The following is a 144,179-nucleotide window of genomic DNA, read 5'->3' on the forward strand; positions in this document are numbered from 1 at the left end:
TCAAAGACTGCCAACCAGTTCCTGTTGACACGCAAGCCTCTTTTGAATTTTTTTTAAAATTGTATATGTTTCTATTCATTTTTGGTGAACTACCTTGAGTACAAATATTTTTACAAAGGTGAGTCATAAAAAAACTAAATAATGAATGAAATCAGAAAACTTCTAACATGTCAGTGATACCATGTTAGTAATGGATGCTCATCGGCAACTGAGATCAACTCAATAACTTTTGAATATTCCAGATGGAAGATTCTCCTACTCCCATTTTCGTGCCTTTTTTGTTAGAGTTTTGAGCGTCAGGAGATTTCGTCCTCCTAAGTAAGATTAACGGGGCAATCCTAAACAGTTACATACTTCTAAACTAGGTTTGCCAACCTCAAGGTGGTGGCTGGAGATCTGCTATTACAACTGATATCCAGGCAATAGAAATTAGATCCCCTGGAGAAAATGGCCCGTTTGGCAATTGGACTCTATGGCATTGAAGTCCCTCTCCTCTCCAAACCCCACCCTCTTCAGACTCCACCCCCAAAATCTCCAGGTATTTCCCAACCCGGAGCTGGCAACCCTAATCTAAACCTGGACTCTGTTTAGGATTGCACTGCAAGGCTATGGATATGTTGGATAGAGCACTACAACATGAAACTTTGGTCACGTTCTGTCTCCTGGCTCGAAAGAAAAGCACCTGCCTCTTGGGACTGTTCTCAACATTTCCCTTCACTTTAGGACTGCACGCATGATACACTGATGTTCAATGCATGCATGGAAAGGATCTAAATCACTCCTACAAACTTGGCTGTATGCATGCATTCAGCATAATGTCTGCACACAGCCTACATTGCCACATGTCCTCTTAGTTCAGTCCAGTGCTCTTTTACTTGCTGGTCCTTCCTTGTGGCTGGTTTGCTTGGCTTCTGGTGGACTTTGTCAAGAGAGAAAAGCTGTGTGTGGTGAAATGTCCTGGATACAGGGGGGCTCCCCTTTATCTCTGGTTGTCCTTTATTCTGGGACTTGCATGTCTCCAGAGTAGCAGTTCAAAAAGTCTTGAACCTGTAGATTATTGTTTTTGCATAGCATGTAGCTTGGGCCGTGTGCCACTTGATCCTATCATGTTTACTCACAAATAAGTTTCATTGAGTTCAGTAGCATTCAGGACCAAGTATGTGCTCATAGAATTAGAATGAAGTATTCTGAGCAACAAATAGGCCTTGGAGTAAACTGAGCTATTTGCCATTAAACTATTTAATTTATTCCAAGTGCTTTTCCTAGCCCAGAATGCCTTGTCAAAGATTGCTGTTCTTCACCCACTTACTATGGTCTAAATCGGGTGGGGAACCTTTTTTCCGCCAAGGGCCATTTGGATATTTATAACATCATTTGCGGGCCATACAAAATTATCAACTTAAAAATTAGCTGACCAAGCCCCAAGCAGGCACCTGCCCCAGATGACCCACCCTGCATGCGGGCAAGCAGGCAGGCGCACTCACCCACCTGGTGGCACAGGATGGTCTGTTGCACCAGCCGGGAGTAGCCATCCAGCCGCCTGCCAGAGTTGCTCCTGCTCCACGTGGTTGGGGCCAGATTCTACAGCCGGCTCCTGCTACCTCTATCTGCAGGGATGAAATGAGAACACACTGGCTAAGAAGTCCCCCCCCCCCGCGCGTGCGCGCATTCTGGCCCTGCCTCCTTTAACCCCTCCATTGTCGCCACTTCTGCCCCCAGCCCTCTTGTAGTACAGAGGGAATACTTTTCTCCATGGCCCGGGTGGGAAAGGGTTAAACAGTTTCTTGGGCAGTCCCAACAGCTCCATAGCTAAAGACTCTTCTACACGGGGGGTGGGGGGAAGGTTCCTTTTCTCGGCAAAACAAACTCACATCTGCCTTGAATAGAGGCTATTCCTGTCAGCGGGAGGGGGCAGATCACCAGTCTTAGATCCTTTTGAACTAGAAATCTGCCAGGACCCACGAAGGGCCAGACCAAATGATTTTGCGGGCCTTAAACAGCCCCCGGGCCTGACATTCCCCACCCCCAGTCTAAATGCTGCTAAATTTCAGCAGATCATTCTGTTTTCACAAGTTCAATGGGATTTGCCACATCTTTATTCCTCTTCTCTTGCGGTAGCTGTGGCAGCCTTGAATTGCTCCTTCATGAACAATTTTACTTACTGTTTTTTTCTCTTTACAGCCAAAACAATTGTTCACATTCTTTTATTTTTATTATCATAATTTTGTAATTGAACAAATACAAAACATTAATGAGCAATCACTCAGTTGCAAAGAAAAAAGCAATAATTAACCACCGACATTTCCTCTAGAATAAAAAAACATAATTGAGGATCATTAGAGAAATGTTGCAGCCTCTACAAATATTTAATTAAGCAGAGAGGCAGAAATGGCTGTGAAGCAAACAACCAAAATTTAAAGGAACCTTAGCTCTGAGAGACCTCAGTAGTGTATTGCTAGTCCATACTGGACAGGCCAGCACTACCACTATGGGGAAAAAACACACAAAAAGCAGGTTTGAAAAAAGATGGGATGACAATAGGGATAATACTGGAAATAAATAAATTGGTAACAGCTTTGTTTGGATTCTTTGTAAAAACTGAGTGAAGGAGCAATCTCCATTCTAGACTGTATGGCTAGTGTGGAAGCAATCTTAAATTAAGCTGTTTTAGAGGTGTTGGGCATTTTAATGTCAAGTACCAGGGTGCTTTCATACACACTGAATAATGCACTTTCAGTCCACTTTGCAGCTGGATTTTACTGTGTGAAACAGCAAAATCCACATGCAAACAGTCGTTAATGTGCATTGAAAGTGGATTGAAAGTGCATTACTCAGTATGTGTGAAGGCGCCCTCAGCCTCAATAGGGGGCTGCAATTCACAGTGATTCAGGGAAAATGTACAGCTTATGCTTGGGTTATTTTGTAATTGCTTGTAGTGGACTTTCATGATCTATTGAAACTGTTGAATCTGAGCTGGGATATTGGCTTAGCGTGTTCTCATACACCATGACAATTTCTGTGCGGCTCACAGGCTATGCGGATAGAAAAAATGAAGAGATAGCCCAAATCTGATAATTTTAGGGACATTCTGGGCCAGGCTGATGGCAGGAGGGTTGTTTGGCTGCCACAGAGGCCTTTTTATCCCTTTGCGCAAACTGTTCCAGGCCACAATCCTATGCAGTGATAGTGCAGCCCTTCAAGTTACAACTCTTGTGGGAGCCATCCATCTTGCGCCAGTATTTTCGGTAGCAAATGGGGAAAGCATTAAAGTAAAATATTCATGTACACACACAGTTGAGCACCACTGTATATGTGCCTGGGAAACGTGGGCTAATCAGGTTTCCCAGCACCATGTTTAAAGATGCATGTACGTGCATATTTTACCTTGACACTCTCTGCACTTGCTGCAAACAGCGCCAGCGTAAGGTTGATGTTGTGATTGGAATGCGTGGTGTTGCTCTGTGTTCCAATGAAATCAGTGGGTCTCCCATGTAACGTCTTTGAGGTCAGGGTACCTGGCTTCCTCTAAAATCTCTTCCCAAACTGCAGGACTTCTTGTCCTGTGTTGTATCCTCTCCAAGCCAACTGCCACGACTACCGCCTTTTGCAAAGTAGTTAGAGCTAATTTATTTTCCTTGAAGTGTTTTAAATATTTTATTGTTATCCTCGGCGCTTAATCTTTATAGAGTGGATGGATCTGAAGGGTCCTATCAGGCTGTGAAATACAGTAGATTATTTGAAAGGGACTGCAGGCTGCGTTGGCAGCTGACAGCAGGGGGACAGCAAGAGTCGTAAGAGGAAAGAGATGAGAAGAGGAGAAACAATATTGCCACACAACATCATTTTGAAAGAATATGAAAAATGATCAAGGACACTTGGAGTATAAGGGCAAGAAGAAGAGAGCTGTAAGGAGGGCAGGATTTCAACAGGGCTGGATCTAGGGGGGAGGTCTCCCAGGTAGCAGGCAAAGAGGGGACAATGGTAGGAGGTGGGGGAGGCTCAATTGCCTAGCAGAGGTGGCTCATTCTGCAGTGTGCATGCGCCCCATGCCCCCGATTAGGCTGTTGCTAGGTGGTGTGGGAGACTGAATTGCATGGAAGAGATGGCTCATTCTGCAGCGCGCATGCACCCCATACCCCTCATTAGGCTGCTGCTAGGAGGTGGGGGAAGGGAGAGGGAGACCCCGGGCCTCGGAGGGGGATTCAGCCCTTGATAAGGCAGACGTGCAGCTGTTAGTCAGGCAAGACTATGGTGAGCGAAGAGGAAGGGGACTTAAAGTTTCCTGAGAAGATGTTGAAAGATGTCAAGTTCTATGCAGTGGGAGACATAGACCCCCACCCCCCGGTAACTTTCCCTGGCCTAGCTATTCACCCTCCTTCCCCTGCTGAGGCGCCCTTCAACCTGTGGGACCTTCCAATTCCTTGTTTTCTTGCCCCCCTTTCAAGGACTGCACATTGATAGTGGCTGTGGTAGGCTTTGAGCACACGAGACATCTGGGGGTGGGGTCTTTGGGCGCATTCTAAACACTCACAGGGGAAGAAGAGTTTTGGGGGCTTGTGACTTAATGGTTTAGAATGTCTGAATCGCCCCTCTTTCCCGCCCCCCTGTCTTGTGCTCTGCTGAGGTGCTGCAAACCCTGGAGCAGCCTGGAGTCGAATGGGGCAGAGGGGAAGGCTCTTCTCTTGCTGCTCCACCTCTTTAAAACTGGGAGCTGTGTTATGCTTGGCTTTGCCAAAGGCCACGAGTTGACCTGCTCCCTCAACTGATAGGCTTGGCCTTCCCCCAAGAGCCTGGTTTTACACTTTGGAAAAGGGGAGGGGAAAAAATGGAGGGCCTGTTCATGTGCGTTAGGTGCCATCAAGTTGCTTCTGACTTATGAATCAGTGACCCATAGGGTTGCCAACCTCCAGGCAATAGCTGGAGATCTCCTGCTATTACAAATGATTTCCAGCCGATAGAGATAGGGTTGCCAACCTCCAGGTATTAGCTGGAGATCTCCTGCTATTACAAATGATTTCCAGCTGATAGAGATAGGGTTGCCAACCTCCAGGCAATAGCTGGAGATCTCATGCTATTACAACTGATCTCCAGCTGATAGAGATCTGTTCCCCTAGAGAAAATGGCCGCTTTGGCCATTGGACTCTATGGCATTGAAGTCCCTCCCCATTTAAAAAATGTTCGGGGAAAAGGCTAGGCTGAAAAACTTTCTTCTTGGGTTGGTTTTTTTTATGTCTGCAGAGGGTCTGAGGGAGTATTCAAATACTATAGACAAAATAATGTAAAAGTATCATTATTCATTAAATGTTCATAGAGGAGGACATAATTTATTCCATCATCATCCATCATCATCCATCACCTTTATTGGCATAAAAAGGAATAATCAGAACAGTTAAAATACATCCAAGTTTAAAATTTGCACAGTTAAGAAACAAGCTCCCTTATGCTTATTGCACGTTGTAGGAATTCTGCTACCCAATTGATTAAGTCTGGGTTCTGGTTATTCAATAACAACAATAATTTATATTTATCAGATGACTCCTTTTTACTTATCAAGGGTAATAAGAGGGTCTGAGGGAGTATTCAAATACTATAGATAAAATAATGTAAAAGTATCATTATTCATTAAAAGTTCATAGAGGTTGACATAATTTATTCTATCATTTAAAAGAGTTGTTGATTATATACAAATATGTAAAGAAAAATATGTATATAAAATATGGGGAGGGCATCATTTTGTACTTTTGCCCCCCTTAAAAAAAATGTAGATCCGGCCTGGATTTCAATTAAATGCCTACAGAGCGGGAAAGAGCAAAGTGAGTAGGTGGGATTAAAGGGTAAATATATTTTCCATGAAAGTGGAGAAGAACCTGGAATCTTCAGGGACATTCTATAACCCAGCACATATGCATCAGATTCTGCCTAAATAGATCCGTGTTTTGCATCTGCCTTTCGTTGGAGGTAGAATCTAGAAATGTATGGAGTGACATATGTATAGGGTTGCCAACCTCCAGGTACTAGCTGGAGATCTCCCGCTATGACAACTGATCTCCAGCCGATAGAGATCAGTTCACTGGGAGAAAATAGCTACTTTGGCCATTGGACTCTATGGCATTGACGTTCCTCCCCTCCCCAAACCCCGCCCTCCTCAGGTTCCCTCCAAAAACCGCCCGCCAGTGGCGAAGAGGGACCTGGCAACCCTACATATGTAAAACAAAGTCTTTAGTCCTCATGGTTATGGAGAAATACTTTGAAAAGTATCCATTCTTCCACTTGCTTCACAGGTTTGCTGTGACTTTAACTAGCTTCCGGCATGAAAGTATTCATCAGCATGCTTTTTATGCAGTCCTTAAAGCAGAGGTCTGTCTTTATTTTAACTCCTTGGGGGAGAAGAAAATTCTTTTGTCCCTGAGTTTTTGTTTGATTTTTTTGCTGTTATGATTATGTGATTATTTTTGTTGTGTCTGTTGTGTTTGTGTTACACTAGAGTTAGGCCTGATTGCCATTGCACCATATAAACATCAGCAGCATGATCTGTGCCTCAGAGGAAAATCTCCTTGTGTTCAATAGAGGTTACTCTAAAGTAGTAATATGTGAATAGGATTGCAGCCTAATAGGCCTACTCCCCCAGTCTCCTTTCTTGTGTACTTGCTTCTCCCTCAAAGCTTCTTCCATCCTACCCTCTCATTATTCTGGCAAATGCCAGAGATGTTAACAAAAATGCAAGCTCCCAAATGTTTGTATTTGGTAAACATTAGAGAACCTAATAACATTTGTATAAGGCTTTGCACAGTTTACTGTAACCACAGGAGTTCAGTTTCCTATATACAGAATGTGGAGGGATGGTCTCTCTCGCTCTCTCTCAAATTCAGAACTTCTGGATGGCCCTTCCCCCATAATCTTTTCCCTCTTCCCCCATACTTTCGTTTCTGCCCTGGTTAGTTTCCACTGTCACTCTCTATTTCTTCATGCCTTTCCATCCCACTTCACTCCACCTGAGCTTTGGATTCCTCGGTGTTCTCTTTATGTCAGCTTGAGCTCCCTACCATCTCTTATGCATGCCAGCGAGGCCTTTTCAGTCTCCGCATCCAAACCAACTTTTCATTTCTCCTCCATTTTTGTGATAGGTGCTGCAGTTGAGAGATACCTACATCTAAAGTCTCCATTTTGTTCCCAGTCGTCCTTGGTTAGCCCTTCCATCCATCTCAACAGTGTAAATTACAATGGCTTCCTTGCATGGTAATATTTCCCTCAGTTGTCTAGTTTTCTTCTTCATACAATTGCACTGGATTATATATCATAATCCCCTCCACAAGAAAGTGTGTGCAGTTTAGCTGAGGTGGTATAAGCTGTTGCAATTATTCTTAACCTTTAATCCACTACTTCCCACCAAGTATGGAGCATTATCAATGAATACCCCCACAATAAGTTTAAAAAAATTCGGACATAAAAACAGCCCTCCAGAATAGGCAATGTTATTCATATAAATATATTTATGCTATATCCATGGCAGCCCGAACAGCCCAGACCAGGCAATGCTTGTAAGAGCTTAGAAGTTAAGCATGATTGGTACTTGAATGGGTAAAAGAGTTTGATATTCAGAGGCAGGTGATAGCAAGCCACTTCTCAGTTGTTGCCTTGAAAATCCCACTAAGTGGAACTTCATGGGGTCGTCATGAGTTGGTTGTGACTTGATGGCACACTTTACCGTATGATATATGTGCATACATTTAATGAGACCCTACCGCCTGATGGACAAACTCTTTTCCGTTAGGTTTGATTCCTGTTTGCGGCATGCTACTTTTCAAAAGGCTTGTAGGGGAAAGCCCCAGGCTAGGCTGATCTCGTCAGGTCTCAGAAGCTAAGCAGGGTTGATCTTGCCTAGTATTTGGAAGGGCGATCTCCAAGGAATACAAGGGCTGTGACGTGGAGGCAGGCAATGGCAAACCACCTCTGAATGGCTCTTGCCTTGAAAAGCCCACCAGGGGTCTCCATAAATCAGATGTAGGGGAGGAATCTGGGATTGTATTCTCAATGTGTAATTATCAGTATAAAGTGACTCTTCTGTGCTGGCTGTTAGAAGCTGTTGCAAGTGGGGGGGGGGAGGGAGGGGCTGCCTAAAATCCTGAAGCCCACCACCCACACACTTACTGTCAAATATCCTGAAGGCCTCCCGAGATATGTAGATTGTCTCCTGGGGACTGTATAGCTCCATACAAGATGAGAGCATACTTTCCAGACTACGATATACCCCAAACAGTAGTGAAGAGAAAAAAAGACACACTCTGCTTTGTAATGCCTAAACTTGGATAGCACAGGCTAGCTTGAGCTCATCAGATTTTGGAAGCTAAGCAGGTCAGCCATGGTTAGTACTTGGAGAGGGGACCACCAAGGAAATCTAGGGTCGCTACTCAGACGCAGGCAATGGTAAACCACCTCTGAACTACTCTTGCCTTGAAAACCCTACAAGGTTACCATAAATTGGCTGTGACTTGATGGCAAAAAGGGGGGATATGTTTTAAAGTGCAGCAAGGTAAGGGGAGGAGGAAGAGTGGAGGGGGGCTAACACATACCCATGTTCTCCTGTCCATCTCCATAGCCCTGCCTGCCAGCATATGTAAGCAAAGCCTTTGTACCTTAATGCAGGATGGCATTTTATCACATGGGTGGAGCAAACGTCACCCAAAGCCCTCACTGCTCTGCCTTACAGCATGTACAAACCGTGCCTTTCTCCCAACCTGTCAAGCACTGCTTTAGAGAATGAAATAGCTGACACCATCAATCAATCTTTTGTTTCTTACGACCATAGATCAGCCGAGATTGACATACAGAGAGTCATAATAACTTACACAAATAAGACCTATGCTTATAGAAAATTAGAAAGCACAATCATTGAGGAGCACAACGATTGGCAGAAAGTGGAAAGCACAGAAATGCCAATTGGGATGATTTTGTCCGATGCATAGATGGGTTAACTGTTCTTGCTGGATGCTGTCCCTGTCACACGCAGTTCTGCGGACTTACTCAGTCCCCTTCCTACCCCTGCCACCTCCTGCTGCCCAGAAAATGAAACCCAGCAGGGAGGTGCCAAAATACCAGTCATATGCTGAAGGCATATGCTGAAGGCATATGACTGTCAGCAATGCTGATTCTGTGACCTTAGGCAGTTCATGAGAGGGAGGGCATCTTGGCCATCTTCTGGGCATGGAGTAGGGGTCACTGAGAGTGTGCGAGGGGAGGTAGTTGTGAATTTCTTGCATTGTGCAGGCAGTTGGACTAGATGACCCTGGTGGTCCCATCCAACTTTATGATTCTATAAGGCTTCCTACTGTTCTAAACAGAAATTAGAAGAGAGTAATCATAATGTAGTGGTTAAGAGTGTTAGATTAGGACCTCATCTTAACCCTACCTGCAGGGTTGCTGTTACAAGAATAAAGGGGGGAGAACAATGGAATAAATTGCTTTGGGGCCCCAGAAGGAAGAAAAATAGGAGATGTGTATGTGTGTGTGTGTGTGTGTGTGTGTGTGTGTGTGTGTGTATGTATGTATGTATGTATGTATGTATGTATGTAAAATAATACTATTTGGATTCGGAGCACTTATGATGTTGATGAGTAGATTTATGCCAGATCTTGGTTAGCAAATGTATGACTGTTCATCCCTAATATATTCTTTAATCTGAGTTTAATACTTTTAAATATTATTTGTGTTCTTTGATCCTATAGTTAAGGAAACAATGTTTTTTTATTCTTCAAGTGGCTAAGTGATCTTCCCTAACTTCGTTTAATTCAGTTTCCAATCCTCAGCATGGACATAGCAGCTTCTGTAAACTGCTGTGAAATGCACCCAGAATGGTGTTATTTATGTTCCTTAACATATGACATTTACATTTTGCAACTGTCACATTTTTATCCTTTCCTTCCACAAGGAGCTTGGGGCACCGTCCCGTGTTCTCCCCTTCCTTCTCTTATTCTAAAAAACAACCCAACGCAGGAGGTTAAACTGAGAGAGAATCTTCACTATCATAATTCAAATTGCAGAAATTGCATTGCCCTTTGGAAGCTGGATCAGGAACGGCTTCCGTAGTTATAAATTGCACAATCAATCTGATGTGAACTGAAGGGTTGGTGGACTAAATGTGGGTTAACTGGGACATGGATTAGAAATGAAGGAAAAATTGCCACACCACTTTCTTCCATGGAAACAACCCGCACTTCTAAAGGAACAGCAGAGGAGGTGTCTGCTGGGCTCCTACAGCCTGTATTATTTTGCAGGTAGTTTAAAAACATCACTAATTGTAGGACTCGGAGAACTTGATGTACTTTCTGTAGTGAGACTGAAATCTTAGATTTATGTTGCAGTGTACACACTGCATATTTGGAGTAAATTACCCATTGGACACAATCTTTTCTGATTGCAATATTTAGGGCTTTGCTGACAGGAAGCATTAGGATGAAGTGGCTGATGGAATGGTGGCAAGGGCAGGCAGAATAGGGGCTTCACAAATTCAATTTTCCCCCCAAAACTGCACAACCTAGAAATGTGTTGGGCTTTTAAAATGAAATCTGGCATACCCCAGAAGCCAACATTGTGACAAATGCTGGGTTTTGTACTTATGACACACAGAAATAGGCAATTTTGGGGTGTGTGGTACAAATGTCTGCTCTAATTAAATTATGTATTAAACTTCCCTTTCTGCCTTAATAGACATGTGTACCGCGTGGTATACTGGGACTAAAATGCATTTGGTCAGCAGCGCAAGCAGATTGTTCCTATAAATTTGGGAAAGGAGGTGATAAACTCTAGGAAAGGATAGTCTTCTTCAGCCTATGCCACCAAAAGACCAATGTAATGAAGAGTTAGGGGCTTCATTTGAGTTGAGAGATTCTGTTAGTGGGATGAGATGTACTGATCTTCCACTCTGCACTGCAAAAGGTGGAAAGAAAACCTTGACAACTGGGTGACTTGCCAGCAATGATGTCAGTAAGTGTTAAGTACAGTGGTGATAATCCATAGTGCTGAAGAATCACCTGTAGAATGGATAGGGTGGAAGAAGCTCGCCTTTTAAATATTTGATTGTCAGCTATATGAAGCAGCAGACAGTGTAGCCTCAAACCCTTTCTGTTTGTCGCCTCTGGCTATTCTGTATGTTAGAGGAGTCATTCTTAATCAAGATACCAAAGAAGAATAAAACTGAATAGTACAGCTGTGTCACTAGAGAAAGCAGAGACAAAATGTGAGCCGAGGCTGGATGGAAATAGCTGCACTATGTGCTTAAAAAAAAAAAGATACGTTTGCAATGGGAAAGAGTGGAATGAGGAAGAAGTGGGAATGGGCCACTGGGTGGCAGTAAAGGGAAGCTGGGCTGAGAAAAATGTAGAGATAGACCGTTTAAAGGGAGGTCAGGAAGGAAAGGGGTTGTGGGCAGGGATAGAGGGAGAAAGGAAATGGGAGGCTAGAGGCAGGAGAAGTGATGAGCTAGAGCCTAGAGATTAAGGGATACAGCAAACAATTGAGGAAAACAGAACCTCAGGGCATCAATGACAAAATTCTGGTAGGGATGGATGGTCGAGACTTGGGAAGAGTGAAAGTAGTAGGCACATGGAATGGAAGTTAAAGATGAAGCTGAGGAAAAGAAGGAACAAATGAGGCTGGCTTACAAAAGAGGAGGGTTAGTATTGGGGTCCCCGACTTCCTGAGCATGTGAGCACCTTTGGAATTCTGACTCAGCATGGGGGGCTCAGCTGCAAAATGGCTGCCACAAAATGGCTGTTGCAGGAGGTGGAACTAGCTACAACAAATGGCTGTTGCAGCTTGCCTTCAGTCACACAGTGGAGATCATTGTGCTGTCCTGGCAGCTGCTGCCAAAGCAATGTTTATAAAAATCTGCACAGCCTATCAAATATCCAATGGCCAATTATAAGCCTTGCTTGGCAGAGGCCCCACCTGACCCCACCCACTCACCAAACACACTTGGCGGGCACCAGGAAAGGTGTTGGTGGGCACCATGGCACCCACAGGCATCACGTTGGGGATCCCTGGGGTAGAGCTAGTAGATCATTTTGTCTAAATAAGGGAAACAATTACTCTGTAGAACTGTACTAACTTTATTAATACAGGACCACTTCCCACATTACCACTTCAATGGTCTACATCATATTTTAAAATATAAAGATAAAAAATAAATGCAATGGACAGGTGTTCGAACACAATGTGTCATGTAGATAACTTTTCTGCAGAGCTGGAATCAACTGCTTGGTAAATCCAGATGTGTTGGTGCCCAGTTTATGAAATGATCCTTGTACTCTCTGTGCTTTCTCACTCTTACCTGCTGGAAAAGCACAACGTTTGCAGTTTCTTCCTACTCTGTTGTCAGATCTTTTTGTTGTTGCCTTTTCTGACCCTGGTTTACTTTTCTTCTGGGTTGCAGGGACTCCATGGTGGACATGGGCAGAGCTCTGACAAACACCCTGGTGCTGTCCATGGTTCTGGGCAGTTCAGCTGTCCTAATGGATGCTTTGTCACCAAGCCCTGGGGAACCAGTGGTAAATGTGGCTGTGGTTTTTGGAGGCTCTTCATACCCTCTCCACATACGCAGTCGGCTGACGCAACAGAGTTTCCTGGACATTCCTCTGGAGATCCACCCTGTCACAGTGATAGTGAACGACACCAACCCGAGCACTCTCTTGACCCAAATCTGTGACATACTTGTCAACACAAAGGTCCATGGGATTGTCTTTGAGGACAACATTGGTACAGAGGCCGTGGCTCAGATCCTTGACTTTATCTCATCCCAGACCCATGTACCTATCATCAGCATCAGTGGAGGATCGGCTGTGGTCCTGACGCCCAAGGTGAAACCTCTTTGTTGTTCTGGATGATTGGGCTGGGAATGGGAAGGGTAGGATATTTATAAAAGTATCTTATCTTAATGTTGTCAATCATCCTGTAGCAATTTATACCTACTAAATATCTGGCTCCTGTTAGACAACTTCTACCTGTTCAGGCTTCCATCCAGTTTGGCAATTAAACCAACAGATGCAGGTAGTGAAACAAACAAGGTGGGCAGACAGAATTATGAGCAGGGAACCTGGCAGAGAAAGGGAATCCATCCAGCCTATTCAAGTTGTAGGAATTCCAGCAGGGAATGGGTTAAGCAGGTAGTGACATTTGCAAGGCCAGGAAGGAATCAAGGAACAAAGCTTTGGCATCAGGAAGCTGAGCTAGCAGAGGATGTTCCATCAGCATCTCCTGGTGCTTCAGCTCAGGTATGAGCTGTGGTTCTGCCTAATGGCGAGTGGTGGTTCTGATCCCACTCATGGTACTATAGTTGGTAGGCAGCCAGGTGTAACGGTGGGTCAACTTTTCACCTCCTTCTGGTAGCTTTTTGTTAGGGATACCAGCATTTTTAGTGGCTTTGTTCTTGTGTTTGGAACAGCAGCCAGAGATGCAGGACTGTGGCAGGTGAGTACTTTCTGGGGTAGAGATAAAGCAATTGGAGAAGTCATATCAGCTGATTTCCTCCATGCCAGGCATCTGCTAAAAGGCACAAAAATAGTGCAAAAATAACACTTGGAAACCCTCATTCATATTGGTCCAGATGACTTCTTTGTGAGGGAGTGTGGGGGGTCCTGTTCTTTAGCATAGGCTGTGCAAAGTCTTGAAGTCAGCAGGCAAGACATCTTTAGTTCTCATGTGACAGAAGCTGGAGGTGCTGGGAAGGTTCCTTCCTGTCTGCTTATAGAAAGAGCACATTTTCAGAGAATCTGTATCCCCTTCATTCAGAATTGGGTGAACTGAAATCTTTAAGAATGGCAGTTCATTGGTCCTTGGTTTTGGCAGGTGCATTAGAGGGAGATCGTTTGAAGATCTGCCCGCACATCAGGCAAGATCACTGCATCAACTCATGATGCTTAAGGCACACTTTGTTCTTGGTATCAATTCAGCAGAGCCATTTATATTGTTTTGCTGTGCTTTTGCAGGCCCGTAGATTCCTCTGCCATGGTGTCCCTTTTTCGTCCCTTCTTTGCTTCTCCCCTTTGCTTGTGGTACCTTATAAATTTGTTGGCTTGGATTAATTTCTAGGGAGTTGGTTGTGTGGTGTGGATGAGTGTTTATACATTAATCCACAACCTGACCTAGCAGAGGGTAGGACTAGATGATTCTGGTATCATGTGGGGCCCAGGTCCTGCTCTTGCTGCTAAATTTTGTAGGCATTCAGCCAACATGCTACTCCGGTTTAATTTTTCTTAATCATTTTACCCTGCAGTTCCTTACGATGACGGAGTAATCTAAAAGTCGCAACATATGTAAAAATAAAGATTCAAGTCTTGACAATCAGCATTATGCTCTTTAGGTCTTGAATGGTTCTTGTCATGGATATAGGAGCTATAGGTTTTCAGCCCATAATTCAACCGAGAGTTTATCATTTGTTTGTTGCTACTAAAATTGTCTTGGCAGCAAAATGGAAATCAGAAACCTCTTCCGATTACAGAATGCCTAATAACTGTCTTCCGTATTACTGAAGTAGAGAAAACAGAATGTCTTGGTTCACATGAGGGAAGGAAGGTGTATGGCCAGCAACTTTGCCAATAAGAGATGCTTCTGGTCTGGTTGCGTAAGTGAATACCAAGAAATTAAACATGTCTTTCTGGCGCAGTGAATTCTAATGTTAAGAACAAGCCATCCTGCATCCCTTCAGAAGAATTTTGATGAGCCCCAGGCAGGCAGGCAAGGGTGGATACAGTCCCATGTTTTATCCCAGCCAAGCTGTGTTTGCATCTTAAATCATCTGCTCAGGGCACATGCAAATAGATGGCAATGACCGCTGTGGGGTACTCTGGTTTCTTACAGGTGGAGTGTGCACTGGACTATTATTTTTAGTTTGCTTGCCTGTCACAGATTGTCAGTGGTGGTTACTGTCATCTGCTCGTAGGAAAATGTGCAAAGTTTTCCCCTCTCACTATTAGCCATGTTCACAGCCATTGCAATTTGGTTTATTTGTATGAAACTGACTCTGGATTGTTATGTGTGATATTTATCTGAGGGAAGACCCTTTAAGACATGATTAGGAACAATCAGGACACCCTTGGATCAGCCTTGTCTCTTTTGTCAGGCCCGGCTAATGCTCATGCTCATGTCAACTTTTGTGCCATAGAATAATCCAGGGAAATGTCCACAGATGACTAATGATGAGTTCTGTCTCTCCAGTGGAAATGGTTTCGGATTTTTAACAAGACATTGCTACTGGGCCTTGCCAAATTAAACCCTGCCTTCTAGAAGAGCCAGTGGCTAATTCACTCACCCCTTAAAGGGGACTTTAAATTGATTCCTGTGGTGGCTACCTCTACCTTCAAGCAATTCATTCATCACAATCCGTCACTTGAGGTTTTATTGTCACCATGCCATCACAAACGCCCTAAGGTGTAGGTCTGTGGCATTGTGTGGACAGGAAGTTCCTCTATGTGATCAGCTGCTTTGGATGAACTGTTTACGAATTGGAGATGCCACAGAGACTGCAACATGGCCAGTTTCACATATGCACTTGTGGCACCTGGGTTATGTTCCTTTCGTACAGCTACCCAGACATGTGTTAAGTTTGTTTTCCTCTTCCTTGTAACACGGAGTAATGGAAATGCGCTTCTTGTCACTGGCTGCTGCTGAATGACTTCAAGGAAATGCATAATGTGTTGATGCCCTGTCACATTTTCCAATTACTGCATATTAGGGGAAAGTGGAAGGGGAAACTCAACACAGGGTTGCCATTTTTAGCAGCAGCCCCGTGTACCTTGTCACATCTCCTTCTGCTTTGCCAATGTATTGTGAATCACACAATACTGATGGAGGAGCCAGCTTAGCATAGCCCAAGTCTGCAGTGGTGCTGTTCATGGTGCTGCATGTACTAGATTGTTGGGAAGCTTTTAAAAAAAAAAAAAGAACCATAGATTATCTTTAACAGTTCTGACAGTGCCCATTATTGAAGCCTCCTTATCAGTTAGCTTCTTTGAACATCTCAGCAACGTACCCCCAAGTGACACCTTTGACCTACTGTTCATGTGTGCAAGGGGAAAGCTAATGCACTAATGGCCATATCATATTCCCCCCATCCTCCCCCAGCCACCCATCCGTTACATGCATTAGTAGCAGGTCACAAGTACTGCATGGATCACACGCAAGGGAGACTTTCTGAGTATCCACTGTGTACCTTTTTCAGGAGGCAATTGGAAATTCTTTAATGCATGTGAAAGCAGGCTCAGGTTTCCCCTAATCTATTTATATGGGAACACTTCATTCAAAATGATACTTTGGCCACTATCAGGCTATGAAGAGAGCAGACCAAAAATTATCACTTTCTTTAGAAAAACTGATATTTCCCCCAAATAATTATTAAATAGTACAGCTTCCCATTTGTTGCAAGGCCAAAAAACAAACAAAAAACTCAAGCTAAATTGTTTCACTATTCTCAGTAACTGAATCCGATCAACTGTTGGACATTTTATTTTCTTACAAGCAGATTTTTTTGTATGCTGTTTATCTACACTTTTATGTTGTATTTTTCACTTGTTATGTTGATATTTATCTGTTAATGTATTTTAATGTTTGCATAGCTTTTAGATCTGGGCATCTGAATATTTTATTTCACTGTTTACGGGTTAGCTGACTTGAGTGCCCTATTATGGTAGAAAGGTGGGATAAACATATTTTTTTAAACAAAGACTAATATCATGATTGATGGGGAAAGCTTGCTCTTCTTACATTTTTAATTTAAAACGTCACTAGAGATATAATTAATTTATAGGTTTATATTCTATACCATGAACGGAGACTTTTTAAAAATAATGATAGTATAAATCATCATTTATGGAGTGGGTGGTTCCTCACTCCTACCTTTTTTCATGGCTGAAGGATTCCTTTTCTGTAGTCATGTAAAAGTAGAATCAAAAGAGTGGTTCCCTATATATTAACTATATTAACCATAAGCACTATATTAACCATAAAAATGTACCCCAACAGGCAAGATCCCGCTATATGTCTACTTGGAAGTAAACCCGTTTTAGCAAAGCGTTCTACTTTTCCCTGCATCTTTTAGTTTCTTTTTTCTTTGTTTGCATCCTAATTACATGCTTCCTATTCTGTTTCATGCTTGGCTAGTTTTTGTGGAGGAATCATGAATTCTGTTGCTTTAGGGTGATGGTTGACTTAATGCTGCTTTTCACTTTTATAGCCATCCAAATTTGCTGCTCATTTTCCCTTTAATTTTACTGTTGTTGTAAATCATCATGGCATAATCTTTAGCTGCACCTCCCACAGTGAGGGAGGTGGTGAATAGGAGCCTGGTCAGGTGCAAGAAAAACAAGAAGTTGTTTGTATACTTATTTAAATATTTATGTCCGTTTTTGTCCCCAATGGGAAACAAAAGTGACTTAAAGCATCATTCTGCCTTCCTCCTTTTTCCCCTCACAACAAGGCCCTTGTGAGGTAAGTTAGGCTGAGAGGCAGTGACTCGCTCAAGGTTGATGGAAGGAAAGAAAGGGAAGAAAACATAAGAGGCAGCAGTACTGAGAAACAAGCAGTGCTTTGGTTGTCCATATTTCTTTTGTGTGCCATCAAGTCACAGCTGACTTATGGCGACCCCGTAGAGCTTTCAAGGCAGGAGATGTGCGACAACTCTGGTATTCCTTGGAGGTCACCCATCCAAATACTAATATTGGCCAACCCTGCTTGATCAGGCTAGTCTGGGGCTATCCAGGTCAGGGCTGCCTGTCTATGTGGGATGGACTTACACTGCAATCGCATTCTAAAAACCCACCACAAATCAGGTATGAAAAAGATGGAAAAACAACAGTGCGGTAAATGCTTAAATGAACGGGTTGCCAATGACATTGTCTGGATTATCTGTTTAAAAAGAATAAACAAATAATAGCCATCCCAGGCTAAGTGGCTAGTGTGGAACTAATCAGTCTTAAGCCGCTAGCTTCAGTCACGGCAGTTATCTGTGAAGTTTGCATGGCGAAATTCCGGTGGCCTTGTCCCAAGTGGCACTCTTAATGGATTCCTTTGCGCTTGTCCCTGTGTGCCCGGTATGATTAAGAACAGCAGCCATCTGAGGGAACATGAGAGGTGAAGGTTAATAACTACCCCATTCACATGAAACATGGATAGCTCACTCCAGAGAAGCTAGCAGTATAACTCATATGTGAAAGTAACTGGGAATTTAAGTATTTTCACAAAGCAGAATTTGTACAAATTCAAGATTTATGCCAGTCTAGCTGAAAGTTGATAAATAAAGGCCTGGGATTCTGCCATCCATTAAAGAAAGCTTAAATTTCAGAACTTGCCTAGTTTTTCATCACCACTTTCCAGAGTATTATCATGGCTGCACCAATTGTTCAGACATATTCAGCAGTGTGGTACCTTGTAAATTCCACCGAAGTGGCTATATTGAGGTTTTTGGAATGAATGTGTCCTTCCTTATGCTTAGAATGTGTAGGGTTTGAGTGTAAGAAAAGGGTGGACAGTAGGAATAAAAAATGGTTAGGATTCATTGAAGGCTGTGCTGACTTTTAGTACCCTCACCTGCTTGTGGAAGTCTTCTGTGCTGTGCTCAAGGATGCAAAGCCAGCAGACTAGCAGTAGAATGCCTTGAGTCTAAACTAGTGGACTGCTCATTTTGCAAGGAAGAGTCTTCAAAGTCTGAGCTGACCGAAGTTGGATCACAGTTGTATATTTTGTTCATTTCCTTGAGTCTTCATGACTGCAGTTAGTTGCTGTAGGAATATTTTATCTTCTTCTAAATGAACATCCTATGCTTTTTAATTTGCACAGCACCTGTTGGAATCTCAGATGCCAAGACAGATCCTCACTACCAATTTATTTCATACTGACTCTTTGTATGGGATGTCTCTTTTGAAAGAAAAACAAAAGGGTTTTTTGGAAATGACCATAACTTGCTTTGAAAAATCTTTCTGAATGTCCGAACGACTTTCTGCAAAAGCAAGTTTTGTAAATGTTTGTAAATTAAGAACTGCTGATGCAGATAGGAACAAAGAGATGAATTACCCGGTGCAAGAGTGATATGGATAGGGGGCAAGCATAGACTGAGAAGCAGAGAGTTTAAAAGAGTACATTCTGCAGGTGAATTTTTTTCTTTTTATTTCGGTACTGTAGGAATTAAAAATTATGATAGATACATTGAGAGTGAGAATGTATGACTTGATTGTCTTGGCTAATTGGTGAGAAAAACTGTCAAGGTGTAAGAAATTTTGAATGTTGGACAATGTGCAAAAGGTTGTGTTAGAAAAACTAAGGACATGAAGGTTCCCAATTCATTACTGGTCTGTGGCATTCTCCATTAATTTGTTCTGAAAACGGTGCAATGGATGTTTGAGCGAACAATCCATGCTTTTTGTGTATGTTAATATGTCAGCACAGCATGGGATAGATGGTAGTGAGGAAAAAAAATAGTATCAGGAGTGATATTTAGGAACCGGAAATAGAACACTCAACTTGGAAGGAACTGCTGATGATACAGGACATGAGTGCCTGATGCAGGATCAGAGAGGGGCAGAAGTTGTTTCCACCCACGGATCACAAACTTCTAGCTTCCCCCCTCCTCCAGGATCAGCATTTGGGAGGCATTTTGGGCTGCAGCAGGATGGGAGAGGCAAGAAAGTCATGCTCTGTGAGCGGAAATCCCACTGAAACACTCCAGAGGATCCAAGCCAAAGACTTTATGTTCAGAATAGCCGTAAGGGTTATAGAGGTGAAAGTGCCTCCCATTTCCAAATGGAAATGGATTTGAGGCACAGGATAGGTTCTGCAGAGCTGAGCAATCTCATGTGGTGAACAGGTGTCAAAGCAAGAAACCAAAGCCCAGTTTCTGGACTCTTAGCTATATGCTGTAGCAACCAGTCTTATATCGGAAAGGGCATGCAGATTAAGGCTATTTGTGAAAGTGGCTTTAAAAAGCTAAAACTCTTTATTTTTTTTAAAAAAACTGTTCATACAGTTCTACTTGTTAATTCATTTTTTCCCCCTCTTGCAGGAACCCGGCTCTGCATTTTTACAGTTGGGTGCCTCAATCGAGCAGCAGATCCAGGTGATCTTCAAAGTCTTGGAGGAGTATGATTGGAGCTCCTTTGTTGTTATCACCAGCCTATACCCAGGATACAACGTCTTTCTGGATGTGATACGGTCCTTCACAGATGCCAGCTATTTTGGCTGGGAGATGCAGGAACCCCTGACCTTTGAGATGAGTCAGGATGGGAGTGATACTAGAATGCAGCGGTTGCTGCGTCAGATAGATGCTCAGGTGATGATTGTGTACTGCTCACGGGAGGAGGCAGAATATCTCTTCCAAGTGGCAGAGCAAGTTGGCTTGATTGGACCTGGCTATGTCTGGATTGTGCCTAGCTTGGCTGTGGGGAACATGGATGTCCCACCCAATTCTTTTCCTATTGGCCTCATCAGTGTGGTCACCGAGAACTGGAAAATGAGCTTAAGGCAGAAGGTCCAGGATGGTGTGGCTATCATCGCCCTGGGAGCAGAGAGCTATTTCAAGACCTACGGCAACCTCCCTATGGTGGGAAGAGACTGCAGGACACCTCCCAGTAGTCCTACAAACAACACTTTCTACAGGTCAGCACAGGCTGCAGCCAATGAAGGAGCACAATTTCAACACTTAGCTGTAGGCATGCATGAGAAATTAAAATTCGATTTGCAGTGATTTTATGTAATGAAGCCTATAGATTTTCTCTCTTGGGTGGCATGGTTTAATAACTATGGTAGACCTAGGATTCAGTACTGTTGAACATTCTGTACCTAGAAATGATTGAAATTCTACCATCAGAACTCTCCAGATCCAACATATTTACATAAATATTAGACAGAATGGTCAGGGTTGGAGGAGAAGAAAGGCAATGTGAAACCACAGCTAAGGGAAGAATCCATGTGTGGCAGCAAATAGGAATGCTGCTGATCAGAGCATGGCAGGAGAGGCAAGAAGGTGTTCAAGGCCCGTATATTCTGACGCATAAAGCTCCAAAGCACTGTTTTCTGAATTTTCATCAGAAACTTGCTAAACCTGTTCAAGCTTCTCCCTTCCGCCATTTTATTTTCTCTTTTATATTAAATCAAAGGCAAAAACCTCAGGATTCTGAATATGCCACCAAATCCTGCAACAGAACTCTCCTGTCTTGAACATAGGCAGAGAAGTTTGCCAGGAGTTTCAGGTGTCCAGGGCAATCAGTGATCCTGATATTTTATAGAATAACTCAAGGAAAAAGGAAAGACCAGGGTCGGCCCTAAAAAAATTATAATCTGAACACTTTTGCTGTATCTGAGTCTAATTTAGACTCCAAACAAGGCTTATTGTAACTCTTAAACAGGCCTAGCAACTAGGGTTGGCAGCTCTGGATTGGGAAATACCTGGAGATTTGGGGGATGGAGCCTGGGCAGGGTGGGGGTTGAGGAGGGGAGGGAACTCATCAGGGTACAATGCCATAAAATCCACCTTCCAAAGTGGCCATTTTCTCCAGAGAACTGATCTCTATTATCTAGAGATCAGTTGTAATAGCAGGAGATCTCCAGACCCCACCTGGAGGCTGGCAACCCTGACAGCAACTGCTGCATCATTCAGTAAAGCAGTAGAAACCAATACCACTGTACAAATATGTCTATTTTATATACATTGATTAATGGTTAAATCCATTACATAGACAGACCTTTGCTAGAGAGAGAAAGAGGCATGGAGCCCAAAACAGCACGGTCTGTCAGATTTAATGGAATATTTGCTTGGAAAACAGGAATAAGAATCAGTAAGACTTCAAAAGCAGCTAAGATTCTCCTGTGAAATTTAAAGCAACAGAGTTCTGAGGAAGCAAAAGTGAAACAAGGAAAAATCACAAAACCTCGTCAAAAGCTTATTTGTTTATGTTACAATATCTGTACAAAAGCTTATATATATAATGGAGTTAACCATTAATTAATGTATATAAAATAGACTTACAGAGGTATTGGTTTCTATTGGTTTATGTTCAGGTATAGGGTTGCCAACTGCCAGGTACTAGCTGGAGATCTCCTGCTATTACAACTGATCGCCAGCCAATAGAGATCAGTTCCCCTGGAGAAAATGGCTGCTTTGGCAATTGGACTCTATGGCATTGAAGTCCCTCCCCAAACCCCGCCCTCCTCAGGCTCCACCCCCAAATTATCCCACCAGTGGTAAAGAGGGACTTGGCAACCCTATTCAGGTACCACTCCCTTCTTTATATATTGGTAGCATCATTCAGTAAGGCAGACTAGGCCCAGGCCAGAACACACTTCTAACTTCTAGTCTCCTGTCCTACTCTACTACCTTTCCCAGCAGGCTCTGTTGTTTATAGCCACTGCTATAGTGAAGCTTACCACAGTTTTCCTAGTGGGATGGACAACAAATGGAAAGAATACAAGGGAAGAAAGTAAGAATAACTAGGGGTAAATGTAAGCAATCGGTGAGCATGCTGGAAATTCAGCTTGTGATTTCACAGTGAATACTGCTAATACAGAATGGGACTTTTCATGAATCTTTCTGCCCCACAAAAGTAAGGTTGCTAATGTCCAGGTGGGGTGTGAAGATCTCCTGGAATTAGAACTGACTTCCAGACAACAGAATTCAGTTCCCCTGGAGAAAGTGACTGCTTTGGAGGGTGGGATCTATGGCATTATACCCCAATGAGTAGGGTTGCCAGGTCGCTCTTGGCCACTGGCAGGAGCTTTGTGAGGGCATAGCCACCGGGGGCGGGGAGGCACAATTGGGGAGCACAACCCACATGACGCACCAACATCATGGGTTTACTTGGAATCAATGAGGACACTCTAGCTATTGCCTACGAAACTCTATTGCTAGTATGCGTCGCTTCTGGATAAACCTGGAAGTGATGTCGGCGTGTCGCATGGGTTGTGCGTGCCCCAATAGCGCCCCCCCCAGCCCTCTTCCACCTTCCAACCAGCTGAGGGGTGGTGGGCAGCCTGTTGGATTGGCAGGCTTTTGCCTGCCCCCACTGGGCAGTTGCCAAGCCTACTAATGAGATCCTTCCCCTCTCAAAACCTGCCACTAGGGCTGTCAAAAAAAAAAAAATTCGGTACAGTTCGGATTCGGCCGAATTTGACCCTTGTGGGGTCGGTACGGTCCGAAGTCCGAACTCCCCCGCTTCGGATCCCCGGTAATTCGGGGGGATCCGGAGTTCGGGGGAAAATTCGGCCGAAGCGCGCCTTCAGGGATTCCCTGAAGGCGCGCGGGGGCCCTTTAAACTGATCTGAGCCTCCCAGCTGAGAGGCGCAGATCAGTTTAAAGGGCAGCCCGCCCCCCTTCAGCGGGCTCCGCTGGAGAGGCGCGGGCTGTCATTTAAACTCATCTGAGCCTCCCAGCTGGGAGGCTCAGATGACTTTAAATGACAGCCGCGCCTCTCCAGCGGAGCCCGCTGGAGAGGCGCGGCTGCCCTTTAAACTCATCTGTGCCTCCCGGCCGGGAGGCACAGATGAGTTTAAACGACAGCCCGCCTCCCTTCAGCGGGCTGCCGTGAAGGGGGGGGGCTGCCCTTTAAACTCATCTGAGCCTCCCGGGCGGGAGGCTCAGATGACTTTAAATGACAGCCGCGCCTCTGCAGCGGAGCCCGCTGGAGAGGCGCGGCTGCCCTTTAAACTCATCTGAGCCTCCCGGGCGGGAGGCACAGATGAGTTTAAAGGACAGCCCGCCTCCCTTCAGCGGGCTCCTGTGAAGGGGGGTGGGCTGTCATTTAAACTCATCTGTGCCTCCCGGCCGGGAGGCACAGATGAGTTTAAATGACAGCCCGCCTCCCTTCAGCGGGCTCCCGTGAAGGGGGGGGGCTGCCCTTTAAACTCATCTGAGCCTCCCGGGCGGGAGGCTCAGATGACTTTATATGACAGCCGCGCCTCTGCAGCGGAGCCCGCTGGAGAGGCGCGGCTGCCCTTTAAACTCATCTGAGCCTCCCGGGCGGGAGGCTCAGATGACTTTAAATGACAGCCGCGCCTCTCCAGCGGAGCCCGCTGGAGAGGCGCGGCTGCCCTTTAAACTCATCTGCGCCTCTCGGCCGGGAGGCACAGATGAGTTTAAAGGACAGCCCGCCTCCCTTCAGCGGGCTGCCGTGAAGGGGGGGGGGGCTGCCCTTTAAACTCATCTGAGCCTCCCGGGCGGGAGGCTCAGATGACTTTAAATGACAGCCGCGCCTCTGCAGCGGAGCCCGCTGGAGAGGCGCGGCTGCCCTTTAAACTCATCTGCGCCTCCCGGCCGGGAGGCGCAGATCAGTTTAAAGGGCAGCCCGCCCCCCTTCAGCGGAGCCCGCTGAAGGGAGGCGGGCTGCCCTTTAAACTGATCTGAGCCTCCCAGCTGGGAGGCGCAGATCAGTTTAAAGGGCAGCCGGCGCCTTTCAGCGGGCTGCCCTGAAGGGGGGGCCGAATTGGCCGAATTTATTCGCGAACTCCCGAACTCGCTGAATTCGGCCCCCCCGGTTGCCCGCCAGATTTGAGTTCGGATCCGTCCGAACTGAAAATCACCGAATCAGGGGAAATTCGGTTGATTTTCAGTTCGGACCGAACCAAATTGACAGCCCTACCTGCCACCTCCAGGCTCTACCCCCAAATCTCCAGGAATTTCCCAACCTGTAGTGGAAGCTCTACAAAAAAGAAGGGCCCTCCGTATTTTGTCAATCCTTTGTGGGATATTGGGGAACCAGCATTCTTTCCTTTGCTGTGCAATGCTGGTGGATTTGCATAGCAATGAAACTACTGTATCCGTGCAGCACAGCAAGACAAGGAACCTTGTTCCTGCCTCTGCAACAGGGGTGGGTTCCACGGGGTGGTGTTGGTGGGAAAGCCACCTCCATGGTGAAAGCAGTAGCGTACGTGATGGGTGTGTGGATGGCATCTACACACTGCCTCTGTGCTGCTCACTGCTGGTGCCACCTCCCCCTACCCACCCTCCTTGTCATATTGGCACTAAAGAGCTGACTTGAGCGGTATCTTGCTCTGCTCCCTTTATGGATGGGCTACAGGCAGAGCTTTAATACAGTTTCTGTCTGTAGTTGGCTTGTGTCCCCTTTAAGTCAGAGCAAAGGAGGTTTTTATTGCTATGACCAAAAAGGAGGAGTCCCAGGAGCCATGTTTGGAAAGAGCACAATGTTGTGTTGCAGCTCCCCAAAAAATCACAGTGTGGAAGCAGCCCAAGACTTGCTCCTTCTCGCTCTTCCAGAGTGAGGACAATATGAGAGCTGACTGTCATTACCAAATAGCCAAGTCTGTGTGTCTGTATGTCACCATGAAGCCACCAAACTCACTACATGATCCCTTATTGGTTGTGATGACATGTAAAAAGTGAACCTTGATGGGAAGAATTGGTGCAGAGACAGGCTAGAGCAGTGAATAGCTACTAAAAAAAACCCTCGCGGAGCAGAAGAGTTGGTTTTTATACCAAGTTTTTCTCTTCCTTTAAGGAGTCTCAGAGTGGTTTACAATTGCCTTCTCTTCCCTTCCCCACAAGAGACATCTTGTGAGTTAGGTGGGGCTGAGAGAGATCAGAGAGAACTGTGACTAGCCTAGGTCACCCAGCAGGCTTCATGTGTAGGAGTGGGGAAACAAACCCGGTTCACCAGATTAGAGTCCACTGCTCCTAACCACTACACCACGCTGGGTACTGGTATACTTTATGCTGAAAATTTCCATCTTTGAAATGCAGCACAGCCCTAATGATCAACTCCATAATATGTGAGACAGGTACATGTATTAATTTCACCATATGTAAAGAGCCACAGCTGGCCATGCCTTCTACCAGCACTTTATTCTGATAAAATAAATATAATTGCATGTCAGTTCACACATCACATGCGCCGGGCTTGTTACTTCTGTAATGTGGGAAGCAACCCAGACCTGCAGTGCAAAGTCAGGCGCATGTGACATGAGCCAGAAACCAAACAAAACTGAAAAGTAGGAAGAAGTTGATTGTGTTAAACATTTTTTTAACTTCCAGGTTGTAATGAATACTTTTGGAGTGTGACAGTCATATAACAACAGCTCTAACCTGTGGTTCTGTAACTCTAGGGTACTGGTGGGTAGTAGCATAATCCTGAAAGTACTCTGTGAGTATAACCCATCTGCAAGTCAATGGTGGTGGGACTAGAGGAGCAGTTTGAGGATCCAAAGTATGGTTGTAGCACCCTTAGAATCTCTTGGATGACAGAATCCATTTGAATATGTTTTGGAGTTGTTTTGGAGAAAGAATGATCATCATCTTCGGGGCTCTCCATGTAAAGCATAATAGACTTTTCTGGGACGGGTGCGCTTTGTGCTAGACAGCTACGCCACATAACACTGACCATTTTGTCTTTGCCTCTCTGCATTCTCTTTTAATTAATGGGGGCTTAATCCATTAGGTGTTCACATTTTGAAGGAGGCACTTCATTACTCGGCGGGGTGGGAGGTACAAAGTTCATGCTGGAAGACTGCTTCTATTCTCACCTATCGATTAATGAGTGCGTGAAGATTGGGATTGGAAAAGCCCAAGGATGTTGGACATGGTGCTATCCATCTCACTTAATTGTGTATCCCATGGTCAAATTATGTATCACGCTGACTCACCTCTTGTGTAATGTTCCAAGTTTTTTGTTTTTTTTAAAGGACAGCAGTCACTGCAGGCTGCAATCTGTGGTGGAGGAAAAGCAGGTAGACAAAGGGTGATTAATTTTTTCCCCTTGTCTGTAATTTTGCCTCTCAAACATGCTTTCTGACTTGCTTTTGTCCCTTCAAGGGGATAAGATACCTGTCCCTGTATCTTGTCCCCTATAAAGCGGAATAGGACAAGAGGGGATTTTGAGGAGACATCAGCCAGCTGAGAAAGCACCTCACCTTGGAGCGGTGGACTCTGATCTGTAGAACCTGGTTTGATTCCCCACTCCTCCACATGCGTGGCGGACGCTAATCTGGTGAACTGGATTTGTTTCCCCGCTCCTCCACATGAACCCAGCTGGGTGACCTTGGGCCAGTCACAGTTCTCTTAGAGCTCTCTTAGCCCCATCTACCTCACAGGGTGTCTGTTGTGGGGTGGGGTGGGGTGGGGAGGGGAGGGGAGGGGAAGGTGGTTGTAAACCGGTTTGATTCTTCCTTAAGTGGTAGAGAAAGCCGGCATATAAAAACCAACTCTTCTTCTTCTACCCCTCCAAAAATCCGTGGAAAATTACATGGAACTCAGACTGTTGCTTGGACTATTGTGGAACGCTTCCATTGCCAGAAAGGATTTCCACTGGCACAAATGGACCTTCTTTGCCTCCCCCCTCTCACTGCAGCCCCAATATGCCACTCCAATTGTGCTCCTAGGAGACCGGGGACCCTAGAAAAAGCATGGAGGAAAATGGAGATCTGCAGTGAGATGGGGGAGTCAGAGAAAACAGCCTTCCCTCTCCATTTGTGGAAATCACTTGCGGGATCCTACCTCTTGTATTTTGGCTCACAAAAACTGGTGTGTCTTGATTGCATATTTTGGAAATGGGTTGCAGATGACCTTGGGCAACAGAAGCTGGTGAAGGGGCTTAAAGTTACAGAAAGGTTTTTGGTGAATGTCGTTTCCTATGCTTTAGCCATGTACCCTTGTGATACACCTCCTGATCCTTGTCTTATGTTACTTGTCCTGGTTATCTTGGTCTGTTGACAACAGTGCTGGTCCTGATAACCATGAGGTCATAACTCTGGTTTCCCCTCTTTCTGTTGTGTGATCCCAATGTCACATGCTTTCAGATCAGTGGACCCTTGGTCTGGAAAGGCTGAAAACCACTAGCTAGCAGGATCAGCACAGGCAGAACTATGGTGCTAAAAAAAATGAATTTTAGCAGTCTCCCTGTGAAATTATCAAGCTCATCAGCATGGGAGAGACTGATGAGAAACACTTGCCTATCAAAGGAAGAGCTGAGTGTATTATACTTGAGAACCCAGGCAATCAAAGGCTTACCACTTTCCCCTCAGCAGTCCTTTTTCATTTCCTCTCAACAGGCATTTGCTCAACGTGACTTGGGAGCAGAGGGATTTCTCTTTCAATGAAGGCGGCTACTTGATCAGGCCCACCATGATAGTGATTTCGCTGAACCGGCATCGGCTCTGGAAGATGGTAAGGGCTTCTTGTTCCTTCTTTTCATTGTCTTGTCTGTGTGTACAGGCAGGGCCACAGCAGAACACTCCTTCCACAATCTGCAGTTGTGATTCTCCGTAGTTCAAGCCTCAGATTCCCTGCCTTTAGGATTTTTGGGTGATGTATGCCGTGGGGATTGGCCATGACTCAGTAGCTCATCTGCATTGCATTGAGAAGATCCCTGGTTCAATCCCCAGCATCTCCAGGTGATAGAAAAGACCTCCAGGTGATGGGAAAGAGCCAGTGTGGTGTAGTGATTAAGAGCAGTGGTTTGGAGCGGTGGACTCTAATCTGGAGAACTGGGTTGGTTTCCCCACTCCTACACATGAAGCCAGCTGGGTGACCTTGGGCCAATCACACTCTCTCAGCCCCACCGCCCTCACAGGGTGTCTGTTGTGGGAAGGGGGAGGGAAGGTGATTGTAAGCCAGTTTGATCGTTAAGTGATAGAGTCGGCATATAAAAAACCAACTCTTCTTCTTCCTCTTCTCTACATGAGACCCTAGAGAGCCACTGCTGATCAGAGCAGACAATACTGAACAGTGGTCTGGCTCAGCTTCATGGGTCATGTATCGACATAGCAGAAGGAAGAGGGGATAAGATAAAAGAAAGAAGAAAGTAAAAGGTTGAGCTGTAAACTTAAGAATTGGATGTCCCCAGCTACCACTTTGCCTGTCCTTTCCAGTATGCTCATTAGCTTTCCTGCTCCTGCTGTCAATGTGACGGTTCAACTGACTGATAGAGCTGTGTAGAGAGCGTTGTGTTTTTTTTTCCAAATCTGCATGGCAATTTAGTTTCGTTTCATAAACAAATTGAAAGACCATGAAATGAAATTCCAGATTCATTTATTCAGTGTTATACAACTAATTTATTTAATTTGCAATGCCTTGGTAAAATATCACATGCTACAGGGCACGTAACTCAGTTGGACAAGTGCACTGACATGTCCTTGTTTGCGCAAGAGCGCTTTGTAGTTTTCTTTCACTCGCATGGAATTGAATTAAATTAATAACTGGCCAAATTATAGGAAGGCAAATTCATTTAAACAAGTTATATCTTTGAGATGTAGTTCTAAAAGACCTTGTAGACAACTGTGATGACTTGGCAATAAATCATATTCTTTAGGTTTTGAAACCAAATGGAAAAAGCCCTATTGACATGAACTCAAATTGAGTTGTCTTAATATAGTCTGCTTCCAGTATTGGTTCCCTTGTTGCTGTACCTATAATACCCACTGGTTGTCACAAGAGCACGCCCCAACCCCCTATCCGGACAGCCGAAAACCCCTTCCCCCTCTCTCCAGGGAGAAGCCACAGGCGGGGCTGACTTACCTGGCCCAAAAGGGGGACGCCAGGTCAAAGTGAGCTGGAAAGGAGAAGCGCCACCTCCGCTGTCACAGTGTGGCAGGTGCAAAGAGGTCCCTGACAATCAGCTGGGCCAGTTAGAGGGAGCCTGCCCACGCACTGACAAAAACGCTGCCACCTGACAGGCAGCGGACAAGACGGCGCACATGGCACTCCTCCCGGCCGCTGATCAGCTGGAGGAGGGGCGAGACTCCAGGCCAGCTGAGTAGTGGGAGAGGAGTGGACGGGCGAGGGAACGGAGGAGGGCCGAACGGCCAGTAAGGGCCCTTTAAGGCTCTGGGTAAAAAGAGTCCCTTGGCACAGAGTGGTAAGCTTCAGTACTGCAGTCAAAAGCTCTGCTTACGACCTGAGTTCGATCCTGACAGAAGTCGGTTTCAGATAGCCGGCTCGAGGTTGATTCAGCCATCCATCCTTCCGAGGTCAGTAAAATGAATACTCAGCTTGCTGGGGGTAAAGGGGAGATGACTGGGGAAGGCACTGGCAAACCACCCTGTAAACAAAGTCTGCCTAGTAAACGTTGGGATGTGACATCGCCCCATGGTCAGGAATGACCCGTTGCTTTCACAGGGGACCTTTACCTTTAAGGCTCTGGGTAGGGGCGTTGCCCAGGGGAACATGTGGGAGGGGGAGGGAAGAGTAAAGGGTATATAAGGGGAGGCTGGTCGGAGTGTGAGAGCGGCAGGACAGCCAAGGTGCGAGGCTGTCTCTGTGTGCTGGCAGGGAGGAGGCGATTGTGTGGCTGAACACCCCCCCCCAATCTGAGGCCAGTGATGCCAGAGGCTAAAAGGGTCTTGAGGCAAACCCTGGCAGACCGCCACACAGGGGCGCCCTGGAAGGGCATGACACTGGTGGACTTAAGCATTTTCTGAAGGTGATACTGGCTTTAGTGCATGGACCAGTGATACTTGTCTCTGCTCTGTGGTGGGGAGGAACAAGGTGCAAATAATAGATGGAAAGTTGGAAATATGGAATCTAAGGATTAGCATGTTGGTATCCAGAAATAGCATTGTTTTTAAATAAAACTATGGCATAGTACTGGGGCTTCCCAAAGTGCCCACTTCACAGGTAGAAGGTGCAAGAAATAGAGCATTGTATATATTACCTGACTCAAGCATTGAATGTTTAATTGATATCCATATAGATATTCATATTCACATTCAGTGTCCAAGTCTTATGCTTTGGTCTGGTCCACACATTTCCTATACTCAGTGTTAATTTGTGGCCCCTTGAAGTAAGAGAGCTGATTTGCCTTGGCTTGTTTTTTTACCTGTTAGGTTCTGGTATGCATAGGTTCTTGAGTTGTACCATATGTTCAGTTGTACCAGCATGTTCCAGAAGATTGAGGCAGTTGATCTATGCCATTCATCTGGCCGTATAAGAATATTCTGACTGCCTGAGGCATTTGAGCCACAGCCTCAGCTTGGCTGTGTTGGAGTCCATTCATATAACCAAATACTACTTTGGTTAAGTGAAACATCGCTCGTGTGCCTTTCTCCTTGCAGCTGGATGTTTAAGCCCTCGCTAATTTTTTCCGGTCTTTCAAGTGGCAGTACCTTAAGGAAGACAGCCAATCACTTAGGAAGGCTAAACATCTCATCACATATGTGTATTGGGGTGAGAGTGTGTCATGGGTAGGGTTGCCAACCTCCAGGTGTTATCTGGAGATCTCCCACTATTACAGCTGATCTCCAGGTGACAGATCACTTCATCAGGAGAAAATGGCTGCTTTGGAAGGTAGACTTCATGGCAGTGAAGTCCCTTCCCTTCCCAAACCCTGCCCTTAGGCTCCACCCCCCAAATCTCCAGGTATTTCCCAGTGCAGAGCTGGCAACCCTAGTCATGGGTCCTATTCGATAAATGTGTCTTACTAAATATCTCTGCTCAGGATTCCCCCTCTGTCTGGAAGACTGCCATAAACTGCTCTGGAAAAGGTAAATGCTATCAGTGGAATAATATTGGTGTTAATTAAGAAACCCTGCAACTTCCATAAATGTTTTCTGTTGACTCTTTTTATTTATCATATGATCATCTTTAGTTGTCAAAATGCTCTCCTGTGTGTCATATCAGTTTTTACTACTGCTTAGTTAAGAACAGCACAGTCCTAGGCACACAGTCCAAATACGATTGCATTTGCGATGGTTAGATGTGTGATCAGTTCTCCCAATCTTTCAGTGAAGAAGTGAGGAGAAATGCCTCGTGGCAGGGGTTTGCAACCCTTCTGAGCCTGAAAGGCACATTTGGGATTTTGAGAGGGGGTGATCAGTGCTACCCCAAAGTGGCTGCCACAGGAGGCAGAGCCAAACCCAAAATGGCTGCCACATAGGGTTGCCAACCTCCAGGTGGAGGCTGGAGGTGTCCTGGAATTATAACAGACCTCAGGATGACAGTAGTCAGCTCCACTGGAGAAAACAGCTACTTTGGAAGGTGGGCTGTATAACATTATACCCTGCTGAGGTCCCTTCCCAAACTCTGCCCTGCTCACGCTCCACCCCAAATTTCCAGGAAATTCCCAATCCAGAGTTGGCAACCCTACTGCCATAGGAGGGAGAACCAAACACAATACCTCCTTCTTCACTTTGCCCGAAAGAATTGCAGAAGAAGAATTAAATGAAATGAAGACAAGCTCAAATCCATTGGATTTGGAGGACAAGCTCAAGGACAGGAAGGATGAAAGAGAAGGGGTAATAAAATGAAGAAAAGCCTGAAGGAGGAATGGAACCACAAGCCCTATTCTTTACCAGTCCTTCTGATCCCCCAGTGGCTGCAGCTGTGAAAAACCCTTTCATTTGAATGATGGCAGCTAGGGTTGCCAGGTTCCTTTTCGCCACCAGTGGGAGGTTTTTGGGGTGGAGCTTGAGGAGGGTGGGGTTTGGGGAGGGGAGGGACTTCAATGCTATAGAGTCCAATGGCCAAAGTGGCCATTTTCTCCAGGTGAACTGCTCTCTATCTGCTGGAGATCAGTTGTAATAGCAGGAGATGTCCAGCTGGTATCTGGAGGTTGGCAACCCTAATGGCAGCTGATAACAAGCTCCGCTGCTTTCTGCAAAGTTTGCTTCGTGCCAGGAAAGTACTGTCAGGTGTCATGACACCCATATGTGCCAGGTAGGGGAGCCCTGCCTTATGGTAAAGAAGGAAACAAATTTACCTCTCCAAAGTACAGTGACTTTTTCCTCACTTAATAGTCTCTTAATAACAGTAGCATTTCTTTTGTGAACAAAATCTAGAGCAAGTTTGAAAGGTACAGTTTGAATTATCTAGTTTGCCTGCCTCAAATTAAACCTTGATGCCATTGCTATTTTGAAAAAAAATAAATATGGAAAACCCTAATTTCACATGGCATTTCATGTCTCAGTAATGAAAAACACCTGGTAGTGAACCTTAAATGTTTACAACCCTAATTTAGACTGTAGAACATTTGAAAGGCTTATCAAGGTAATTAATATTCTAAGTTTATTGACATCCAAATGTCACAGATCATGTTTGGTCTTCTTGGTTCTTTTCAGCAGTAACAGTGGAATTACACCATTCTGTCTACTGACGACAATGGAGTCAGAAACACATAACTCTTTACAATTGCACCATTAGTACCCTGTTTTTTGTTTGACATTTCCAATCCTTTTGTTTCTAATCTTTGAGTCGCATCTCAGCATTGCATTGAGCTGCTGCAACATACGATGTTTAGTTATCTCTGGGGTGGGGGAGGGTTAGCCACAAGAGATTTATATTTAATCAAAGGTCAACTTTGATCAATTAATATTTTACAAGCAGGTGACCCATGAGACTCATGGGGAAGGAAGTCCCATCCTCCCATGCTAGCCCCTAATCTATCCCTTCTAGATTACTCCCATTGCCATTTTGTCTACCATTTCAAATTCCAGAATTCTTCCTTCTCCCTTCCCACCTCTGTTGTTCCTTCCCCACCATAACCAGCTATCATGCTTAGGGTTGCCAACCACCAGGTACTGAAGGAAGGTTGTGCAAAAAACCACTAAGGTAAGAATATCAGTACGCAACCACTGATTAATTTACATGCAATTTTACTACTCTTGAGGTACTATCTTAATTATACAATAGAAACCAGATAATCCTTCATACAAAATAATGAAACAGTGGGTGATGTAAACAATAGCAAGATGACTGTTTTACTATTTGCAAGACTATTGAACAACGTATACACGCACAAAGATTCCCCTACGCCCAGCGAGATCCTATGTTGTCAAAGTCCCATATAGTCCTGTGGACCAAACTTCCAATAGTGTTGTAATCCACTGTATTGTTGTGTGATTTGCCAAGGACAGATTTCTTCCAGCTGCGTGGATCCTATGCACCGCAAAACACCAAGAAGATGCACTTGCCAAGGAGATGCACTTGCTTCTGTGATCAGCTGACCGTTGCTGGCCAATCAGACACACTCCTTTTTAGAAATATTGCTGCTAGAACCAGCTATGCATTTCTAAATACTTGGGCAAAAGCCCCTTTATGACAAGATTCCAGTTCTATCTTGTTTCGATGGCTTCTTCAGACTATATATTCAATTTTATCCGACCTCAACCTTGCAGTTCATGATATAAATATATTGTTTACATCACCCACTGTTTCATTATTTTGTATGATGGATTATATATAGAGAGAAAATAGCCGCTTTACCAATTGGATTCTATGGCATTGAAGTCCCTCCCTTCCCCAAACCCCGTCCTCCTCAGGCTCTGCCCCCAAAACCTCCGCCAGTGGCAAAGAGGGACCTGGCAACCCTAACCATGCTGCACTTTCTAAGGCCAAGCCTCTGGTTCCTTTGTTGCCAGGCAATCCCACAATGCTGACCTTCTTTCTCTACCCACCTTCACCTGCCCCAGCCTCCGCTGCATGTCAGTCTTCTTTCTCTGGCTATCTTCTCCAAGCTGCTGCTGGCTGCCTTGCGCACCTGCCCAGGTTTTTCTCCCCTACCCATCCCCCCCCCCGGCAACAGCAGCAGCTGCCACCCGCCTGTTCTAACGTTAGCTGCCACCGCTTGCCGACCTTATATTTGCCCACCCATCTTCTTCTCTGGACCACTACCATCTGCATTGCCCCTAGATACCACACCACTAGCTCCCTTCTACTTTTTCCACCCAGCAAGGCCAGTTGAAATCTTACACTGCTGTGCTGTGAGATATCTCTTTTTTCCCTCGAAGCCTAGTTTTGGGTTCCCTTCCTCCATTTTTAAAAACTCTTGGATTTTCTCAGGTTTGTGGGAAAACCCTCCATCTGAACATGTCCCCTTGTTCAGATTGTTTGATCCACGTTCTGGTTCCATGTTCATCATTAGCTATTATATATAACTTTTGTTGGTGCAGTATATGAAATATAAATAAATGAAAAATGAAATGAAATAACGACGACCTAATTTCAGCAAAATTACCATTACTTTAGTGAGAGCCAGTGTGGTATAGTGGTTAAGAGCGGAGGACTCTATCTGGAGAACCGGGTTTGATTCCCCACTCCTCCACATGAAGCCTGCTGGGTGACCTTGGACTAGTCACAGTTCTCTCTGAACTCTCTCAGCACCACCTACCTCACAAGGTGTCTGTTGTAGGGAGAGGAAGGGAAGGCAATTGTAAGCTGGTTTGAGTCTCCTTAAAGGTAGAGAAAATCGGGGTATAAAAACCAACTTTTTTTCTTCTTTCTTAGTTCAGGACACTCCAGCACTGCAGAACCCGATATTATTGCTGTATAATGTCCCTGACTTTTTCCCCAATTTTGATCTTGCAGAAATCTTGATTCTCACTCATTATACATGCACCGTTATGTATTCATAATGAGGACAGCGAAAGCATGATTTAGAAGAGCCAGATCTGTCCTTGTTTTCAGTGCATGTTTGTGTGGAACGGGCACTTCATTTTGCAGTAAACTCCTTACTCATGGACATGACAAGGAATAGGGGTCCCGTTCCTCCAGGCAAACAGTTCCAGTGCCAGCCTACAAGCTTTCTGAAAAAGGCATGAGTCAGCTGTTGGCTGCAATTCCCCAGTATCCAGGGCTACGAAAGAGGTAGCAGATGGGGAGCAGAAGACCTGGGGTTAGCAGCAGGGTAGTGTGCGTTCCGACTAGTGGCTGGCGCTGGGCAAATGCTATAAAACCAAAGCAAAGCTTATCGCCCATTGCTCCATTGTAAACCCAAATTCTTTCTGCCTGGGGTGATAGCCAGTTTATGTTCAATCTCTGTAAATATTATATCTAGCCAATTTCTGTTTAGTCCTTCCCAGCAGGTATAAAGCTAATATCACAAAATCTTTTTTTCTCCCCCCTCAAAAAGCAATATCTCCTAAAAACCAATTGCAAAAGGAGCTTGAGTCCTCAAACGGTCTTCATTCAATCAGAGGGAAAGAAACAAACATCTGTCTTACGTGTATGAACAGAACAGACTCATTGTAAACGGTCTCAGATTGCCCATTGACCTGTTATTATTGACTTGTGTGGCAAATTGCTCTTGGTTATGATTGTCTGGTGGTTGCAGGTGTTTTTGTGCAGACTGGACAAAGGCTACAGTAGCAGCCCTAGCTGTTCCAAGGGTTTGTATTAGCTTCCTGTAGCCTTCTGGGCAATATTTCACAGTGCTGGTTTTCTTTGACCTGTAAAGCCATAAGGAGATTTGGCTCTTCTTAGAGTCTTCTTCCCCCATCATAAGCATTCACTCGGAGTAACTTACCATTTGAGATGACACAGTTTGGATGACAAAGATAGGTCAATAGCGGAGGGCAGTTCTTACATGGTTTTAAAGTATTTCTTATCCTCCACTACTATCCAGGTAGGGAAATGGGAGAAGGGGATCATCCAGATGAACTATCCAGTGTGGCCGCGCTATGGATCTTTCCTACAGCCTATGGCAGACAATCGCCACCTCACAGTGGCTACCCTCGAGGAGAGGCCCTTCGTGATTGTGGAGAACACAGATCCAAACACAGGAGTGTGCATCCGTAATACTGTCCCCTGCCGGAAGCAGACCAACTACACTGAGAGGTAAACAAGGGTGTGGGTGGAAAGTCAGTGTTAGCACAAGCTCATTACTGCCTTTATATTAAGTTTGGTTTGTTTGCAAGTGGGAGAGCTTTGAAAACTTCTTACGGTGCTTCTTCTGGGTTGGCCATCTCCCTTCCACATTGTCCTGCTATAACTGGCAAATATTTCTAAATAAAATGCACACCATGTGGGTTTCGTGCCTTTCATTTGGTATGTCTATATGAATTCTTCATCACAGAGATCAGGCAGCAAGGCATAAGGTTTATTCTTGTAGCTTGAACTCTGTGATTTTGGCAGTCCAAATGGGGAGCACTGAAGTCCAGATCTTTCTGGAATTCGCCAAGGGAGGTCAAAAACGTAACTTCTTAAACAAGATGTTAATTGTAGCAGCATTTTCACTTGAAATGAGATGCTTTACATGGCAGATCCAGTTGTCGTGAGTATCCTGATATTGTATCAGCATTTGCAGTAGCAAACACCTAATGTTCAGGTAACATAAACTTTTCAACACCATGTACATGTTCTTGAGAACCGCAGTTGACTCAGGCTTCTCCAACCAGGTACATGGATAGCTGAAAAGGTGTGTGTAATATCAGCACTTTATGTATGTACTGTGGGAACACCAGCGTAACATTAGCATACTTGTGGCAATCATGTTTGCCACATAAAGCATGGGCCGGCAGTCAGGATTAAGCTACATTTATTAAGAACTACCCAAGTTCTTAGACTGAATGCTCACACTAAAACAACTCGGGGCCAAATTACGTGTGGTTCAGAAGATTTGTGATCATAGTTCCTGATGTTTCCTTGAAGATAAAAGAGTAATTGTTGGATTGTGGGAGAACAGATTTTGATCAGGACTTGGTGCTGTAGGAGAGGAATATTGTCCTCTCTGTTGTTTCCTCTATCAAATTTGCTTCTCATCTGAATCTGTCATTTTTTCCTACCCCACAACTAAGAGCGTTTTGGGGAAGGGAGTTTGTATTAGAGGAAATGGTGTGAGGACAAGGGTTCTTCTCTTCCCCAGCATCCAATCCCCCCCTCCAAAGTTTCTTTTTAGCCCAATAGAAAACATCAGGCAATCTGTTGATTGATCTCCCACACAATGCATAGCTTGTCCTTTATTTGCCAATTTTCAGTAATGGCAGGATGTTCAACCCCCTGCATAAATCTCCCAGGACACTCTGCTGCTAACCCGAAAGTTACTTTTCATCAATAATAATAATGATAATAATAAAACTTCCGGGGGAGACTCTGGCATGAAATTGCTGAATTAAAACGTATCAAGAAATTTGACTGTCTTCTCCAATAATTGAATAAAGACAAAACATTACAGGGTTTAGCTTTGCAAAACCTAGGGAGACCCTGTTATCTATCACCAGTTACTGCTGTTATGAATCGTCACTGTGCTTATCTTGAATATATTTGAATTTCACATGGAGATATCTCAGCCAATACCTCTTAAATTTCTTTTTTTTCTTTTTTTGAGACAAAATATTTATTCTAACAGTAGAAAATGAAAGTGGGGCACAAATAAATTAGATTGACAGAAAAGCCATGGTGTTGTAAGCGTTTTCTATGATGTCTGGGAAGTGCTGGCTAGTGGCAAAGCTCAACAAATGGAATTTACGCATCTTCAGCAACTTTATTTGTTCAGAGGATACTTCCAGAATAATATTATATTATCCTTCATCTCCAAAGCAAACTTAGAAGGGATGGTTCAGGCATTCCAGGATCTGCACCTCTCTTAAAGCCTAGATAGAGCACGACGGGGATAAAACCCCACCAGATAGCGAACTGGCCACCTTTGAAGAAGTGCTGCAGCCGCTGCTTCGCCTCTTTGCTCAGCTTCAGCATGGCGACGGCAATTCAAACCCTGCGGAAGAGGAAGGAGGAAACGAGAAGGGAAAGGCCTTTCGTCGCATTCTTTACTGCCAGTTCCTGTCTAAAAAATCTCAATGGGGTTTCCACTCTGAACTTCCAGCATAGCCCTTGGAGCACTTTCGCCAAGAGATGACAAACGAGACAACCCCCAGCACCCATAGAGAATTATAGGCAAGTGCTGGTTTCGACCTTTCAATACCTCTTGAATTTCATGGCCTTTGACTGGTTTACATTTCCCCCACCCCCGAATATCTGTCTATTACATGTTTATCCCACTCTTCCTCCAAGGAGGTCAAGGCAGCATACACAATGTTTTCCTCCTCAGTTTTCTCCTCACAATAACCCTGTGAGACAGGTTAGGCTGAGAGTGTGTGATTCCCCCAAGGTAACCCAGTGACCTTCATTGCTGAGCAGGGGTCTGAACTTAGGGTCTCCCAGGCCCGAGTCCCACATCCTAACTGCTATACCACATATATAGTGGATGATTCTGCCAACTAAAGATATACTTCAAATGATGTTGAGGTAGGCTCTAGTCCACAAATGTTTATGCCTCAATAAATTTGTTCATCCTATGGCTCCTATATGTTGTTTTTATCACATGTATGTCTGAACTGGAACACCCAACTCTTTGGGGACCTGTGTAAAAACAATTGTGCCAACCTGACATGCAGCTACCCCCTTTTTAAAAATTTCATTTTTAGTTAACTTACAAAAATAGAAACAAAAAAAGTAAATGAATAAAACTATGTTACAGTGGTTTGTAGAATACAAACAGAAACATCTTAGCACATATTTTCTCATTCCAGGACGCAATAAACAATAGCCAACATTTGTAAATAGATCAGCTTCTCATAAATTATTCCTTTTGGCTCTCTGACACGCTGCTTTCCTTTGAACTGTTGTATGTTGTAGTTTGTGTGTGTGAGAGAAAATAGGTGATCCTCATTTCTGCAGCTCTGAGACCTCACTGAATTTATCCCAATTTGAGGAAGCAGCAGGAGTAGCAGCAGATAGGTGAGTTCAGCATAGAAAACCCTATGAGAGCCAGCATGGTGTCCTGTCTGGAGTAATAACAGAATGAATACTAATGGATTACATATTATAAATTAACAGAACTCTTCACACAACACATAGTTAAATTGTGGAACTCCCTGTCCCAGGATGTGGTGATGGCTGCCAACTTGGAAGGCTTTAAGAGGGAAGTGGACATACTCATGGAGGAGAGTGGTATTCATGGCTACTAGTAAAAATGGATACTAGTCAAGATGCATACCTAATCTCTCTAGTATCAGAGGAGCCTGCCTATTATATAAGGTGGTGTGGAACACAGGCAGGATAATGCAGCTGCAGTCTTCTTGTTTGTGGGCTTCCTAGTGGCACCTGGTTGACCAGACAGCTGGACTTGATAGACCTTGGTATCCAGCATGGCCTTTCTTTTGGTCTTATGTTCTTATGAGGAGGTTGTGAGCCACATTGGGTCCCCATCAGGGTGAAAAGTATGGTATAAACATCTAAAAAATCAACAGGAATCATGGTGGGGAGAGGCAAGACAGTTTATTCTGTTCACTGGTATGTACTTCTTTCAACTCAGCTGCAAAGCTAGTAGGAATATGTTGTGAGACCTCTTCTTACATTAGGTCAGTCTTGCCCCTTATTGGGATTGCCTGTGTGACAAGATATACCCTCTCGTCTCTGCCCTATAGAGAAAACCAGATTCTGCCACAGGCTTAAATCCAGAGAAGTGCGATTCTCAAAAAGAGAAACAAAAAGGCGTAATGGAATCGCATCACGGAGCTGGAAAACTGAAGCTAATTGTCATATTTTCATTTGCGTCTCACAATTAATTGAATTTGCATAACAATTCCACAGACGTGATGGATGCTAAGTGCCGGTGTGTGGAATAGTTGCCGTTCGTTTGCAGTGCCATTAGTTCCCTTCCCCGGGTGACACTCGAAGTGGGATTCGCCTTGATTTATGGAAATGATTATCAGTCAATGGAGATCTTGGTTTTTTCCCCTCTGAAGGATTTAGCATTGAAAATGTGTGTGCTGACAAAGACAGAAGTTCGCTGTAAGAAAGAATTGATGGCACAGTTCACTGGCTGAATCTTTGAGGAGTTTGGGGGCAGGGCTTTGAGTCAGGGATGAAATACTGTCCAAATAATGACAGCTGGGTTACTCTAGACAAGACTGGCTTGGTTCCAGTGCCCTCGGCAGGATGTCTCTGGCTTGTATGAAGACTCCACGCTCCTGATACAGAGAGAAACCCCTGGAGCAGAGTTCTCAGACTCCATTCTATGTCTATAAATGGAGTATTTTCCCCACAGGCCAACCGGTGAGCCGGCCCATCAATTATACTTCCAGGGCTGTATTTGTGTGGTGACCCAGCCTGCAGCTTCGCAGCTGTGGCAGTTCCATGGAGCCACCTAGCCATAAAGGTGGTCATGGCAATCAGCCGGCAACATGTCCCTGTTGGGACCCAACCTGCAAAGTGGTGCCCACTCTTATTAATCACCTCCCTGTGGCTGACCTCTGCTGCTGGCTGATCAAGGTTATGTCAGCTAACCTGCTGGGGAAAGGAACAGTTGCTTTCTCCTCTTTAAAAAATGTGGGTTGAAAGCTGGCAGAATAGATATAATAGAATAGATATTCTGCCAGGAAGGAAGATGCCAAAACTGCCTCCAAGGGACAACGACAACAGGGAATGGCCAACCTACATAAGAAAGGCCCTGCTGGATCAGACCAAGGCCCATAAAGTCCAGCAGTCTGTATACACAGTGGCCAACCAGGTGCCTCTAGGAAGCCCACAAACTGGAAGTTTAATTAGCTGGAAGTAGAGATGTCTCCAAGTCCATCTTTAGATGGTTGCTCAAAATCTTCTAACTCGTAGCCCGTAATATTTTTAAAGTGTTGAACTCCATGTGAAATGAACTGAAACATTTTCCAGGTTAGGAGTGTCCTCCTTCTGATCCTGGGCGCCCCTTTCTTCCCAAGCAGCCCAGAGGAATCTTACTTAAAAGAGATTTTTGGTTGCTGCAGGAGTTCATGGGTGAGCAACAATTTACCAAGTGGTAACTTATCATAGCATATTGTAAGTACTGGATAAGGCAGTTAGAAATATGCGCAGCTGCTTTATACTGAAACAGACCACTGATCCACCCCATCAGCTCAGGCCTATCTGCTTTGACCAGCTCCCCAGCATCTCTGGCAGAAAAAGATATTCCCCAACACTTTCTGTTATTTAAGTTGAAGATGCCAGGGACTGATCTCAGGGCTTTCCACATGCAGAATATATTATCTGCCTTTGCACGCACCAATTGGGTTCATCCTGGCTAGAGCTGCTGAGAATTTTTACCACCCCTTTGTTTCCCTGGATTTCTGGTTAGGTACTGAAGCATGTGTTTTACTCTGGAAATAACAAACATAGCAGAAATGGAGTTGCTCTGATAGTGAGGCGAGATGTCAGTCAGGGGCTATAATGCAAAGTCTGACCGAATACTATCAGACTTCATGGAAAGCCTATCAACATAACCATCGTTCACGTTTATGCTCCAACTACAGATGCTGATAAGGAAGAAATTGAAAGCTTTTATGCAAGTGTCCAGGAGGAAATGGATCACACATGTAAACAAGATGTGCTGATAATCATAGGTGACTTGAATTCAAAAGTAGAAAACAAGGAGACTCAAATATTGTTGGAAGATTTGGGCTAGGAACATGAAATGAAGCAGGGGAGTAACTTACAGAATTCTGTGAAGATAACAATTTGTTCATTGTGAACACATGTTCAGGCAACCAAACAGATGCTTGTATACATGGACATGAATGGATGGCCAACATAGAAATCAAATAGATTACATAATCAGAAGCAGAAGATGGAGAAGCTCTATTCTCTCTGCTAAAACAAGACCAGGAGCTGATTGTGGTACAGTCCGTGAATTGTTAATATCAAAAATTAGACTAAAGAGAAGGAAGAAAAACACCAAAACATTCATGTGCCAAAACAGCAATCTAAACAACATTTCTGAAGAGTTTAAAGACCATGTAAATAACAGATTTGCATTACTAAAATCCAAGTGAATGGGAACTGGAAGATCTATATGTTAAAACCAGAGATGTTATTTAGGAAGAATGTGCAAAGACAGCTGAACATCAAGAAGACAAAATAATGACTACTGAGGAATTACACAACTTTAAGGCTGACAATGAAGAAATTGAAATTATTAAAGGTTTTCTATTTCTTGGCTCCATCATCAATCAAAAGGGAGACTGCAACCAAGAACTCAGAAGGAGATTGAGACTGCGAAGAGCAGCCATGAAGGAGCTAGAAAAGATTCTTAAGTGTAAGGATGTGTCACTGGCGACCAAGATCAAGACAATTCATACCATCATATCCTCCATTACTATGTATGGGTGTGAAAGTTGGACAAGGAAGAAAGCTGAAAGTTGATTCCTTTGAAATGTGGTGTTGGAAGAGAGTTTTACAGATACCGTGGATTGCCAAAAAGACAAATCAGTGGGTTCTAGATCAAATCGAGCCTGAACTTTCCCTGGAAACTAAAACAACTTAACTGAGGCTATTGTACGTTAATCACATTATGAGCAGACAGGAGTCAATGAAACGGACAATAATACTAGGAAAGGTTGAAAGCAGCAAGAAAAGGGGAAGAGCCAACATCAGCTGGATAGGGTGTTTTGGAGGTCATTAATTCATAGGGTCACCATGGATCAGAAGCAGCTTCACAAAACTTAGCATATGAGCTGAAGCATGGCAAGGTTCTGTTCATCTCTTGTTAGGAAGTGACCTGTGGCTTATTATGTGTCAACTTGAACCACATGGGAAATGGTTATCTTACAAGGTTGTTTTTTCCAAGTTGTGGTGGAGGTGGCAGTAGTGGGAACTCCGTGTTCCCCAGACCCACGAGCCCCATGAAGGCAAGGAGGAGGGAGGACCTGGGAACATGGACCAGTGAAAGGCTAACAAACTGATGTGCCCAGCCCAGAGGTACGAAATGGCTGGCAGGTCATGAAACTTTAGTGTCTGATGTGGAACAGCACTTTAAGCACCTCTACTTTGAAGTGGTTTTTAACCTAAAGCTTGATCATTTAGCTGCCAAGTGAACAGCTGGGGGGAGGGAGTTCTGCCGAAAAGGCCTTGTCTCTGATGAGCAACTGCCCTCCTTGTCTCTGAGTGTGGGGGCACACTGAGCAGAGCCTTCTGGGCACAGCTTATGTGGGAGCTATTAGTCCTTGAAATAGCCTGGTCCAGAATTGTTTAGGCCTTTAAAGGCGACTCAGCGCTTTGAATTGTGCCCAGAAGTGCATAGGCAGCTCTTTCACAGACGTTCCCAGTATCGTGTGTGGGGAAGAGGGGGAACTGGAATGAGCGCAGCTAACGGTCCCAGGCAAATAAATATTTGTGTTTTGCTCTTTAGAACTCCCAAGTGTGTGTGTTGTCTCTCTGTTTAACTCCCCGCACCCAACCTCCCGATGACACTGGCCACGTGCAGCGCAGCTAGGATACTGTGCTCCAGAATGTCACAAATGCTCGGAGGGCAACAGAAGAAAAGGTGTCTGCTGACAACTGGTGTGCGTGGGAGTGTTTGTGTGTGGGGCTGTCTGCTGCAATGCCATCACACGCATGGAGATGCCCATGAGGTGTAGTAAAAGGAGCCACGTCGGCCTCACCGGCGCATTGATGGGCGCTGATTAAGTGATGAAGCTCATTTACGAAGACACACTGTGTCCTGTGCGTTGGGCATACCCCATTATTCAGTGCCATGCTGGTTTGTAGTTTATTCACAGGACTGTTGGTCTTCTACAAAGATAGCAGCTATATAAAACTGATACATCAGAATGACTTCGCATTATAATCATCGGAAGCAAAGCAGGATCCAGGAGTTATAACTCTGTATACAGTGTGGTGCAGTGATTAGAGTATTGTACTAAGCTCTGGGAGACGCGGGTTTGAATCCCCTCCATGCCATGGAAGCTTGCTGGGTGACCTTGGGCCAGTCACATACTCTCAGCCTAACCTTCCTCATGGGGTTGTTGTGCGGGGGAAATGGAGAAGAGGAGAATGATATAAACTGGGGTGGGCCCTTACTGGTGAAAAAGGTGTGGCATAAACGAAGTAAATAAATAAATAATGTTGCTTCCTCTGTGCTCTGACTAGCCATTCAGAGGTCTAGGAGTTTAGGAAGAGAATGTCCCACAACCTGAGGAAATGGCCCCAACATGACAATGTGTTGGTGGGAGGGGGGAGGAGAGACAAAGAACTAACCTGCAGGTCTGTGTGTGATTGTAATCTCTTTCTTTCAGTGGTGCTGATGAACCCCCCTATACCAAACTCTGCTGCAAAGGCTTCTGCATTGATATTTTAAAGAAGCTGGCCAAGACAGTGAAGTTCTCCTATGACCTCTACCTGGTGACAAATGGGAAACATGGAAAAATAGTGGATGGTTTTTGGAATGGCATGATTGGCGAGGTAAGGGGATGAACATAGAGACAGGAAGCTGCCTTATATTGAGTCCAACCATTGGTCAATATACCTCAGTATTATCGATCCTGGCCGGCAACAGTCCTCCTAGGTCTCCAGCAGGAGGTTCTGTGGCTACCAACACCAGCTTAGAATTTCCTGGAGATTTGGCAGGGGTTCCTGTGGAAGGCAGAGCTTGGGGGGAAGAGGGAGCTCAGTGGCAATATTTAGGGTTGCCAACCTCCAGGTACTACCTGGAGATCTCTTGCTGTTAAAACTAATCTCCAGCCGTTAGAGATCAGTTCACCTGGAGAAAATGGCCGCTTTGGCAATTGGACTCTGTGGCATTGAAGTCCCCCCCTCCCCAAACCCCGCCCTCCTCCGGGCCCCAAAAATCTCCCACCGGTGGCGAAGAGGGACCTGGCAACCCTAGCAATATGCTATCACATCTTTGATATCACCTTCTGTGGTGGCACACCCAGTACAAAGGTCAGCTCCATTCAGTGAGATGTGCCTTGTGAATTCTGTGCTAATTTCTCAGGTGCACCTGGGCCTGATTCCATTTGGGACTGTGCAGCACAAGGAGGTAAAAGGTGTAAAGGTCCCCTGTGCAAGCACCGGATCATTCCTGACCCATGGGGTGACGTCACATCCCAATTCTTACTAGGCAGACTTTGTTTAAGGGGTGGTTTGCCAGTGCCTTCCCCTGTCATCTACACTTTACCCCCAGCAAACTGGGTACTCATTTTACTGACCTCAGAAGGATGGAAGGCTGAGTCAGCCTTGAGCTGGCTACCTGAAACCAACTTCCGTCGGGATCGAACTCAGGTCGTGAGCAAAGCTTGGACTGCAGTACTGCAGCTTACCACTCTGTACCACAGGTCTCTAGCACAAGGAGAGGGGGCTTCATCCCCTCTCCTGCTCTGTCATCTTGACCTGAAATGGCCCAGAAAGCTGCTATTTGCCCTGTTGGGGAAACCTATGTATGGAAAACCATCAGGGCCTGCAAGTTTCCCTTTGGGGCAAATACCTGTTCCCTGGAGCTATTTGAGATTGGGGAAGTGGCACCGGGAGAGGCTTAAGAACCTTTCTTCACATACCATGGTCCTGAGGTGAATTGAGGCCTCGTGCACTTGGAAATTGAGTTTTCAGCATGGAACTCATAAACCTTGCTTGACTGAAAGTCCTTGCAGTGGACCCAGAGAGGATAAAAGGGTAATTTTGTGAAATGTGCCCTCAGGCCTTTGTTTTTACTGCTGGTGATGAAGGATTTACTCCTGGGATGGATCTTAAACTTCTAGACTTCAATGAGGGGTTCACCTGTCTCCAGCCTTTCTCCCACTCCATCCCATTTGTCTTTTTTTTTCCCCACTGCTGCCGGCACAGGCCTCTAACAGAATTGCAGCCTGTCAGCTTGAGACAGACCCTCATTAAAAGTATCAGAATCTCCTCCTTACTTCAGCATCCCCTCTCCCTACATTTAACTTGTCCCTGTTATTTTTAAAAAAGGGTGAAGGATCGCCTCCTCCTGTATGGTCCAGCCTGCCAGTAAAGATCTGCCTTACAAGCTCTTCTCTCTGTGCCCCAGCCTTCAGAGGTGAGGCAGGTGGCACCCAGACGCAGGGTTTTTCCAGTAGTGGCACCTTGCCTGTGGATTGCCCTTCCCCTTGATGCTCACCTGCTGCCAGTGTTACTCTCTTTTAGGCATCAGGCCAAAAAGTTTCTGTTTACTCAGGCTTTTAATTAAAGGGTTGATTTTGTTAATGCTGTTTTGGTCTGGAAACTTATTTTAAACTGTCTGTGGTCTGTTTTTATGATTTATAATTTTATGCTGGGCTGTTTTTTTCTCCCCTCTGCTGGATTATAAGTATTTTTTAATGCTTTATTATTTTTATTTTGTAAGCCACCTCAGGCAGGTTCCTGGAGAGGTGGCATAAACATTTTCTAAGTAAGTAAATTAATAAATAAGAACATGACGTTTTGGTTCCTAATTTGATGTATTTGAAGGGCTGCCACTTAGAGGAGGGCAGGGAGCTGTTCCTGTTGGCAGCAGAGGATAGGACTCGCAATAATGGGCTTAAATTGCGGGCGAAAAGGTACCGGCTGGATAGTAGGATTATTTTTTTTTTACAGTAAGAGTTGTTTCAAAGTAGAATCAGCTACCTAGGGAGGTGGTGAGCTCCCCCTCACTGGCAGTCTTCAAGCAGAAGCTGGACAAGCACTTGTCAGGGATGCTCTAGGCTGATCCTGCATTGAGCAAGGGGTTGGACTAGATGACCTGTATGGCCCCTTCCAACTCAATGATTCTGTGATTCTATTCTATGACTAGCTGTCTCCTTTCCACACACAACCCCCCCCCCATTCTCTGCCACTTTCCCAAGCTGGGGGATGGGCCTAGTGCTTTTTCCTCAGCTACACAGTTAGTCCGACTCAACGGTATTCATTCTCTCTCAAGCAACTTGCTGCCTTAGTCCAATCTGCTCTGTCCTTATGGCTCGCTAGATGTAGGATGATACAGGCTTATTGGTCAAAGGTATTTGTGTGTAGAGAGCTGTGAGAAAGGACTGGGTGATGTTTATGTGTCTTCCAGTCCTGCCGACTGATCACTTGAAGATTAGTAATTTAAGGAGGGGCATGGTTACCGGAGGGGCTAGCAAGTGGGATGGTCATATTTAAACATTTCTCCAGACTCTGCTTTGGAGTGCTCCTGCTGCTCTGCATCACCCCAGGAAGGAGCCATAGATCCATCTAAACCAGCTGCTGTGGACGTGTATCAGTGTTTCAAACTGCTGTGAGTCACTGGAGCGAGCGTGTTGGCAAATGTGGTTAAGCCTCCTTGAGAGAGAAGGTGGAGCTCGGCTTGTCACCAGGCAGGGGGTCATTAGCCATACAGCCCTGTGTTTGAACTGCATGCTCATATTCATAACTAAGCTATTTTCAGAAACTGCAATTATTTCTGTACCAGGTTGTGAGCCTATTAATATGCCCAACAAGTGAGGAAATCATAAGACTTCTGCAAGGTCTGGGAAGTCTAAAGCAGCAACAGAAACATATTTTGGGGGAAGTTCTCAAGCAAATTCCCCTAGCTCAAATGAGCCTATTTTCTAACTCAGTTTTTTTTCTTACTAACACTATCAGTGTATGAATATTGTTGGGACTTACTAATTTAAAGGGGGAGGGAGTAGTCTAAGATATACAAGTTTGGCAAGTTGAGGCAAAAAAAATATTTCTTGTCTGATCCAAACCTTCCTCTGCAACAGCCACTGGATGGGCCCATAGGAAGGTTGCTACTAACAGAGAAGGAGGATCAGAAATCAAAAACTCCCATGTGCAGGGCTGGCGTCAAAGGTTGGCTTTTGGTTGGCACTGGGACCGTTGATCTTTCCCGAAGCTTTGCCTGCCCGTTCCCCGGAGGAAATAGGCCCCTATGACATAGCGTTGGCTTCTGGGGCATTTTTTTTAGTCCTGTGGGAGGGGCGTTTGAGTCAGAGAAAGGAGTGGAGCCCCTTTCTGTTTCTTATAGCCCGGCAGGAATAAATGAGGCTTAAAGGGAACGCACAGGAATCTCACTTCTTCCTGAACATGTGTGAGTGCAAGAAAGAGGAGGTGGTGTGGGGGGGGGGGCACTGGAAGCCAGCTAACCCCAAAGCCGATGTGTGGGCAGTGTGTGCAGGAAGGGAAGGAGCAGATACAGCAGAGAAGTGCATTATCCCTGGAGTTATCCTTCAAAATATAATTTCCAAAACAAAACTGCAAAATCCCCCGAGATGAATTTGAATGCTGTAATTTTGAAGTGGTGCATAATTTTTTACTCATTCCTCAGACTTCCAGTCTTGCCTCAGTACTCTGCTTCCCTGCTACTGCCAATTAGCCCTGAAGTTTTTATGCTGTCGTTCCCCCAGCCAAGCCCTAACCCCAAATCTCGTAAATTATCATGGCCTACTCTGTGAACCTGAACTTCTGTGTCGTAGAATCGAGGGTTTGTGTCATTCCAAGAGCTGTGACTGATTCCAGTGGTGTGGCCATGTGGGTCTGTTGTAGCAAAACCCCACAAAGGATCCTTATGGCACAAACGCTTCTGCATCAATAACCCTGTTAGCCTTTAAAGCACCACAAGATTCCTTTTTTTGGTTTTTAGGCCTGTGTCTGATTCAGTCTAAGTTAGCTGTCTTTTCTGATATGTGGCCTTGGTTCCCATGGTTCTGGGAAGCAGAGTCTAAGCCTGATGGGCCATACTATTATCCTACATGGTCCCAAGAGCTGGATTGCGTTCTGGGGAACACACAGAACCAGGATACAATTACAGCAACAGTCATTTATTCTCTCTTAAAAGTTGCAAAAGTGGAACAAAATATAACTATGTATCTGAGAATCTGCTCACAATGTTCCTAAGGCAGAACAATGCTAAAAAATGATATTTTTGATAGGAACAAAGGGAAAAGAAGATAGCACTAGCCAAACTGGAGCAGGGGACAGCATTAACATGTCAGGGAGGGAGTACCAGTCTGGCTCCTTCCGTTACCCACTATATGTTCAGGAAGGTTTTCTATAAACGTAAATAAGATATCAAGCATACGATTCACCCCTTACAAGATAGCTACATACACGATCCAGCCCAAATTCACCATACCACCACAAACATCCCTGAGCATTTGTGTTGGCATGGTAAAAATGTAATCTGGGCTGAATCATGAGTATGGTGGCAGATGGACACAGCCAGCTAACAATGGGCTGATGCAGCTAGGAACCAACCTGAGCATCCATACCCATAGAAAGCAAGCATGTCAGGGAGTCTAGTAGGCTTTCTCCTTGACATGCCAGCTTTCTGTGCGCAAAGATAGCTTAGATACAGGGGAGACTTTCATGTTTATAGTCCCTCCGTTTTTCCCCATTAGCTAAGTGATGCAGAATGGGACAGGGAAGGGGTCGAGACACTCTTCTCAGCCGTACAGAACTAGGTCTGTTGCGTTTTTAATGGGTGTGTATGGGTTTATTTCTGTCATTTCATACTTACTTTGTGTGTCCCCCCCCCCCAAAGGTATATTACAAGCGAGCAGACATGGCCATTGGGTCCCTCACCATCAATGAGGAGCGCTCACAAATCGTGGATTTCTCTGTGCCCTTTGTGGAGACTGGCATCAGCGTCATGGTGGCAAGGAGCAATGGAACTGTCTCACCCTCTGCTTTTCTAGGTATGGCCAACAGGACTGAAGTGGTGTGGAAACGGTAATGAAAGTTGGGTGCTGAGCAAGAAGGCTCTTGACTTATTTTTCAGGAAATTCCAACTCATATGTACTAGTGATAATGGAGGGGTTGTTAATTCACACATGGGATACTTACGCACACTTAAGACTGTGCCAGATATTCTCCAGTTTCTATTTTCAAGGTGAAATAGACGTTTTTAGGACTTAAAAGTGTTTTCCTCAACATATTGGAAACAATCCCTATTTTATCCTATGCGGTGCCATTATTTCCCCTGATGGCTGCTGCTTGATTCCATTTTTGCTGATTGCCTTTGTTTTTTCTTCCCTGAATTAGTCACTTGGGAAATTCCACACAATCAGGGATCACACCACAAACAGGATAACATCACACTGCTTGTGTAGCCAATCAGATTTGCTTGTATGATGACATTACTAGGAGCAAGTGAAGTCATTGACAGTGAGGGCCAGAAAGGGTAATGCTGATGAATAAGCAAACATTTTTGCGAGGAGAATCTAAAACCATAAAAACATAGTCTTTGTCAATGAAAATGTTTACATAAAACCATGAATAGTTTTGACTTAGCCCTAAGCACAACCGAACACAGAAGGTGTGTTGATTAGCGATTCAGTTATTTTGTACTGGTAGTTACGGATATAGAAGACCTGGCTGAGAAAAAAAGATTGTGCTTGGCATGAGATGTAGGTGGTGGTGGGGAGACAAAGTTTAGCAGCAGATGTGAAAACGATTAGTTTGAAAAGAATATTTTGCAGCTTGCTTTGGGAATTGACACTAGAAGTCATGTAGATGGAAATATTAAAGGGAAAGGGTATCAAGAAAGCTTGGCAGCAAAAGATACCATCAGAGACGTAGTTACAAGCTATTCCCCTTCCAGGACAAAGATAGCAGGGCTTGGAAGAGGCAGAGCTGTCAAGATATATGATATTCATTACATTCCCCTTATCTATTACATGAGCTTATCCTATCAGCGAAGGAAGCTCTCTTACCTTGGCTTGATTTGCTCTTAACAAATTCATACCAAATGCTAGCAATCACCCCATGTAGGTCTAGATATTTAGAAATGAATTGCTTCATTATTTGTTGTAATAACATCCTGGAGATAGAAATTAAATTAAAAAGGTCATTATTTCTCCGGTATCCCTTCTTCTTCTTTTTGTAAAACATTTCTGCCCTTCTCCAGCGGAAGCTTACACTTTTCAAGATGGCCAGAAGAACAGGGCCAATAGAACTCTGTAGCATCTCCTCCTTTAGATCTTTTAAAGATGAAATTTTCTCAATGAAAAGGCTTGGGGAGCCAGCATGGTGTAGTGGTTAAGAGCGGTGGTTTGGAGGCGTGGAGTCTGATCTGGAGAGCCAGGTTTGATTCCCCACTCCTCCGCATGAGCAGCGGAGGCTAATCTGGTGAACTGGATTTGTTTCCCCACTCTTACGCATGAAGCCAGCTGGGTGACCTTGGGCTAGTCACACTCTCTCAGCCTCACCTACCTCACAGGGTGTCTGTTGTGGGGAGGGGAAGGGAAGGTGATTGTAAGCCAGTTTGATTCTTCCTTAAGTGGTAGAGAAAGTCGTCTTATAAAAACCAACTCTTCTTCTTTCATTCCTTACAGTCAGATTATAACAACTATTCTGTGATTCTGTGTCTATTAGTATAGAACATTCTGTGTTTTATGCAAGAACTGTATCCTGTGTCTCTTTAACCATTGCTCATCTGTGAAGGGGAATAGGGGTTGGGGTCGCCCAGTGGGGTATGTGTGTGCCCAGATTACTGTCACCTCAGTGCTTCTGCACCTTTGTGACAAATCACAAGGGGAAGGGGTGGGGACAGGGACATGTGGAGGCCATTCCATCCTGCCGCTGCCCTGCTAATTACTGCGAGGCACCTTTTCATGCCTTTGTGTGGTATGCCCCTCAGTGAAGAATGCTCACAGGCAAGATTTGAAAAAAAACAAACCTTATTATGCCTTGATCAGTTAAAACCAATCAAGTCTGTTAATGGAGATAAAGCTGGCAGTGGCCCGAGCAAATGTCCTTCCCTTGTGTCTGTGTGAACTACCTCCCTCTTGTCCTGTAAAGGCCAATTGATCTTTCCAGCCCTGTGATTTTTCTCAGTTTGTTAGTGACTTACAGTTTGAACTGATGCAGGCCGCAACACAGTTCCTGGCCTGATCCCAACAGGCAAAAGAGGCACTCTAAAACCAGAGAACCGGGAGGTTTCATCAGTGACTATAGATCCCTTCACGCTACTCGGACAAAATGTACTGTAGGACTAACATTTACGGCTGTTCTTATTCGTCATGACTGGTTGCTGCTCCATCTCAGCTGGACTCTCTGTCAGCTGCCAAATGCATCAATCACAATGTAACATCCTAAGAGTAATTTTGAAAAGACAACAAGTGGGAGGCCGCATGTTGGGTTAAGCTTCTGTGTAGGATCAACCCGGTTGTCATTTCGGCTTTCGCTTTCATTGTGGGCCAGTAAGCTTCCGTGGCTCTCCCTCTGGCAAACTGGTCTTCAGCGCTGAACGCTTCTCTCTGGTCAAAGCTTCAGTTTACCCCAGCAGTTCCCAGAATTTAAAACATCCCATTTCTGGGCTATGGTACTTTAAGGGGGCCATCCTAAGGAAGTCTACTTGGAAGTAAACCCAATGTTATTTAATGGGGCTTACTTGCAGGAAAATTTCTTTATGATTGTCGCCTAAGAATGCCGCAGGGCCTGCAAAACGGAGTTATTCCACCAGGCCTATGGCTGAGGACAGTTAGGATTTCCATCAGTGCTGGCCTCCCTCCCCTCCCCCACCTTTTTACGTTGTTTTGTACTGCTCACCGACTAATATGTGGGGGCCCTGCCTGTCCGCAGGCCCTGCAGCAGCCCCTATGCCGCAAAATGAGCGCCATTCTGTTATTTGTGGTGTTTGATGTTCTTGGGGCTGTGAAAGTGTTGATTTTGTGAATGGTTTTAACCTTACGGTTTTATTGTAATTTTATTGCATTGAATGCATTGATAATTATGTTGTGAGCTGCCCTAAGCCCGGCCCTGGCTGGGGAATGAGAGCGGGATATAAAACCGACTAAATAAATAAGTCGCACACAACACACACAGAAACACTTTTAAAAGCCCTGTTTCACACAGTCAGACGTCTGTCTCTATCACGCACAGCATCTGTTGATGTTGACTCTTTTGTGAGGCAATTTGCTTGCTATTTATAAGGCTCTGAAGTTTCAGAGGCCAGGACTATCTTGGGCAATCTTCTGGGACTTTATCTGTACTCTGGTATGGATACTCAAATATAAGAGCTAGCATGGGGTAATGGTTAGAGTGTCGGGGCCAAACGAAATGTGATGGTGTCCCCAGGGCTGACCATTAGTTGCCTCTATCATTTTAAAGCCCAATGAGGTGATTAAAAAAAATATTGTGAGGGCCTGATCCTAACTGGCACTGCAGTGCAGCGGGATGAGGTGTTCTTATCTCCCCGTGCCTTTTCAATACTGGCATTTTTAAATCCCTTTAAAATGCCTGTGGCGTCTACGGGTCATACTGTAGACACCATCATGACTGGTTTGGCCCTCAGCCTGAATGTACAATAGTTCCTTGGAGGGGTCACTCTTCACTTCCTAGGTGATCTCTTGTCTAACAGCTGTAGTGGACAAGAGATGGTTCTCCTGTGACTTAAGTAGGAGAAAGCACTGACAAATGAGACTCGTGTGGCCAAAGTTCAAATCTGTTTGACAGGGACTGCTGAATATACCTGGTCCTGGGCCTAGTTGTTATTCTCAGGTACATTTTGACAAATTCTTTAAACACTGAGTTTCAGCCAATGAAGGAAGGAAGATTTCTTAAATCACTGCTTACTGGAGAGTCCACTCTGGATAACGAAAACTTCCATTACCTGTGTTGGTAGTTCCACATACACTTAGTCTACTTACACTGTGTAATCATCCTTGAGTCTCAGCGAGAAAGGCAGGCTCTACAGAACATAAATAAAATGAATCCCATTTATTTCAGTGGGGTTTAAGCAACCTTAACTGTTTGCAAGGCTGCAGTCTTTGGGGTCTGGAATGCAACTATATGAAGAAGTAAATATTAGATAATATACACATGGGCAAAATAAATTGTATGTTTACTTAGAGAGCCAGTGTGGTGTAGTGGTTAAGAGCAGTGGTTTGGAGTGGTAGACTCTGATCTGGAGAACTGGGTTTGATTCCCCACTCCTCCACATGAGCGGCGGAGGCTAATCTGGTGAACTGGATTTGTTTCCTTACTCCTACACATGAAGCCAGCAGAGTGACCTTGGGCTAGTCACAGCTCTCTTTAGAGCTGTCTCAGCCCCACCTACCTCACAGGGTGTCTGTTGTGGGGAAGGGAAGGTGATTGTAAGCCAGTTTGATTTTCCCTTAAGTGGTAGAGAAAGTCGGCATATAAAAACCAACTCTTCTTCTTCTTCGATTAGCATTAACTGTAGATTAGATTTGAATTAACTATAGATTAATGGGTAACAACAACAGCAATAATAGCATTTATAAAGCACACTTGAGGTAATAAGAGCATTTCCTGTATGTTCTCTCAGTGATCTTTTCAGCAGCCTAAAAGCAGCAAGTGAGATAGACTGAGAGGCAGAGGCAGTGGTTTGTTTAAAGGCCACCCTTTGAGTTGGAGGCTGGGGTAAGATTTGATCTGGAGGCTTCCCGGCCTCTGCCCTTCAGCCGCCGTCCTCCATCAGCTCCTGAATTCCTCACTGGGCTCGTTATTCTATAGGACACCTTTTTGTTTCAGCACCTGAAAGGTGAGGGCTAGACCAGACCTCCTAGTTCCAGCATCTTATGGTACAAACCTCTCCTTCCCCTTGAAAGAAGGATGGTGCCAAAGAAGCCTTGCCTTCCACTCTGTACAGTTCCCCCAGAGACGACTGTTCAGTGCAAGGTGAGGACACTGAATTCCCATTGGCTCCCCTGACAGTCCCTCCGAGGCAGATGGGGCTTTCTTAGGCCTGCCCCTCCTCCTCCTCCCTGTTGTGAAACAAAAGCTGTCACTTTCTTTCTCCTGTTTCTCCAGCACCAACCTTCATATATGCCAAAAGCTTCAGGCACTAAAATAAACAAAAGCAGAGGCAAGCTGGGCACAGAGAATTATCTCTGCAATGAACCAAGGAGTCGTCTTAGGGTGTTTTTTTGTGTTTTTTTGGGGGGGGGGAATTGCAAAACAGCAATTATGGAAAACAGGAGCTTTTGAAGCAGATTACAAGTTATAATATCCGTGGGGAAAATAAATTAATGCCCCTTTACACAAGAGCTTTCTGTGAAACATTACCCTTTGCTACATGGCTACTTTGTGCAAGAATGTATTGTGCCTTCTATAATTTGGTAGCTTATAAACATGCGCACATGTAATATTATGCAAGTCAGCACTTCACAGCGTGGTACAGAGCAAGTGAGCGGCACCTACCATGGGGGAGCTGACATCTTGCTGTCATGCTCCAGAAAGATTTGCAATGCTATACTTGACATATACAGCTGTGCTTGCCTTTTGACACAGCAAATGATTGATGGGTCTAGGATTTCAAACTGGGTATGGGCTAATTCTTGGAACAATGGAGCTTTGCCCAGCCCACTCTATGATCAAGCACACGCACATTGCGTACTTCTGGTGAAAAATGCAGTAGTGTGTGCATCATATATATATGAAGTGTGAATAAATACATTTGAAAAATATGATGGCAACAGAAGAAGAACACATGAAGCTGCTTTATAGTGAATCAGACCCTTGGTCCATCAAAGTCAGTATTGTCTACTCAGACTGGCAGTGGCTCTCCAGGGTCTCAGGCAGAGGTCTTTCACCTCACCTACTTGCCTACCTACTTGTCATGTGGATCGTTCCCTTTTGGGTCATTTGCTGCCTAGATGTTCGAACCACTACCTTGAGAACTGGACTTCTGGAGTATCAGTACCTTCCTCTACAACTTTTGGCCTCCCCTTGCTAGCGTGTAGTCACTGGCGCAGTGTACTGATATTTTAAGTGAGTGACTTCTTTTGTGGGCTTTCTAGTATTTGGTGGTACTGGATTCTTTTGATTGCTTAAGACAGTTAATTACTCAGCCCATATATTTATAGTGATGCACCTCAGTAAACTATATTTCTATGTTTCCTGTATCCACCTTGTCAAAGACACCTTATAGCACTGCCCAGGTTGGGCATATTCTGTTCCTTTAAACCAGGTATAGAACCTAAACTAACAATTCCTTTAGCACAGGAATGAGAGATGGTGGAATGAGGATTTTCCTTCTTACTCTCAGACTATTTAGTGTGAATTTGGGCTCATAATGGAGAGTGGGCCACATTCATAGACACATGGATTGGACACATGAAGCTGCTTTATCCTGACCATTGGTCCATCAAGGTCAGAATTGTTTGCTCAGACTGTCAGTGGCTGTCCAGAATCTCAGGCTGATGTCTTTCACATCACCTACTTCCTGGTCCTTTTAAGTGGAGATGCCAGGGATTAAAGCTGGAATCTTCTGCATGCCAAGCAAATGTTCTACCACTGAGCCATGGCCCTTCCCCATACACTTTTAACTAAGGTCATATAAACACATGTCTAAGATACGTATATATCTTCTTGAACACACAGTAACAGTTACATGCATTGATCTCAAGGTGGAGATCATTAACCAAAGCCATAATGGTTATCTCAGCTTGATACGTAGCCTGAAAGCCAAGACATCAGTGATAACCTGTAGTTCATCTGCATGGCTTCTATGCAGTCCCACACTGGGGACTGCGCAGGCGCAGGCCAGCAACGGATAAGATTTGTCAGCTTCTAGCAAAATCTAAAAAGAGAGTGCTCCCCCTCCCCTTGGGGCATGCAATCTCCCCGCCCACTGGTCACATGACCCAAGGGGGAGGGAGCACTCTTCCCTCCAGTTCTCTTTCTGCCGCCACGGAGAGAGAACGTGTTAGCTTCGTCTCTAGCCATGGAGCCCAAGAAAGCTCCACTTTTCAAAAAATGTACCTCTTGTGGTACCAAGATGGGGAAGACTGATCCTCACCTTGAATGTCTCCTTTGTTTGGGAGAAGGCCACATTCCTGCAACTTGCAAAAGTTGCTCCAAACTCACCAACAAGGCCCTGAGGGCTCGGTCGACTCTCCTGCTCTCTCACCTCTACATAGAGTCTCTGCATCCATGGGGTCAATCTGCTGAGCCTGGTACTTCGACTGGTAAGCCAAAGTCCGAAGAGGGACCCCCAACAAAGACACCCAAGAAGGGTGGCCCTTCTAAAAAGCTCTCGTCGGTCATTGTTCGTCCGGCAAAGTTTACTGCTCCGGATTCCCAAGATGGCCGCGGCTCTTTGCCCCATGCTTTCCGCTCCAGATCACCTCGGCGCTGATCGCCTTTGCGTTTGCCGAAGTCTTTTCAATGCTGATCACCCTCGTCATCTCCTCGACTCCGATGTCAGGCCAAGTCATCTCATCCTTCGGCGTCGATCGCCTCCGAGGTAGCTGCGCAGCAGCCCATTACTATCGAGGATTCGCCTCCTCATTCCCTGGCTACCCCCTTGGTTCCGTGTCCGAGCAGGGCCCAGGAAGACTCGGCTGAGTTCAAACAGCACCTCCTTCACCTCTACAAAGATGTGCCTCCGGTGCTTACAAAGTCCCCACAGCCTGGCGATAAGGGGCCTCAGCCAAAATCTGCAGAGCTCCAGGAAGGTGCCGTTCAGCCACCCCCTCCTGTGAGCACCCAACGAGACTCTCAACGGTCAGTCGAAAAGACCCAAGTAGAGTCGCCGAAAGGTTTGTCCCATCTCAAACCTGGTCAATGGCCTAGGCGTCGATCGACTTCTCGACGGCATTCTCGAAGTCCGGCTTCATCCAGATCCAGTCGGCGTCGGTCTACTTCACGCCGTCGCTGCCCTACCCGTCGGAGCAGATCCTCTTCTCGACGTCGTTCCGCCCGTCGGAGTCGATCCGTCTCCCGCAGACGCCTGTCATCCTCTCGTCGGAGCCGATCTACTCGTCGGAGCTGTTCTTCTCGTCGGAGCCGATCCCATCATTGGAGTTGATCCTCGCATCGGAGCCGTTTGTCTCGTCGGAGCCGATCCTATCGTCTGAGCCAATCCGTTCATCGTTGGCGCTGATCTACTTTTCGCCGCTCCCAATCTCGCCGGTCTTCATCCAAACAGTCAATCTCCAGACATAGCCGTTCACTTTGCTCACATGGTCCAGATGTTCACACTCGTTCATCATCCAAGCAGTTAATCACCGGACATAGCCGTTCACTTCGTTCACGCAGCCCTGTCATTCGGAGGCACCGTTCCTCCTCTAGGAGCCGGTCTCCCTCCCGTTGGCACCGGGATGTTTCTCGACGCCGATACCCGACTCCATCAGTTTACTCAGGTTCTTCAGTCGACTGTCATTGTCACCATCACTCCCGTTCACGCTCGCCTTCCGGGGGCTCTCGTCGGCATCAATACACGCCGTCTCACCACCCTGATGACAGATCCAAAGATTCCGTCCGTCCAATGCAAGCGCCGCTTCGCAAGCCTCCTCTATCCAGGTCTCCTTCCATGTCAAGGGACGCTGATCATTCCGTGTATGACGCCTCCTTCTCTCCTGGTTCAGATGAGGATGAGGAATCCAGCGCTTCAGTTCCCTCACCTGAGGACACTGTCGGGGACTCTAAACCGGTTTCTCCTACGGGAGATGTTCGCTTATACGCGGAACAACTAATCTGCATGGCGAAGGCTCTTAAAATTGAGTTTAAACCGGAGGATTCCGGTCCGTTAGATGATATTATGGATATCTTCCATAGCCCTGATGTAGGCCCTGTGGCCCTCCCCATGATAAAAAGCATTCTCGAAGTGGTCCGTACCAACTGGGTCAAGCCTGCCTCAGTCCCCTTGTCCACCAAAAGAGTAGAGAATCTCTATAAGATTCGCAGGGAAGGTGGAGAGTTCCTTTATCAGCACTCTCCACCTAATTCCGTCATAGTGGAGGCCTTGCCTGGTAAATATAGGTCAGGAGCACATTCCTCTCCGCAAGATAGAGAAGGTCGTAAACTGGATACCCTTGCTAGAAAAATTTACACATCCAGTGCGGTAGGCCTCCGCATTTCCAACTTCCTTGCTGTCATGGCCAGATATCAATACTCCCTTTGGGATCGCACAGCCCCTCAAATTTCCGTCGTTCCTGATGACCAGCGTCCTTCGGCGGTAGCCATTCAGTCAGAAGGAATGTCTTTAGCAAGACAGCAGCTCACAGCGGCACGCCACATGGCGGATTCGTCCAGTAAAGCCATTGCATCCGCCATAGTTATTCGCAGACACGCTTGGCTACGTCAATCTGCGCTCCCCTGTGATACTAGATCATGCATCGAGGACCTTCCATTTGAAGGGACGTCCTTGTTCAGCGACCAAATGGATACCTTCCTGGATCGCTTGAAAAAGAATAAAACAAATGCAAAGTCCCTAGGGATTACCCCTCAGGCACCCGACTTTAAGCGGTGTTACTTTGGCTGGCAAGCCAACCAGCCTTCCCGCCCATACCGTTTTCAGGGTTCTTTCACACAATCGTCATTTCGCCCATCCTTTCCTCGCCCTCAAAACGAAAGGAAGTTCCAAAACAAACCTAGGGTCCGCAAAGGCCCCAGAAGGTCTCCGGCCCGTTTTAATAAGCCAAAACAGGCATGACTAGATGTGTCCGTTTGCTTTCTTGATCGCCTGTCTGCTTTTTTCCATGCTTGGTTTTCGATTACCAACGACGTCTGGGTTCTGAAAATAATAAATGTTGGTTACTTCATAGAGTTTGATATGTTACCTCCATATAGACGGTTGGGCCGCGCTCCAACACCGGCCCCTGACCTACTTGTCCAAGAGGTTGACAGTCTCCTCTCCAAGGGGGCTATTGCAGAGGTTCCATCTTCCGACCAGAACTGCGGGTTTTACTCCCGCTTTTTTCTTGTGGATAAAAAGGGGAGGGAAACGTCCTATCCTGGATCTCCAGGACCTTAATGCCTTTATTAGGACCAGAAAATTCTGTATGCTCACGTTCCCGGAAGTGCTTCCTCTCCTGGACAGGCATATGTGGTTCGTAGTGCTAGATCTCCGCGATGCTTACTTCCACATCGCGATTCACACAGTGTCGCCAATACCTGAGATTTGAATGTAACAGCAAATGTTACCAGTACAATATGTTACCATTCGGGTTGTCTACGGCCCCAGGACCTTTACAAAGTGCCTTGCGGTTGTGGTGGCTCACCTTGCCCTGAAGGGTTGTGTAATATTTCCCTACCTCGACAATTGGTTAATCGTGGGTCCATCTCAGTCGGAGTTGGCCACTCAAGTCGATTTAGTCCTTTCAGTCCTTAACAACCTGGGTCTTTTAGTTAATTTCTCCAAGTCCAAACTTGTCCCTGCACAAGTGCAAACCTTCATTGGAGCGCGTTTGGATGCTGAGCAAGCCAGGGCCTTCCTCCCTGTACAAAGAGGTCGCGCCATTCAAAACTGGTGGCTAGATTCACTAGGAAACGTTTTCAAACAGCCTATCATATACAACAGTTGTTAGGCCTCATGGCCTCTACCACAGCTGTGGTAGAGTATGCACGCTCCAAAATTGGTTCCTACGGGCATTTAGGCTCAATGTAGATCCCCAGCATAAACGCCTATCTATCCCCAGATACGTCATTTCCTCCCTACAATGGTGGGCACATGATGTCAATATCCTCTCTGGCGTCCCCTTTCATTGTCCTTCCCCTGAGAGGCACCTGTTCACAGATGCTTCCCTTTCTGGATGGGGGGCTCATTGTGGTAAACGTACGTCACGGGGTACATGGTCGCACCTAGAATCCCGGTTGCACATAAATTTATTAGAACTTCGTGCCATCCGTCTTTCTCTATCTTCATTCACAGGGCACCTGGACGGACACCACATTCAGATCGCTACAGAGAGCTCCACCGCCCAGTATTATATAAACAAGCAGGGTGGCACAGGGTCCATTTCGCTCTCCAAAGAGGCCAGCGACATTTGGGAATGGGCCATAACTCACCACGCTACTCTCGTAGCGATTCACATCGCAGGCAAGAGCAACACGTTAGCAGACGCTCTGAGTCGCCTTCCCAATCAGACGCACGAGCTCACCTTGAGCAACAACACCAAATATTCCGACAGTTGGGTTACCCACAAATAGACCTCTTTGCCACACACCTCAACTCCATGTGTCACAGGTTTTATTCGAGGGCGGGAGCCAGCCCGGGCTCACTGGGGGATGCCTTTCAAGCGATTTGGAACGGGGCTCTCTTTTATCTCTTTCCCCCATTCCCTCTACTTCACAAGGTCCTGGCCAAATTGAACCACGACAAGACAGATGCCATCATTGTCACTCCGTTTTGGCCCAGGAGGTCATGGTTTGCAGTGCTCATGTCGCTTGCGCAAGGGAACTACAGCCTTCTTCTGAAAGATCTCTCCCACTTCCCCCCAGACCTACAACTCGCTGCCTGGAGGGTGCGGCCCCAGGGCAGTGGTCTGACAGGGTAGCTAAGGTTTTACTACACTCCCTGAAGTCCTCCACACAACGGTCCTATTACGCTAAATGGAGACTTTTTTCTAATTGGGCTAAGGTCAAAGATGTTTTGCCAATTACTTGCCTGTTATCTACTGTGTTTGATTATCTTTTAACCCTCAAAGATGAAGGTTTATCTAATTCATCCATTAAAGTTTATTTAGCCACTATTTCGGCTTTTCACCCAGATATCGACTACTTTTTAGTTTTTTCTCATCCCCTTCCCAAAAAGTTTTTGAGAGGTCTCACTAATTTATATCCTCCCGTCACTCCTCCCGTTCCTCAGTGGAGTCTCTCCTTAGTCCTCTTACAGCTCATGAGACCTCTGTTTGAGCCGTTAGCCACCTGCGAACTGGCTCTACTTTCATTTAAGGCGGCCTTTTTGGTCGCAATCACCTCAGCAAGGAGGGTAAGCGACTTATCGGCGCCCTCACATTCCCCTCCTTATACTAAGTTCCACTCGGATAGAGTGGTACTGAAGCCAAAGATATCCTTTTTACCTAAGGTCATATCGGCCTTCCACCTTACACAGGACATTGTCCTCCCTGTTTTTCCCCCTTATCCATCATCAGATGCTGATAGGGCGCTACACTCCCTCAATGTCCAAAGAGCCCTCCTTTTTTACATTAAGAGGTCTCAGAACTTTCGTAAGGACGATAAACCTTTTTGTTTGCTTTGGGGGACACCATAAAGGTCATCATGCTTCTCCTCAAACCCTCTCGAGGTGGATCACGTCAATCATTAAACTGGCCTATGATCTTGCTCACCAAGAATGCCCCCCATGATTAAAGCGCACTCTACCAGAGTGTATGTGGCTTCCATCGCCTTTTCTTCCAAGATAGATCTCTGGGACATCTGTAAGGCTGCCACTTGGTCCACGCCCTCCACGCTTATGGAACACTACGCTATGGATGTGGACTCAGTGAGAGATGCAGCCGTGGGACGTGCCGTACTGCAGTCTTTGTTTCGGTGATTGTCCCACACCCACCGTCCTGGTAAGCGAGCTCGCTACTCTCCCAATGTGGGACTGCATAGAAGCCACGCAGATGAAAAACAGAGTTTCACTTGCCTGTAACTGTTGTTCATCTGGTGAATCTTCTATGCAGGCACACATCCCTCCCTCCTTCCCCGCTGTGGGACCTTTCCGCTAGACCAGTGGTTGGTTCCGTGGCGACAGGTTGGAGAACTGGAGGGAAGAGTGCTCCCTCCCCCTTGGGTCATGTGACCGGTGGGTGGGGGGGGGGGTTGCATGCCCCAAGGGGAGGGGGAGCACTCTCTTTTTAGATTTTGCTAAAAGCTGACAAATCTGATCCATGGCTGGCCTGCGCCTGCACAGTCCCCAATGTGTGCCTGCATAGAAGATCCACCAGATGAACAACAGTTACAGGCAAGTGAAACTCTGTTTTTATCAGCGAGTATGTATCCAGAGTACAAGCTCCAGTGTGGTCTAGTGGTTAAGAGCGGTAGACTCTAATCTGGGAAACTGGGTTTGATTCCCCACTCCTCCATATGAGTGGCAGACTCTAATCTGGTGAACCAGGTTGGTTTCCCCACTCCTAGGCATGAAGCCAGCTGGGTGACCTTGGGCTAGTCACAGTTCTCTCTTAGCTTCACCAACCTCACAAGATGTCTGTTGTGGGGAGAGGAAGGGAAGGTGATTGTAAGCCAGTTTGAGACTCCTTACAGGTAGAAAAAATAGGGGTATAAAAACCAGCTATTGCTTTTTCTTCTTTGTGTTTTGTGGATCTGAGCTGAGTCCCTTGGATAATTAACATGAGTAGTGGCAGGAAGTTACTTGGTATAGAAGCGTGTATATGTACGCAGCTGTACTTTCCTTCAAATGCCTGTGTACATTGTTATGCCAGAAACCTTTAAAAAAAACTTACATGTAACCTTTCAGCCAATGTAAAGAATCAGAGTTTTTTTAAAAATCCACTCTGCTAAGGACAAAAGAAGGCACTGGTGAATGGAAGATCTCCCTTCCTGAAAGTGGGGCCCTTCCATATTCCAGACCATCTCATAGATCATAACAGCTGCCTGTATCTCAAGCTACAATTCTCCAGCTCGAACAGGCATCCCTAAGTGAGTGCATGAAGTCTGCTGGAATCAGTGGGAATCCCTCAGACCTCTCACAGTGATACCGCTCCATGAATATTTTATGTGGGGAACCTAAACAGATGAAGAGGACAGCTTCCCTCTGAGAGTCGAAACCAACTTTTATTGTTGACGGGAGAGGGCAAAACTAAGCCTAGCGGAAAGTGGGAACTCTTCTTCTTCTGGTTAGATTTCGCACCCTTTGCTGTCTCCCTCTCATCTGCCTGAACGTGCTAATGAAATGCATCTGATGGCATCAGATAAAGTTTCTGTCCTCCCTGACAGGGAAGGACAAGCTGACAAATGGGCCTCGGTTGCTGTATTTTGAGGGCCTGAATTAATCCCATCCTTCAGCCTGCCCTTTAATGCTGAATCTCCGTCTCTCCCTTCCTCTCTGTCTACTGCTATCATTTGACAACTATTTGGTCTCTCTCTGTGTGTGTTTTTCTCTCTCTTTTAAGTACATCTCTTAGTAATAACCTGGCTCTCATCCCATTTTGATCGTGCCCCCATGGCTCTTACATAGGGGATGAGATTTGGTATCTCAGGACATCCAAGTCTCTGAAGTACAGCGAGCAGCCTCTCTCAGCCCTGGCTGCTGCCCCCCCATTTAGGGTTGCCAACCTCCAGGTACTAGCTGGAGATCTCCTGCTATTACAAGTGATCTCCAGCCAACAGAGATCAGTTCCACTGGAGAAAATGGCCACTTTGGCAAATGGACTCTATGGCGTTGAAGTCCCTGCCCTTCCCAAACTCCACCCTCCTCAGGCTCCACCCCAAAAACCTCCCGCCAGTGGTGAAGAGGCACCTGGCAATCCTACCCCCATTCCACAAAGCTATTGGGAGTAGTCATGGAAGGCCCAGAGCCAGCTGTGCAGCGTCCTTTCTCCCTCACAAGGCCTCTCAAATGACTGCTTGGGTGGGAGAAGCAGCTGCTGTGGTTTTTGCCCCATTCCCCTGCCAACTAGTGCTTTGACCCACTCAATCCCCACCTTCTGCCCCTTTCAGTTCCCCAATTGCTGCACGCAGATCGTAGCAAGTACAGGAGAGGCAGACAAGGAAGGAATAGGTGAGAGAAGGTGACGTTCCAGTATCTCCCACCTAGATAGTTTTAAAGGGCCACTGCAGGAAATCCCTGGGGAGCAGCCCAGAAGCTCCATTCCCCCCTTAACGGGCTTAGATGGGAATGACTTCCATGACTCCCAATGTAAACAGCCTTTTGGAACCAGGCGTGCAGTGTGAACATTCATTAGCTGAAATTTGGAAAATATCATCAACGTTGTCTTCTAAAATTTATTACCATGTATTTTCTTTCTTTGCTCTTGAAAGTGCAGCCATGAAGCAAGGGAAAATATATTCCAGCACTTTGTCACAGCAATGGTATTTCATGTTTGTCTCAACCTTGCAAAACACCTTTTTATTTGTATGCCTAGGTGCATGTAACACATTTGACAAGTGACTTGATTCAGTATTAATTTTTTCCGTTATCAGTCTCATAATGAGGGGAGACAAGTCACTTTGAGGTGTGTGCTTCTTGAAAGCTACCACTGTGACTCAGGAGCCTGTTTGCATTTCCCACTTTAAATATCACTTAGGTTACCTAAAGGTTTCTGAAAATGTTCCCCCCATACTTCCTTGACTGATACATTTTACTGACAGTATTTCACTGGGAGCACGTGCCCGCTCCTCTTTCGCTACCTCCGTACATTAAATGTTGCTCAGGAAAGTAGGTTTTGGGTGAGGGGGGGGGGAGAGACTTCTTGGGCAGCAACCTCCTGAGTGGTTTGCTGCGGCAAGTGCAACAAGTTGATAATGAAAACCCCCCTGAACCTTGTGAAATTGTTCTGTGCTCTATGCAGTTTCACAGGGCTACGCGAACATTTTTGCCGGTACAGGTTTGCACCGGCAAAAATGGGTGTTTCCGGGGCAAAAGGGCTTCGGGAGCTGACAAATGTCAGCCCCGCCCCCAGGAACGCCTCTTGTCACCGGCGCAAGACCACGTGCTGGACAAATGCTGCTGCCCAGGCTGCAGCAGCATAAGTGCCCATTTGGACGGCACAAGTGGCACTTACGCCACCACAGGGGTCATGCCGCCTCCAAACCCCTTTCAGGGCCCCCTTCAGGATTGCACTGTGAATGTCTCTCCTTTTTAAATAAATTCATCTTTCCTCTTTTGTTTCCCTAGACATCTGTTTTCCTTTTTTTAATTCAGTAAAAAGGAGTGCAGAAAAAGTCCCAACTCAGTAGCAGATATAAAAATCCTTCTAGACAAGGTTTACATAAAAATCCTTCTAGACAAGGTTTATGTACTCATGGCACATTCATATTAGAACTTATGTGTGTGTGTGTTAACATGTGTGCACCACACTATCACTTCTTGTGGTTGAATCTTGAATCTTTATGCTGAATTTGTAATCTGGATTCTCCCTGTTTAGGATTCTGTTCCAGTTTGGGTTCAACAGACACTTTCAATTAAGAGTTCAGATTTTGTTTAGGGAAATGGGCGGGGGGGGGGGGGCGTGGAGACAGTCCAGTTTTTGGTTTAGGGTTGGTTTGACTCTAGTGCATGCCTACTGTGTTTATGGGCACACATTTTCTTGGCACACTTTGTCAAGCTTGTTGCAGCAAACAATAGCGCATAGTAGGGTTGCCAACCTCCAGGTACTAGCTGGAGATCTCCTGCTATTACAATTGATCTCCAGCCGATAGAGATCAGTTCACTTGAAGAAAATGGCCGCTTTGGCAATTGGACACTATGGCATTGAAGTCCCTCTCCTCCCCAAACCCTGCCCTCCTCAGGCTCCACCCAAAAAATCTCCCACCAGTGGTGAAGAGATGCCTGGCAACTCTAGCGCGCACACAGCTAGATGCCTGGAATTGGCCCTGTGGGCCAGTATGGGAATGCTAAACCTGGATGTTGAAAATGTAAACTTAAATCCTTGCATGCACTCACAGCTATCCTGTTGCTCTGTGTTCATGCTTGACTACAAGAACTCTGAGACAGTACTAGAGACGGATAATTAATTAACTCATTTTTATTTATTTTTATTATTTATCGTCTCCCATGGACTCAAGGTAGACTACACATCATGAATAAGTACAATAAAAAATGGGACATTCAATAACTAATGCACTAGGATATTAGAAGTCTGGAACCCCCAGAACGAAACATAAGCACAGCATAAGTATTAACCTGACACATTAAGCGGTACAGAAATTACATAATAGAATCCCCTTGCAATTTCATCAGATCTCAAGCTAAGCAGGGTGGGCCCTGGTTAGTATTTGGATGGGAGACCACCAAGGAATACCAGGGTTGCTGTGCAGAGGAAGGCACTCGCAAACCACCTCTGTTAGTCTCTTGCCATGAAAACCCCAAAGGGGGTCGCCATAAGTCGGCTGCAACTTGAAGGTACTTTACACACACACATATACAGCAATAGAAAAGAGTATTAGTCTTTAAGGTGCTACTGGACTTCTACTCTTTTCCACTGCTAGTGACAGACTAACACAGCTACTCATCACTATAGACAGCAGTAAGTTTGTGAAACCATTTTGTACTGTGCAGCCTTCTTACTTGTGTAGAAAAGCCCTCTGGAATAGTTCGGTTTTGCATAGTTTGAGGAAGGCCAGGAGAGTGGGAGCTTTTCTGACCTCCTTGAGTTGGCCATTCCATAAGGTGGGAGCCACAGTGGAGACAACACAGGTACAGGCACTTGTTCATTTTGCCCATTTGCAGGTTGTCACCTGCAGAAACCCCTGCTGAAATGAGAGGAGCTGTCGTGGCAGAGCACAGGGATAAAACAGATGAATCTTACAGGATTTTGGAAAGTCAGACAAGTGGGCAGTAAACAGCTCAGGAAGGACATTTTCTAGGTCTTCGGCATCATCTTGATTTCCTTCAGCCCTCAGTCGAAACTGGCACAGTGGGCTATGTGAGACTTACAATGGCAGAATGCCAAGAAGATTTCATAAATGCAGTATGAGTGCATGTTAGGGTTGCCAACCTCCAGGTACTAGCTGGAGATCTCCTGCTATTATAACTCATCTCCAGCTGATAGAGATCAGTTCACCTGGAGAAAATGGCCGCTTTGGCAACTGGACTCTATGGCATTGAAGTCCCTCCCCAAACCCCACCCTCCTCAGGCTCCACCCCAAAAACCTCCCATCGATGGCGAAGAGGGAACTGGCAACCCTAGTGCATGTTGCTTTTTAAGCACTCAGTATTGGGTGCTGTTTTGATACTCTGTCTTATATGTGTGTTATGTCCAGTATGCTGTTTAAAGGTGGTGCTGAGATGGAATTCAGCTGCAGGGTAGCAACCATTTTGTACCTTTGTTACTCGCTCTACTCAAACTAAAGGGGTCCAGTGGGAGCTGGCTGTCCCTGCCTTTTATGGTATACCCCTTTCCGGCAATTTCTAGAAGGTGATGGAGGGTCCTAATTTCTCCCCCCATTTAAAAACCGACGGATGGGACTTGTAAATTACAACTGGCGAACATAAAGGGGTGATTGCTGGCTTGGTGTGCCCTTGGGTTGACTGGTTTCCTCTTGTCTTCCAGAGCCCTACAGCCCAGCCGTGTGGGTGATGATGTTTGTGATGTGTCTCACTGTGGTGGCCATCACCGTCTTCATGTTTGAATATTTCAGCCCTGTTGGCTACAACCAGAATTTAACCAGTGGCAAAAGTAAGTAATTTTCTGAACTTGGCAGAAGGTCATCATAAAGTTATGAAAACGTGGATGGTTTGGAAAGCATATAGAATAATCCATCCTAAATTCAATCGTGTTTCTGGGGCCATTTCCACACAGGTTATCTGCCTCAGGTTCAGTGCTGTTGGGAAGCAGGTTTTCCCCCAGATTCCCCACAGTATTATAGTGCATTTTGGTTCCCTTGGCTTTTCTCCGATCTCTCTCCAATCTGCTTTGCTGTGAAGTTTTGGGAAAGGTCATAATAAAGCTGGAATGGCTGTTATGTGGGTGACAAAGTTAGGATTTTCTCACCCACATGGCTACCATTTTTCCTGACTCTGTCCCCATGGCAGCCATTTCCTCAACTTTTTTTTTTTTTAAAAAAGGCAATTTCATATCATTATTATTATAATGGTATATGAATGTAAGAGCCCATGGCACAGAGTGGTAAGCTGCAGTACTGCAGTCAAAAGCTCTGCTCACAACCTGAGTTCAATCCCGACAGAAGTTGTTTTCAGGTAGCCGGCTCAAGGTTGACTCAGCCTTCCATCCTTCCGAGGTCAGCTTGCTGGGGGTAAAGGGGAAGATGACTGGGGAAGGCACTGGCAAACCACCCCATAAACATAGTCTGCCTAGGAAATGTCAGGATGTGACGTCACCCCATGGGTCAGTAATGACCTGGTGCTTGCACTACCTTTACTCTTACACTACCTTTACAATATAAGTGTATTGTTATAATGGTGTATAAATATAAGAGTAACAAATCCTGTGACTTCCTAGCATTCATTTTTTTAAAAGTAAATCTCTGTTCCCTTCCATTGCAGAGATATAAAGGGAAAGGCATATCTCCACAATATATGCCAATAAAGGTCGATTGATTGGTTGATTGATTGACTGGCATATCTCCACAATGCAACAATATAATGGAAATACTCCCAGTCACATAATAGCACTTTGCCTGTGAAACTGCAGCCTAGGTCAGCTTAAATTGGGATCCAGAGCATGGCGTGATCACCTATTTCCTCTTTAGACTGATACAATCCAGTTGTGTCTGAGCCGTCAGCTGCTGGCTAAATCGGTCAGCCTGATTTGTAGGCCTGTCCGTAAACTCTGCGAGTGTCTCCACCTGCTCACGGCTTCCACGTCTTAGCGAGCCAGAGAGAGGATTTCTCACCGCTGCTTTGAGAAGCCGTCAGCCCCGGGCCAGCCGCATCATCCCTGTCCTTGATAAATGCTCATTAAAACGTAGACATCCTGACGTGCTTAATGGAAAAAAAGCTTGTGAAGTGACAAGCATGAATCCCTCCGTGCCGATCGCCACCTTGGACCAGGCCTCCTTCCCCTCCAGAGAGCTCTCTGGTTTTCTCGCCATTGACCTTGGAGAGCTTGCTGCCGAGGAAGGATCAAATATGGGGAAGGATACTGGAAGTCAGGGGAAAACTGGTAACTGTGAGGAGAGAGCAGCCGAGAGCCCGGAGTAAAAATATACAGCCTATTTTTAGCATTCATCATCCAGTTCCATAAAGACTCTGGCAGGATGTGTTTTGCTGGGACCCTACTGCATTTCCCCTCTTGCTGAAGTCTTGTTTTCTTGAACTATTTTTTCCCCCAATTCTGGGTTTCAGAGTTTTTTGTCTTGCTTTTAAAAAATATATTATTGAATTCCTAATGTAGGATCTATAAAAGAATCACATTGTTGGGGATAAAGAAGCTATTGAGAACATAGACATGCTGGGGTTTGCTTAAAACCCATTGCAGACATTTGGGGCGATTTTCCTGCAATTATCAGGGGGAGAAACTTATTAACAATAACCTTTGAAGAATGACTAAATTCTGAACATATTGTGGCTGAATGCCAGGTTTGATAGCGCAATTGGTGCGATTATAACGCAGTAGGTTCCTTTAACTCTCTTTAAACAAACCTGGAGAATTGGCAAGGGGAATGAAACCTCTCCCCCTCGCACACCTTACTCTGGGTCTTTGAAACGTTTTTTCTTCCAGCCAGGCATTGGTACCAGAAGTCAGCCAGAGTGAGCGAAAAATACTAAAACCAGCAGAGCACCGTGAGACTATGCAGGGGGCAGGGGATAGCTCCCCTTGCCTGCACACTTCAGTTTTGTTTAAAAACAGCGTCCCCTCCCTCTGATTGAGGATCCACAGAAAGGAGGGATACTCCCTGCCCCAGGATGTGGTGATGGCTGCCACTTTGGAAGGCTTTAAGAGGGGAGTGGACATGTTCATGGAGGAGAGGGGTATTCATGGCTACTAGTCAAAAAGGATACTAGTCATGATGCGTACCTATTCTCTCCAGGATCAGAGGAGCATGCCTATTATATTAGGTGCTGTAGAACACAGGCAGGATAATGCTATTACATTTCTCTTGATTGTGGGCTTTGTAGAGCCATCTGGTTGGCCACTGTGTGAACAGATTGCTGGACCTGATGGGCCTTGGTCTGATCCAGCATGGCTTTTCTTATGTTCTTACGAGGAAAATCTAGTATTCATGCCAATCTACATCTCTGTGTCCACTCAACAAGTAATAATTTAGTTGCCTGTAAGCCAGGAATGATTTTCTCCTATCTCTCTGAAATTTGGCAGAGGGAAATTCTAAGGAATGACAGGTACAATCCCTGGAAATTTCATCTCAGTTGATTGGAAGGGTAAAAACACACACACAAAAATCTGTTTCCAGTTCAAACTAATGGGGGAAAAATGGGAATGTAATCACTAAACCAATACCTTTAATCCTGATAATGAAGTAATTATGACCTGTGTGTGTGTAAAGTGCCGTCAAGTCGCAGCCGACTTATGGCGACCCCTTTTTGGGGGGTTTTCATGGCAACAGACTAACAGAGGTGGTTTGCCAGTGCCTTCCTCTGCACAGCAACCCTGGACTTCCTTGGTGGTCTCCCATCCCAATACTAACCAGGGCTGACCCTGCTTAGCTTCCGAGATCTGACGAGATCAGGCTAGCCTGGGCCATCCAGGTAATCCAGGTAATTATGACCTAGGTAATCAGAATTCATGGAACAAATATTCTAAAAGTCCACACTATGTTTAAAAAGTGAGCTGACCCCAAACTTCTGTGAACAGTGGGAATTTGCTATACAAATCTTTCTCTTCTGTATCTCATAGCCTTCTGCTTCTGTGTAAGGCCAGTGTTCAGTCTCTGGGGACCCCCATGCTAATGGGGGGGGGGGTGGCCCTGCAGCAAGAAGGAGGAATTGACAAAAATATTTTCTCCTCAATCTTCAGGAAGCTCAGTAAGCTCATGCTAAGGGAGGGGTCAGTTTCATCATGTTTCTCTTCTTGCTGCATCCTTCATGCCAATATGGTTCTTGGTGGCTTCCGGATAGGGTTGCCAGCTCCTAGTTGGAAAATACCTGGAGATTTTGGGGGTGGAGCCTGAGGAGGGCGGGGTTTGGAGAGGGGAGGGACTTCAATGGGTTATAATGCCATAGAGTCCACCTTCCAAAGCAGCCATTATCTCCAGGTGAACTAATCTCTGCCCCCTGGAGATCAGTTGTAATAGTGGGAGATCTCCAGCCACCTCCTGGAGGTTGGCAACCCTACTTCCAGTTGCTCAGCAATGACTGTGTGGCAACGCTCACATGTGCGCTGGGGCCTGCTGAAGAAAAGGAAAGGCTGATTTCAACATATTCTTTCTATTCTTAGAAGTCTGGATTCAGCTCAGTGAATTTAACTTTTTTGCCTTTCTTTTATTGTTTAAAAACTTACCAGTATCATCACATAGGCTCATAATTTCCTGAATTACAAACTGAATTTACAACATTAAAACAATAGCTTACATCAGAACATTATTATCATTACAGAATTTAATAAAAGGCATGCAGTTTCAAGCAGATTCATTCAATTATGTCTTTCCCCCTTCACGCAAATATAATTAGCTACTTTAGCCATGGAGGATGGTCCGACATGTCATCAAACTACTCCTTAACATTTAGAATTTTGATTGATTTCCAATATTTAGCATGTTGAATGCTCTCAGCAATTACCATATAGGAAACTAATTCTGTCTCTGGAAGGAGCTCTTATCTTTGGCGTTTATGAGACACAGCAATGGATAGCCATGGATCTAAGATCCATTGCTATCCATTGCTGTGTCTCATAAACGCCAAAGATAAGAGCTCCTTCCAGAGACAGAATTAGTTTCCTATATGGTAATTGCTGAGAGCATTCAACATGCTAAATATTGGAAACTGTTTCTCCATTGTTAGCTTTCCTCATTTCCACCGTAGTCAAGAGGAATGCCTGTTTCCTTCTGGCACTCTACTCAACTTAAAAACTGGCAAAGGATACTTTTCATTTTTTTTTCTTGAAACAAATGCGGCTTGATTGTGAGGACAGAGTCTGAGACTTTCACCCTCACCACGTGCCAGGTCTTGCCATTGGTGGTATTGGAAGGTACAAGAAGGTCCCTGTGGTAGAAAGGCTTTGCCCTTGTGGGTCAGGGGATATTGAAACTTCAGAACACTTTCTGATCCACTATTCTTTCTATCAGGAAGTCTGCACAAGCCTTAATTTCTCCTCTGCTTAACTATTTCCCTGGCCAACCTGACATGTTTTTGGACAAGATGCTCCTAACAGATGAAAAACCGCAGTTTTCACTTCCAACCACCAAATTTTGTGCTGCAGCTATCAAAATATGCCATACACTGTTAGAATAAGATTAACTGAATTACTCTACTATTTTAAAATATTAAGCAGGTTATGTCAAGTTATATGATGTTTATACAGACTCCATTCATGTACTGTAATTTGTAATTTTTAGGTTTAGGTTGTATGTTGTATTTTTCTAGCTGGTGGTTGACTGTATTAATAAATTTGAATTTGAAACTCAAGAAGCATGGTGCACCTAGCAAAGAAGTCATGCGGACTCTCCAATCCCTTTTCTTTTTCCTAGAATCTGGAGGCCCTTCTTTCACTATCGGCAAGTCTGTCTGGCTGCTCTGGGCCCTGGTCTTCAACAATTCAGTGCCCATTGAAAACCCCAAAGGCACTACCAGTAAGATCATGGTGCTCATCTGGGCTTTCTTTGCCGTGATCTTCCTGGCCAGCTATACAGCCAATCTGGCAGCGTTCATGATCCAGGAGCAATATATTGACACAGTCTCTGGGCTGAGTGATAAGAAGGTGAGAAGGGCTCGCGGCAGGGGCTGGGTAATAAATCTAAGCTTGCTAAGTGTGGTAACACAATGAGCATATCTGGCTTGGAATAGCCTCACGGTAAGAAAAATTATGATGAATATTAGTACAGAGCTCCATTCTTGGATTGGATATTTCCTGTCCATCCCCCCTTTTTCTAGTGTATCTCCTTGAAGAGCAGAGTTACTAGGGGCTGTGGGGGGGACTCTCTAAGATGCAACATGCGAGTCTGTAGTGGTAGGTAGTGACTGGTGAAAATCAAAGTGGGCCTTTTAACAAACAGAAATACCCTTCAGCTAATGAAAGAAAAATTGGAGAGTTATCCCACTGAGGATATGCAAGTTCTCTTGGGTTGGATTGGCAACTAGGGTTGCCAGCTCTGGGTTGGGAAATACCTGAAGATTTTGGGGGTGGAGCCTGAGGAGGGCAGGGTTTGGGGTGGGGAGGGATTTCAATGCCGTAGAGTCCAATTGCCAAAGCTGCCATTCTCTAGGGGAACTGATCTCTGTTGACTGGAGATCAGCTGTAATAGTGAGAGATCTCCAGCCACACCTGGAGGTTGGCAATCCTACTTGGCACAGAATGCAGTTTGTAGACTTTAGGTAGCAGCTAGATGTCAGCTGAGATTCCCCCACAGAAGGTAAAATATTGCTTATTGTACCCATCTTGTGTAAGGCATTTTTCTGGGATCCGCAGAATGCTAATACTCTTAACAGCCTTTATAAGGCTGAAGACCATTGTGCTTTGCTTTCTGTGTTTGCTTGAATACATCAGGCTGCACTGTTTGTTGACTCCTGACACACTGTGGTAATGTGGACAATACAGTGAAATAAAATGGAAGTGAATAAACATTTTAAAAGCCACCTGGAGGAAAGATGGGGTGCAAATATTTTAATACATAAATAATAAATAGGATTTCTTACAGCATGACGTCATGCTGAAATGCTAGTTCTTTCGGGGTTCTGGTTCTTTCAGGGGTTACAGTACAAATGTTTGGGTTGTTTGGCTTCCTTTCCAGTTCCAGAGACCCCAAGAGCAGTATCCCCCATTCCGGTTTGGAACAGTTCCCAACGGCAGCACGGAGCGGAACATTCGGAGCAACTACCACGACATGCACACCCACATGGTGAAATACAACCAGCGCTCAGTGGAGGATGCCCTGATCAGTCTCAAGATGGGGTAGGTGTCTACCGTGTCACATCTACAAATATAATGTAATAAATCTTCAAAGGTTATCTTCAAAGGTTATCTTCAAAGGATATCTACAAATATCATATAATAAATCTTCAAAGGGCTAAACTGAAGTTCTAATGTGGCTGGAGTCTTAAGGCACCCACAGTAAATTTTGAATAAAGACAACAAAATTAGCGGGGTGGTGGTGACATCCTGTCCCTTCCAGTTTCTAGGTATTGGTTTGGATCCAATGAAGGGTTTCTGTAGATGGAATAATTTCCCTCCATGGAGGGTGACATTCTCCCCCCGCCCCCAGCTGCAGTTTCCCTGTGATGTGCCGTTCAGGGGCCCAGGGGAGACTGAATGGCTGTGTGCCCTACCTCCCCTGTCCTCATGCATGCCAGGCAAGCCATTGGGTCTAACTATATCTCACCCAGGTCATGCCACACATGGTATGGTATATATACAATTGGTAGGGTGCATCTTTGCTATGTTTGCTGGTTGTGGATCGTAATAAAGACTTTTGACTTTGGTAGGGTGTACCACATTCCTTCATTACCAAATGTACCAGGTCCGTCACAAGATGAGAATTTGAACTAGCCCCTGTGTGTGTATATAAAGTTCTGCCAAGTCTCAGCCAACTTATGGTGACCCCAGCAAGGGGCTTTCAAGGCATGTGAGAAGCACAGTTGGTTTGCTATTGCCTTCCTCTGCACAGTCTTCCTTGGTGGCCTCCCTTCCAAGTACTGATGCTGCTTAGCTTCTGAGATCGAATGAGTTCAGGCTATACTATGCCACCTTCCCTCCCTACACTAGTCCCTGGTCTTCATGAAATCTCCATGAGCCATTAATGTACAAAGCTCATGCTATAGATGTTTCTAAAATCCTCCCCATACTATTGTCATTTCAAACAATAATCACATCACTGTCTAGTCCTTGGGTGAGATTCATATGTCTTTCCTCAAGATAGCACTTTGTTTGTAAAAAATATCATTTTTCCCCCTATGACTCAAACAACAATAATTTATCACTGGGAACAAGCAATATGCCTTCCAACTTACTACGTTCGTGCCTGTGAAATGTGGTGGTGCATGCATCGCTCTATCACAGCCATGTGGGAGCCCTCATCTTTTAAATATATATTGTTCAATTGTTCGAAGGCTGTGCACACTCCCTTCTCCAGTCCCAGAGCGCATTTATGCCTAGAGAGTCTTGCTTTATGGCTTTTCCTCCATATGTAAACTTGTGGTCCTCTGGTGCGTGTCTCATTTCAGCCTGTAAAGTTGCCACCTACTCTGCTGGACAGAAGTCCATCTTATGAAGCTGTCCCCCTTGTTTGCGTTGTCTTTCTGCTTGGTTCCAGGAAGCTGGATGCTTTTATATACGACGCTGCCGTGCTCAATTACATGGCCGGCAAGGATGAGGGTTGCAAGCTGGTGACCATTGGCAGTGGGAAAGTCTTTGCCACCACCGGCTACGGCATTGCCCTCCAGAAGGATTCCAAGTGGAAGAGGGCAATCGATTTAGCCCTTCTGCAGTTCCTGGGGGACGGTGAGTATCGCCAGTCTCCTGATGATGAAAGGATTTTCTCCCAGTTGTTCAAAAGAAATCAAATGTACCTTTTCTGTCAGATCAGGCATCCCGCATGATTGCATCTCTGAAATTTAAAACTAGCAGTATTGTGAGGGGGGGGGGTTGTCTGCATCGTTGGCAGCATTCAGCATGGCAGCTGGGCAAGTAACCTCATGCTCACAATTGACTGGCTTGCTTGGATTCCCTGTGGCCCAGGGTCATCATTTGCAGCATTTAGAACAAGCTGCAATTCAAATGTATGTTCGCCTGTGGAGTCAGTGGCATTTGTCATGTTGGTGCATGCTCAGAACTTATTGGGAAGGGGCTGTGGCTCAGTGGTAGAGCATCTGCTTGGCACGCAGAAGGTCCCTGGTTCAATCCCTGGCATCTCCAGTTAAAGACCAAGCAAGTAGGTGATATGAAAGACCTCTACCTGAGACCATGGAGAGCCACTGCCGGTCTGACAATATTGACTTTGATGACCAAGGGTCTGATTCAGTATAAGGTAGCTTCATGTGCTAATGTGTGGATTGAATGACAGTTTCTAGGCAGCAGCACATGAACATGCAAGATATTTGTGATCCAATTTAGAATGTCTGATAAACATGTTCAACTTAGGGAGTCAGGAGGCAAAGATGGGCAGGGCTGGAAACTAGAGACATGACAAGGGGCTCCCCCATTCCCCAGCAGAATGGAGACATCCAAGGAAAGCACCTCTTTTGTACGCTATTTTTTTTTCTGCTAGGTGGATTGGATAGACAGCAGAATGGGCAGGGGGCACAGGGAAAGCTGTTGGAAAGCAGTGTGAGAATACACACATACACACACACAGCATTTTTAGGACCATTTAGATCAGGTGTGGAAAAGGGAAGGTGGTATGGTATAGTCCAGTCTCATCAGATCTCGGAAGCTAAGCAGGGCCAGTACTTGGAGGGGAGACCACCAAGGAAGACTCTGCAGAGGAAGACAATGGCAAACCACCCCTGGTTCCACTTGCCTTGAAAGCCCCTGGCTGGGTTTGCCATAAGTCAGTTGCGACTTGACGGCGCTTTACACACACAGATCAGGTGTGAGTAAGAACAAGTGAGCTTTTTTGAGTGCTTAAAGGTGCTGCTCACGTATTGTGATCAAATTGCAAGTTGAGGAGGTGTGTGTCCTGGACACACTTTGCCTCTTGAGTCTCGAGGGAAGTCTCTTGTGTCTTGTGCTTCAGGGAGGTCACAGAACAGAGTCGGGCTTCTGTCCAGACTTGCAGAAACAATGTTGTCATGAAAATCTGACAGATGCCAAGCAGAACTTCTATCTCGTCTAATCTTTGCTCCTTCCCCTTCTTTTCTGTCCTCCTTTCTTGGGTGAAAAATACAGCTCTTCTGTGTGTATTTAAACATTTATTTTTTCCCAGCTTGAAAGCACTGAAGAAAAATTATCAAAAGAACATCCAACGGCCCATCATGACTACAGCTAAAATTAGAGTAGCTAGAATAGGTGCGACCGCCTGGATTGTATCCTTGAGCTCTGCCAGTGTTTCAGCAAAGCCACTGTTGCCATCTGCGAATCTGTCCCTTGGTTCAGTTCTGCCTCCTATACCTGAGAGGTCTTGCAGTTCATTTGAATTCTGCCTAGCCTCTGCGCAGTCAAGCAAGCAGGCCGTGCCCCTAAGTTCCCTTGCCCTTAGGGGGAATTTTGAGAAGGCTTCAGAGATCTGTTCTTCTTTGCCACCTTGTTTGGGCTTAATATTAAATCAAGCACAGCATCTCTTGTCAGGTGTCTGGAAAGTTCTCTGCCCCTGAAATCTCTCGCTCTCCCCTTCCACAGAAAATAAAAACGCCCTTGTCCCTCGGAGCCCGTGAAAATATTGTAATGGAATGCAGACCGGAGAAATGTCAAGCGTAATGGGGATCAGAGAGTCAGGGAGGGAGACGGGTGAACAGGGAAAAGATAGGCGAAGGGATGGTGCGTGCAGTTACAGGAGCAATGGAAATACAATTAAAGAGCCGACTGGGGAGTCACTGTGGTGTGTTGCTGACACGCTCCTTCCTCTTAACTCAGAAGTGTTCTCCGAGGCTTGAAGCAAGCGGGGAGAAGAACCGCACTGTGCACAGCCTCCTCATTGGCAGTGGTTCATTGCTAAAAAGATCGCTGTCATGGCTCAGGCTTGCCTGGATACTATACCCTCTGACCTGGATACCTGCGCAACTGATCCCAGATCTATGGATACATGGGCAGTGATCATAGAAACGTAGTTTGCACATGTTCAAGTGTGCTTTACTCATGGCAGAGTTGTTGCTTGGCATTTGAAACAGTTTTCAGGGTCAAGGGCTGGTTTAAATTTAAACTCCTGACTTTTGTCAAACTTTTGGCTCCACCAAAGTTTCCCTAATCAGGAAAATCCCATTCCGCTGCACATCTTGTCTTAGGATGCCTGGGAATTCTGTATACAAAAAGCAGATGTCTACAACATTAAAAAAAATCTGTGCATGCAAATAAAGTGCCAAATAAGGAAATTAGGTAAATGCTTGTCATTCTGATTGGAGAGGTTCCTTCAGCTTTTGGGGACAGAAAAATGTTGGGGGGCAAATGGGGAAATGGTTGAGGCAGGTTCTAGCCGCAACGGCTGGGTCATGACTATTTTACAATCGTAGATATTGTCTCTGCCATGCTATGTGATAATTTGTCTGCTCACAGCCAAATGAGAGCATGTGAAGAAATAGTCTTTCTTGACGTACCAAAACCATCATTTAGTAGCAAATTAAGAAAAACACCTTTTCTCTTTGTATAAAAAGGCATATCACTCGACTGATCTGTATTCTGAGATTGTAAGAGTGTAAACAATGAAAAGAACATTGTTTGGGGATTGAACAGGTGGTAGAGGTGTGCATTCGATAAACAGCAAATGAAAGTTCAACCCAAATCATGCCCCTTTTATTATAGTTAATATAGTTAATATTAGTAACATACATGTGACGGATATTTTGACTGGTCATGGACCGTTTTAATAAACTGACTGACTGACTAATGTTAGTAACAGGACACAATTACAACTAATAATGAAACTCAAGACTTCATTCTCCTGGATTGAATAGAGATCTGGGATTCCTGTCTCATTACCAATGCTAATTTCACCATGCCTACTACCCCTCTGCATATCACACCTAATCCAATCACGCCTGCCAGTGTCATTTACTTCTTTTGACATTTACATTGTCATTGTGTGTCTAATTCACTCTTCTCTACTTAAGGATAGATGGACTCACATTCTAGCTGTATCTGAAGAAGTGAGGTATCTGAAGAAGTGAGCTGTGGCTCACAAAAGCTCATACCCTGACAGAAATTTTGTTAGTCTTTAAGGTGCTACTGAACTCTTACTTTTTTCTAAGGATACAATACAGTGAGGAGAAATAGTGACTCAGTAGAAATGTGCCTGACAGGGCTGTTATCTACCCACGGCATGGTGATGTTCCGGCCATGGAATGCTCTCATGATTCTTGCACTTTCTGCCAATCATTGCAATTTTAGTTGTTCTTGCAATGAATAATCTCAGTGGCTTTAAAAGGGTAGGTTGTATATAAGCATGAGTTCTGTTTATACGAACTATTTTGCTATTTGGGCTGAGCATACTAGGATTTACTTTGCCTTGTACGTTGCTTGATTGGAAAAGAGCGAGCAGGGACCCAGGCTTTACCCCCTGCTTCCCCACCCACCCAGTGACAGGCAGCGTACATGACTTGCATGGGACAGCAGGGGCAAATACCAAACCTGTGGCAGGCCGGCAGAGCTGCACAGACTGGGGCGAGGGTGAGAAAAAGGTCTGGTAACTCACCTACTTTGCAGATGAGAGGGACAGAGACGAAGCCTCCCCCCCAACAGTAACCACACATACACTGCAAACCACGTGAGACACAAGAGATCTGTGATGAGAAAGTGTAGTATAATTTTCCTGCCTGTGAGAGAACTATCGATTCAGAATGCGAGCCTTTAATTTCAGGTAAAAGCATCCAAGCCATTTTCTGATACAGACACCCCCTCCCCCCACACACACCATTTGTTCCAGTAGGAGAAAAAAGAAAGCAATCTGTGGTTTAGATTTAAAGAAAGTGCTTGTGTGGGGAGGGGGAGGGAAGAAACTGTGTGTGTTCAAGTTGGAAGGGACCTTTAAGGTTATCTAGTCCAACCTAGTCAATGAAGGAATACACAACTATAGGATACCAACAGCTAGTCATCCAGCCCTTACTGAAAGTTTTCCAGCAAACCAGAGTCTACCATCTCCAGAGGCAGTCTGTTCCTCTGCTGAACAGCTCTTCCTGTTAGAAACATCCTCCTAATATTGAGCCAGAATCTACTTCCTTGTCATTTTGACCCATTAGTGCTAGCATTGACCTCTGGAGAAAGAGGGAACATCTGCTTTCTCTTCGGCATGACAGCCGTTCAAGTATTTGAGGGCAGGAAACAACAAATGAAAAGAATCTGAAATATGTAATAAGTATAATAAAGAAAACAATACAGCTGTTAAGATGTTCCAAATACTGTTTCTGTACACAACCCCCATGAATACATGTCTAACATCAGAGTGAGTTCTTAGTTAGGAATTCCCCAATCATCACACAGGTTGCAAAATACTATGCGGTTGCACTTAAGATACGTCGCCTTTGAGTATCGTGTTAGCCCTGTCTGTAAATTTATTCCTTGTTAAGTTTAGCTTCTGTTTTATCTGGCAAATAGCTGCAAATATATTTTATTATTATGATAGGAATTTACTCTCTCTTTATATTTGTGTCTGCGTGTCTCCCAGGGGAAACCCAGAAATTGGAGACCGTGTGGCTGTCTGGGATCTGTCAAAATGAAAAGAACGAAGTGATGAGCAGCAAGTTAGACATTGACAACATGGCGGGAGTCTTCTACATGCTGCTGGTGGCCATGGGGCTGAGCCTGCTGGTCTTTGCCTGGGAGCACCTGGTTTATTGGAAGCTGCGACATTCTGTCCCCAAGTCTCACAAGCTCGACTTCCTTTTGGCTATAAGCAGGGTAAGTGCCGTGCCTACACACCCGGGCCTTCTCCAAGGAGGTGCACAGGTTCCCCTCGAGGATATTATCATGTTTTAAATTAGGGATAGCCTTCTTTTGTCTTCCAGGACTGGCCCAAGGATTTTGGCACCCCGGGCAGTGAATGACTTGGCTGCTCCCTCCTGCACAGTGGGGAAGACACTGCTTGCTGCCCCTCCAAGGCACTGTGGGATGGTGGGAAGGGTGTCCGTTGTGGGGAGGGGAAGCCGGTTTGATTCTTCCTTAAGTGGTAGAGAAAGTCGACATATAAAAACCAACTCTTCTTCTTCTTCCCCTCTGTTCTATGTGTGAAGGAAGGAGAAAGTGGGCCCCATCCCTGAGGGAGGGGGGAAAGGAGCAGGCCCCACTCACAGCCCACTCACCTTGGTTGGGGGCTCCTCCTTGGATAGCTCCTGACACCACGGGCAAGGCAGCAACAGGGCAGATTGGCATCCATCCACCTGTGGTGTCCTAGGCGATCACATAGGTGTGCCTAGTGAAGGGGCTGGCCCAGATGTTTTCTGGGAGGCTTCCCTAGGCTCCAGGCCCTATTCTAAGGGATGGAACAATCTCACACCTCCTGAAGGTTCTTCTCACCACCTGGCCTTCTTCCTAGCTATACACTCAGATGGTGCAAGGTCATTGATTGGGGGTGGGAGATTGAGGAACTAATACCCTACCTAAGATTCTAGAATGGGCATGAGAAGAGATATCCATCACTTATATGAAAAACACATGGACACTCCTTGCTTCTTTTCCTTATAAATAAACCTATTTATTTCGATTTATAATCCACTCTCCCCAGCTAAGGCTGGGCTCAGGGTGACTGAACCTATGGACAATCTTGTTCTTCTCATGCCTTGAATAAAATGTCATTGCCCACTGGGGGCCAGATCAAGTTTATTCAGCAGCTGGATTTAGACCAGGAACCATCAGTGTAAATAATAGGCCCTCAAGACAAGTTTAGGGTTGGTTTGCCATTGGTTTCCTCTGCATAGTCACCTTGGTGGTCCTCCATCCAAGTACCGAATCTGCTTAGCTTTCAAGCCCTGCATGTTTAGACACCAGTATTGGGGATGGGGGCTGTGTTCACCATCATGGATGAAATCCACACATGGGCTTTTTGGGGTGGGTTTGCTCTTACCTTCCAGTTGCAGCGTCTCAGCCCATACATTTAGGGTGGTAGAAAGGAACTGAAAAGGTCCTCTCTGAACTCCACAAGTACCTGTCCTGCCTTCTAACCTGCAGGCCACCCACACGAGTCTTTAAGATGCCACAAGACTCCTGTTCATTTTTGCTGCATCAGGCTCCCATGGCTCTCCCTCTGGGATTATAATCTGCAATAGTCCCCGTTGTACAAAGGTGGCTCTCATAGGCTCAAATTGTATGACTGATATTCCACATAAAGTCTGGGAACTTATTCACATTAGATTTTCTGCAAAGTAGCCCATACATGCATATCTAGAGGGTAGAGAAAATTGCTGTGATCCGCAGCTTCGCCATACACAGTAGGTAAGAAAACATGGTCTGTCTGCATTTGCCAAAACACAGTTCATATGCTGGTGCATGTGAACTTTTCCCTGCCCTGCTGGGAAAACAGTGTCTCAAGCAGCTCCAGCAATATTCATCATCACCCCAGCCTATGATATATCTATCTTTTAAAAAGGGGGTATAGACTTTTTTCCCAAGTCAAGGTAAGAAAAACTTACCAGAATTTACTGGAGTCTTGGTCCTCAACACTTCTGAGCTAATCTCATCCCCCTGTTACACAAAGGGCTCCCCATATGCCTAGACAAGAAGCCCATAGGATTTACTGGTATCTCTCAATAGTCTTTTTGTCGAAATTCAGCTTTCCTCCCCCTTAAAGGTAAATATATTATATATATGGCACTTAGGTTGCCATGCGTTCTTTTGAAGGAACCAGTTCTACTGACAACTGTACCCCTTACTACAATTATTGACAAATGAGATGCACTGTAACTCTGCCTTACCATATCAAGGTGTTATTTCAGGTACACACACACACGCACACACTGTAAGATTTCCAGGTCCTAAAAGAAATTTGTATAGGAATGTATCACTCATGTTTAATTTGTGTGAAATGTATCTGAAATTAAACCAATAAAAAAAAACAATTATTCCTCAATTAGAAATGCACCAGAAAAATGAACAGGGAATTGATTTGCCAGTTCCCAGCACAGTTCCATTTCCAGACAATATTGTTGGTTCCTTCAAAAAACAAAAATGTCCACCTTGGCTGGTTTTTTTCATTACCTTATCCGATCAAAGTAAAATGCATTTGAAACTGTAAAATATTGGGCTGGTGCGAACTGAAGCAATAGAGAAAGGATTTGTTCATAGAGAACTGGGATTGGATTTCTGGGTATTAAAATAATAGCAGCTTTTCATGTTTGTATCTTAGCTATGAACTGCTTCAGATAAAGTGTGTTATACTAACAGTTTGGGAGTCATGGCCCTAGCTTCTACACTTTCTAAATCTGTGTTTTCTGAAATGTTTAACAATCCAGATTAATAGTATCCTATTGTTATTTAAGGACTACAAGGTAATGGCTCTTAACAGACAACCACTGGAAATCCACAGTTTTTTAAAAAAATGGGATGAGCACTAAGGAGAAGTGAACACCTGAAAATACAGTGTCCAAAAATAATCCCTTGGCATTAGAAACATACCTACTTCTTAGGAAAATCTGAAAATATCAGATTAAAAAGCAGAGTAGAAGGTAATTGGATCAGCCAGTGTCTGAGGTGTCTAGAGGGCAAAGTTTATTAATCAGCCACTTCCACTAATACAAAGGTCGTTTATGCATGGGAGTTTTACCTGAGGTTCGTTGCTCGCTGGACCCATACTTTCCTGTTGGGAATCTATGCACCAGCAGTCTCCAAGCTCAAAACAAGTCCCCGCCCCTTTAAATGCTGCTTTGTAAGTAATTGGCTTACTTTGTAGAACTTATTGTGAGAGAAAATTCCCCCCAAACCCAATTGCTGCATAAAAAAGCATTTTACAAACAAAAACAAAAAACAGAGCAAACTGAAAGGAAGGGGGGGAATCCAAGCCTCGGTTTTAAAAAGCCTTTCTTCTGCTCAGAAAGAGCTCCGAAGAAGCAGGAAGCATCTGAATCCCCACCTCTTTGCATGCTGCTTTGTAATTGGCTGTGAGAGAAACCAAGCTTGCTGTCCCATGCTTTGCCTTATGCACGGGGATTTCACCGGGGCTGAGCTCAGGGGAGAGGGAAGAATCAGGTTAACAGAGGAATGGGAAGTCCTGGGATTTGTGAGGGCTGGCAGCAAGGTCATCTCTAGTGGAGGGAAAACTCATGCATAACTCCAAGGAACAACCGAGAGAGACCAGGGGCTAACATGAGTGAAAGTACCCATGCATAAATGACCAAAGTCTGCATAACCAGATGATCTGATTGAGGTCAGGGTGTGTGTGAGAAAGGCTTTCTTCCCAACCTTTATTTTAATGTTAGGTTTTATTATGGAATTGAGCTCTTCTAGCAGAGACCTGACAACTGTTGTGTTCCTGAACAACAACAAAAATGCCAGTCTTCTTTCTCCCTTTTTTTTTTTTAGCAGCAAAAGAACCCTTCCTGACTTTCAAAGACATTTACTGAAGAATCTGGTTTACAACAGAGTGGGTAATCACAAGCAGATATAACTAGCCATCAGACTAGCTCTCTTTCCCAAATACTTATACATTTTCCAGGTCTTTGAGCTAAGTGGGGCCACCTTGTGTTTTTCATATCCTTCATGAACTTGGAACTTGAGCATAAGCCAGCGTCCCCCAGCTCACCACTTCCTAAGACATGCCCATTTGCCATTCTTTTCTCCATTCACTTGGGAGCCATTTTGGTCATTGCATTCCTTTTCCTCTTATGTTTTTTTCCCCAGGGCATCTATAGCTGTTTTAACGGAGTCCAGAACCTGGAGAGTCCTGTTCGTGTTCACAAACCTGATGTCACTGCTAGCTCTGCTCAAGCCAACGTGTTGAAGATGCTGCAGGCTGCCAAGAACATGGTGTCCACAGCGAGCGTTGGGAACTCCTTAGAGAATGCTACACGCACTATTGAGAACTGGTCGAACAGGAGTGACAACCTCCAAACCACCTTCTCCTTAAGGACTCCTCAGCTTGTAGTTCAGAACACTAGTGGTCCTAACAGGCCAGACCAGTTCTCCAGCGTAGCAACAACAGAGAAGCTTGGGAGACCTACTACACCGTTACTTCCTGTGCCCCAACAGCCTCTGGTGCCAGCCAGTGAAAGCTGGAGAGGGACAAGCGAACAGCCACCGATACTTCATCCAGTGAACTTCCGAGGCAGCTTTTCTGAGGATAAGGTGCTTCCCGGTTCCACTGTGAACAGCTCCCCACACTACTTGGTGAGAACCACACCTCAGACTCGTATCAAAAACCATGTGCCACTCGGAAACCACCTTAGTGCTGCGCCCCACTCTCCAGTAGGGTCTCTTAGGGAGCTTCTCCCACCTCAGCATAAGCATAAGCTACCCATGCCTAGAGGAAAGGAAAGGTTCCGCCAGAACGTTCACTTGGTGTATGGAGAAGGTGGGCATGACAGCTTGGCCCAAATGGCAGGGCTGGTTCACACTCCTGAGAAGAGAAAGGATTTGGAAAACCACTTCTTGCCTCACGCATGTGTACACAAATCCTTCCCCAGAGTTGACAGGACTTGCAGACCTTTCACATACAAAGAATCTGACACATTCGAGCGAAGGAGGGAGAAGCAGAGCCACAGACACAACCTCCCAAGGTCAACCTGGGAGCATTATGAGAGACCACAGTCTCTAGGCATCTGGAAGCATCATGGAAAGTCCTCTGTTTATGGGGATGTGCCAGACCTATTCCCCAAAGCTGGTCTGGCTCCAAAAACATCAACAGTGCCTGGAATCCATCGTGGAATCCACCACTATCCTCCCGATGCCCTTAGGCCAAGTCATACGTGCAATAGGAAATGTGTGGGGGCCAACAGTTTGCCTTGGAAGGACCAACGGCTACTGCATTCTCAAACCACAAAGCTCCCCTCGTATCGGGAGGCCTGCCTACAAAACCCCCCAGGCATGCACAGGGCTTCTTCCACAGTGGTGCACAAGCAGTATGCCTACATGAACTCTTACACAAACCTGCCTATTTACTGGGACCACCTTTATCAGGGCTTTCCTCGTCTGTGCGGACAGTCAAGTGCTACCCAGCACTGTTTCACTCGAGCGCCCTGGTCCCCTTGCAGCAGAGATTTCTTGGCCCATGAGGATGGTCCAAGGAGCATGTACTTTGGTAGCACATACAGAGATTGCAGGGACCGGAGCAGGGTGGATCCAGGGGTTTTCCAGTTGGTCAACACAGAGAGGAGGGACTTCCTGGCCACCCAGAGGATGCACAGCCCTTACGCAACGAGGTCTTGGAGGCGTATCTCTAGCCTAGAGTCTGAGGTCTGAGATGGAAAAGGGGATGATGCTAAGGGTTTCGATACTTACGAGTTCATACATGCTGGGGACTGCTCATTGGCGGCCAGCAATCCCTAATAAGGGCAAAAGATGGACTCATCCAGTCTGCTTCTTCCTACTCAGCTGGCATCAACAGAACGATCTTTGTCTCTCTTCTGCTGACCTGGACCGAAAGAAGAGCAAGTGACCTTTCTGCTTCATCAACTGATGGAACAAACCAACCAACCAACAAAAAAAACAGCCGCAGATGAAGGCAGTTTAAGGACTGATTTCCAAAGTCTTCCATTGCTGGGCACTGGGACACTCATCAAGCGCAAGAAGAGTCTCGTGGTGGTGATTCACAGTCACACTGTCTCTGTGGATAGCTTAAGTATCAATTTCCGTGTCAACCATTTGCATTTCAGTGCCAGTTATCTTTCAGAGCATGCTCTCTGTGACACAGCTGGAGATGCTTAACAGCCTGCTAAGAATTAGGACTATCTTGCTTTCTCATATGCACTGACCTAAATGGGGACTGTACAAAGGACTTACAGGCACATAGTGTGATATTTTTAGTGTTTACATTACTTTCTGGTTCCTCATACAGAACCCCAAATGCCAAAACAAAGGTTATTAAAGACACACTTCTTAAAATGTATTCACTCCCCTTCCTTTCTTCCTTCTTTCCTTTGGGTTGACCTAGTGTCAGGTTGCTTTCCGTAATCATAGGATGGTAGAGTTGGAAGGGACCACCAGGGTCATCTAGTCCACCAGGGTCAACTCCCTGCACAATGCAGGAAATTCACAAGTACCTCCTCCCCACACACCCAGTTACCCATACATACTCCATGCCCAGAAGATGGCCAAGTTACCCTCCCTCTCATCTGCCTAAGGTCATAGAATCAGCATTGCTGACAGATGGCCATCTAACCTCTGCTTAAAAACCTCCAGGGAAGGAGAGCTTACCACTTCTTGAGGAAGCCTGTTCCACGGAGGAACTGCTCTTTTAGAAAATTCTTCCTAATGTCTAGACAGAAACTCTTTTGATCTAATTTCAACCCGTTGGTTCTGGGGCAACAGAAAACAACTCAGCACCATCCTCTATATGACAGCCCTTCAGACGATGTCTTTAGTGTCAAGATGGCCAAGAATATCCCTGAATCTTGCTTTGCAAAGAAACCAGGAGAAAAGTCCACATTGAATTCAAGGCAATGCCTGCTGAGAGTGCAGATGAGGAAAGAAAGCATTAACCGAATGGTGGTGGAAAAGACCCCGCTCCCATTACTCTTCATTTGCTTTAGAATGGGACTGACTTATCACTGTTTTACCATAGGGCCAAAAATGCACTTTTCAGCAGTAGCTGCCATCACTGCATCCAGCACAGTAGGAAACATTTCTGGCAAATGAAGAAAGGCAGAAGCTGAGCATGCATGTACCCTAACCCAAAAAAAGCACAAACGTGTACCTGCCATGGTCAGGCCTGTCATGCACAATGTTCCTGTAAGTAGGGTGGGGAATCCTTTTTCTGTCAAGGGCCATTTGGATATTTATAACATCATTTGTGGGCTATGCAAAATTATCAACTTAAAAATTAGCCAACCAAGCCCCAAGAAGGCAGCAATTCCAGATGACCCCCCCGGCATGGGCAAACAGGCAGGCATCCAACGAGTGGCACACTCGCTCACCTGGTGGCACAGGGTGGTCTGTTGCACCAGCCAGGCATAGATGTCCAGCTGCAAGCTGGAATTGCTCCTGCTCTGCATGGATGGGGATGGATTCTACAGCCAGCTCCTGCCACCTCCACCTGCGGACACACTGGCTAAGAACTCGCCCCCCTGCCCCCCGTATGCATTCTGGCCCTGCCCCATTTAACCCCTCCACTGTCGCCACTTCCACCTCCAGCCCTCTTGTAGTACAGAGGGAATATGTTTCTCCATGGCCTGGGTGGGAAAGGGTTAACAGTTTCTTGGGCAGTCCTAGCAGCTCCATAGCTAACGACTCTTCTGCAAGGGGGGAAAAGGTTCCTTTTCTCAGCAAAACAAATGCACATCTGCCTTGAATAGAGGCTATTCCTGTCTGCGAGAGGGGGCGGATCGCCAGTCTTCGATCCTTCTGAGCTAGTGATCAGCCAGGGACCCACGAAGGGCAAGACCAAATGATTACGGGGGCCTCAAACAACCCCCAGGCCTGACATTCCCTACCCATGCTGTAAGTTAAGTGTTGAGACTTTTTAAAGCTGGTAAAATCCTTTTGTTTCATTTCAGTTTGTGAAGTATGCAAATCAGATAGCAAATATATATGTACATATAAATCGCCCAGGAAATAAGCAATACAGCCAGTGCACAGTCACTTAAATGTGCAAGCATAGTTTGGAGTTGCTGAATCTTCTCATAGCAGGGCTGCAGAGCGATCGTGATTTGAGTTGGATCCTACCGGTTCTGCCCACTCCCACCCAATTCCACTCCTTCCTGCCATCTCCATCCCATGTGGCATTTGTCCTCATGGGTTTGACAATTCCTAGCACAGCCAAAAGGGTGTGGGAAGTGTTCCTTCTTCCTTCATAGTGGAAATGCAAGCAGGATCTATCCCATCCTGTACACAGTAGTGGAATACAAGTGCAGTGCTCATGATGACATTTTCAATGTGAGCTTTAGAACTGCCTAATGGCCCAGTCTGATTTTTTTTTTTTTTTTTTAGTGAGTGGTAGTATCAGTATCCCTGACCTGGATGTCCCAGGCTAGCCTGATCTCGTCAGATCTCAGAAGCTAAGCACGGTCAGCCCTGGTTAGTATTTGGATGGGAGACCACCAAGGAATACCAGGGTTGCTGTGCAGAGGAAGGCACTGGCAAACCACCTCTTGCCAAAAGGGGTCGCCATAAGTTGGCTGCGACTTGACGGCACTTAACACACACACACAGGGATACTTATCCCTTCTCTGGGTCACAAAAATGCTAATTTTGATCCATTCAGCTTCTGAAATATTACCTGCTCAATAATTGGCAAATATCACAGCTCAGCATTGCCCCACCTGGTCTCCCCTCCTCCCCCTCAGACTTAAATGCAACTTGACACCACGAGAGTCCAGCTGTTTCCCTGAGATCCAAGGAAATGTATTCAGTTTGGCTCCAGTCTTTTTTAAGGCGGGGTGGGGGAGGGGAGAGACCTTTGATGCTCTGCCTCTTCATTTCCACAAGGCTTGTTTTGTGTTCCATTCACTTTTGTCTCATTATAGTCCCAGCAGGATCAAAGACCTCCTGAGGAGCCTTCATTTAACTGCTAATTTTTCATTTAATGTCACCAGATAGCATGAGCGTTTGGTGTGACTAAAATGTGTCTTCATTTGCCTTCACTGTTAGAGCTGCCACGTTTCCAATTTGGAGCTGTGTGTGTGTTGGGAGCAGATGAGGCTGCCAAAGTACCTGGGACAAGGTGACACATCAGGGTGAAAAGTGCCGGGAGCTGTTGCACTGGCTGTTATGCAAGAGAGTTCTTTTTAGTTCATATCTCAGGAGTGGGGGTAGACCAGCAGCGTGCCCCAAAAGCCAACTGGACCAGTTTATGCACACACATTATGCAACTGAGGCCAGGTTTAAAAAGGTAAAGTGCAATCACCGGGTCTTTACTGACCCATGGGGTGACATCACATCTGACATTTATAGGCAGACTTTGTTTACGGGGTGGTTTGCCAGTGCCTTCCCCAGTCATCTTCCCTTTACCCCCCAGCAAGCTGGGTACTCATTTTATTGACCTTGGAAGGATGGAAGGCTGAGTCAACCTTGAGCTGGCTACCTGAAACTGACTTCCAACGGGATCGAACTCAGGTCATGAGCAGAACTTTTGAGTGCAGTACTGCAGCTTACCATTCCGCACCACGGGGTTCCTGGAGGCCAGGCTTACATGTTACAATTTGACTTTGACACTGTTGGTTACACATTTTAACATGTATGGTTGGGATTTCCCCATCCTGAGTTTGACACCAACAGTCAGATGTTAGGAGTGGGGGAAGTTGGTTTCCAAGCGCCCGGAGCCCGAGTTTGGATTGGGATTGTGGTGCAGAGGGAGAAGGGTCTTTAGCATTCCCCTCTGTGCCATCTTCCCAGCCCATCACCACCCCAGGGGGCATTATTTGCCCCATAGGGGATGCATAGGTTGCCCATCAGTATGCAGACAGCCCCCAGTGGGGCAAATGACACTGTCTAGGGCCATTTTTGGTTGGGGAAATGATGTAGGGGAAGGCTGAAGGCTCTTTCCCCCCTGCAATATGGTCCCAATCCGAATCAGGGGCCAGAGCACTTGGAAATCAAGTTCCCCTACTGTTGGTGTCACAGTCAGGTTGGGAACAAAGAATCGACAACCAACTGTGTAATGGGCACAACAAAGTAAATTGCCAGAGGATGATAAGACGTATATTTTATCTTTAACGATGTAAATACATCAAAGGTACGTATCTTGAATCTTCAGGGCCAATTATACAAATAAGAGGTCTCCCACTATAGAGAAATTTACACAAAATTTCGAATTGTTACAACGAATCCAACTAAAGCCAGGAGATACAATGTTGTAATAAACATGAGAGCTAAAGTTGGATGGGAAAGTGAACGGAAGGAGCTATCTTCTCGTTTCATGTGTCTTCGTCAAGTCTTTCCTCATACAAATCATTTCACAAACATCACTCCCCAATGTGTGTGTGTGTAAAGTGCCGTCAAGTCACAGCCGACTAATGGCGACCCCTTTTGGGGGGTTTTCATGGCAAGAGACTAACAGAGGTGGTTTGCCAGTGCCTTCCTCTGCACAGCAACCCTGGTATTCCTTGGTGGTCTCCCATCCAAATACTAACCAGGACTGACCCTGCTTAGCTTCTGAGATCTGACGAGATCAGGCTAGCCTGATCACTCCCCAATACACTTCTTAATAAGTTAAACCAACATGGGCAACACCTATAGTCTCACCTCATAATGTTTCCAGATGTGCTTGGGAGAAGGTCAGTCAAGTTGGGGGCATCCTGTCCCTAAGGCCTGAGAAACTACCAAATGATGGCGTCTGGGGCAGCTTCTATAGGAATATATTGTTATTTTCAGAATGTCCGCTTGGAAAGTTAATTACTGAAGTGGCTGCTGGTTAACATTTAGCTTGAGTTAGCATTGGGTGCTGGGCTTCTACCACAAAGTCCCTCAATGGGAAAAACAAGGTCTCTTACTTCAGCCCTCACTTCTGATCACATTGAGAGGAAGTGAACACATGAAGTGGCCTTGCACTGAATTAGACCCTTGGCCCATCAAAGTCAGTATTGGCTACTCAGACTGGCAGCGGCTCTCCAGGGTCTCAGGCAGAGGTCTTTCACATCACCTAACTGCCTAGTCCCTTAACTGGAGATGCCGAGGATTGAACCTGGGACCTTCTGTATGCCAAGCAGATGTTCTATCACTGAGCCACAGCCCCTCCCTTTTGTGCCTTTTGTTTTCCTAAACAATGCCGCAGCCACTTACACACAGTTAAATAAAATTAGCTTGGACAATGAACCCTCAAAAAGGCCTACTGACATGCGCTGAAGGAAAAAGATTTATCCGGTATCACCATCAGAATCAAAACACCCTCACAAGTACTACATAATGGAACAGATGGCAGGCATCACCCTCCCGACCCATCTGGGGCCAGTAAAGATCTATTCCTGTCCGAGCTTCATTTCCACCTAGCAATTAATCCCTTCTGTATTGGGATCCAGCTCCCCCTCCCCTTCCGTTCCCGCAACATGCACAACCACTGAATGAAAAGCAAATAGAACCAAATTAAGCTGCCTTTTGGGATAATTACTCAAAACCTACCCAGCTGTAACAACACGAGTAAAGGGAACAGTATTTGGGTACGGTTGACTCCAACGATTCCCAAGGCGGATTATTCATTGCAGCCAGCGTCCCCCTGCTGTCCTCTACCAAAGAGGCTCCAAAATCTAATATGACTCAAGGCTGCCAGTTTTCCAGTTCTTTACAGTTCGAGAATAAATCCGGGCATCCTGGCCCCAGCCTTATTGTTCACACTGGGAGGATCATGACGACTACCCCAAAATGTCTGGGAAGGCAGCAGCCACTAAAGGACTGTTCATTGAAAACATCTCTTTTTGTTTTATTCATTTATAACACTTATTCCCCATTTTTCCCCTTCTGTGAACTGCTGTTTTGACAAGCAGGCATGTTTGTGCGGCGTGTTCCAAAACTCCACCAAGCTTGGCACAACAATGAAGACTTGCTAAACATAAAGTAGCTTAACTATGTAGGGAAAGCACAGTATTCACCTTCATGCAGGAGGTGTGAATTATTTCTCAGATGACATTCGTGGAGAACAGACCTCGCCATAATTCTTTTTTATGCCTATCGCCCAAGTGGCTCATGCGCTGAACAAATATAAGCGAGATGGGAGAGATATGTAAATCATAACACATTATATCATTAATCTGGAGCTGTCAGATGTGGAAAAATGGGGCAGAAGAAAGGACACAGAGTTTCATGCAATAAAACAACAACACGGTAAGAGGGGTGAAATGGAGGCCTAGATCTCCTGGACATGGTGGCAAAACTTGTGCGGGAGGAGGCTGAATATTCCTCTCTATATAGCAAAACTGGAATCCTATGCAGTTATGGATTTAGACTGGAGTCACTCTACATAGGATTGTATTACAAATCCTACCCCCTAAAAACAAACAAACTTAATGAAAGGGAGAAATAGGGTTGCCAACCTCCAGCTACTAACGGGAGATCTGCTATTACAACTGATCATCAGCCAAATAGAGAGCAGTTCACCTGGAGAAGACGGTCGCTTTGGCAATTGGCCTCTATGGCATTGAAGTCCCTCCCCTCCCCAAACCACGCCCTCTTCAGGCTCTGCTCCAAAAACCTCCCATCGGTGGCAAAGAGGGACATAGCAACCCTAGTTCTAAACTCATCCTCTCCAAGACATCACATTTTCTGTGTACAAGGAATAATCCTATGGAGAGAGAGACAGAGAGAGAAAGAGAGAGAGTTAAAGAAAATGAGAGGTGGGGAGAGGCTTAAATCCCTTCTCCCTGTGTGCAGATCCAAACTGGACCCATAAGCTCCTGGGGATTGTTTTGAGCCCAGAAATCCTATAACATCTCTCTTGGGATACACCGAGGGCAGGAGGACTTTGTGAATTGACCATCAGTTATGTAAACTCTGATCTGCAGTGCCTAATAAACAGCCGGAAAACATTTTTGATAGGACTCTTAAATTGTCACTCTTTGAAATAACTCGGTTTTACAGCTTCACTGAAGAAGCTAGAAGCCCTCCTGAACTCTTTCAGGGGGATGGTTCCATAAATATAGAGCAGGCCAGGGCCTGCGCAGTTGCAGAACAAGCCCCAGACAAAGGGGGCACAGATAGGGTTGCCAGGCCCCTCTTTACCACCGGTGGGAGATTTTTGGGGTGGAGCCTGAGGAGGGTGGGGTTTGGGGAGGGGAGGGACTTCAATGCCATAGAGTCCAGTTGCCAAAGTGGCCATTTTCTCCAGGTGGACTGATCTCTATCAGCTTGAGATCAGTTGTAATAGCAGGAGATCTCCAGCTAGTACCTGGAGGTTGGCAACCCTAAGTCCAACTGCTATCATGTGGGAGGTCTGTGAAGTTTTTTGATGTTATGAAGGGGCTCCTCATACTTGATAAGGTTGGGAAGCACTGGACTAGACATAATGTGGGAGATTTGGGAGCTGGATCTCCTGTGGTTATTTCTATTCAAACTACAGGAGATGGGGAAGGCATGGACTGAATTTGTAGCTCTGAAGAAGGAGGGGGCATCACACCTTTCCTCGCATTAGTTTCCCAGTCTAAGTTCATAGGTACCTGCATGTTTTCTACCATGTGGCAAATAGCAGTTTCAGGGGCAATTCTGACAAAAAAAAATGGTGCAGGGGGGAAAATAGTTCTGAAGTCTCAGTTCTCTTCAAGTTAGGACTGTGCTATATGGTCCCTGAAGGCTAACACAGGTATAGCTCCCTACCATCCGGGAATATAAATGGGAAGCAGTTTAAATCATGGTTTGAGCTTTTATAAAAATGTTTGCCGGTATGATGATACCAGCCCTCCCTTGCTCTAAACCTCAGCCATGGGGGGTGGGAAATGTTCTTACATTGGAAATGTTTGCAAGCATTTTGTGTCAGGGATATGCCACAGCATGCCTGAGTTCAATTCATTGCTTAGGCTCACATAGGGGGCTAGGAATCTAGGACTTTTATTTTTGGACCTGCTGGTCCTTGTGCCATATCACAAATTGCTTTTCAAACTTTTTTTAGTTTTTTTTTTTTTAAGATGTTTGCCATGCAATTTGTGTGTATTAGGGAGGGAGGATGGACTGCTGCTCAAAAAAAAAGAAAAGAAAAAAGGGGGGGGGAAGAGTCCAAACACTCTCTCAGGTTCCATAATGATCTTCATGTTCTTTGGAACCTGGCCAATGTGTGGAAAATTGTGCTACACTTTTTATGTGCTACATAATGATTTAGGGCACACTTGTATATATTTGCAACACAATTGCTACAGGAACCATAAATACTTGCTAATTTGGGTGCTCTGGTACTTACCTTTCTATCAAGCATTCTTCCAGCCACATCCATTTGACATGCACAGCCATACACCCACGTTTTCTAGAGTGGGGCTTTGGAGGCCCACAGGTGAGTTGCAGGAGCCCACCTGATAATTCCTGAGCCCCATTTCTCTCTGCTTTTTGGAAGGGTTCACTCCTAGTGTGTATGTACAGAGAGCAATGATATCATGCCTTCTGCTTCTCTTTGCACGTGCACTGAGAGCAGCAGCAGGGACAAGACAAGGTCACTCAGTGGAAAGGATTCCTCCATTCATGGCTCTGAACCTTAACTAGGGTTGTCAACCTCCAGGTGGTGGCAGGAGATCTCCTGCTATTACAACTGATCTCCAGCCAATAGAGATCAGTTCACCTGGAGAAAATGACCTCTTTGGCAATTGGACTCTATGGCATTGAAGTCCCTCCCTCCTCAAACCCTGCCCTCCTCAGGCTCTGCCCCAAAAACCTACCACCGGTGGCAAAGAGGGACCTGGCAACCCTAACCTTGACTGGTTATCTTTGTCTACTGCCCCCCATCCCTGCCCTTGATGCTGGTGAGGTAATAAAAGAAATGACTCTGGCCTGCCCTCTTCCAGTCATGTGACTCTGATGTCATGGTCTTGCAGATCAATAGATCCTAGGTCTGGAAAGGTTGAGGACTGGTGCTCTACAGAATTTTAATCCTTTGCCTGAACTCGTTTGCTTAAGGCTGGAGTACAGTCTGTAACTATTAAGATTTTGTCAGTTTGGCTGAGATCTAAAGAGATAGTTTAGGTGCATCCAAGGAGGGGATAGCAAATCCTCCAGCCTTATCAAAACAGCTTTTCAAATGCTCCTTTAGTTTCAAAAGTAGACTGCTATGAATTATGTGCTGACTGCTCTTCGTCAAGCCCCAAACTCTCAAGTGCACAGAACATGTAAGAACCTAAGAAAGGCCATGCTGGATCAGACCAAGGTCCATCAAGTCCAGCAGTCTGTTCACACTGTGGCCAACCAGGTGCCTCTAGGAAGCCCACAAACAAGACGACTGCAGCAGCACCATCCTGCCTGTGTTCCAAAGCACCTAATATAACAGGCAAGCTCCTCTGATCCTGGAGAGAATAGATATGCATCATGACTAGTATCTAGGGCTGTTGAAAAAAAAAATCGGTAAAATTTGTATTCGGCAAAATTCGGCCCGTTTTGGTTTGAAATATGCCGAAGTCCGAACTCCCCCGATTCAGATCTGTAGAAATCGGCATGAGATTCGAGTTCGGGGAAAAATTCGGCCGAATACAGCCATTAAAAACACATTCGCGCCTTTCCGCGGCTCTGGGGGGGCATTTTTGGGATTTGAGGTCCCAAACTTTCAGTGTAGCTTGAGGGGGCCCTTCCTGCAAGAACCCCCCAAGTTTGGTGATGATTGGGGCAGGGCCCCCCGAGTTATGGGCCCGGAAGGGGTCCTCCCACCTATCTGCCCATTGGAATGAGTAGAAATAGACCGTTCGGAGTCGGAATTTGCAAAACCATGCAAAGCAACACGTGGTGCGACCTTGGGAGTTTGCAAAGCGCTGGAGGCGCGGTTGCCAAGCGGAGGGAGACTCACCCAAGTCGCACTGCCGCTCTCCCCCCTGTCAAACCAATGCGGCTCAGCTGCACCCCAAGCGGGGGGGGAAACCAAAGCGCATGATGCGCGGTTGCAAAGCGCCACTGCTCTCCCCCCCACCCCCTCTCAAACCAATGTGGCGCGGCTGGACCCCAAGCGGGGAAAAAAACCAATGCGTACAAGGCGCGTTTGCCAAGTGGCGGGAGACAACTCATGCAAGTCGCACCGCTGCTCTCCCCCCACCCCCTCTCAAACCAATGCGGTGCGGCTGCACCCCAAACGGGGAAGTCGCACCGCCGCTCTCAACTCCAGGCGAGGGTGGCCAGGAGCAAAAAACCGCCGCACCATTGCACTCAACCCCCCCCCCCAGCAGAACAGGCGAAAGCCCCCCTTTGGCTCCCCCCACCCACAGAAACTGCTCCCCCACCCACATACACACACAGACTCTGCTTTCCCCACACACACACACACACATGAGAAAAGGTATAGAGGAAAACCCCAAAAATCAAACTGTGTGATGTCTTCTTCAAGCAAGAGCACGGAGGAGAAGTAAATCCAATCCTATTCCTGTAAGCAGCAGCCACTCGGCCCCGTCAGGAATCGGATCTCTCAGTAGCACTGCCACCAAAATGGAAGGCAATGATTGAATACAGGCGGGATGGGAGGGAAGGGAGAATCCCTGCTCTGACTGGCCAGGAGAAGACCCAGCTTGGCCACCATTGGCCGCGGGAGAATGCTGCTTACAAACTGACGGTTATGCTACTGCTTCGGAGCCCCCGAATTTGCTTAATTTATTCGGCGTTTGCCCAAACTCACCGAATTTGGATCGTCGTTTTCCCGCCTTTTTAAAAATTTGGCTCCATCCGAACCGGAAACTGCCGAATCCGGGGAAATTTGGCTGTTTTGCGGTTCGGATGGAACCGAATCGACAGCCCTACTAGTCTCAATTTTGACTAGTAGCCATGAATACCCCTCTCCTCCATGAACATGTCCACTCCCCTCTTAAAGCCTTCCAAGTTGGCAGCCATCACCACATCCTGGGGCAGGGAGTTCCACAATTTAACTATGCATTGTGTGAAGAAATATTTCTTTTTATCTGTTTTGCATCTGTCACTCTCCAACTTCTGCAGAGAGGGAGGAAAGCTTATCCCTGTCCACTCTCTCCATACCATGCATAATTTTATAGACCTCTATCATGTCTCCCCTTAACTGCCTCCTGGCACAGTTCTTTAGATCCTGGCGTGGGTCATCTTTCATAAGTCATACTGGCATCCACAGTTATGATAAACCAGCCCATTTTAAGCCAGTACACACACACACTACGCATAGTTGCACAACTAATTAGTATAGCCCTGAACACACAGTTGTAAAACAGGATAGGGGAGCTTTTAGATCCAACACAGCAAAAGATTTAATGGAACCCGGGAACATCAAATCAGCACCATGCTGTTTTCTAGGCAGCTTTGTGAATCGTTCCAGGCAGGGAGCTGAGCGGGGAATGCAATAACAGGATCAGGGCTGTCCGTGTGACTGTCGTATTCTGAACAAGCTGGTCTGGAAGAACAAGAGGAATTTTGGACTGGGCAGCCGGCTCAGAGGATATTGCAATAATCAAGCCTAGTGGTCACAAGGGTAGGACTTACTGCCTGCCACAGTATCACAGGATAAATGAGGGCACAGCTGTTTGGTAAGAAAAACTCAATTCAACATGTGACAGGATTGCGGGCTCTGCCTGGGAAAGGGCTCAGCTGAACAGGACGTGGAAAGGGCCTGATACGTTCGGTCAGACTCATATTAGCCAAATGAACCAACAAAGATATTTTCAGGAATAAAGAGAGCAGGAGGGAGCCCAAGACCACTAAAGTGGCTATGACATTTTCTTTGAAGGGGAAATTTGGGACAACACATTTTCCGTAGTCTTTATTTCAACACATACTCTTGCACACATGTACGTGCCCACACAGAGAGCCACTTGTCACAAAAGGGGTTTTCTTTTTGATCTTACCATAGTGTATACTATTTGTTATACTGTCATCCTACCAAAAAAGGACTTCTATATAATTTATACTGCAATCCTTAACATATTTACTCAAAGTAAGATCATTATTGAGATAAACAAGGTAGACTTCTTGCCCACATTTTTGTTCTTGCAAGGCATTCCTTGTCTCCCCGGTCTCCTGCTTTTGTTTACTTCTGCACTAAAACCCAGTCGCCCTGGAACTGCTTGCTGTGTCAAAGCTCAGAGAAACATGGGCGCTTCATAAGTAGGGTTGCCAGGTCCCTCTTCACCACCGGCGGGAGGTTTGGGGGGCAGAGCCTGAGGAGGGTGGGGTTTGGGGAGGGACTTCAATGCCATAGAGTCCAATTGCCAAAGCAGCCATTTTCCCCAGGGGAACTGATCTCTATCAGCTGGAGATCAGTTGTAATAGCAGGAGATCTCCAGCTAATACCTGGAGGTTGGCAACCCTATTCATAAAAACGCACAGTCCAAAGATTCAAATGTGTCACTCTCCCCCACCTATACATGATAAATCAGAGGAGAAGTCTAAGGTGGCGTTTGTTCTCCTCTGCACACACACATGACATTTCCGTTCTCCGCTGATGCTATGGGAATGCTCCTTTGGTTAGGTGACAAGGGGAAAGTGAAGACTCAAACTGACAGAAACAGGAATGCAAAGGGAAGAGATTTCAGAAGCCCAGAGTGAAATCGAGGGCTTGGGCTTTAATAACACAGGAGAAATGGGCAAGCAAAGCAGCTCTTGTCAATGTTTGGATTTATTTACAAGCCTGACAGCACTGCCAAAGTGAGAAATATAGCTGTTAACAATAGCTGGTCAAACTGATTGCATGTGTGCTGGTAATAACCAATGCTTTCCAGCACTTCCTGCTGAAAGGGGGAAGGAAGAGAGAGGGGGGGAGGCAATGGGCCACAAGGAGGTGGGGGTCTTTGACAGATCTTAAGCCCTGCAGGATCTGAGCCAAGGTCCATCTGGTTCATTATGCTGTCTCCCAGCTATGGCAGGCATGAAGGCAACAAAAGGTGCAATAAAGTCTGGATGTGTTGCATATCTCATCCACCCACCCCTGCTCCGTGGCTTGCCTGAGATCCAGTGAGATTTGGGACCAGCTTTTGTCCTTTCTATTTCTGCATTGGGCCAGTTAATAGGTTCGTAGTCATCCCAGAAACAAAAAGACTGACAGAGACAACAGAGGAAGCAGGACTGCATCTAATTCAGTCGCACTAACCGGAGCAGAATAGTTACCTTAAGAGAGAAACCTCACTTTGCCCAGTGCTGAATGACCAGACCAGGGGTCCCCAACCTTTTTGAGCCTGTGGGCACATTTGGAATTCTGACATGGTATGGAGAACACAGCAATGGCAAAAAAAGATTGCCACAACATAACCTCAGTAACACAGTGCAAAACCTTGTGCTGTGATGGTGGCTGCCAAAGCAGCATTTTTAAAAAATCTGCACAGTCAATCAAATCTCTAATAGTCAATCAGAAGCCTTGCTGGGCAAAAGCCCTAAATGGCCCCGCCCACTTTCTAAAAACATTTGGCGGGCACCAGAAAAGGTGTTGGCTTGCATTGTGATTGGTGTAACATTAAGATCAACAACCACATTGATGCAAGGGTCAGGATACAGGCTATCATGTGTGTGTGTGTAAAGTGCAGTAAAGTAGCAGCCGACTTATGGTGACCCCTTTTGGGGGTTTTCATGGCAAGAGACTATCAGAGGTGGTTTGCCAGTGCCTTCCTCTGCACAGCAACCCTTGTATTCCTTGGTGGTCTCCCATCCAAATACTAACCAGGGCTGACCCTGCCTAGCTTCTTAGATCTGACGAGATCAGGCTAGCCTGGGACATCCAGGTCAGGGCACAGGCTATCATAGAATGGTTCAAACATTACATGTTGGAAGATGTACCAAGAAAGAGCACCAAAGTGATGTAATGGAAACCAGGAGATGGGACTGGTTGAAGATGGTTGAATTAGCAGAGGTGGCAGGTGTGATTGAGATCTGTTGACAATGGTCAACGATGGGTTGATGGCTCTTCCTGGGTCACAGTTGAATTACCAGGGGAATTTGTATTGTAAGGGAGATTTGGGGTGAAAACGCATGGGAGGTTTTGCCTTGGATTTGCCACTCTCTAGATCAGGGGTGGGGAACCTTTTTCCTGCCAAGGGCCATTTGCACATTTATAACATCATTCGGGGGCCATACCAGGTGTAGATCTCCCGGTGGGGGGGAGAGGCTAGGGTTGCCAGGTCTCTGGCCACCACCTGGAGGTTGGCAACCCCAGGGGAGGCCATGCAGAGAAGGCCTGGAGGGCTCCCCCAGTCCTCCCCCCCTCCCAGGCGGGAGGGCAGCCAGCAGTGGGCCCCGAGCAAACGAGGCACCAGGGAGATGCAGCCCGCGGTTGATTGGCAAGGAAGGAAAGGAGGAAAACAGAGAAAGAGGAAAAGGGAGAGAGGGAGAAAGAAATGGAAAGATGGGGAGAAAGAAAGGATGGAAGGAGACAGACAAAGAAAGAGACAGAAAGAGTGGGAGAGAGAAAAGCCTTCCCCTCCACACACACACCCGCCGGCCCCACACGACCTGGCCCCAGGCTCAATGCCCTCCCCGCCCCAGAGTCCACAAAAGGCCCCCTGAAGCCCGATCGGCTCCTGCACGCATGCTCTGCTGCCGGGAGCCGCGGGCCTCTTCCCCCCCCTCACTGCTCAACAGCCGACAGGCAGCAAGAGGGGCTTACAGTGTGCCCTGGTGTTCCTGCACGCTGTGGCTATAGGGGGCAACCTTGGGGGAAGCGTCCCTACCCCTCCTTTTGCTGACCAACAGCCGTCAGTCAGCGAGAAGAGGTCCAAAGGGCACTGCAGCACCCCTGCAAGCCATGGCCCCAGGAACACCCTCAGGGAGGGCCGTCCTATTCCACGGTGGGGCCCCGGAGCTCCCGAGGGCCACAAAAATGTCCTCGGGGGCCACATACGGCCCCCGGGCCTGAGGTTCCCCATCCCTGCTCTAGATGCACATTTTATCCATCTGAATTCTCAAAACTCTGCATGGGGGCTTATTTTTGAGTTCTGAGAATTTGACTGGGGGAAATGTGCATTTAGAGAGCGGTAAATCCAAAGCCAAACCTCCCATGTGTTTTCGCCCTTTGGTTCTTATCCTGCAAATCTGGGACTTTACTCATGGCCATGGGTGTGAAAAGCTTTGGAAGGTCAAACAAAAGATCTTTAATTAATGTTCCTTAGGAGTATTCAGGCAGTCAAGCTACTTCTTCTTGAAAGCACCTGTAGAAAAAAATCCCTTAATCGGGAAACCCTATGCTGATATGAAAAGAGAGATTTCATCCACAACTCTGTGGAATCTGCATATTTCAACTAATTTGCACCATTTAGGGTGTGAAGTGCTGTACTTTAAAGCAGGAATCGCTGCATTCTTCTGCCATGGAGCAAGGCCAGCTTCTCCCCACCTTCTCCATAAATTTAATAGATGCCCTGGCCAGGGAACGGAACACTGATTTAACTATCTGTCTTGCCCCCTCCTTCTCCAGTTCAAGCAGACTGTCAACCTTGTTTTGATGCCTGGGCACACCCTTATTTTGAGAGCGGTGTGGCTCAGCAGGTGAACAAAACTACCTATAGTTAATAGTGACTAAACTAAGGCTTTGGAGAGATGGAAAAATAGAAAGAATTGTAGCAGCACACAGCTGTTTTGTTTTTTTTGAAACGACAATAAACAGTGAACAGGGCAAATCAACAGGCTTGGCTGTAAATCAATTCAAGAACAAGTTTGATCTCTTTGGGAAATAGCTTGCTCCCTTGCGGCGCTCAAAAGCTCTGCACTGGGATAGTAACGAAAGCGAGGGAGCCGTGGGGGATTCAGAGGGGATGATGATGACAGAGCGGGAAGCATTTGATCTCTCAGTAATAGGGAGCAGCGGCTTTCTGAAAGCTGTCTTCTGACAGAAGTTCAAAAATGGGACCCACCGACTCTACCGTGACACTTCTAGGTCTGTGCAAATCAAACATCCATCACGTGCTTCCATGACTGACTTCCAGAATATTCAATACCAAAACGATTTCATATGTTTATCCTGGAGGGGATCAAAGAATTCCATGTGCAGATGTACAAGTGTTTGATCCACTGGGATTTCATTCAGCACCACCTGTGTCAGATACAGAACCCTTATTATAAACAGAAGTGGAATAATATGCAGTAGCCTGTACCCAACTCTGAACTCTTCCTCCAATTTAAGCTCTTCTGTTGGAGGAAGGCTTCAAACGTTGCTTGGTGGAGTGGCAAGAGACGTGTCACTCACTACCTCTGGCACATTTACAGATCACCCTACCTAACCTTTGTGACCTGAGCTCCACATATTTGAAGGACAAATATGGCCTGCATGTTCTAGGGTTGCCAGGTCCCTCTTTGCCACTGGCAGGAGGTTTTTGGGGGTGAGGCCTGAGGAGGGTGGGGTTTGGGGAGGGGAGGGACTTCAATGCCACAGAGTCCGATTGCCAAAGTGGCCATTTTCTCCAGGTGAACTGACCTCTATTGGCAGGAGATCAGTTGTAATAGCGGGAGATCTCCAGCTAGTACCTGGAAACCTAGCATATTTCCATGTGCTCTTCTCAACAGAATATCTTGTCTGTGCCTAGTAGGGCTGTTGAATTAAAAAAAATTCAGTATAGTTCGGATTCGGCTGAATTCGGCCTGTTTAGATTCGGGATATGCAGAAGTCCGAACTCCCCCGCTTCGGGTTCGTGCAATTCGGCGGGAATTCAAAGTTCGGGAAAAAATTCGGCCGAATAAAGCCATTAAAAACACAACCACGCCTTTCTGCGGCTCTGGGGGAGCATTTTTGGGGGTAGAGGTCCCAAACTTTCAGCAGAGCTTCAAAGGATGTTTCTTGAAAGACCCCCCATGTTTTGTAAAGATTGGGTCAGGGGGGGCTGAGATATGGGCCCCGAAAGGGCCCCCCCACCCTTAATGTGCATCTCTGAGCAGAGCTTGCCGCCCACGCACAAAGCTCCCAGCCCCGACAAACAGCTGAGAAGTTTGCAAAGCATTGCAACACAACTGCAAAGCAACACGACAGCAACACCTTTGCAACTGTGCAAAGCAACACCTGACACCTGGGAGTTTGCAAACCATGGAAAGGGACAGAGGCAGCTAGCTCTGCATAATGAGCAGGAGGGGTGGAATTTCCCCTTTTGCATGGGACTCCAAATGCATTTAAGTCACCATTTGAAAACCAGTTTTGAGCAAGCATCCAAATAGACCTAATCGCTCTTATGAATGAGGGAAAACCTGAAGACACACAACTGAAACCCCCCCTCAAACCAGGGAGAGAGAGACTTGACGGGGAACACACACCCCAGGCAGAACTGGCAAAAGCCCCCTTTGGCTTCCCCCACCCACCCACAGAAACTGCTCCCTCCCCCCCCACACACAGACTCTGCTTCCTCCCCCCCCACACACACAGGAGAAAAATTATAGATTAAAGCCCCCAAAGGGGTCTTACTGTGGCTGTCTTCTGTTCCATCAGGAGGGGCTGGGGAGGACTGGGTAATCCAAGACGATTCCATTTAGGCACGGGACGTTTTGCTCTGGAGATGCATACAGGATCCCATTCATCCCAATAGGGAAAAGGGGAAAGGGGAAAGCCCATATCTCAGGACCCCCTGACCCAATGTTTACAAAACTTGGGTGGTCTCTTAAGAAGGCTTGTCTGAAGCTCCGCTCAAAGTTTGGGATCTGCACCCCCAAAAATGCACCCCCTGCAGCCACGGAAAGAGAAAGGGGGAGCCGATATTTCTGCCCCCACTGAACCCATCTTTACAAAACTTGGGTGGTATCTTAAGAAGGATTGTCTGAAGCTATGCTGAAAGTTTGGGGGCTGTATCCCCAAAAAAGCACCCCCTGCAGCCACGGAAATGGAAAAGGGGGAGGGAAAAGGGGTGGAGCCCATATCTCGAGACCCCCTGACCCAATGTTTACAAAACTTGGGGGGGTATCTTAAGAAGGCTCATCTGAAGCTCCACTGAAATTTTGGGGTCTGTACCCCCCAAAAATGCGCCCCCTGCAGCCATGGAAAGAAAAAAGGGGGGGAGCCCATATCTCGGGACCCCCTGACCCAATGTTTACAAAACCTGGGTGGTCTCTTAAGAAGGCTTGTCTGAACCTCTGCTGAAAGTTTGGGGTCTGTACCCCAAAAAATACGCCCCCTGCAGCCACAGAAAGAAGTGAATGTGCACAAGCACCCCCCCACACACACACACAGAAGGATTTCACTCTCTCTCTCTCTCCCCGGCCGGGCCGCACATCAGCTGATTCCTCCAGTATTCAATCCTGACTGATTGGCCAGAAGAAGACCCAGCTTGGCCACCGATTGGCCAGGGAAGGAGAATGCTGCTTACTGACGGTTATGCTGCTTACTGCCGCCCCGAATTGGCCGGATTTATTCGTGAACTCCCGAATTCGCTGAATTCGGCTCCCCGGTTGCCCGCCATTTTTGAGTTCGGTTCGTCCCGAACTAAAAACCACCGAATCAGGGGAAATTCGGCTGTTTTTCAGTTCGGGCCGAACCGAATCAACAGCCCTAGTGCCTAGGGTTGCCAACCTCCAGGTAGAGGCTGGAGATCTCCTGCTATTACACCTGATCTCCAGCCGATAGAGATCAGTTCCCTGGAGAAAATGGCCGTTGTGGCAATTGGACTCTATGGCATTGAAGACCTTCCCCTCCCCAAACCCCACCCTCCTCAGGCTCTGCCCCCAAAATCTCCCACCGGTGGTGAAGAGGGGCCTGGCAACCCTATCTGGGCCCCTTTGTCTGGGGTTTGTTCTGCAACTGCGCAGGCCCTCGCCTGGTCTATATTTATGGAACCACCCACCTGGAAGAGTTCAGGAGGGCTTCTAGCCTCCTGGCTTTTCAGTGAAGCTGTAAAACCGAGTTATTTCAAAGTGTGACAATTTAAGAGTCCTATCAAAAATGTTTTCCGGCTATTCCTCCATTAGGCTATTCCTCCATTCGGTTTTAATGTGAGGTTCATTCATCTGATATGTATTGTATACAGTTCTTGCTTCCTACCTTGGGGCCTGATATATCAGGAGAAAAGACAGGCTTCTAAATATTTTAAAATAAATACATTGCCAAGGCAAAACTCAAACTGAAAGGACACACACAAGATCAGCCCTCTTCCAGGAACTGACAACTCACAGACTGCAGATGGCAACTTTCTAGTTCATGAAGAGAAAGTCTTGTGTGAGTTTGCTATGCTGACATTACATTGTACATGCAAACAGACCACTAGAGCGAGCAGTTGTGTTTATCAGAAAAGTCAGCTGCCAGCATATTGTCAGGATCATTTCTGTGTCTCAGACATATACTGATAACATTCCTAATATTTGTCAACAATATGATAATTCTGGATCTTCACGTTATCCATCCTGCTCTGAATCTGAATCTAGGTGTGACAGAACCTGGTTACGACTTCATTGCTACCTTGGCATGAACAACACTGTATCGCTTAATTTCTTTTTTCCTTCCTGAAAAGCACTGCTCCCCTAGGAGGACCTATATTCAAACACTAGCGTGGCAAAATATCTGAACAACGTCTATCTCAATTTCACACTGAATACAATAAGCCTATGTGACTCTGGATGTTTCAGGTAGCCAGCTCAAGGTCGACTCAGCCTTCCATCCTTCCGAGGTTGGTAAAATGAGTACCCAGCTTGCTGGGGGTAAAGGGAAGATGACTGGGGAAGGCACTGGCAAACCACCCCGCAAACAAAGTCTGCCTAGGAAACGTCGGGATGTGACATCACCCCATGGGTCAGGAATGACCCGGTGCTTGCACTGGGGACCTTTACCTTTATTATCCAGGTGGTTGGAAAACTCACTGCCTAGGTAGCATGCAATGCCAGGCTTCCCAGATGCACACAGGCCTGGTTCTGATCACAAACCTGACTGACACAGGGGGAGAAGCGGCTTCAGCCTTATCCTCACCTACTGTCTTCACATTCTGAAATGGCCTTGAGGAGCTGCTACATGTCATGATAAGTTTTCCCACCAAAGCAAATAGCCAGAGTCCTTTCAGGATGCAAAACTGGCATGGGGGTGGGGTGGACTCTATGGCATTGTACCCTGCTGAGATCCCTCCTCTCCCCAAACCCCGCCCTCACCAGGCTCCACCCCCCAAATCACTAGGTACTTCCCAATCCAGAGCTGACAACATTTTTTTATACAGTTGATGGGGGCTCACATGTCTCCACTGCTTTCCATACCAAAAATTCTTTGGTTATAAAAAATGAGATGTTTCAGCCTAGCCTTCTCCCTGACATACTAATTTTCTAAGTGAAGGGAATTGTTTGATATGGAGGAACATTTCCATCATGAGAGTAATCTGAAATCCAGATACAGATTTATTACCTTGGCAAGGGCCAAACTAGAAAAGATGTGGGAGATTTGTGATTTGGATTGTCCATGGTTTTTAAGAAGTATTTTGAAAATTGATGAAAGGGTGCTAGGGCAAAGGGTATTTAACCGTTCCATTCAATGCCTCTCCCATTTTTAAAATAGCACTTCTGATGCTGCAGTTTAGTTCTCTGTGGTGGCAAGGGCAGGTGAGAGCCCTTTTCCTGTCTTTCCTCATCCACAAAGCTAACTGGCTTCAGAGGAGCCACTGCAACTGGGGAAAAGGCATTTAAGGGAAGAGTTAAATGCTCTCTCCTTTCTAGGGAGCCTCCTCCGTCAAGCTTCAAAGGAGCCACCTGGGGCTTCTTGTTCTTAAAAAAAAAAAAAAAACTCTGGAAGATCCTACACATGGCTATTTCACATCTTGTCTAGATTTCGCCCTAAGAACTAAGACAAGATGTATTGGAGGAACTAAAATAATAAATCACTTCTCTTCAAAGGCTTGTCTAAGAAGTCAAGTTTTACAGCCTTTCGAAAGAACCTACTGGGAAAAGCTCCAGCAGATTCCAACCAGCAGTGTCACACAGATAGTGTTGCCAACTCCAAATTGGGAAATTCCTGGGATTTGGGGATGGAGCCTGGAGAGGGTGGCATTTGGGGAGGGGAGGGGCCTCAGTGGGTATAATACCATAGAGTCCATGTACCAAAGTATTCATTTTCATCAGGGGAACTGATCTCTGCCATCTGGAGATCACTTGTAATTCCAGGATATCTCCAGGCCCCACCTTGAGGTTGGCAACCCTACTCACAGAGTCGGGGCCACAACCAGAACTTTGCCAAACAGATCTTAGAGAACTCTGAATAGCACCACTTTTGCAATCTTAAAAGCCAAGGAGACTTACAATAAGAGCAGCTTGCTCAGCAAAAGGAATCAGCCAACACGCAACATGGCGGGGGGGGGGGGATCTGTGCAATAAAAAATGTAAAGGTGGTCCCCTGCGCAAGCACCAGGTCATTAGTGACCCATGATGTCACATCCCGACGTTTACTAGGCAGACTATGTTTATAGGGTGGTTTGCCATTGCCTTCCCCCATATACACCTTACCCCCAGCAAGCTGGGTACTCATTTTACAGACCTCGGAAGGATGGAAGGCTGAGTCAACCTTGAGCCAGCTACCTGAAACCAACTTCCATTGGGATCAAACTCAGGTCGTGCCAGAGCGTGGACTGCAGTACTGCAGCTTACCACTCTGCACCACGGGGCTCTTGATCTGTGCAATAGCATCACTTAAAACATGTAAAGATTATGGGAAAATACTACACTACACGTACTGGAAAATTGAAAATAAAATCTAATCTGTTGGGGAGAGTGTTTCTAAATATCCACTACATTTTGAGTTTGTGCTCCAATCCATCATTCTGATAAAGAATGAGAAAATCTGTAACAAAAAGAAAAAAGGAAACTCCCCGCCCCATCATCTCATTTGTAGAATTTAAGGGAGGGAAAGCGCTCCTAAGGTATAACATGGGGGGGGGGGAGCAAAGCCACAACCTTACCAAATGGCGACCCATAAGGGTCAATGAAATTCTGACATGTTTCAGTTACTTCTGTGGGTCCTCACTTAGTAAGACTGAAACTCTGAAAAGGACACCAAAACTAGGATGCAAAGAGCACTTCACTGCAAGATGAAGCTTGGAGGGTAATTAGTAGGGTTGCCAAAGCGGCCATTTTCTCCAGGTGAACTGATCTCTGTCACCTGGAGATCAGTAGCAGGAGATCTCCAGCTACTACCTGGAGTCTGTGGAAAAAACGAAGGCTCAGTGCTGTAAAAGTATTGGAGAACCAAAACAGCACAGAAACAATATAAGAAATGCTTAATTTTATAAGTGAGTAAAGTGCAAAAGTGACAATAAATATATACAATATAATACAACAAGATACAGGTAAATAATATATCTCAATCCAGCATGTCAAGGACTTGGAAACCTCTCAAGTCCATTCAGATGTAAGTCCAATAAATCCAGTAGTTATATAGGAAGAATATTTCCTTTATGGGGATCAGTTGTATGTCTTTTCAGACTATATTTCAGTACGCTGGAAATCAAGCAACATTTGCAAAGCCACAATACAGGATGACAGGACGTGTTGTCTAGATCATAATCAATCACGTTTCGCATATGACTTCGTCAGCTACATGTATCCAAAAGTATAATTTCAAAACACCTTAGTAGGTAACATCTCCTTAGGGACCACCAACAGTGTCTATTCAGGTCTGTTGGTGGTCCCTAAGGAGATGTTACCTACTAAGGTGTTTTGAAATTATACTTTTGAATACATGTAGAGAGGCTGCATATGTATTCTGATGAATGGTTCAAACAACATGTTTTATTTTATGCAAGATTTGTTGATGATCTGATAATGTGCATAGACAATGAGAACAGTTATAACATGCTTACTAACATACTTAATAATGCTGATCCCAACATCAAATTTGAATTTAAATGTAATTCTGCCTGCATCAATTTCTTGGATGTGAATGTGAACAAGAACTCTGATGGAATAATTTGGTTATCGCCCTTTAAGAAACCAATTGATAGATGGCTCTTCTACACTTCAATTCTAATCATCCTGGCCATCTCAAACGTAACTTACCGTTCAGCCAAATGTTAAGGTTAAAAAGGAATTCAACTAAAATAGAAGACTTTAATAATGCTGCCAATTCATTGATAAGTGCGCTAATCCATAGAGGGTATCCGACTCAAGTGATTGACTCTGCTAAAAAACGAGCGGATGCACAGATATGTGAACAGATGTTTTCCCGCTCTGTAAAACAAACATCTAAACTGACTGCCTCTTTTCAGTACACCCCATTGGTGGGTGGAATTCGTAAAATTATTAATAAACATTGGCATATCCTTAGATCTATACCCGATTGCTCTGAACCACCCCTCCTGGGATATAGGAGAACTCGATCTCTCAAGGATGATCCGGTGCATACAGATAGGATAGATCGCCCATTCACAAGCACCAGAAGGGGACACTTTCGATGTGGCTCTTTTATTATGTGCCCTTTAGCACTCCCTGTAAAAAGCTTTACCTATCTTAAAATTGGCTTTACTTTTGAAATTCAATCCTGTACAGACAGGACGGCGTAAATCACATTTTCTGAAGTACAATGTTCTTGCCAACTTCTCTACATAGGCAAAACCAATCGATCATTGAAAATACGGATCGGTGAGCACTGATCGAGGATTCGGAATTCTGTTTTAGAAGCCCCGATTGTCACGCATTTCCATCAAGCCAAACACCGTGACACTGATTTGAGGTTTTTTGCCCTTTGGCAATTTCATAAGAAACGTTACCACAGAGAAAATATAGATAAAATTCTTCAAAAAGAGGCTTACTTCATTTCACTTTTTAATACAGTTGCACCAAATGGATTGAACTCGGCATGCAATTATTCTGCCTTTCTGTAAGTTTTTGCTATGCTCAATTATAACTACTTGGCGTTTTCTATAAATACTGTTGTCACCCACCCCACTGTATCCCATCATAACATAGATACTATAAGCTGTAACATCAGCCATTGTATACAAGACGTGGAAAGTAGTCTGTAAGTAATTTATTTATTAATATTAATTCATTGCATAATTTAGCAAGCTATTTGTACTCGCACTTTGGTCCTATTATATATGATTTTTGGCTATAATGCTATTTAGGTTTGTGAAACACCGTGGGATCGCCACTGCGCATTCAAATCCTCAATTTCTCCAGCAAGAAATCTGGAAACAAAAAGAAGAGGATTAAATAATTATATGAACTTATACTTACCATCTGAATACTTACCAACTGATGAAAGTATTTACATGAAACAGGACAGTTACCGGAAGCCTGTCTTGGTCTATATTAATATTTGTCTATATTGATATTGTATATTTTGAAGTTTATTGTACTGACATCCAGGTTTGGATATATATTATTTTGTGCAGAAAAAAAGCACTAACAAGAAATTTATTCTGTGTAATTTTGGTCTCATATGGGTTTTGTATATAGCCATTGTGATTGCTTTCCTTGACTAACTATTTGTGCAATCCGAGTATTTTTTATAAATTCTACCTGGAGGTTGGCAACCCTAGGCACAGATAAGATATTCTGTTGAGAAGAGCACATGGAAATATGCTAGGTTGCCAACCTCCAGGTACTTGCTAAGAAGAACCAGTACAAACCAGAACCATAGTACACAGTACTATGGCTTAGTACTGGTTCTTTTTAGCAACCTCCAGGTGCTAGCTGGAGATCTCCCGCTATTACAACTGATCTCCTGCCAATAGAGTTCAGTTCACCTGGAGAAAATGGCCACTTTGGCAATTGGACTCTGTGGCATTAAAGTCCCTCCCCTCCCCAAACCCCACCCTCCTCAGGCTCTGCCCCCCAAAACCTCCTGCCGGTGGCAAAGAGGGACCTGGCAACCCTAGAACATTCAGGGCATGGTTGTCTGATGCAGCCTGATGACTTAAACTTCTATTTATTTACTTCTGCGATTTTGTTTTAGTGGCCTGGCATGCCACCATCCAGAGCATCACTGGAGAGAAGGACAGGAACTGAGAAAGGAGCTGAATCATAACTGTTGCCATCTTCCCACATTTAAAAGTCACAGAAGGTCATTGCTTGGTAGGTAACATGAGACTGTTGACTGAGGAGGTTGGGTGGTGGCTCTGATGGCTAAGATGAAAGACAACATCAGCTCAGCGATCCAATATAAGCACTCGAGAGCAGGCCGTGGGCATGAAAGCTCTTCACTCCGAAGCTGCAAAGCACTTAAACGCATGCTTAAACCCTCTAGACAACAAGAGCCCCAATCATGTGCTTAAAGTTAAGTACTTGCTTGGCTGAAGTGCTTCCTAGTGCATATTCCATTGCACAATCTGTCCTGACCTGGCAGGGGGTGGATTGGCTGAGCTGATAATTCAGCATCGCTGTGCAGTTACCAGTGTGACAACGCCGGATAGATTTTTCTTCGGTGCAGTTTTGCGCAGCTGAAGTTGGAAACAGGGAAGCCAAACTCAGTGATTGCCGGGGTGGGGTGGGGCAAAAATGGTGCCTGTTCCATTCAAAGGAAGGATGCTGTAAGAGAGCAGTTGGGCAGCTGGGTGCCCAGTCCAGGCTTTGGCAGACTGATCGTCCCCCCTGCCAATCTCCGCTACTGTTTCTCCAGGTGTTCACTGAATAGAGACTGCAAAAAATTGCTTGTGCATCGGGCCACTCAGATATGTGGCAATACCATTAGCAAACCAGAGCTTGGGCAACAGAGAGGCAAACTAATACGCTGTTTGAAAATGCTCTTACATTTTCTTTTTAGTCCAACAGAAGTTGAAAAACGTACAAATGACACCTGTTTCCCCCTAAAAATTCATAGCTAGAAGCTGATTTGTCAGGATGATGAATTTTTTTTAAAAGGCTGGAATTCCATTCCAAATTGCCCTTTTCAAAGCTGCAAAGAGCCTCTAATTAATTTAATAGCACATTTTTGTACCTCCATACTATGCTGCCAAATGGGTTTTGAGCATGCTTTATTCAACTCCATCCTACTTCTGAACGAGCTCAGATCTCAAAGGCTACAGATTTAGTTTTGCCACCCACTCTTTGGGTGCGAACTCTTTTGGTGTGTGGCCACATTCACCACAATGGGACTGCTCCAGACATGGAAAAAGAAAACACCATCTAATTCCCGTGCATTACTGCCTCTAACTGCAGATTGAAGGCTGGACACCATGAAAAGAAAAAGGGCCCTTCCTATCAACAGCCTCCTCCCCTATGGGCAGGGTATATATAACTGACTGTGACCTCCCTATATTTTGCATTTAAGAACTAAGGGCCGCAAGAGAGTGAAACAAAACACTAGGGCTAGGCTCATTTGCATATCTTATTTATATGCTAATTGAGACTAGAAGAGAAACTCATTTCCCCTTCCTTCTATCTTTGCCAGTATGTGATCATGATTATATTCATCTAGGCACATGTGAAGAGTCCAAGTCCATTTGTACTTCTTTTCCAGGGCACCATGTGACAAAAAAAGAACAGACCACTTTCTTAGGACTGAAATGATCCTGTACGCAGCCAACAAGTTAAGGTATGGGTGGGGGCGGGGAGCTTTTGCAAGTGGCTGGGGTCATCTCACATAGTTGTAATTGGAATCAGACGGTAAACTTTGGATGCTTAGTACTATAGTACTACTGGAGGACAGAGATTTCAGCATCTCCAGCTAACTATAATTCCCAGCATCCTTAGAGTGAAGCCAACCATTAAGCTACCACAAAACCGGTGTGAGTTATACATTTATTTATTTATTTATTTATTTATTTAGACTTGTATCCTGCTCTCTATCCCAGCCAAGGCCGGGCTCAGAGCAGCTAACGTCAATCAAATACAATCAACTACATGCCTCCAGAAGGCTTAAATACCAGGCTGTGAAGTAGCGGCACAGGATTTTTACACTTAGTGAGTCTTCTTATATTATACTAATGGTGTGGATGCTGCTGCAGTAAAGCCACATAGGAGGTTCTGTGGTGTAGATACTTTCCTCTACAACAGAGGCATCAAAGTTGTAGCTCTGAAGCAGCTTCCATGCTGCCACACTGGCAACCTGGCCACTAGGACTGTGCATATTGATAAACCCAAACCGAAAATAAACCCAAAATTAGCCGTTTTGGTAATTTTCGGGCTTCGGGTTTACCAAACACTCAAACCTGGGGGCTCCCTGAAGCCAAATAGGTGATTCCCAAAAAAGCCGAATATATATTCGCCTTTTTTGGGTTGGGCTATTTGCCTTTGCTCAGAGGTGCGGCTCTGCTTTTCCCCATTTTTCTAGCTTTTTTTTTGACTGGTTTTGTTAGGGCCCCATAGTTGGGGCCCTTTTGAGGTAGCCAACTTGGTCTGACCAGCCTTCCAACTGCACAACCATCCATCCATCATCACTATTCAGTGGGTTAATCTTGATAAAGCATAAGAGTAATTTAAAAGACAGGGTTCACCCAGTCCTGTCCGGACTCCGAAGGGATATACCCTCCATCTAAAAAGGTACCATCTTCGACTCCTGCTACCACCAGGCTTCCGAAGGAGATTTCTTCATCCATGTGGATGAGCAATCTCCTTCAGACAGCCCCCATGGTCAAAACTTTGGCTGGCTCCGATCTCACCCCCCCCCCCGAAAACCTGCTCTCAAACTGAAGGTTGCCTTGAGTAGAGGCTTTGTTTCCCTGCACCATGACCATCTCTTGAAATCAGATTTTTTATGACCACAATAAAGAACAATTCACAGGATGTCATTTGCCACAAAAATAAATGTTTTCCGTGCCTTATTTTTTTTGCATTTAAGCATTTTTCCTCTGTTTTGCATGGACATCATGCTATGCACCCCAGATACGAAGGCAGCCCCCAAAACCTTGAGGCACTAGCCTGGCAATTGGCTCCGCCAGTCCTCGGCAACACTGAACTGAAACTGAGGGACAGCTTGGCCCACAAATGCCTGGAGGATAGGGGTGGCCCCTTTGCTGGTCCATAAAATTGGACCCCCTGTCCCAAAGTTCACCAAACTTTGGTGACCGTCCCTTGCAGCCACGCTGCAAATTTGGGGACTCTACCTCCAAAAATGCCCCTACAAGAACTTTGAAAAAAATCCCCATGGACTATAATGGGCCCGAATTTTTCAGTAAACCCAGTTATAAGCCGAATGCCAATATTTACCAGTATGGGTATAAGACTTATTCAGGTTTACTGAAAAAAACTGATTTTTTTGTACAACTGTACTGGCTACAGCTTTCTCAGAGTGTTCTCCATGCATTTCAGGTCTTTCTACTTCACTTTTTCATCTCCCCAAGCAGGAAGAAGTCATATTTTCCTCTCACCCTAAAATCAAAAGTTTACGGCAGAATGTATTTTTTAGCCTGCAAGATGTCACAAGATGCTTTGTTACAAGAGAGGAAACAAATCTGCAATCCCACACCAAGCCAGTTGGCATCCAAGCAAGTCCAAGCAGACAATTCTGGACAGTTTAACAAGCAACATTTCTTATGACTCAGGATTCACTCACATTTGGCAAGTCTCATCTGTGTAGGATCTGCTATAGCAGACGCACCTTGTAGCTACTGCACCAAAAACCGCTCCTCTCTTGTTCCATGTTCTATGATATATTGTTCTGCTGGAATTTGGCTTTTCTTACGGCAGAACAGGGGTTTGGGGGTGCAGAATTTGCCAAGCACTGCTCGTGCACAATCAGTCATTGTGTCAAGAGAGAATTTTCTGTACTCGTTTTTGGCAAGACTTGAGCTTCCACCTTGTGCACCACCAGGTTTGAGACACGACCGTCTGCTGTTGCTGGGCGGAATCTGCCAGGCCAAGCCAAGCTTGTGGTCTTCCATCACCTGGCTGTGGCTTTCTATCCAGCTCGGTCTTACCGGAGTCTCTCTCCAAGGAGCCCTACAGCACATCTGCCATTCTTGTTATAATCCTGACAGCAAACAAATGAACTTGATCTTCGCTTTAAGGGGTTGAGCCAAATAGATGGATCGGGGAGGGTGAGGTGTGTGTGTGTGTGGGGGGAGTCCAGAGAATGATCCCCTACTAGGGTTGCCATCCTCCAGGTACTATAAACAAGAGGTGTGCTGAAATATGGTTATGGAAATCCCAGTAATATGAACTTTGATTCATGGACATTTATATGTTATGGTCGGGTTTGTGTATTCAGTATTGTATGTCTTATTGTAATAATTCATGATACGTTGATATGTATAAAGTGTAATACAATTTGAAAAAGAAAATTTAGAGTGATTAGTGGCTGCGTACAGATAAATAACCTGCCTGCATAGGAGGATCCTCCAGGTATTAGCTGGAGATCTCCTGCTATAACAACTGATCTCCTGCCTTTATAACAACCTTGTAAGATAGGTAGGGTTGCCGAACTCCTGGGACTGTTGTGAAAAGGGGAACACAGGGAAGATCTGCGACTCTCTGCACTTTCAGCTGATGGATCTCTGGTCTAACTTGGGTTTCCAACCTCCAGGTACTAGCTGGAGAGCTCCTGCTATTACAACTGATCTCCAGCCGATAGAGGTCAGTTCACCTGGAGAAAATGACCACTTTGGCAATTGGACTCTATGGCACTAAAGTCCCTCCCCTCCCTAAACCCCACCCTCCTCAGGCTCCACCCCAAAAATCTCCAGGTATTTCCCAGCCGAGAGCTGGCAACCCTAGCTTAGGGTGCTTTTGCCCAGCTTTGGCTGGTGCATCAGTTATATCTGTTCTTGGTTGCCAAACTCCTGGTACTAGCTGGAGATCTCCTGCTATTACAACTGATCTCCAGCTGATAGAGATCAGATCACCTGGAGAAAATGGCCGCTTTGGCAACTGGACTCTATGGCATTGAAGTCCCTCCCTTCCCCAAACCCCGCCCTCCTCAGGCCCCGCCCCAAAAACCTCCTGCCAGTGGCAGAGATGGACCTGGCAACCCTATCACCTACCCAACCACTAGATATGCAAGTTGTCACAGTACCTGCCTCTCTCAACCCCAATGCAGTGGGGGAAGGTAGGGAAAGAATGTCTCATAACTGCAATTATTATAAACTGGCCTGTCATAAAGCATGGGGGGGAAGAAAGGCGTATTTGAAAAATGAAACCAGGCCAGAGGCATTCATCACAATCAAATTAAAGAAATGTGATGCTGGAAACAACTGCTTGCAACAATGCAAGCGCCCGATATTTGCTTGCTTTGAAGCATTAGCATTGAATTCAAAACAGAATGTAAGTCGCAGCAGCAAATTCCTTGATGGAGCAATTAAAGAGATTAACCACAGGTCACTGATCACTTACCCCTGACCACCTCCCCATCTGTAACCTCTTTTATTACCCTCTGGTTTTCAGTAATGGGCTTCCAGTATATATAGCTATGCAGCTAATTTGGCCTGTCAGAATACTACCAAGCATTAGCGATCCACAGGCAATCCATTAATAAAAATCCATATTTCTGCTCCTTATTTTCACACATCGCTAAGAGGGCTTTCTGCTTGATGGCTACCTAGCAACCCTAAAATTCTGCCATGAGGAAACTATCTGCAATAAGGACACACACATTGATGAGCCAGATGCTCAGCTGAGATTCAAACCACCTGACTTTCTGATCCATTTCCAGCATACTGTTTCCTCTATGATGGCCCTCTCCATAAATATCTAAACAATTACATCATTTAATTGCCCCAGCAATGGTACACTAGCAAATAATAACAATCTTCGGAACATGCTGTCTTAGGAAGTGAGCCGTTCAGAGTTACAGCTTGCTCTTCAATGGGTATGGACTAATTAAAACACGGTTCCCTGCTGTGGGACAAGCAGGCCACGCATTTTGATGGAGATGTTGATAGGGTGCTACTTCCGAGGGGGGGGGGAAATGGACCGACTTGCTTTTACAAATAGTTACATAAAACAAGCAGCAAAATGTAATTGCAGTGCGAGCCTTTATGCTTCTACGGCATAACGCCCTGCCTTCCAAGTCCATAGATGGGATATATAATAAACACCCATTAGAAACATGTAGATGCGTATGCAGACAGGATGCTCTTGAAACTACCAAACACTACCAAAATATCCGCACAGGTTCATTGATTCTATTATTAGTGGACTGCCCCAGATCTCTGAGAAAACAACGTCTAGTGCTTCTCCTATCAGACACAATAGCGAACTTATCTGCTAGCGTGGCCAGATTTGCTTGGTTAGCAATGAAAATAAGGCAAAGATCACTTAAGTCTATACCGTAATCTAGGAAATTGAGAATGAGTAGACTAATTTCTGATAGACTTATTTTACCAAGCTTTTGCTATTATTAAGCATTCCAATTTTAATAATATACAGCTTTCCTTCTCTTTGATATTAATTAGGTATGTACCTCTGCACTTTTTTTATATTTTAAGCATTCAAATTTTAATTGAATTTTGTACTTGTTTTACTCTATATTATTCAGTAATGTAAACTCAATTTGTTTGAGGGTCTAAGACTGCAAATAAAATGACTGATTGATTGTAAGGCAGTGCGTGATGTCATTTGGACATGAACAGGAAGATCTATCTGACTATAAGCAAAGAATGTCATTAGCACGGTAGCTGTGTCTAGCTCACAATTATCAGATGGCATCATATACAAAAAAAGGCTTCAGGGCATCTAGTTTCTCCATATCCTAGTTACGAATGGAGTGTGAGAAGCACGAATCAAGATTGAGCCTGAATTTGTAAACCACATAGATGGTTCATTCCTGGGAGTATAATATCCTAGTTACATGGAGTGACTGCACCGCCTGAAGGCACTTTCCATCTCTGCTCCTCCCCTTCACATTCTCATCTCTTATGCCTACATCTCACTGCACTCAGTTTCCACCACATCTCAGCCCCTTACCTCTATGTACCTATTGCTACCTTCTCCTCCCCATGGTCCTGTGTCCCCTCTCTCTCTGCATTGCCTTTAGCCACCCAAAGATTCACATTGGGTTAGACCTAGGGTTGCCAGGTCCCTCTTTGTCACCGGTGGGAGGTTTCTGGGGTGGAGCCTGAGGAGGGCAGGGTTTGGGGAGGGGCTTCAATGCCATAGCGTCCAACTGCCAAAGCGGCCATTTTCTCCAGGAGAACTGATCTCTATCGGCTGGAGATCAGTTGTAATAGCAGGAGCTCTCCAGCTAGTACCTGGAGGCTGGCAACCCTAGTTAGACCAGAGATCCATCAGCTGAAAGTGCAGAGAGTCGCAGATCTTCCCTGTGTTCCCCTTTTCACAGCAGTCCCTTCCAATCCTGAAAAAGTTGATTTGCTGCAAAAACTGCCATGCAGACTGGTGGGTTGCAATGAGCAGGGGGTGTGCTGAGGGAAGAGGGAGTGATTTTATCCCTTTCCAGCTCTGCACTTAAGCTCACCACATGGCTATAACTCCACATGGGTCCTAAGACCCCAGGAATCAACTTTCCCAAATTCCCAGCCCTGAAACGGAAAGAACTGCTGGGGAGAGTGAAAAGCGGGGAAGCCCTGCAGTCCTTGCATAAACCCTGAATCTAACCCACTGCAAGTAATACAGATGGATTTACTGTTGCTTGGATCCATCCCGACTTTGATTCCATTAGCTTAACATTTCAGTCACGGAAACCGTCCGGTCAAAATTGTTTGGATGGCATTCCATTGTCGAGGCTCTAGATTATGGGCAAGCTCAATTATGGAGGACTCTAGCTGATTTAATCTGTGCTTGATCCTAGCCCATCTGTCCAGGAGGGATTATTTGGGTGAGTTCAGGAGTTAGTAAATGCTTGATTAAAGCGGGGGAAGGCACTTTGAAAGAGGTGTGGAACTGAAAGAGGTTTAATTATTTCAATTCAAACCTTTATTGGCATAGAGGGTTTAATTATTATTGCTTGGTGGTAAATACATTTTTCTAAAGCAAGGTACATGATCAAATCATGGTTGGTCAACTCCAGGCACTCTTCCTAATAGGACCACCGAAGTCTGTACATTCTGGGTTGATGATGTAGTCGTGGGCAGCATCCCTAGCACACAAGCTTCTTGTGTTACACTTTCTATATCCAGATTCTGAACTCAGAAGTCAGTGTTGCAGTGTTGCCTGAAGAGTTACATTTAAACATGTTTAAGTAAAATCAGAAAAGCCCTGACCTGGATGGCCCAGGCTAGCCCGATCTCATCAGCTCTCAGAAGTTAAGCATGGTTGGCCCTGGTATGTACTTGGAAGGGAGACCACCAAGGAAGTCCAGGGGTCTCTATGCAGAGGCAAGCAATGGCAAACCACCTCTGAATGTCTCTTGCCTTAAAAACCCTACAGGGTCACCATAAATTGTCTCCAACTTGATGGCAAATATTAATAATAATTGAGATCCATACGGGAAAGGTAATAATTGGGACTGGCTAATTTTTATCTGGTAAATTATTGGTTTTAACTGTTTTACATTGTGATATTTTAAACAGGAGAGATCTTTTTATCTGGTAAAATATTGTTTTTAATCTGATAAATTATTGGTTTTAACTGTTTTAAATTGTGATATTTTAAACAGGAGAGATCTTAATCTCTCACAGGTTGTAGTTGGACTTTTATTCTGGCTTTTGCCGTAAATAAATGTATCATCATCATCATCATAATGGATGCCCCACAGGCCATTCAGGACCAGAGTAAAACACATAAAACACCATATAAATCAATTTTCTACATAGAATCTCACCATACGTTATTCATCCTAATATATCTAGAAGTTTAATGATTAGAATCTGAGAAAGTTATACACTGGATGTTGTTTTCAGACAAGAAAGGTCTTTGCTATTTCCTTTACTAAATTCTAAGTGAAACAAACAGACTTTACTATACTGAGGCAGAGAAGAAGCCCATACCTCTCTGTTTAGGGTTGCCAGCTTCTAGTTACAACTGATCTCCAGACTACAGAGATCAGTTCACCTGGAGAAAATGGCTGCTTTGGAGTATGGACTATATGGAATTATGCCCTGCTAAGGTCCCTTCCCAAGCCAAACCCTGCCCTCTCTAGACTCCACCCCCAAATCTCCAGGGATTTCCTAACCCAGAGCTGGCAATCATATCATCTTTTTCTCCTCCTCCTGAAGATATATGCAGCATAACCACCTTTGCTCAGCTCAACTATAGCATTATTCTGTTTTGGAGTTACATCTTGGGTACACCTTGCAGTACTTGCCATCAGCCAATCTGGAGTAAAAATTGTTTAATAACATTCCATTGCATCATTTTGTCAGTCTAACTAAGAGCCTCTGATTGGCCAGACCCATAACACTGACAGATTGGGGGCAGGTGACCTTAGCAATGATAAGGAACAAGCAATTTTCTGTCCATGGCTAAAAAAATAATGAAGCAACAATAGAACAGGGAGTGGGGGATTTCTTGTGGATTTTTCCTCTAGGGATTTCTCTCTTTATGTTTACTTAAGAAAAAAAAACCTAATTTGGAAATGTCAACCTAGGTTGCAATATACTATTGTTCATAGCTCCTTTGGGGCACTTTCAGGTATATTGAAGGTTCCCATGCGGACATGAAGTCAAATTCGGTAAGCCAGATTGTAAAATTCTGGGGCCAGGACATATTGAGCAAATTAGGAAAAGTATAACAAATTAGGTATTATGTAAATAGACCTGCTTCTGTTGCATTAGGCATTGCATTCTGCACTGAAAACTTTATTTCTCTTTTAAGCCAAAGTGAAATGCCATAACTAATCAGTTTTACACCAAGGACATAATTCTCTTTTGCATCAAACCAATGATCACACAGATTCAGAGACCATAGTGCCTTCTATGCCATCATATATTTTAGCAATCATTACATCTAATTCTGAACAATGACCCCAGAGTATGCATCAAAAAATCTACACAATTAGGGTTGCCAACCTCCAGGTACTAATCAAAAAACGGCTTGCAAGTGCTAAGTAGGGAGTGTGGAAATCAAGAAAGTAGCACAAGACAATTCTTTCTATAATAAGAAGACCAAACTATAGCAATTAATGCTATTAAGAATATGTGTTGGAAACATACAAAATTCTGGAGCAAAAAAGTATCACATAGGTAATTAAGACCCCAACTTTCAATAAGGGCTTTACAATACAAATATGAGCCCTTATTGAAAGTTGGGGTCTTAGTTACCTATGTGATACTTTTTTGCTCCAAAATTTTGTTCTTTGTATGTTTCCAACCTCCAGGTACTAGCTGGAGCTCTCCTGCTGTTACAACTGATCTCCAGCTGATAGAGATCAGTTCACCTGGAAAAAATGGCCGCTTTAGCAATTGGACTCTATGGCACTGAAGTCCCTCCCCTCCCCAAACCCCGCCCTCCTCAGGCTCCACCCCAAAAACCTCCCGCCGTTGGCGAAGAGGGACCTGGCAACCCTATACACAATAGAGCCATGTACACATAGAGAGTGCTTACTTACAAGTGGGGAAGCCCCAGGTTTGCAGAGAAATATGAAAGGTAAAAAAGTACAGTGGGGGTAGTTAAAAAAACCCTCTGTCTGCTTCTTTAAAAAAAAAAAAAAACTTGTTGAAGTATAAATGGTAGTTACTCCTCAGTTGACACCTACTGGTAATGTCTGGGATCAATGAAAATGATTTTTTAAAACTATTCCTACAGAAATGTCAAGTTTCATTCTAAAGACAGAGTCGCAAGTTGTAGGAGCAGTCTACAATGAAGAAAAAAACAACATCCCTGCAGACTCCTATTCAGCAGTTGCTGCCTAGAATCATGTGCCTTCATTTTTGCCTCCTTTCCATTCTTGTCCGAATCTGTGCTATTCATATTAGGGAACAATGTTATTTTACGTGGTGTTATTTTATTACCAGATGGTTTTATGACTTTATGATTATGGCTCAATAGTTTTATGGTTTTGATTAGGCTGTTTTATTACTACAGTTTTTATAATAGCACAGCTATATATTTGTTCATCTTATTGTTTGCTTCCCCCCCTCTGTTTTATGGTACTTTAATATTTTAAAATTTGTATACCAGTTTGTACAGAATTCTTTGGACAGTTAATATAGAATTATTTTAAGCAAAAGTTAGCTCCCGTGTATCCTCTGTGGACACATTGTTGTCTCTCACCCTCCTTCAAATTTAAAAGCTGTAAATAAGTGATGTGAGCAAGCCCTTTTAAATTGCTAAGTAATTTTTACATTAAAAAAACAAACTGATATTCAGCAGCAGCAGCATTTTATTTGCAGTCATAGACCATCAAACAGAATAATATAAAGTAAAACAAGTACAAAATACAATTAAAATTTAGATACTTAAAATGAGGGGGAAAAGTAGAAGTACAGAGCTAATTAATATCAAGTAGAACGAAAGCAATATATTATTAAAATTGAAGTGCTTAATAATAGCAAAAGCTTGGTAAAGCTTGGTAAAATCAGTCTATTAGAAAGCAGATACATTAGGTATAAGGACAAGTACGCAGAATACAAGTTCCCAATTTGCTTGGCAACTGTATAGCCTTGAGCCATCTTTGCCTTATTTTAATTGCTAACCAAGCAAATCTGGCCATGCTAGCAGATAGGATAACTATTGTGTCCGATAGGAGGACCAGAGAAAACTTTGTATGCTGACTGGATATGGCTTTAAACTGCACAGTTATATTACAATTTTAAGGGAAACACATTGAACACTTGTACTGTAGAAGAAACAGGACAAAATAAGTTTCCAGCAATTCCCAACACTTCTGATATAACTTGGGCCACTGAATGTGTTGGATCTTGCCTTGGAGTTGAAATGTAAATACCATGTGTTTGAAACTCTGGGGCAATGCATAGGTCACTAGTAGCTGGGCTATGGAATACAGTTCCAGCCAGCAATGACTACAGATTCCATAACTTCCTATTTATGGGATCCTGGGGATGTGATGACATTGGTCAAATTCTATAAAGCCTTCTGTGACTTCAGAATTAAAGGATCCACTCTAGGACTCTCCTTTAGATACAGGTTGCCTTCAGATGTAATAACAAACACAGATTCATCATTATGAGCATGAAATCATCATTATAAGCATGAGTTCATCGTTATGAGCATTCATCATTATGAGCATTATGAGCATGAGTTCGTCCTCCCAGTATACACTATGCAAAGGCTAAAGGCTTCTTAGTTTGGAATGAAAGTCTGTATGCCATCTGATTTAGATGCCATGACAAACAATGGCTTGCTAAGAACCAGAAAAATCTTTAATCCCAGAGCTATGCACAAGGGAGAAGGAAGGTGGAGTATGCATTACCAGTCATATAGTGGAAAATCATGGTCTGTGTTGTATCTGAATCAGTAGTGGCTGGTACCCAATAGGACTGGTGGTACAGATGGGGCCAGAATCAACAGTTGGTGAAGGCAACTAATGCTAGTTTCCCCTCCATTGCCAGTAATAAGCACTGCACAACAGTTCCCTTAACACTTGGTGTCAACCTAACTCATCAATAGTAGGAATACCTAATGCAGGAAAGAAATCCTGCCATGTGCCTGCTTTTCTAAAGCCCGCTACTCAACACACTAATCAGAAGCGTAATGATTATGATGCAAAGAAGGATAGGAGAAACACAGGTCACATGATGATCCAGAACTCACTGAAACCTGACTCATTTTTCATGTTGTGAAGTAATAGAAAACAAGGAGGCCTTTGACCATTTGTAGAAGTCAAAGGCATTCCCTCACCACTGGCTAATTAATAGGGCTGCCAACATCCAGGGGGTGGCTGGAGATCTCCTGCTATTACAACTGATCTCCAGGCAACAGAGATCAGTTCACCTGGAGAAAATGACTGCTTTGGCAATTGGACTCTATGGCATTGAAGTCTCCCCCTTCCCAACCCCTGCCCTCCTCATGCTCCACTTCAAAACCTCCTGCCGGTGGTGAAGAGGGACCTGGCAACCCTACTAATTAACGACATGCAACCAGCCCAAGCCAGTTTAAAGGACAGTGGCTGGTTCCAGCAAAAGATACTGTCAGGAGCCCCCATGCCTTGGCTTCTTTCAGAAGTTCTGGCGTGGCGACAAAACAATTGAAAGCACATGCAAAGTGCCTGTATGCTACTACTAATGGTGCAATCCTATGTATATTTAATCAGAAGCAAGCCCTACTATATTCAGTAGGATTTACTCTCAAGCAAGTGTATATAGGATTGCAGTCTGAAGGTTTGGTTTTCTTTGGACAAGGAAGTTGATATTGGAAGGCGGGGAATCCTGCCTTTGCTGTTAAATGGATGTAAGTGGGAACCCACAAAAACGTACAAGAGGTATCTAACCCTCCCTGACTATTTCCTATGTTCCTTTGCTGAAAGCCCCCATAGGAGTTACTCTCAGTCATCCTTCTCCTTCTTCTTCAGCTTCTCAAAGCCAGGGGAAAAGTTGGTGGATAATAGATTTCCCCCTCACACTAAGACAAAAGCTTCACACTGCTGCTGTAGCAGCAACTTTCATTGTGAATTCTCTTTTCCTGCCTTTCCCCTTCTTACTAACAGAAAATGGTTGCCTCCTCCTGGGTCTGAAGGGGCGAGGCTATATGTCTTGAGTGAAATGGGCATGTGTGGAAAAAAAAATACCATGGATTCATTTGTTGTATAAGCTTGATTCTGAATAAGAAAGAATAAGAAGGCTTTAAAGAGACAGTACACTAGTTCATTTGGGCTTTGCTAATCCATCAGATTTCTTCGAGAAGAGTTCCTGTGTAGTCAGTTTTTTCTTCCCATCCTTCCTTCCCTGGTAAAGGAAGAAAGATCGAAAGGCCAGGCCAATGGGGAAAAGCCCTCTGTCTTTATAAGCAGGGACTTGTTTGCCTGCACCACGGAGTTCAACAGAAACTGACCAACCACATAACTGGCAGCCAGCCAGCCCAGAGACTGCCTGGTAAAGATAGTAAGGCAGAAGATCACTGGAGGCAGCTTGAATTGGTGGGGCAGTGCTCCATCTATCCTAATGAACCAGCCTCCATTGATCTGAAGACAGCCAATGACTTCCCTCCTTCAATCTCTCCTTCCTAGGCGGAAACAGCAGCTCAGTTTTTCTACAGCAAATTTCGCCCATTATTTCTGCAATTCACTGTGGAAACCATTGACACTCCAAAGGAGTTTTTCCAGCACTGCACTGGGTGATGCATTCCAGCATGCCAGACAAGGGAACATCGAGTTCCATGACTGAAATGCTTTCTCCTCACTAACAATTATTTGTTGCCCTTCTATAGTGCTTCTTGAAAAGATGCTCACGCCATGCTTTGCAAACATTAATTAAGCCTCTCAGCACCCCTGCATGGGAGGCATTATTATCCGACACCTCACAGATGGCATGAAGAGGCCAAGTGACTTTCCCAAAGTCAAATTGCAAGGCAGATGCATCTAGGAAGAACAAAAACAGGATGCCCATTAAAAAAGAAAGAAAGATGAATATTGCAAACACATTAAATCTATTCTAGAAGAACACAAAGAAGGCAATAACAGTACTTCTCTGGCAGGCACTGTCATATTGCATCAGAAATTAAATTGAAGAAGTTCCTTTCAAATCACTTCACTTACTAAGACCTGAAAGCCAGCACAACTGGGAAAAGGCACATTTTAAAGATAACTTTGAACTCTGCAAATAGAGGGACTAAGTACATGTCACATAGTCCTTGGGTCATGTCTGGGTCAGCCACAAAGACTTTTGATCAGTCATGCCTTAAGGGTTCCATGCTGGAAACTCAATTATCAGGTGTGCCAATATAGATGGGGACCATGAAATGTGAAAACCGGGGAATTTAGCCTTCCCATCCTGTTACCCTGGGCAGGCAGTCTCCATTTAAATTGGGGGAATTAGCTGAATGCAGAGCGAGAAGGGCTAACTGGGATTGATAACCTGCATATACCAGGATTTTCCCGGGTGAGAACTCTTAAACAAACAAGCAATTATTTGAAGTAAAATGGGTTTTATTAACTAAATCAAATAAATGGATTACAAATGATCAGCACACACATATAAAGCACATAAGAGCTAACTAGAGAAAAGGGAGGAGGTTGGATAGCGTGTAAGGAAGGGTGATAATTAACAGTCCTGAAGGTCCAGGGAAGCAGAAAATGGCCAGCATTTTCAGAAGCAAAGACAGGCCCCTCGTTCAAGTGGGAGAGAGTGTACAGATCCAAGTCGACATACACACATTATGGGGGCCTGAAGGACCTGTTTTTATACCCAAAAATGTGTCCTGGAGCGGTATAAGGTATTCTGGCAGAAAAGCTGGAGAACAAAGAATTGATTGCTTTTCCAGAGTCTTGACAAAAGCGTGGAAGAGGCATCATGGTTTGTTAGGTCCCAAGAGAATGTCTGGGCTGTTTCCTTGAGTACTGATTGATTGGAGGGATGGGTGCAGATTGGGTGAGTAATGGTTTGCTAGGAGCACTGATTAAATAACCTTAAGGTGACACAATGAGGTCTAGCTGGACCCATTGTTAAGCCAGGCATACCTTTAGGTTGAGGGGACAGTCAGCTGCCAACACCTTCCTGCCCAGGCTTGACACAAAATGGTTCTCAAACTCTGAGGGGTATCCATTTTGCGGGAGCAGTGCCCTGCTCTGATGCCAGTTTTAGGGAGCAAGAAGAAGAGTTGGTTTTTATACACCAACTTTCTCTACCACTTTAGGGAGAATCAAACTGGCTAACAATCACCTTGCCTTCCCCTCCCCACAACAGATACCCTATGAGGTAGTTGGGGCTCAGAGAGCTCTAAGAGCTGTGACTAGCCCAAGGTCACCCAGCTGGCTTAATGTGGAGGATTGGGGAAACCAACCTGGTTCACCCAGTTAGCATCCGCTGCTCATGTGGAGGAGTAAGGAAACAAACCCGGTTCTCCAGATCAGAGTCCACCGCTCCAAACCACCGCTCTTAATCACTACACCGCGCTGGCCCTCTTGCCTTCGTGAAGCCCTTTAATGGGAGGAGTGGTCTGACTGATCACAATCCCATCTTCCTAAACTGGGTGCTACTATTTGACCTTGACCCATGCGTACTGATAGGACACATGTAGGTTTCCATGATGAAGTCTGTTGGGAAAAGATAAACATGTTATTTAAAATAATATTCCCAATTGGAATTGGGAAACAGGACCCCCAAATTATATTCCAGGGAAAGGGTGGCATCTTTATAGTGATCAATTTGCTGGGAAATGGCTGAATCACCAGGGGAAAACTTTACCACTTGAGATAGGGTATCAATTGCCCTGATAGATAATTACTAGTCCTCTTCCCCTTCTCAAGAATTGTCAGTGCTGAAAGGATAGTTCCAACAGACACCAAGAAGGAGGAGAGGGGAAAGTAACTAAAAAAAACAAAACCTTGTTTCACTCTCTCACAAACACATTCACATGTCATGGTCTCGCAGGGGAGCCAATGAAATGATTCTTCTGCTGGTGGCAGCGACACTAGAGTAAACCCTCAGAAAAGGAAAGAGTTTCTTGTTTTCTGGGGGTTGTAGTTTTAAATACAGAGCCCCGGGCTCTTGGTCAACTCAGTACACCAATGTGAGACTGCAGGGGTGTAGTGGCAATATGCGGAAGAATATTGTATGAGGAGTTTTAAGTTGACATGTCACATATCCCTCCATATTCCCTATATGAAAGTATAGTTTTCTGTAATGAATGCTGGTTTCTGTAGTGTTACTTTAAGGGGAGTGTTGGGTTGCCAGATGTACTCACTAGTTGATTAGGCAGTCTATGCTGACTCATGCAGCAGCTGGTGTGCATGATCAGGAAGGCAAGGCTGTGGGCCAGGTGCCCTGAATCAACCCAAAGTACCTGGCCTAATTAAAAAACCCAAGAAAGGAGACAGACATGGGGCTTCTACACAGATCAGCCTGGATGTTGTGTGACCGGACTGTTGACCCTGGGATCTCTCTGGATGCTGCACATGGAGCCCCTGCAGCCAAGGAGGAGAGAGAGACTCATGTAAAGTGTTATTACTTTGTGTTACTTTGTATTGTGGATTATAAGCTGATAAGCTGAATGTTGTGTTACTTTATAAGTAAAGCATTGCCTTTTCTCCACCTACTAGTATTTTCATTGCCTCCAAATCTTAAAGAACCCCTGCCTTGGCAGAACAAGGGGGAAGGGAGGACAGGTGTCTGAGGGCAAGTGGATCTGTGACAGGGCCTACACTGCCCCACCAGGGTTATTTCAGATGAGGAAGGCTTACTGTCTTCTCCCCATGGTCCTGATCTGAAGGGCCACTGAGCACCTGGGAATTGCATTCTAGAAGAGAACCTGCAGTGCACATGTGAAGGATATTGTAAGATGGGCTTTTAACTGATGCCTCCGGTGCAGCCTATCAAGTTTGTATTTGAAATTCTCTCTCTTCTCTGAGGTGAGTCAAGGTTCCCAAAGAAATTTGAGACCATGGCTGAGGATGATTTAAGGAGTATTCAACTACCGAGGGCAATTCACGCTGGAACACAAAACCAGGCTTGCCTCAAATAAACCATCCTGGTGTCCTCGGTTACACGAGGGAAAAGAAAGCAGCCCTGCCGTTTCAGAGAGACACTCTAGCCTGAGCAGTGGGGGAGTTCAGGGCACCCTTTATAAGGATCCATTTCTTCTGCAGGAGAGAGGACCAGAAAAGTATGCTGCCTTTATGTGAATCTGTTTACAAATGTACAGTCTGAACAGATAACACAGGGCAGAAGAAAAGAGCCTGCAGATGCTTGGAATGTAAACTATGTTCCCAGGTGAAGCTGTTATTTCATTAATACAACCAGCATCATAAAACACTGGGCAGTACCCTACCACTCTGTGTGCAGAAGGTGTACTTTCTCCGCTTCCCTCTCCTTGCTACAAGTGTTTTTAACCTCTGGGGGGATCAGGGTTGTGAGAGCTACCTGGAATAAGGAGGGACAAGGCATGGAAATTACTCCCCTTTACTGTTCTGCATGTGCAGCTCCACTGAGGAAAGGAAGCAATTGAATCCCCTTGTCTCTCCTGGATCCAGACCCCCATCCCTCTCCTGGATCCAGACCATCAATCCAGAGTCCTGGGACCTTGGGAGTAATCTTTCTAGGATCACAGGGAGCTGCAGCAATGGGGGGGGGGGATGTAGGAAAGCTCCATGTGCTTGCTGCATACAGATGGTAGGATAATGCCCAATATTTTTGTTCGAATCTGGCGCAGAGAACCCATGACTTTCCAGTCCTCTGATGGCATCATAGTCCATCCTACCGTGTGCCCAACTGATCAACAGCAGAAGATTCAAATGTCCGAATGGTATCATTGGAACACTCATACCCACCAACACCATTTCATTTTTCATTAGATACTGTTAGTATATTCTGAGGAAGATGATAACCTCAGGGAAGAGAAGTGCCATTTAAGAGCCTCAGTAGGTCAGGATGTGAGGCCTCATCCAAGGCAAAAGCCTTGAAGAAGTGCAAACTCCAGTTTTGTAACATCCTGGGGAAGGCAATGGCAAACCACCCTGAGAACAGTCTGCCTAGTAAACGTTGTGATGTGACGTCGCCCCATGGGGCAATAACGACCCGGTGCTTGCACAGCGGACTACCTCTACCTTTTAACTTTAGCAATGCTAAGCACAATAAGAGCCCAGATAGCCCCTTTCCCACTGACTTGCCAGTCTTTGGCCTGAGACAAGGTTGAACATTTTGTTTCTTAGTTACACTTTAAAAGGTGCAAACATTTTTTTTGTGCAACAAGAGAAGAATGCAGAGGTGTTGAAATACTAACATTTTCTTTAGGAGGGAAAAAAAGGGAAGGGTTGAGCTTGCTTCCATCCTAGGAGGCAGAAAAGTTGTGTTGGATCCCATGGAAGATTTCCACTAACAGAGGGGTTTTGCAGAACTGTTCATCTGGACCCAACCCATAACTTTGACATAATCTAAAACTAATACCTAGACTTAGCACAGGAGATAGGACCGTGTGGCCTGCATGTATATTTCAGCCCCTATGGACAAAAACTGGAGCCAGGATGTGGCTACTTCCCATAGGCTCTGTTTCTACTATCCAGGAGAGAAGGAGCTACCTAGATCAGTAACGATATCTTTGATACTTTACATTACAGAATATTTGGTTCCATCCAGCCAAAGGGTTAAAAGCAAGAGATATTGATATTGTAACCTGTTTTCTTCCTCGATTCTATTTCCTTTTTTAATATCAGTTGACATGCCCCTGAAATCTGCTGTCATCACTATTCACTTGCCATTGACCCTCAGGGCAATTCATAAAACCCGTTCTCAGATTCATTTGATTGAGATGCGAGTTCCTGAGAAAATGAACCTTTCCCTGGTCTTTGCATTAGTTCATTAATAGTAAATAAAATGAAAAACAACAATAAAAATTCCACGCCCTACACTCGCAAAAACATGCATGGAAATTCAGATTATGTGCTAGGTAATGAAACACTCTGTTCCCATGAGTCGCTGACTTTTACAGCCTGAGCACAATCTCATTTTGCACAGATAGGAAAAACAGGTTTAGAATAATCACAAGATGTCCCAGGTCTTACACCTAACACCGAAATGCGATGGGATCCCACAGGGGTCTATCTTGTCCCTCATGATGTTTAACATGCACATGAAACTATTGAGAGAGATTCTTCAGGGATATGGAGTGACACCCTGTATATGGGAGGCAACCAGCTGTATTTCTTCCTAAAGCTGAGTTAGGTGTGTGTGTCCTGAACAGGTGCCTAGAGAAGGGAATGGAGGCCAATTAAGCAAAGCTCAGTCCAGATGAGACTGAGGTACTGTTGGTCAATGACAAAGTCACTCAAGGGTTGAGGAGTCAGCGTATCCTGGAAGGGGATACAATCCACCTGAAGGAATATATTTAGAGTTTTGAAGTACTCCTAGATCCTGATGGCTGGAGGCTAAATTCTCCTCCATGGCACATATCACCTTTTACCAGCTTTGGCTGATAAGTCAGCTATGGCCATCCCTTGAAAAACTGGATCTGGCCATGGTGCTCCACTCTCTGATCACATCCTGGCTAGATTACTGTATGTGGAGCTGCCAATGAAAATTGTTTGAAAACTCCAAAGGGAACTAAACATGGCAGATCATTTATCATTGAGGGTTGGATACAGGGATCATATCAGCCCTGTGCTGAAAGATCTGCACTGGCTGCCTGGGGGTGGGGTGGGGGGTGGGTCTGATGGTAAGGCCTTGAGGAGCCCATTGGTACAAAAGGGCAGGGGGGGGGAAATACCCTTAACCAGAACAAATCAAACTGTCTAAAACACAGCTCAGGATGGGCTGATTTGATACAGGGAAGACAAGCAATTATTATTTCTTCTGCTTTCATTTCATCAATTTTATTGGGGCTGTCATTCCATTAAAGAATTTGTAGTTAATTATATGAGTTTTATCCTATTAATCCATTATTAGTTCTGCATTCTGAAGAAGGGGGGGGACTTACTTTCCCTGGTTGTTGATGATGTACACATGTACCACAATTGGCACCCTCTTAAGAAGAATATACATAAAGACAAAAATATAACAGTGGTAGTGGATCTAGACATGTTAATGACTACTCTTATTATATTTTTGTCTTTATGCATATTCTTCTTACGATTTTTTTATTTGTTTTTTCTAGGGTTTTTTTTTGGAAGGAAATAAAAAGAGAACTTAAAAAAACCCACGTTGGCACCCTCTTAGAATGGAAAATTCATTCACTTACGGTGAATTTTCCTTCTCAGTGGTCCTTTGGTGGAATAGTCTTTTTCTCAAGTTCAGAAGATGAATGTCTACTCTAAGATGGCATCTATTGTCTGTTGCTTGATCAAACAAATTAATAACACTTTGATCTAGGTAAAAGGCACGATTAATTAATTTAGCTGATTAATGTAATAAATACTGCAGGGCTAAATGAAGAAGAAACATTTCTTTCGCTAACCATGTGCAAAATTCAGTACATATTAACATATAACAGCAATACTCTAGGTATACAATTACCGTTACAGTAACTTTTTTTCTTTTTGATAACTCTTGTGTATGTAATATTAATCAGTGGTCTATTACCATTTCATCTATTCAAATGAATAATTTGATCTTTCAAGTAAAACATTTGGACAGAGGCAAAACGGCCAGCAAATTTTTTTCAAGAACTTTTTTTCTAATACCAGCACTGACACACCAGATGATGGCAAGTGCCACTGCAAAAAAGAGTTTATTGATTTTAAAATGCTTTAACCCTGCCTTTCTCCTGCAAAGCAGGACCCAAAGTGGCTTAGAATAAGAGTCACTCTAAGAAAATATAACAATATAATAAGTCACACTAACAATCTCAGATGAGAAGGCTGAGATTCATAGGCAGAAGTTCTTTTAGTGCCTCAAGCACAGAGGTGGGTGGGGCCGAGCAGATGACCTCCCTCAACCCCGGTTGGAATGTTCTGCCCTCCAGTGGCAACTGTGCTGGGGGAAGAAGGAATAAGTAATGCCTCTAACAGGATGTCTTCTGCGGCATTAGGGTTGCCAGCTCTGGGTTGGGAAATACCTGGAGGTTTTTTGGGGAGGAGCCTGAGGGGGCATGGTTTGGGGAGGGGAGGGGACTTCAGTGCCATAGAGTCCAATTGCCAAAGCAGCCATTTTCTCCAGGTGAACTTATCTCTATCTGCTGGAGATCAGTTGTAATAGCAGGAGATCTCCAGCTAGTACCTGGAGGTTAGATGCTAGAAAAGGAACAGTATAACTCAATAATTTCAAAAAATGCAAAAGGTATATTCAAAAGACAGGTGCATAAACACGGTGCAATGACAAAGTGATTACATATACACAAATACAACTATATACAAAGGTAGAACAAGTTAAACATGAGCATAATAGCTATCTCCAAAAAAAATGTGATAGTCCAATCAGGTAAGGTAGGTAGAATTCTTCACATCCACCATGGGAAAAGTTGCTCCAAAAAGGTAAGCAGCGAAAATGAAGACCGGAGAGAGGAAACACTATCCCGATATATCTAGCGCTTTCACCAAAGCATAGCTTCACCAGCCTATAAGATCAATATTAAAGGAGTATAATGTAATCATAATTCTACAAAAGTAATCCGAAGTTACATGAGTATAATAAGCATAGCTTACCTCAGAGTATAAAGCAAAGAACATGTAATGACCCATCTGGGAGGTTTTTATATTTCTTTCTTTTAGAATCACACAAACAACTGGTAATGTGTGAGTTAGATTCGAAAGTAAGCCTTATAATTTTTAAGTATATATTTAATTTTCAATTTTTAAAGTTGTTTTTTTAGCTCCCACTATAAACTGGCTGCTAATATTCTCAAGTTGTCTCTTAACCATAGAGGATAACATTAGGTTGATATAGGACAAAACAGATCACATGATGCTAAGAAGAGTTGTCAGGAAATTTAAAGAGACAGAGCCTATTTTTTATCTAACCTCTTGATGACAGAGGCTATGTAAGCAGTTGAACGAAGCAATGAAGAATCTATAAAAATCAAGACAAATCAAACTCATTATTTAACCCATTGGGGGCCAAGGAATTAAAAAGATGAATAAACCGCATTTCATTCTGAAGTAGTACCTTCTGAACATTTCTAGAATCATGCGGGTGGTCTTTGTAGACCCACAACACAAAAAATCTCAGGCCGTTTTCTGAGTGTTTCTGCTCAACAAAATGGCTAGTTAAGGGGGCATCAAAATTGCGAGCCCTTAACCTTGATCTGTGTTAGCCGATCCAAATTCTAATCTGGCGAACCGTATTGCCAAAATAAAGTTTTGTTCATTTACACGTGATCGTATATACAACGCGATTGTGGCACAGTTGGAAAAGTGCTGTAGTTGGAATTTGAAATTTGTAGTCGTGGAGCGAAATTCCTTAACGGGAAGGCTTAAGGGGCAAACAGAACACTTCCCACATTTAAAATGGCCGAAGGCCGAAGAGTGTTGTGTGGGTTTTAGCATATCAGTATGAACAAGATGATCCCGAAAAGAACTGGTTCTGCACATGCCAAAAACAGGCGGAGAGTTACAGCCTGGCATGCTTTGGATGATATGCCAGTGCCTTCTAATTGCTTGTTGAATTTCACGTGAATGTTTGCTATATGTTAAAGAGCAAAAGATCTTGTTACTACGATGTTGCATCTTTTTTTCAAATAAAGAAGAATGTTCTCTATCACAGGCTCTTTGACGGGCATTGAAAATGATATGGGAAGGACTTCTGGTAACTGAGCTGGTCCCTTGGGAGAGCTCCCAACCCGGTTCTAAATAGTGGACCGGGACGCAGGAATTTCTCTGCAGCCCGAAGAAAGCGGTGTGACTCCCACACTCTCTGAGGGAGCTTTTTTAAGTCCCCCAGAGGTGTGGATGTTTGTCCTGCTGGCATCGAGGGGAGAAAGCATTGCCGCAAGCGTTTCTTTGGCTTTAGGCTTGGACCTCCATTACCTATAACCAACTTATGAACTGTTTAAAGAAGAAAAACCTCGCCCTCTGAAATCTAAGTGAGTAACAAGAATTCTTTTGATCTTACCGGGAAAGGAAAGCTGAATCGATTGACAGAATTAACTGGGAACTACGCATTCTCCCTCCCTATCGTACAAGAACTTTCTTATTTGGGTAAGATATCAGATAAAACAGCAAGGACTTTATCAAGTAGATCTGTGGGTAGACTAAACAACTGAATTTTTTGAAGGATGGGGCAATTACCAATCAGATTCCGTGACGTTTGAGGGGAAAGGAGAAATAAAACCCTCCTACCCCTTGGTCATGATGCCTTTTCCGGGTCGGGAAGGTCCTCCAGCCACATTTCAAGATTCATTTTGAAGTACTGGAAGATCTCTACCAGCACCATGGCATTGCAAGATATACCAGGGAGACGGGAAGGATTGAGGTCCGCAGGACCGGAAGTGATTCCCCTCGGTGTACCAACTAAAAGGTTTGACACTAACAACTACTGAAAAGGGACGACGGAAGGTCCGCGGCTCTATAGTTTTTGATTGATCGACTTCCTACTTCCTGTCTGCTTGTCGACCTAGAGCATCCAGAAAACTCGATGGTACTTCAAATTTAAAGATGATTTGGAGGATTTGTGCTTAAATATCTAAGCGATTTTGCTCAGCATAAGATTTTAAACTACCTACACTCTGGAAACAACATCTTTCAAGACCTGTCAAAATGGTTTAAATTTAAAGATTCTCGCAAGAAGTAAATACGTAAAAGAAAATCCAAGATATGTTTGCCATACAAAGTGAGACAACTGCAAAACAACATGAACAGCTGTCAAAACAACAAGAGCAGATGTCAAAACAGATGGAACGAATAAATGCCATGCTGAACATCATTACCCAGTCAATCATTCAAAAAATGAATGAGTCAACAGAAGACCTTAAAGATGTCCCTCTAGCTGACAAGAGAGATGAAGAACAGAAGTATTTTGCAGAGGAAATGGAGATCTACAACAAGCAAATTGCAATAACCCAGCTGGCAACAATGGATCTGAAAGTGAGTGACTTAGACCTCTGTCTCTTCATTCTGCCAGATGACCTTTTCAATACCTGCTTGGAGGACTTAATGAGTAGAGAAACTGGAGCTGTCAGGATCCTTTTCTTTGAATTCGGGATGGAAGATACTGCAGCGTGGATATACTATGAAGATCATCTATCTGTGGAAGAGACTATACCAACAACCTCCAAAGACGCTCTTCGATGCTTACTATTAATGGGGAAAAGAAGGAAATGTTGGAAATTCTGAGCTAAGGGACTAATTTAAAAGAGTTTAGTTTCTCTTGTGGAAAGGATTAAAAGGAGTTGGTTAAAAGGATTGGCTTTACTGGAAATAGAACCATATATGATATTAATTTACTACAACTATAATATGTCTTAAATGAGTTTAGGGAGAAATGGAGGACTTACAGAATAATTAATTTTTAATGGAAATGGAGGGAGGTGTAGGGGAAGTTAATATATCTTTGATTACATACAAATATCTTAAATAATGGTTCCTATCTGTTTTTATCTTTTACTGTTTATGTCAATTGTTAAACTATGTGTTTAATATTTTTGGAAAAATTTAATTCTAAATGGGACCATTTAAAGGATACTCTTTGATCTAATCCCTTATCTACACTTTTTATCAATTTTATATTAGGTATTGATCTAATAATGTTAGATAGGACAAGAATGTATTAATTAAAACAGTATTGGGATTAGTTCTGTTAGCAAAGGTTTATACAATTTATTTTTAGATGGAAGAGGGAGAGGGGGAAGTCAATTTGTGGTTAATTTAGTAATATTGTTTGACTCTTTAGTAGTAGTAGTATTTTTTAACATTGGATAGTGTTTTATATGTTTATAGTTTAAATCAAGAAAATAAAATAATATTTAAAAGAAGAAGAAAATGACATGGGAAGGATAACCACGTTTGATTAAAGCAAAAGTCATTTTATCCACTGCTACCTTAAATTCGCTAACACAGGTAGCATTCCACTTAAGCCGAAGGAATTGGCCAAATGGTAGATTGTTTTTCAAATGCAGCGGATGATTAGAAGAATAATGCAAGCCAGAATCTTTTGACATGCTTTTTCTATATGGTTTCACTGCTAATTCCCTATTGTGCTGAACATACACTTCCAAATCGAGAAATGTTATACATTTAAAGTCACAAGATCCTGTAAAGGTAAGATGTTCACTTAAAGTGTTTAGCCACGTAGTAAATTCGCTAAAGGCTTCAGAAGATGTAAATAAGAAAAATAAATCGTCAACATAAAGTTTATAAAGAAGCATCTGTGAGATAAAAGGATTATTTTGAACAATATGGGATAATTCGAAATCAATAATAAATAGGTTGGCAATAGCGGGGGCGCAGGCTGCGCCCATCGCGACCCCTTTGGTTTGCAAAAAAAAATTCAGATTCGAATCTAAAAAAATTGTTTTCAAACATCAAATCAATCAATTGTAACAAAAAGTGAGTAGGAGGTGAGGGATCCGTACGGGAATCCAATTTATCTGCAATAATGTTCCTGACCTCCTCAAGCGGTACGTTAGTGTATAGGGCACTGACGTCTAGTGTGGCAACCACTGCATTAACAGGTAAGGATACATGTTCTACTTGTTGTATAAAATCCCTTGAATCCAAAACAAAAGATGGAGTTTGGTTTACAAACGGCTGAAGAAAATAATAAAGATATTTGGAGATCGGTTCAAGCAAAGATACGCATGATGATACTATTGGTCTCCCTGGAACTGGGCGGGTTTCTTTGTGTATCTTAGGGAGTGTATAGAAAGTAGGTAGTTTTGGGAAGGAAACAGTCAAAAAATCGGCCACTTGTTGATCAATATAGCCAAGATGAAGTCCTTCAGAAATCACGTATGAGTTTAGTCAATTTACTAGAGATTTTACCAGAAAGCTTCATATAAAATGTCTTATCAGACAACTGTCTCATAATTTTGGCTCTGTATGAGTCAGCATTTTGTAAGACAATAGCCCCGCCCTTGTCAGCAGGATGTATCACCAAAGAGTCATCACAAGACAAATCAGAAAGAATCTTGGTTTGTTCTGAAGTAAGATTAGGTTTAGGTTGCTACTTATGTTGTTCAATTTTGGCAACGTCTTGAGTCACTAAATGTTGAAACGCATTTATCAAATAATTCAAAGTATTAGGGATAAAGGATGATTTACCATGAAATCGTGTCACATCCTGTTGTGGTTGTTGTTTATCTTGAAAGAAATCACGTAGTTTAATGTTACGAAAAAGTTTGAACAATTCAATCTTGGTTTGAAAGGATGAATAAGGAGCATTAGGGACGAACCCAAGACCCAAATTAAGCATTGTAAGTTCTTCCTCGGTCAAAACATGGGAAGATAAGTTTACCACTATCTTTTCTTCCGCTGGTAACTGCAAGGTCGGGCATCATGGGGAAAATTTCTGTTCTGTCCTTGAGACCTCAGTTGATAAGACCTAGTGGAAGAATTTGAGCCATAAGAACTGAAGGAACTCATGTTCTCGTGGTCTGAGCCTGCTTGTTCTGGGTCAAAATTTTGCTGTCTTCTATTTCTGTTGAAATTACCATTGTCTCTAAATTCCCAATTGAAAATTCTATTTTTAGCATAATCGTCCTTGTCACGATTAAACTTACACAACTTATATCCCTTAATATTCGCTACATAAGCTGCTAGATTCTTTTCCATATTAGCAATTTGCGTCTTAAATTCTTGTTCAGATAAATCCTTTTTGATGTTACTTTTAGTGGATTCAGTCTCTTTGGTGATAGTATCAATCTCCATCATGGCTTGCTCTATAATGAGCAACATCAAGTCCATAGAGCAGCGGTTCAACACCGTGGCCCATTTCTCTTTAAAAGCACTATTTTCAATGAATAACGCAGGCCCTTTCTGTATCCTGAGTCCTCTAGGTATTAGATTAGACTTAGCGTAATCAATCAGGGACGACCCGTGAAGTTCTATACGTGCTTTTTTTCTTAAGCAAACCCAACAATTTGTCACAATCAAAAACATCATTAACTTCGGAATTACATAAAGAAGGCATAACTTTTAACAATTTCTCGCGCTCTGCATTGGAGAAGGTGAACATGGCAATTTTTTGAGCCATAGTGAGAACTCAAGGTAGTATGAAAAAACTCACTATACTGTTAAGGTTAGATGCTAGAAAAGAAACAGTATAACTCAATAATTTCAAAAAATGTAAAAGGTATATTCAAAAGACAGGTGCATAAGCCTTTGCTTATTCTGCGTATCAGTACTGCTGTTCCTAATTGTGGCCCCTTTTAGTAATGTCCGCTCTACTAAATCAAACTGTTTTCAGATCGCCAGACATATCTATATTCTGTTCTAAAGCTATTGGGTATTCTTCTTACACTCAAGCCTCTGCAGGCCAAAGAGCCTCCCAGTAGGGCTGCCAACCTCCAGGTGGTGGCTGGAGATCTCCCGCTATTACGACTGATCTCCAGGTGACAGAGATCAGTTCCCCTGGAGAAAATAACCACTTTGGCAATTGGACTCTATGGCATTGAAATCCCTCCCCTTTCCAAATCCTGCCCTCCCCAGGCTCCGCCCCCCAAATCTCCAGGTATTTTCCAACCCAGAGCTGGCAACCCTACCTCCCAGCCATTCTTTTACAAGTATAAATCAGCCTGTATCTGGCTAGTGCTCTTCTTCCTTCTCAGGATGATTTGGCTTTAAGTTTTTGTCTAGTTTGAAATGTAACCAAATGATTGTGACTAGTTCTAAATCATAAGGGTTAAACAGTCTTTTTCTATAAGATCTGCATATTGCAGTAACTATGACCATACACACAAGGCATGCATCTGTACAGTTGAAAAAGAATTATCTCTCTCTCACAGGAAGGAAAAAGATTTTGATTTTTTTTAAAAAAAATATTTTTAATTTGCTTTTAAAGATATGGGGTACAGAAAAGAAAAGGGGAAAAGGGAAGAAAAAGGGGATCCACCCTACTCATAACTCCAAAGGGAGAAGGAAAAAGATTTTGATTCTAACTTGCTTGAGCAGCAATTAACATCTTGCAACAGCTTGCTTTGACTCTGATTTAGGCATTTTGCAACTGCGGAGCTAAAACTGTATATAGGTAAAATTCATTTTTTGTTTCATCCCTTTATTTATTTAAAATGTTTATATCTGGTCCCTCAATCAGAAAAGTGGTTCCTGGATGGCTTATCATATTCATAAACAAAAAAAGATAGAAATATTAAAACAGAAGTCTAAAAGCTTATTTTCTTAAATGCCTAAATTTGACTTGGTTACATCAATAAACTCTCCTCCCCCCTTTAAAAATATGCCTAAATTTACACTGGCTAGTCAAAAGATCTGGCTTAGACCAAAATACATCTCAGACTGCTTGGTTCTGTGCTATTTAGCTAATATTTTAAAAGAGGACAGGTGGTAAGAATGGAAAGCTCCCCATATTAAATAAGAAAGGGGCAAAGTTGCCAGCTAGACAGTAAAAAAAAAAAAAGCTAAAGGTAGTCCCCTGTGCAAGCACCGGGCCATTACTAACCCATGGAGTGATGTCACATCCCGATGTTTAGGCAGACTATGTTTACTGGGTGGTTTGCCACTGCCTTCCCCAGTCATCTTCCCTTTACCCCCAGCAAGCTGGGTACTAATTTTACCAACCTCGGAAGGATGGAAGGTGAGTCAACCTTGAGCCGGCTACCTGAAACTGACTTCCGTTGGGATCGAACTCGGGTTGTGATCAGAGCTTTTGACTGCAGTACTGCAGCTTACCACTCTGTGCCATGGGGCTCTGATAGACAGGAAAAAAACACCCTCCTTAATAGAGGTCTACAGAGTGTAAAAGGGTGGTTGAATCTTTTTGCGGCATAGAGTTATATATCATCACCTGATAATTGCTTGCAGAACAAACTGATATTAAAGTGACAGCGAGAGGGACCAGTTGAAAAGTTGGCAACCCTAGAAAGGGGGTGTCAAGATTTCCTATTAGTTTGGCTCCTGTTTGTGTTGTCCAGGTACATTTCCCTATGTGGTAACAAGTGGCAGTGTTGGCTGTTACCCTGAGCAAGCTGCATGCATAAAAGCTAATCTGTCTGCTCTTGTGCATGGACAGACATCACACTACTTGTCCTTTGTATAAGAAGTGCATTAACACCTTGGGACAAGTCCAAAAATGTGGTTATGAAACTCAGAGGAGTCTAAAGGTGTAATAGTTTTTTGGTGAGTGGAGCCGGATTTATTAAAGACAGGAAAATAAACTTTAAGGAGGAAACGACTGAGAAAGGGGAAAACATCAGCAACGAAACAGAAATCCTGGCATTTGGAACAGAAACGGTTGCAAAGCAGCAGGAGAAAGATAAAAGGAATGATGATCATCAGCGTGGAAGTCAAAGATGAGCTGAGATGGAATAAAGTTCTGCAGAGGCCTCAAGGGGCACATGCGAAAGTTTAATTTGATGTGGAAGGAGATTGCTTTAGAAATTATACACTGCATTTCTCTTGCACAGGATATTATACATGGCAAACACAGCTTTGGACTAACCATAAAGCTGAGCGTAATTTGAATTTTCAGCTTCAAAAATCCACCCTACATGATCAGTCAGTCTCTTTTTTATCTTAGAAAGATGTTAATAACATCTAGAAAATGTTGAATTATTTTGCTGCATTTTAATAAACAGTAACTTGCAAGTTTTAAAGTCAGGAATTCTCAATGGTAAATTCCTCCTGACTTCAAAAGGCATTAAGGCACTAGAAACATGCTGTAATGAAATACAAAATGTTCACTGGGTTCAGTGACCTTAGACAATGCAAATAAGTAGATGCAAAAAAGGACAAAAATTTCTAATAATATCCATTAAGTACCAAATGCCTATTTGCATTTTCTAATAAATCTACACCCCGGAGTTGTTTAAACCAGGAGCCACGATGACCTGTAATTATTAACCAGAAATAAGTGCAATAAAATACATTTCCAACAGAGATGCAAATCCTCCCGTCAAATTTTTATTATCAAAACCTGTGTACCATTCACATTCATGAATTCTGTTACATTCTACGTTCTTTTTCATATATCCTTTAATGTTCTAATTAATACAGGATCTGAGGTTGGGAAACAGACAAAGCCTCCAGGAGAGATACAAAGACTGAAAAGATATGATTATTTTATTTTTAACTGATGGTTAGGATGAAAGTTCACCATCAAGCCCCACCCCCTGCTGTTAGCCATTCTCTCTCTAGTTCTGCAATTACGTTGTTCCCTGTTCTGTTAGATTAGGGCTGCAATCCTAAAGCACACTTCCTTGAAAATAAGCCCCACTGAATCAACTGGGATTAGGAAACATGAATAGGATTAGATAGAGTCGTGGTGGGAAGGGACGCATCCAAGGCGTCCACGAATGGAACAAGTTTGCAACACTGTCTTTACCACCTTCCCTTCCCCCTACCCCTTCTGAAACTTGCTGCTGAGAGTCAGGATCCTGTACAGTACAATATACTGTGCATGGGCGGTACAGCAAGAAGGGGGGATTCAGTCAAAATCTCTTACTATTGTGCAACTAAAACAAGTACCAGAGGACTGGAGAATGGCCAATGTAACATCCATTTATAAAAAAGGTTCCAGGGGGGGACCCAGGAAATTACAGGCCAGTTAGCTTAACATCTGTTCTGAGTAAATTGATGGAAAGCATCATTAAAGATAGAATTGTCAAGCATATAGAAGGGCAGGGTCTGCTGAGCAAAACCCAACATGGCTTCTGTAAAGGTAGGTCCTGTCTCACTAACCTATTAGAGTTTTTTGAAAGCGTCAATAAGCATGTGGACAGGAATGAGCCTGTGGACATTGTGTATTTGGATTTCCAAAAAGCTTTTGACAAAGTCCCCCACCAAAGACTGCTAAGCAAACTTCATAGTCATGGGATAAGAGGACAAGTCCTCTTATGGATTGAGAGCTGGCTGAAAAATAGGAAGCAAAGACTAGGAATCAATGGTCAGTTCTCACAATGGTGGGATGTGAGCAGTGGGGTCCCTCAGGGATCTGTGTTGGGACCAATGCTTTTCAACCTGTTCATCAGTGACCTGGAGTTGGGGTTAAACAGTGAAGTAGCCAAGTTTGCAGATGACACCAAATTATTTAGAGTGGTAAAAACAAAATCGGACTGTGAAGAGCTCCAGAAGGATCTCTACATACTGGAAGAATGGGCATTAAAATGGCAAATGAGATTCAATGTGAGCAAGTGTAAAGTGATGGATATTGGGGCAAAAAATCCCAACTTCACATATACACTGATGGGATCTGTGCTGGCAGCGACAGATCAAGAAAGGGATCTTGGGGTGGTAGTGGATAGCTCAATGAAGATGTCAACCCAGTGTGCGGCTGCTGTAAAAAAGGCAAATTCCATGCTGGCCATAATTAGATGAGGAATAGAGAATAAAACTGCTGATATCATACTGCCCTTGTACAAATCTATGGTGAGACCACACTTGGAATACTGTGTACAGTTCTGGTCACTGCACCTAAAAAAGGATATTACAGAGCTTGAGAAGGTGCAGAAAAGAGCAACCAAAATGATTAGGCATTAGAGCAACTGTCCTATGGGGAGCGGTTAAGACACTTAGGGCTGTTTAGCTTGGAAAGAAGGTGGCTAAGGGGAGACATGATAGAGGTCTATAAAATTATGCATGGTTTGGAGTAGGGCTGTCGATTCAGTTCGGCCCGAACCGAAAAACAGCCGAATTTCCCCTGATTCGGCGGTTTTTAGTTTGGGACGAACCGAAC

General features: G+C 44.8%; 2 protein-coding genes across 2 annotated transcripts; one reads left to right on the forward strand and one right to left on the reverse strand.

The window, feature by feature from the left end:
* Nucleotides 1-12,443: 12,443 nt before the first annotated feature.
* GRIN2C (glutamate ionotropic receptor NMDA type subunit 2C) lies at nucleotides 12,444-86,856 on the forward strand. Its single transcript, XM_056848445.1, has 12 exons — nucleotides 12,444-12,851; nucleotides 20,042-20,634; nucleotides 28,030-28,144; nucleotides 36,312-36,523; nucleotides 44,728-44,893; nucleotides 49,923-50,076; nucleotides 68,308-68,433; nucleotides 73,361-73,590; nucleotides 74,621-74,781; nucleotides 76,139-76,326; nucleotides 81,137-81,369; nucleotides 85,300-86,856. Exons 1-12 carry the CDS (start codon nucleotides 12,444-12,446, stop codon nucleotides 86,854-86,856), a joined length of 4,143 nt encoding a protein of 1,380 aa, XP_056704423.1.
* LOC130493554 (mitochondrial import receptor subunit TOM7 homolog) lies at nucleotides 38,213-38,390 on the reverse strand. The gene has a single exon (XM_056867343.1). It carries the CDS (start codon nucleotides 38,378-38,380, stop codon nucleotides 38,213-38,215), a length of 168 nt encoding a protein of 55 aa, XP_056723321.1. The 5' UTR covers nucleotides 38,381-38,390.
* Nucleotides 86,857-144,179: the final 57,323 nt, after the last annotated feature.

This window comes from Euleptes europaea, chromosome 1 (assembly GCF_029931775.1).
Source record: "Euleptes europaea isolate rEulEur1 chromosome 1, rEulEur1.hap1, whole genome shotgun sequence".
NCBI classification, from domain to species: Eukaryota; Metazoa; Chordata; class Lepidosauria; order Squamata; family Sphaerodactylidae; genus Euleptes; species Euleptes europaea.

Bases quoted from the DNA above. Each gene is read 5' to 3' on its own strand.
- LOC130493554 (XM_056867343.1), bottom strand. From the start codon at position 38,380: ATGCTGAAGCTGAGCAAAGAGGCGAAGCAGCGGCTGCAGCACTTCTTC.
- GRIN2C (XM_056848445.1), top strand. From the start codon at position 12,444: ATGGGCAGAGCTCTGACAAACACCCTGGTGCTGTCCATGGTTCTGGGC. The intron at 44,894-49,922 runs GTAAGGGGATGA...CCCCCCCCAAAG, and splicing joins GGAATGGCATGATTGGCGAG to GTATATTACAAGCGAGCAGA. The intron at 74,782-76,138 runs GTAGGTGTCTAC...GCTTGGTTCCAG, and splicing joins CTGATCAGTCTCAAGATGGG to GAAGCTGGATGCTTTTATAT.